Source organism: Nicotiana tabacum, chromosome 9, assembly GCF_000715075.1.
Source record: "Nicotiana tabacum cultivar K326 chromosome 9, ASM71507v2, whole genome shotgun sequence".
NCBI classification, from domain to species: Eukaryota; Viridiplantae; Streptophyta; class Magnoliopsida; order Solanales; family Solanaceae; genus Nicotiana; species Nicotiana tabacum.
Window position 1 is genome coordinate 113717364 of NC_134088.1, and position 117984 is coordinate 113835347.

The window sequence follows — 117984 nt, forward strand, 5'->3', positions numbered from 1 at the left end:
TGCCGAAAGTTTTATTTTTGAGAAGTTTGACCGGGGGGTTGACTTTTTGATATCGGGGTCAGAATCTGATTCTAAAAATTGGAATACCTCTGTTATGTCATTTAGGACTTGTGTGCAAAATTTAAGGTCAATCGGACGTGATTTGATAGGTTCCGGAGTTGTTTGTGGAAATTATAAATTTCAAAGTTCATTAGGCATGAATTGGGGTGTAATTCATGGTTTTAGCGTTGTTTGAGGTGATTTGAGGAATCGACTAAGTTCGTATGATGTTTTAGGACTTGTTGGTATATTTGGTTGAGGTCCCGAGGGCCTCGGGTGAGTTTCAGATGGTTAACGGATCAAAATTTAACTAGAACAACTGCTGCAATTTCCTTCTGTTGGAAATTGCTTCTGCCCAGAATCGAGCCCAGATCGAGCTCAGGGTCGATGGCCACGATCGAAGCCCAGATCGAGCTCAGGGTCCGAGCTCAGGGTCGAGGGTCACGATCGAAGGCATGATCGAGCCCAGGGTCGAGGGTCACGATCGAAGGCATGATCGAGACCAGGATCGAAGGCCAAGATCGAGGGCCAAGATCGAGGCAGAACCGAGGATGTCTGGGCAGAATTATAAAAACAGGGACTTCGTCCCATTTGCCATTTTTGACGAATTGGAGCTTGGGGAGAGGCGATTTTTGATATATTTTTCAAGGAAAAAACTTGAGGTAAGTCCCTTGTGATCATTTCTACTCCATAATATTGAATTATCATCGAATAATCCGACTAGATTATATGATTTTGAGGTGTAAATCAGAGATTGAAACTTAGAAATTTGGAAATAAGATTTGTAGATTTGCGGGTCGAGTTGAGGTCGGATTTTGGTAAAATTGGTATGGGTAGACTCGTGGTTGGATGGGCTTTCGGATTTTATAACTTTTGTCGGGTTCCGAGATGTGGGCCCCACAGACGATGTTTGAGCCAATTTCGGGTTTTGGTCTAATTTTGAAGCTTTTCTTGTGGAATTCATTCCATTAGTGTATATTGATGGTATTATACTGATTGTGAATAGATTTTGAGCATTTGAAGGCCAAGTCCAGAGGCAAGAGCATTGCGGGGTAGAGATTTGACCGGTTTGAGGTAAGTAGCGATTGTAAATCTAGTCCTGAGGGTATGAAACCCCGGATTTTTGTATCATTCTACTATTTTTAGTGACGCACATGCTAGGTGACGGGCGTGTGGGCGTGCACTGTTGGGGATTTGTGACTTGGTCCGCCCCGAAGCAACTGTAAAGTTGCATACTTTGTTGAAACCATTGATACTTATATGATTTAGAAAGATTTTATGTAAATTGGGCTGAATGCCATGTTTGGGCCTTGCGCCAATGCTGTTTGGACCCTTAGGGGCTGTTTCTTACCATCCTCTCATTGTTTTCGATTGAAAATCTATACTCAGTCATGTTTATACTTGTTTACCGCATAACTCAGTTTTATGATGCTATTTTGATGTATATAAATGTTTTGGGCCGAATGCCCTGTTTTACTGAAATGCCCGAGAGGCTTGAGTTACTTATGACTGAGTGAGGCCGAGGGCCTGATTTGTGAGGATGAGTGTGGATCGGGGCTACCCGCCTGCAGCATACTTCTTACTGAGTGAGGCCGAGGGCCTGATTTGTAAGGATGAGTGTGGATAGGGGTTGCCCGCCTGCAGCATACTTTATTATTATCGCATGTGAGTTGTCCATGCAGATTATAACGCTTGGGCTGAAGGAGCCCCTCCAGAGTCTGTACACACACCCAGTGAGCGTAGGTACCTACTGAGTGCGAGTGCCGAGTGCTGAGTGACTGGGAGGCATGAGTGATTGTGAGGTATGCCCGAGTGGCAAGAGTGATTGTGAGGTATGCCCGAGTGGCAAGAGTGATTGTGAGGTATGCCCGAGTGGTACGAGTGACTGTGAGGTTGGCCCGAGTGGCTGTTTATGATTTCATCATTTTTGCTCACCTTTGCATTGAGCCTTTGTTTGAAAAACTATTGGAAAATAAAAATGATTTTTATTGGAACTGGGTTTAAACGAGATGTTTGATTCAAATCCTGATTTTTAAGAGCATGTGGTATTTTACTGAGATCTCGTGATATGAACGTTATATGTTTTATTGCTCGTCACTACTGCTCAGTCTTTATTTATTGTTGTTACTTACTGAGTTGGCGTACTCACATTACTCCCTGCACCTTGTGTGCAGATCCAGGTGTAGCTGGACACAGTAGCGGTTATTGAGTGTTCTGGTTGTAGATTTTCTTGGAGATAGCAAGGTAGTTGTTTGGCGATCGCAGCCCCGGCTCTTCTCCCTCTTATCTTCCTCTAGTTGTATTTAGCTATTTTTCGGGCTGAGTTAGCCTCGATATTGTTAGCCAGATTATAGTATATGCTCATGACTAGTGACACCCCGATGTCGGGCTTTTCTTTTCCGCACTTTTATTTTTCTTTGATTTGAACTCTTTAAATGAAGGTTTATGCTAAATAACCTTGAAATTATCTTTAAAACGAAGATATCGGTTTGTTTTGGAAATGAGTCGGCTTGCCTAGTTCCACGATAGGCGCCATCACGACAGGGGTTAGTTTTGGGTCGTGACATCTCTGGGCTTGAAGTCCTATGCAGAAGCGGACCAAGCACCGCATGTGCGATACCTCAAATGCGGCCAACGCACCGCAGGTGTGAAGATCACTGGGTAGTGAGGTTTTTATAAAACGGGGTTTTGGCCATTCATTTCCTCCATGAGAGCCGACCTTGGAATGATTTTGGAGCACCATTTTCACTGTCCATAATGAGGTAAATGATTTCTACCACTTGTGAGTTAAATATACGAATTTAGGCTTAAAAATTCATGAAAAATTTGTAGAAATTTGGGATTTTGAAGAAAAACCTAGAAATTGGTATATTTAGATATTGACCACGAATTTGGGCGTGGAATTGAGAATAAATCATATATTGAGTTCGTAATGTTATGGGTAATGTTTATATTTGAAAATTTTCGGAATCCGGGCACGTGGGCCCGAGGGTTGCTTTATTGGCTTTTCGAGCGGAGTTGGGAATTTGTCTAAATTGATTTTTATGAGTATTAAAGTATATTTTTATTGTTTTGCACATTGTTTGACTAGGTTTGGAGCGACGGGCATCTGTTTGAGGTGTTAGAGGGTTTTGGAGCCGGTTATGGAATTTCAGAGCGAGGTAAGTCTCCTGTCTAACTCTGTGAGGGGGAAATTACCCCTAGGTGTTTTATATTGATGCGTGCTACTTGTTGTGGGAGCTACGTACGCGCGAGGTGATGAGAGCCCGTACGTAGCTACATTCATATTATTGTCCGGTTAGGCTTAGGTTCACATCATGCTATAGCTGTATTATTTGAGCAGTCTCTCGCCTATTAAATTCCTCTGTTTTACATTACTACTTGAGATACATTACTACTTGAGACTAGACTTGTTATTGTAGAGACTTCACGAGTTCATGATTAGATATCGAATTATTCTACTCCTCTTACGGCATGCTTCCGTGATATATATACTTCATTGAAAGGTTTTTGTTAAAGAAATTACAACTCACACGTTTATTCGTGAGTGGGGTCAAGGACCCGTCAAAGCTTCTTATTCTAATGGGATCGGGCCGTTCACCTCAGCAAGAATATGTATTTCACTTCTTATGGTATCGGGTCGTTCGCCTCGGCAGGATTTATGTACCACACTCTCATGGGAGCGGGTCGTTTGCCTCGGCAATTTAATAGATGCATCTATGGTCCGCGTCGTTCGACTATCGGCAGTGCATAGTTTAAATTTTTATGTTGGATCGGGCCGTACGCCCCGGCATTTCCTGTATCATATCCTCATGGAATCGTGCGTAATATTTGGCAAGAAGCCAGTGTATCTGCGAGTTTTTCCGATTTGATTTATGATAATCTATATGATGAGATCCACTATATCTATATATATGCTCCTGTTAAGGAGGAAATTTCTAATGAAGAGCTTGAGTTCCTCATAAAGAGGGGGATTTGTACCACGTGATTTATACTTTTTTATCTCATTTATTTACTCTGCCTCATATTTACTTACCTCTTTATTATACCTGATGTTATTGGACCACTAGTGAGTGTCGATGTCGACCCCTCGTCACTACTCATTCGAAGTTAGGCTAGATAGTTATTGGGTACACGTTGATTACGTACCCATACTACACTTGCTGCATAATTTTGTGCAGGTACATATGTGACTAGTGGCCTCGTGAGAGGAGAGGCGTGTATGCATGCGAGGACTTACGTGAGCTGCATTCATATTACGACCCGCAGCCGGCAGAGTCTCTTTCAGGGTATTTTTATTTCTCCTATCCAAATTTGTATTTCGGACAGATATTGTATTTTATTTTACATTCCTAGTTGATGCTCATGCACTTGTGACACCGGGTTTTGGGGTGATTATGGGTTGTTCTGTATTGAAATTGTTAAGAATATTATTATTTACACTGTGAATTCCATCTTTTACTATTTAATTGAAGGAAAATATTACTTCAAAAATATTAAAATGAGAACCAAATTAAGTATTTATTTTTGGCTTGCCTAACAGCAGTGTCCGGCGCCATCACGACCTTTAATGGACTTTGGGTCGTGACATTTCTCCTTAAGCCTCTCAATTACCTTAGTATCTATGCCCTCTTATGCTAGTTTTTCTTCAGTCTTTTTCGTGTTCCCCCCACCCAAAGAACACTGGCGAAACCAGGAAATTCAATAAGGCTGTTCAAATTTTGATTACCCTTTGACAATGGGCTATGCAAGGTTGTTCAAAGTCTATTTTTAATCAATAACAACTAATATTTTATCTTACACGTAGTATAATTTTTCGGTGAAGGGTGGTCAGTTGACCACCCTTGGGCCAATATAGCTTCGCCCCTGCCAAAGAAGCCAGCCCCTCTTTTCGTCTCTTTATCTATATCTCTCCCCTCCCCTTAGGTGTTATGTGAGTAAGATATATATGGAGAATTGGCGGGCAAAAAATACGTGAGTGTGTATGTGCAGGAGAGTTTTGAGTGAGAGCACGTGAGTTTGTTAGAAAGGAATATTTGCCAAGTGGCATTTTTGAATTGGTTCTTTCTTTTTTGTTGATTATCTTTTCTTTCTTTCTTTTTAGTTAATAAAAATAAAAGTATTACTCCTACTCGATTAATATAGAAAGATAAAAATACCAACTACTCAAAATTTGTTATAAAATAATAAAAGAAGAAGAAGAATATTGCAGAGAAAAGTAGGGATAGAGAATTTTTATTGATTTGGGATGAATTACAATGGAATAGAACCCCTCTATTTATAGGAAAAAAGTGATTTAGCCACAAAGTAACAAACCCTAAAATCTTTCTAAATTATAAACATTCACCTTAAATACAATTCTATTCATAACATTCCCCCTTGAATGTCTATTCAACAGATAATGTGCCTCGTTAAAACCTTAACTAAAATAAAACCCAGTGGAAAAAAAAGTTTAGAGAAGGAAAAAGAGTATACATATTTATAAATACGCCTTTTGGTTGCTTTGTTAAAAACCTTGCAAGAAAAATCCAGTGGGACAAAATCTTGTAAGAAAAAAGAGTACAACGCGTATTAACTCCCCCTGATGAGACTATCAATTCACATCTTTGAGCCTTCACATTCCAATCTTATGCACTAGCTTCTTGAAGGTTGATGTCGGCAGAGATTTGATGAATAAATCAGCCATATTAACTTGGATGAATATGTTGCATCTTGAAATCATCATTCTTGATAGATATGTAATATCTTCATATAATCCCGTGGAATGACCTTTTCAATATCTCCATAGAGGTTAAAAATCTCGCTATCACATTATCATGCTTATAGTTATAGCAAGATATATATGTGCACAAATTGCACTTAGGATTGTATGTGCTTTAAGCGATTTAAATCCTTCAGGGATTGTCATATAAGTTAAATCATATAAGCCATATAAATAGACTTTAGATACATATCAAGTTTTCATGTCATGCTATACTTTCAAGTGTTTCAAATGCAGGTCCAAAACTATATGTCTTTCATATGAAACAAATTCTATTCGAATTCTGTCTCTTTCATTTGGCCAATATTTTTATATCCGTATTCAACAGACTTAAGATCCCTATCTATACTTAGCGATATCATAGATGTCATCAACGAACATTTTATATCGGTTCCAATATTTTTTCATAAAGACATAACATAGAGATCTCTTCATTCATATTTTCAGGTACCTAAACCTCTTCTGAGCTTTTATGAAATGTTATGTCATGTGATCTTCTAGATCACTTACCTCCTTATTATGATCATTTTGATCATTTTCTCATCTTTTTTATCAAGAATTTTAATTGAAACCGACTTGTCTATACACTTTAAGCGTACCACAGACTTTGTCCTTCTAGGACTTATTCTAATGGGAGCATTTGTAGTGAGAATATAGTTACTTTTTTGGGTCAGCAAATGCGTCTGGCATGCTTTGCAACATATTGCAGATGAATTATCTTTTTATGAACTTCAAGTTCATATTATCTTATTCGAGGATCTAGATGTAACAATAACAACAACATACCCAGTATAATTCCACATAGTGAGTATGGGGAGGGTAGTGTGTACATAGACCTTACCCCTACCTTTGTGGAGGTAGTGAGGTTGTTTCCAATAGACCCTCGGCTCAGCGGGCCTATAAGGATCTAGATGACTAGCTGGTAGGGCGACCTTTAGCTGCCTGGGCCCCACCCCGAGCTGACTGGACGGGTGGTGTAGTAACTGGTGTTGAAGTCGTAGCCTGACTCCTCTGCTGCACTGGACCTCTCGGGCGACGAGGACACTGTCTCCACACATGCCCAAACTTCCCGCACTCGAAGAAACTCCCCGGAAGTGGTGGTGGTGGGGACTGAATCGGGCCCTGAGTACCCGAGTAACTGCTAAAAGGGCCTGGCATAGATGAACCCTGAACTGATGGAGCACAGGACGAACTCTGAGCTGGAAGGGCACTAAAAGATGACTGACTTTGACGAGCACTGTATGAACCATGGTTGGATGATGTGCCACGATGAACTGGACGATCCATCTAAGCGGGCCTATAAGGATCTAGATGTACAAACGATAATTCATTCCGTAACTTTTTCTCAACTGTTTATCCTGTCTATCCCTCATGTTAGAAAAACTAATTTGCTTCATCAATTTTGTGCGTTATGGTGTTAATCAAAATATACACCGCACATCAATAATAATAAGATGGAATTATTTGGTTCATGACCCTGAACTATTTGTGAGGGGAGAATATAATATACTTTCGTATATTATGTTTATCAAACTCATACATATAACTTTGTTCTCATGAGCAGTGGTTTAGCTATTAAGTGGAGGCACTCAATAAATTATTTTGCTAAACTAACTGTGATATAAAACAACTTATCAAGATGAACCGTCTTGAATAGAAAATCTAAAAAATATGCTCTAAATTAAATTATTAAGCAAGTTAACTCGCAAATATTAGGTTGCGGGTTAATAATAATAGCACATGTAAAAATCATATAGATGCATCTTATGTGGTATACATGACAGGTGAATGTGCCCATATACCTGTGATATTTTCATCATTCACGAGATTCAATCCCAATTTTATTTGGTCTATTAATGAATGAGAACAAGCAACATAAGAGAATTCGTAAAGAACTTTCTAGTTCTTTAATATTTACCCATATGAATTCTCTTTTATTTTAGCACATCATACTTAAATTAAAATGGCTAAACCAATTATGCCAACTGGATAAATTATCAATATTGATAAACTTCAGGTTTACATCATGACGTGTGCAATTATCAATAAACTTCAAGTTTATTATGATATGAGTTTTTATATCAATAAACATCCACTTTATTGTGGCATTCTTTTATTTGTGTAGTACAAACTGGAGAATAAAGCGGGTAACTTTTCACATACATATTATCCTGCTATAAGTTGTAGTAATAGAGATATTAAATCTTTTCTTTATTTATAGTCCTAATATAACCAACCGCTTTCACGAGTACGTTAGAAACTCAATAAGATTCTTTGAGACTTACTACAACACAATACCTCATTGATAATCAATTTTATTTCTCCAAAATAGTATAATTTGCTTTTCTAGAGCTCTCAATTAATTTTGTGCAATCACATATTTATCAACATCCATATGGTGAATATATCTTTCAAGGAGAAAGTTATACCATAATGGTCATGGTCAAAATCATTATAGGCAAGATATGTTGCTTCCATTACTTATGCCCTGTAATAATCACATTGCCATAATATTTTGGAATAATCACAATAGGTACGTGATCAACGACCATTCATACCATAATAATGAAATTATTTTCTTATTTCATCTCAAACCTCCTTCTAGAGGTGAGTGTGGTATATTCACTACTACTAGCACATTCATATTCTTCCAAAAATGAATATGTATTCATAAATCACATGTTGTCACATTCACATCATGAATGGACCATAATCATCTATATGTGCTTTACAAAATCTTATGTCAAATCGATGACAAATATTATTTTCACAGAGTGAAGGATTATTTTGAGAATCCTTATTGTTCTCATTACCACAATGATAACGATTATAATTTTGTCTATTGTCACGTCCACATCCATTGATACCTTCACGGTAATAATTTTGTCTTCTTTCAGACCTATTACATATTGTTACCACATTCTCTTAAGGAACGAGAATGAAGCAAATTCAATGGGACGGGGTTCCACTTCTTGTGCTCATAATTATACATGAATTTGATCATGGCAAGACATAAAAAAATTTACCACTTCGGGTGGTTATAATTTCTTACAAACTCTATTAGAGTTATAATCAAAATTTATTGTTTTTGCTTGTATTTAAAATCAAATTATAGAATTTCAAGAATTTAAAAGAGAAAAATAAGGTAAAATACTTACCTTAAATCCAGAATTTATTCCTCAGGGAAGTTTATATATCAATTGACAACCATTATGCTCAATATTATGTAAAAGTTGAGCTTCATGCACATATTCCAAAGCCTGGTGACCAAAGAAAATTCCTAGTATAGGAATATCAATGTATTCACCCACGAGTCTCACGCAAATTCCTATATCTTCTCTCCATGGGGGTTTAATTTCTCAAACACTAGACAATTAATTAATAGTATATCTACAAATTAAAACAACTACCCTCTACTCAGTTGGTTCGAATTTCGTGCTGATAATATGTTATAAAATAATAAAAGAAGAAGAAGAATATTGTAGAGAAAAATAGGGAGAGAGAATTCTTATTGATTTGGAATGAATTACAATGGAATAGAACCCCTCTATTTATAGGAAAAAAGTGACTTAGCCACAAAGTAACAAACCCTAAAATCTCTCTAAAATATAGACATTCACCTTAAATACAATTTTATTTATAACAAAATTCATTTATTAAAATCTTTAACTTAAAAGTAGAGTAGACTCGTTAAAATATATTTTTTGGAACTCTTCTTTTCTTTTGAAAATGGGAACACAATTAAATTGTAAAATTGCGGCTATTTTTGTTGTTTTTTATTTATCTAGCGAGATCTACTAAAAAGTAAAATAAAATTTATAATATCAATTAAACCTAAAAGCTAATTGAATATTAAAGGTGGTAAAAACAAATTCACATATGGTAAAAAATTAGGTACTCACACTCACCATCCCCTTGTATAACTGATCATAGATACTTGAAACTGCCCCTATTGGGGATGACCTGTGATTCAAGCCTCACGTCTACTCCCGCTTCCGTCGGCTCGATGCTGAACTTGCACTCTAGATATTCCGTCTTAGTCTTGCTCAAATTGAAACCCTTAGAATCGAGGGCCTATCTCCAAACCTCCAGCCTCTCGTTGATGCTTCCTCGTGTTTCATCAATTAGAATTATGTCGTCAGCATATAGCATACACCATGGTACCTCCTATTGGATATGGTGTGCCAGTGCATCCCTCATCGGGGAAAATAGGAATGGACTGAGCACCGACCCTAGGTGTAACCCCATAACAATCAGAAAATGATCCAAGTCACCTCCTACTGCCCTAACCCGAGTCTTAGCTCCATCATACATGTCCTTAAATCACCCTAATATAAGCAACCGACACACTTTTTGCCTCTAGGCATCTCCATAAAATCTCTCTAAGAAATTTGTCATACACTTTCTTCGGATCAATAAACACCATGTGCATGTCCTTCTTCATATCCTTGCACCGTTCCACCAACCTCCTAATAAGGTAGATAACTTCTGTGGTAGAACGCCCCGGCATGAACCTGAACTGGTTGTCTGAAATAGGCACTGTCCTCCTCACCCTCACTTCTACCACCCTCTTCCAAACTTTTATGGTATGACTCAATAATTTGATACCTCTATAGTTGTTATAGCTCTGGATATCACATTTGTTCTTGTACAACGGAACCACCGTGCTCTACCTCCACCCCTCCGACATCCTCTTCGTCCTGAAAATAACATTAAATAGCCCAGTCAGCCACTTCAAGCCTGCTCTACCCACACACCTCCAAAATTCTACCGAAATTTCGTCTGACCCGGTAGCTCTGCCCCTACTCATCTTACGTATAGCCTCTACGACCTCCTCAACCTTGATGCGCCTACAATACCTAAAGTCATGGTGACACTCGAAATGCCCCAATTCACCTAACACAATATCCCAATTCCCCTTTTCATTCAGAAGTTTATGAAAGTAGGTCTGCCATCTCCGCTTAATCTGGTCCTCCCTCATCAAAACTCTACTGTCCTCGTCTTTGATGCACCACTTACCTTGTAATATTATTATTCCAATGTCTTCTACTTTTTCTTTTCTCTATTTTACTTCATATTTTTAACTTAATTCAATAGAAATCAACTTTATTTTACTTCAAAAAATTAAACCTTTCTACAAAGTGATCTTTGATTCTCTAATTCATAAATTTTGCTAAATCATGCAAGTATATTTGTTGAAATTATTTATAATTTGTTAGATTATGTTGAATTTTTTTTATTTTTTTTATACTAATATTTCTGGTTTAGTGTATTAGCCATCTTTCTTTAATTATTGGTATTAATTCAGTTTATATTGCAACTCTTTTTTATTGTCCTCTATTTGTAGATAATACCTTCTTAGTTTTTTTTTTCTCAATCAACTAGGCAAGGTGCCTAGGGCTAATTTTTATATATATTTAAGAAAGCCAATAACAATAACAAACAAATGTACTGTCTTCCTAGTATAGCTACTAAAAATTTGACGATTACATAGATCCTATTACCAACTTTGAGCATAAGATACTCAATTGTGATAGTATATTTTGAACTAATTAAAATATGATAAAGAAATATACATGTGTAGTAATGCTCATGTTTAAAGACTAGCCCGTTGAAAATTGTGTAGTCATTAAATAACCACATTGCCCAGTAAAGATGCCTGGGCAGTCTTTCTCCGTTGATGTAATCACATTTTTCCTCTAGCATTATCCATCTGTGTAGTGATGAGCCTATGAAATCTCGATCTTTATGTCCTCTCTGATGCATATGATTCGTACAAATAGATAAAAACTGCTGTAGAATTTTGTGATCACACGCACATACCGTATTTTGCATGACATGCCTTGTTCGTGTAGTATTTGTCCTCACAATTACGGAACTGAAATCTGGTTGTACCCTTGATCTACTAGCAATCTAGCATTTACCCAATGGTTTGGTATGTCCAATTGTACCTGAAGCTGGTATTTAACCCTTAATAAATCCAGTGTGCCCGCATTTCTCTTTGCTTCTAGAGTCCAGAAAAATGCACTGTTTGGTGTTGATTAGGCATGATCTCCGACCATTTTCCGCCGATTCCTTTGCATGACATGTATGTTGAAATGTTGTGGTGCATTGTGATTTCACTCCACAATACCTCCATGTCTTCTCTAACCCCAAGCAAATGACATAGACCTCTCATGATTGATGCAATTAATTTTCTGTGCAGTGTCCTTCCTTTGCGTGTAGTTCTATCCGGTGACCTTGTTAAGTTAGATAGTCTACTGGATTGGGGTTGCGTAACTAGTTGTTTCCTCCACTTGAGTTGTATTAATATTTTCTGAAAAGTCATAGCAACTTTGCAGCTTGTTAGCCTCTTATTAGTAGTTATCCATTCCATGCTTGTGTTATCGCAAGGATTGGACACAGAAGCTTCTCCTGCAAAACAGTGAACAAGGTTAGTAGAAAAAATGATCACCATGTTCTCCTCCCAAAGGGTTTGAACATGGTGATCCAATGATGTTTCCATACCCCTACTAGCCCTTCCCTCCCACCTTCTTAATTCTTGGCGACTTTCACCCTCAAGTAAGGACATTGTGATTTATCTTCATTTTCTATTCTTCTTCGGTGTATGTCCAGCTGCCAGAATCCATGACACTCAATATTACCAAAGTCAAGAGCATAATTTGTTAAGGTCTGAGATCGAAGAAAGTGAAGATATTGAAGTTAGGGTTCGAAGAGAGAGAAAATATATGCTTTTCTTTTAACTGAATGAATGTAAAATGAGTTTCTTTTTTCCCTCTTAACTGTTCTCAGAGTTGGGCCTATACATATAAAGGACCCGGAACTCAAACAACCCAAATACAATACAGCCCAAATACAATAAAAACAAAACTAGACCTGAGGCCCAAATACAACTACACTACCACACACTAACTAATGCTCAATTATAAACCATGAATCCCAACACCCCCTCCCCTCAAGTTGGAGGGTGGGACAACACCCAACTTGCTAAGATGAGAGTGATGAGCATTGCCAGCAGGGATTTGGTGAAGATGCCAGCCACTTGAGATGCACTTGAGGTATGAAGCAAGCTGATCAACCCATCTGCTACCTTACTCCGGACAAAATGACAGTCCAACTCGATGTGTTTGGTCCGTTCATGAAATACTAGATTTTTGGCTATGTGTAGAGCAGCCTGGTTATCACAGAATACAGGAATTGAAGAAGATACAGGAAGGCCAAAATCAACCAACAGTCTGGACAACCATGTAATTTCAGCAACAGTTTTGCTCAATGATCGATATTCAGCCTCAGCTGAAGAAAGAGATGCCACATGCTGTTTCTTTGATTTCCAGCACACCAAACTACCACCCAACAAATTATAAAACCAGTAACTGATCTTCTACTATCAGGGCAAGATCCCCAATCACTGTCACAAAAAACTTGAAGAAAAAGGTCTGGTAAATTGTTGAAGAAAATACCATAATCTGAAGTACCATTAACGTACCTCAATAGGTGAAGAGTAGCCTTCATATGAGGAGCACAAGGATGCTGCATAAACTGGCTTAAATGTTGGACATCAAAAGACAAATCAAGCCTAGTATGGGTTAAAAAATTCAGCTTCCCAACTAGGCTTCTGTAAACCTCAGGATTAGGTAAAGGATCCCCTACTTTAGCTTTAAGTTTCTCATGCAACTCAAGAGGAGAAATGACAGGAGTGCAGATATCACAATGAAACTCTTTTGTAAGATCATGAATAAACTTCCTTTGATGCAATAAAACCCCAGAAGAAGAATATAGTACCTCAATACCAAGGAAGTAATTAAAAAAATCCAAATCTTTGATTTTAAACTGATCATGAAGAAAAGCCTTTAAGGCAGAAACCTCTCCCAAATCAGTCCCAGTAAGAATAATATCATCTACATACACAGCCAAGATGACAAGAGAATTCCTAGAACCTCTGGTGAATAGAGAATAATCATTGAGTGTATGAGTATACCCTTTGGACTGTAAGGCTTGTGACAGTTTAGCATACCACTGTCTTGAAACTTGTCTCAAGCCATATAGAGATTTTTTCAGCTTAAAAACAAGTGTGGCAGAAGAGGAGGTAGAGGGAACAGACAATCCAGGAGGTAATTTCATATAAACTTCCTCATCCAGATCACCATGAAAGAAAGAATTATTAACATCAAGTTGGAAGAGAGGCCAGTTTTTCTTAACTGCCACAGCAATGAGAGTTTTAATAGTGGACATCTTTACAACAGGGGAAAATGTCTCATGAAAGTCAATTCTTTCAACTTAGGTATCACCCCTGACCACTAACCTTGCTTTATATCTTTCAATAGAACCATTAGCTTTGTATTTAACCTTATACACACATTTGCATCCAATTGGTTTCTTTCCAAAAGGCAACTCAACTATATTCCAGGTTTCATTAGTCTCCAAAGCTTCAAATTCCTGTCTCATAGCAGCCTGCCATTCAGGGACAGTTACTGCCTGAGAATAGGTATAAGGTTTAGAAACATGTTGCTTGACTAGACTAGAAGAGGATTCAGAAGTGGAGCTAGTAGACTGACAGACATAGCTCTTAAGATACTCAGGTTGCTTGTGAACTCTAGAAGACCTCCTGAGAGCAGGAGGAGAAGAAGAAGTGGAATGAAAAAGAGGAACATGAGGAGGAGAGATAGAGGCAGAAGGCTGTGAGAATAAATGAGGGGAATTAGATGAAGGGGCAGGAGGAGAAGAGGCATGAGGAGTAGGAAGAGAAGAGGAAGAGGTGGAAGTAGAAGATACAGGAGAAATATAATGGAAAGAGGTAGTAGTAGAAGGAGAATCATCAAAACATGCAGCAAAAGGAGAAGGACAGAAGCTGGCAGCATTTATGGGTGATTTAAGGAATGGAAAAATATGTTCATGAAATATAACATCTCTAGACACAAAACAGGAGCGAGTCTCCATATTATATAACTTGTATCCTTTCTTAGCAAAGGTATATCCCACAAACACACAAGGTACAACTCTAGTTGAAATTTGTATCTAAGGTGCTTGGGAATGGTGGAATAGCAAAGACAACCAAAAGCTCTAAGATGAGTATAAACAGGCAATTTTCCATAGAGTAACTCATAAGGGCTTTTGTGATTTAGTAAAGGGGATGGAAATCTGTTTAGCAAATACGTAGCAGTGAGAATACAGTTTTCCCAGAATTGAAGGGGAAGGTGAGATTGAAACAGTAGTGCCCTGGCAGTCTCAAGAAGATATATATGTTTTCTTTCCACCACTCCATTTTGTTGAGAGGTATGAGGATAGGAGGTCTGATGCACAATACCTTTCTCAGTAAAGAATTAACACCCAGACAAGCTGGACCCTAATTATAGAGCATTGTCACTCCTAACAATTTGGACTTTAGTGTGGAATTGAGTTTCTACCATGGCAATAAAGGCCTTTAGGATGTCAAAGGCATTGCTCTTGGCACCCAAAAGGTGAGTCCAAGTAGCTCTAGTATGTTCATCAACAATGGTTAGAAAATATCTGGAACCAGAATATGTAGTGGTATGATAAGGTCCCCAAGTGTCAATGTGAAGCAATTGGAATGGTGTGTTTGACTTTATAGAACTATCAGGGAAAGGTAACCTCGTTTGTTTAGCCAAGGGACAAATATGACAAATGAAATATTGTTTAGATGACAATTTGGTTCCAAGATCAGATACATTCTTCATTTTAGAAAAAGGTAGATGCCCTAGTCTATAGTGCCAAACAACATCATTCCAGAATATAACAAGATAGGAATGTATACAGAAATAAGATTATATTTAAAGATAGGAATGTAAAGCACATTGTGAAGAATGAAATTAGGAAACAAAGCTAAAGAGTCTACATTATGAACTTTAACTTTGTAACCATTTGGAAGAGACACTAGGTAAGGAACAGATAATGTTTGTATGTTGAAAAGAAGGGATTTATCAGAGGTCATGTGATCCGAGGCTCCAGAATCTATAATCCAAATAACATTGTCTATCTTAGTAAGCAAGCAAGTTCTAACTGAACCATTCTCATGTAGAAGCATACCAGTAAAATTGGCAGATGCCAAGAAGGTAGGAGGATAAGATGGAGTGGAAAGATGAGACTGCTGCAACAACATCATGAGTTGAGAGTAATGATCTTTAGTTAAACCAGGAACTGGAAAAGCTTGGGGAGACTCAGACTGTGCAACAGTACCACCATGAATCCCAACATCACCATAATGATCAATTTTAACATGTGCAGCTGCTTTTCTAAGACCAGCTCCTTTAGTGAACTTGAAATTGGGAGGGAAGCCATGTAATTTGTAGCATTTGTCAATAGCATGCCCTAGTTTCTTGCAGTACTTGCAGATTAAAAGCGACCTTTGAGATTCTGAGTTAAACTTTGAATGAGAATTTTGTGGTCTAGAAGAGTCAAAATTGACCTTGGATGGGAAACTCTGTTTGGAAACCCCAACATTATAGGAGGCAGAATTGTTGGTGAATTGAGATGCAGAGGATACTTGTCTCTATTTTTCATCAGCCAAAAGAATACTGTACACAGTGTTCATTGAGGCCAAGGGCTTCATCATGATTATGATACTCCTCACTTGAAGATAAGTATTATTAAGTCCCATCAAGAACTGATAAACTTTTTGTTCTTCCTCAGCTTTCTTGTTACCACCACATATACAAACAGATAAATGGTTAACAGAAATGGAAGATATCTCATCCCAGATTTATTTTATCGTGTTAAAATAAGAGGCTATATCTAGTGAGCCTTGAAATATGTGTGCCAACTCCTTCTTAAGTTCAAACAACCTAGCTCCATCAACCTTTCCATATCTCTCCTCAAGTTCACTCCAAATGTCTTTAGCTAACTCAGAGTATGCAATACTATGAGATATTTCTTTGGTAAGAGAGTTTGTCAACTAGGAGATGACTAAATCATTGCATCTCTACCATTGCCTTGCCAAAGGGGACTCAACAGGTGGCTTGACAGATGAACCATTGATGAAATCCAATTTATTACGAACAGACAAGGCTACTATGATAGTCCTACGCCAGCTAGAATAACCAGACCCATCAAAGGGAACAGAAACTACAGAAGCACCCAGAACATCAGAGGGATGGACATACAGTGGGTGACATGGATGGGTGCAGTCATCCGGATGAAAAACAAAATGGGATGAGGTTCCTACACTATCGACTGGAGTCTCAGAATTATTTGTCATATTGACAACCAACTAAAGAAATAACAAACAGGACCAGACTACTAACAATAGTGAAACAAAATTCAGCAACTGAAGTTTCTAAGACAGAAATTATACATGCAGGGTAAAGAATAACAACAACGAGCTAACAAGGCGCTAGAGAGATGAAACAATGTTACCAAAAGCATCGCTTGCTACCGGAAGGGGACGGTCTTGACAAAAAATGGAAAAACATACCAAAATTATTGAGAAGATGAGCTGAAATAGGTCGACGTTGTCCAAATCAAAAGGATCACAACGGCTATTTGAAAAAAAAAACTCCTTATCATCAACGATTTTTATCTCGCAAAACCCTAGATTCCGATCTCTGACGAATGCCAGAATCGGGATGCAATTTGGTAGGGAAAACTTCACTAATAACACTGCACATCGACGAAGCAACAGATCTTGAATGCCATGGCTCTGATACTATGTTAAGGTCTGAGATCGAAGCAAGTGAAGATACTCAAGTTAGGGTTCGAAGAGAGAGAAAATATATGCTTTTCTTTTCACTGAATTAATGTAAAATGAGTTTGGTTTTCCCCTCTTAGCTGTTCTCAGAGTTGGGCCTATACATATATAGGACCCGAAACTCAAACAACTCAAATACAATATAGACCAAATACAATAAATTCAAAATTGGACCTGAGGCCCAAATACAACTACACTACCACACACTAACTAATACTCAATTCTAAACCATGAATCCCAACATAATTTGCAAGGTGATCAGCCAATTTGTTCCCCTCTCTATAAATGTGTGACACCTTGTTACTACACCCTTCCAGTAGTCTCATAATCTCCTATACATGATCGACAATACACCAATGTAGATTTCATGTACCATCTATTATATTCTTCAGTAGCATAGAGTCAGTTTTGATCCATACATGGTTTTAATGTTGTAATCTGTAGTACCACAACGCTTACAAAATTGCCAATGCTTCTGCCTCAGTATTTGTAACCTCATTAATTTGCCTGCCAAATGCATATTTCACATCTCTTGTTTCCTCCCTTAGAAAGAATTCAATTGCACTCCTTCCAGGATTTCCTCTAGATGCTCCATCAATATTAATTTTGATTCACCCTTCCATTGGTAATTCCCAAGTAACTTTCTCATATTTCAAGCGTGGGGTATTGTAATGACCTGGCCAGTCATTTTAAAGGTTGTAGCCACGTTTCCCTATTTACTGCTCATTTTATACTTTATAACTATTATGTGACTTACCGAAATAGTCGGTTCGGGTTCGGAAGGATTTCGGAGTGAAATAAGACACTTAGTCTCATAATTAAAAACTTAAGTTAAAAAAATTGACCGGATATTGACTTATATGTAAACGACCTCATATTTGAATTCTGATGATTCCAATAGCTCCGTATGATGATTTTGGACTTAGGAGCATGTCCGAAAAATTATTTGGAGGTTCGTAGTAGAATTAGGCTTGAAATGGCAAAAGTCGATTTTTTGGAAAGTTTGACCCGGGGGTTGACTTTTTGATATCGGGGTCGAAATCCGATTCTGAAAATTTAAATAGGTCAGTTATGTCATTTATGACTTGTGTGCAACATTTGAGGTCAATCGGACATGAATTGGTAGGTTCCGGCATCGTTTGTAGAAATTGGAAGTTTGAAGTTCATTAGGCTTAAATTGGGGTATGATTCATGGTTTTAGCGTTGTTTGATGTGATTTGAAGACTCGACTAAGTTCATATGACATTTTAGGACTTGTTGGTAAATTTAGTTGAAGTCTCGAGGGTCTCGGGTGAGTTTCGGATGGTTAAAGGATCGATTTTTGAATTTGGAAGACTGCTGAAGTTTTTGCCTTCTGGTGCAATTGCACCTACGAAACTTGGCTCGCAGGTGCGAGCACGCAGAAGTGAAATGGGCATCGCAGGTGTGCAAGGTCCGCAGAAGCGGACAGAAAACTCGCACAAGCAAGCTCGCAGGTGCGAGCTGGGATGCGCAAAAGCGGAGGCTGGGCTGTTGACTATGAAGCCCAGATGCGGAAGGCATCTCGTAGGTGCAGATACACATCTGTGCGTGGGGGATCGCAGATGTGATAATGTGCACAGAATCGGTGAAAAATGCGCAGAAGCGGTTGCACAAAAGCGGTTAAAAATTCTGCAGGTGCGGAACCTCTGGACAGTGTACAAAAGCAGAGGGGTCCATGATTTTCTCATTTTTGGATATTCCAAACACGGGTTGAGGCGATTTTTGAGCGAGAAATCATGGGGAATCTTGAGGTAAGATACTTGTGATCATTTCTACTCCATAATATTGAATTATCATCGAATTATCCGACTAGATTACATATTTTTGAAGTGTAAATCGGGGATTTGAACTTAGGAATTTGAAAATAAGATTTGAAGATTTGGAGGTCGAGTTGAGGTCGGATTTTTGTAAAATTGGTATGGTTAGACTCGGGGTTGAATGGGCTTTCGGATTTTGTAATTTTTGTCGGATTTCGAGACGTGGGTTCCACGAGCAATTTTTGGGTTAAATTTCGGATTTTGTTAGAAAATTTGTATTTTCATATGGAATTTATTCCTATAATTTGTATCGATTGAATCGAATTAATTATGATTAGATTCGAGCCAATCGGAGTCGGAAAATCAAGAAAAATGCATACTACTTGACTGATTGAGTGCGATTTGAAGTAAGTGACTTGTCTAACTTTGTGTATGTGTGTGTGTGGGGGGGGGGGGGAGGAGGGGGGATTTCTCTTAGGATTGGTATTGATATGAAAATATTGATGTGTTAAAAGTCATGTACATGAGGTGACGAGTGTGTACACGAGCTAAATATGGAAGATTATGTCTTTAAATTTTGTAGAGCACTGTTGCATATTAATTAAATTATTTTATTATGTTATATTCATCATCATTAATATATTTTCGTATTTTAAATTTGTCTGACCTGTTCCTGCTAAGTGTTTTACCTATTTAGTTAAAACTCTGTTTCTTTTTTTATGTGCATTATTTGAAGGATGAATTTCTTAATTTAAATATTATTTAAAAAAATAAAGTATTTTACATTTAAAAATTTGATATTTAGACAAGGTGTTAAATTTGTGAAATATTATTTTTGCTGAATATTTTGTGAGATTTTCATACTCATTGAGATTGAGACGCGAGCTCCTTATTATAGAAAATATTGTTGTTGATTTATTTTGGCATGAGTCGTGAGCTCTTTATTGTGGAAAAATATTGTTGTTGAATTATTTTGGCAAGTTAAATTATTTGAGCACTTGAGGTGCAAATTGTGATATATTGTGATATTGATACGCATGCGGTGGTATAAGGTCTGGGTGTTGAAATGCATGCGGTGAGATAAGGGTGGCTTGATACGCGTGGCTAGTAGGGGAACTACTAGAAGTCATGCGGTGTGATAAGGGTGGCTAAAACGCGGGATGATATTTCGAAAAAAATATTTTCTTTAAAATTAAATGTGAAGTCTCCCGCGGTGATATAAGAAAAATGAGATATTGTAAATTTATTTATTATTTGGGACTACAAGGTGGTACCTCAAGAGTGCCCTTGTTGATATTTCTTTATGGCTGCATTTGACTTTGGTTATTTTGGTGATTTCTTTAAAGTTGTAAATTTCTGTCTTCTTTCTGCGAGATATTATTTGTCCTTGTTCTGTGAGGTTAAATTGTGACATACCACTTACTTGATTCATTCCCATTTTTATTTTTGTTATTATTTTATTGTTAAACTTTCCTCCATGTCTTTTATTATTTCCAGTAGGGCCCTGACCTGACCTCGTCACTACTCTATAGAGGTTAGGCTTGGCACTTACTGGGTACAGCTGTGGTGTACTCATAATACACTTCTGCACATCTTTTTGTGCAGATCTAGGTACTTCCTATCAGACCAGGCATCAGTGAATTAGATTGTACACGGAGACTTCAAGGTACATCTGCCAGCGTCCGTAGACCCTGGAGTCCCCTTCTATTCTTATTATGTCGTTTTCCTTATTTTCTTTAGACTCTGATGTATAGAGATACTGAGGATAAATTTTTAGAAGCCTGTGACTTATTCCTACCGGTTTTGGGAGTTAAAATTGTTAGATTGCAGTTCTTATTTATTCGACTGTTAATGATTAAATTTTAATTTATATTCAGTTATATTCCGCATTGATAGGCTTACCTAGTCTTAGAGACTAGGTACCATCACGACATCCTACGGAGGAAATTTGAGGTCGCGACAGGTATAATTTTCTAGCATAGTTAATAGTTCTTGCCACTTATGAGGAATATTATGCAAACCTGGCTTTCTTACCTGAACAAGAGCTTGTAGAGTTGAAGAAACTTGATAGATCACTCTACTAATTGAAACTACCTCACCATACTTCAAGCTATTCCTTCTCTTCCATAATTTCCATACAATAAGCGAGGGCAGAGCTTGCATAATAGGTTTAAGTCTAGGACAGACCCGGACAGTCCAACATTTAGTGATTGCATGTTGCATTGTCAACCTTTCCATAGTTATACCTGCTCTCGATAGGAAGTACTTCCAAACACTGTTAGCAGCATAAGACGTGAAAAACAAATGTTGTAGAGTTTCTTCTTTAGGTTGAGGACAAAACCAACATCTTAAAGGCATGCAGTATCCCAGTCTTCGCATGAAATCATCAAGAGGTAATTTTGCTTTCCAAACCTTTCACATGAAGAATGATATTTTAAAAGGTAAGCCCTTCACCCAGATCATCTTGTACGCTAATCTTGGATCATCTCTTCTTCGCAAATATTCCCATGCAGTTGTAAAAGTAAAATGTCCGTGAGTTTCCATTGTCCAATATGGCATGTCTAAGGTATCTTGCATAGAGGGGGGATTTAATTTCTCCACAATATGTACTGCATATTCCTCTAGTAAAATCTCCAGTATTCTATCCACATTCCAAGCTCCTTCCTTCACCACATCATATACATTATGGATTGATTCACCTATCACAAAATCCCGAGGAACAAGGAAGTACAAAGCTCCTAAGTCCGTCCAGTTATCAAACCAAAAGAGAGAAGAGCCCATTTTTGGGTGCCAAGTAATTTGGTGTTCAATTAAATCCATACATCCCAACATCTTCTTCTATACTTGTGACCCTCTCCTCTATGGAACTATCACAGTATTTAGCTTTTTACAATACTTCTGGCTAATGAAGGAACTCCAAAGACTTGGCTTTGTTCGAAAATTCCACCACAATTTGCAGAAAAGAGCTTTAGATACATCATGCAATGATCTAAAACAAATTCCTCCTTCTTCACATGGCATACATAATGTTTTCCAAGATTCCCAATGTCTATTATTGCCACCAATAGAACTACTCCAAAAGAATTGAGAAAATATCTTATGCAAGTTGTTTATAACATAGATATGAGGATTCATGGCTAAAAGTAGGTGTGGGCATGCTCTGAAGTACATGAGCGATCAACACTGTCCTACCACCTATAGATAGCAACTTACCCATTCATGCTTGCAATTTATCTAGTACCTTAGTGATCAAACCGTTGCAATAATCCATCCTTCTCCTAGAGTAGAAGATAGGGCAGCCTAGGTAAGTGAATGGGAATTTCTGCCTTCCAATTCCAGTGATCCTTTACACCTTTGTAGACACCTCCATGCTAGTATAATGGTGCATATAAATAGCAGATTTACTCTTGTTCACCAACTGGCCGGATGCAATTTCATAGGCACTCAAAACCTCCATCACTAATTATAGAGAAGTAGCATCTGATAAAGAGAAAATAATGGTGTCATCTGCATATGCTAGATGATTTATTTTAGGACTCCACTTAGGCAAATCAAACCCACAGAAATATAGATTCAAATGCAAAGCATATAGACCCTTGATAATGCCTATGCAGCTAGAATGAATAGTGTAGGTGACAATGGATCTCTTTGCTTGATACCTCTAGTATATTTGAAGAAACCATTAGGTTGTCCATTGATGAGTACTGAATACCAATTGTTTGAAACAATTCCATAAATCAACCCTATGAATCTCTCGCAGAACCCCATTTTCCTTAACACCTTAGTTAAAAAGATCCAAGACAACCTATCATAGGCTTTTGACATGTCAAACTTAATCACTACATTAGGTCCTCCTTTTGTTCTTAGTAAGGGTGGCATGTGGATCGGTCCCGATCCTAAATGGGCCGGTCCTAAGTGGTCCCGGGATTCACGGGCTTCTTGTTGGAACCGGCCCGGGATCGGGATCACGAACTAATGGTCCCGGGTTAAGTGGGCCAGTCCCGGGCCTAAGTGGGCCCAACAGATACTTTTTATTTTTTAAATTTTTTTATAGAAGTTAGAGAAAAAAAATGGTAATAAAAATATCTAAGGCAATTTCTTGTAAATTATATTATAGAATTGTGACCTAAATTTTTTAATTCAAATTTAAAGACAAAAATATTTTAAAGATATATTCAAAGCAATAATTTTATTATAGCATTAAAAAAATATGGCAATATCTTTCTTAGTCTTCCTCTGTTTTAAGAGGGGGAGGATGTAATGACCCGGCCGATCGTTTTGAGAGTTAGAGCCCCGAACCCCTATTAACTGCTTTCCCCATATCTATTTCTATTATTGTGACTTGCCGGGATGATTGGTTTTGAGTTTCGGAGTATTTTGGGACACTTAGTGCCTAAATGAGAGCTTAAGTCTTAGAATTTGGACCGTAGTTGGAACTGTGTGAAGACGGTTCCGGAATGGAATTCCGTCAATTTCGTTATCTCCGTTGGGTGATTTTGAGCTTAGGGCATGTCCGGAATGTATTTTGGGGGCCCGTAGCTCATTTATGCTTGAAATGGCGAAAGTTGAAATTTTAGGGTTTTGGACCGGTAGTGGAAATTTTGATATCGGGGTCGAAATCTGATTCAGAAAGTTGGAGTAGGTCTGTAGTGTTGAATATGACTTGTGTGCAAAATTTGGGGTCAATCGGACGTGATTTGATTGGTTTCGGCATCGGGTGTCGAATTTTGATGTTTCAAGTTCTTTAAGTTTGAATCGGAGGATGATTTGTGATTTTAACATTGTTTGGTGTGATTTGAGGATTCATCCTAGTTAGTATGGTGTTTTAGAACTTGTTGGCATGTTTGGTTGAGGTCCCGGGGGCCTCGGGTGTGTTTCGGATGCTCAACGGGTCATTTTTGGACTTAGAGAAGTAGCCGATTTTTCTGGTTTTTGTTGCAGAAGTTTGTTCTTCACGTTCGCGAAGAAGAGCTCACGTTCGCGAAGGTGTGGTCAGTGGAAGCATCGCGAATGCGAGGAGTAGTACGCGTTCGCGAAGAGTGTTTTCTGAGTGTGAGGTTTTGTTCTTCGCGTTCGCGAAGGGGAGGACGTGAACGCGAAGGTATGGTCTGTGTGTGCATCGCGAATGCGTGAGTGGTGTCGCGTTCGTGAAGAGGAGTGAGGCTTTTGGGGACCCCAGGTCCTTGTTCTACGTGTTCGCGAGGTGATGGTCGCATTCGCGAAGGTCTGAGCTGGTAAATCTTCGTGTTCGCGAAGCCGTGGTCGCGTTCGCGAAGGGTTAAATTTGTGGGCAGTCGAGTTTTGCTTCGCGAACGCGAGGGACCTGTCGCGTTCGTGAAGAAGAGAGGTCTGGACAGAAAGTTTAAGTTCAGAAAATGGAACTTCGTCCCATTTTTCATTTTTAACGATTTAGAGCTCGGATTGAGGCGATTTTTGGAAGATTTTTAGAGGAAACAACGGGGTAAGTGTTCTTAACTCAATATCGGTTAAATTACCCGAATCCATAGTTATTTTTATCATTTAATTGGTGAATTAAGTTGGGAAAGTTAAAAACCCTCTTGGATGAATTTGAGGATTTGAGGGCCGAATTGTTATCGGAATTTAGTAATTTTGATATGGTTAGACTCGTGGTGGAATGGGCGTTCCTATTTTGTATCTTTTACCTGATTCCGAGACGTGGACCCCACGAGCAATTTTTGAGTTAATTTCGGAATTTTCTTTAAAGTGTTGATTTCATTAATTATATGAGTCTATTTTGGTTGTATTTATGATATGTAATTGCTTTTGGCTAGATTTGGGCCATTCGGAGCCGGATATTCGTGGGAAAGACATTGTGACCGATTGATTGAGCTTGGTTCGAGGTAAGTGGCTTGCCTAACTTTGTGTGGGGAAAATCCCCTTAAGATTTGAAATTATTGTGCTATGTGAGCGCCGTGTACGTGAGGTGACGAGTACGTACACGGACTAGTTGTGGTAAAACTCGATTTTCTTACGGAATAGCAACATATTTTCCTGTTATTTTTAGTTATACCATTTTAATGAGTACTGAATTATTCCAATATGTGTAGCTATTATGTTTAGTCTAATACAACTTGTCTACGTGTCTTAATTGTTTATATGAATTATGTGCAGCATGCTTAGTGAATTTCATACTTCTTCCCTAACTGGTACTTAGTCTAAATTGTAAACATTTCGTGATGTAGTTGTATTTCTATCATTCGCGCTGCATATTTATTTTGGGACTACGGAACGGTATTCCGGGAGATCCCCTTGTACTGCATATTTACTTTGGGACTACGGAACGGTATTCTGGGAGATCCCCTTATACTGTATATTTACTTTGGGACTACGAAACGGTATTCCGGGAGATCCCCCTGTACTGCATATTTACTTTGGGACTACAGAACGGTATTCAGGGAGATCCCCCTATACTGCATATTTACTTTGGGACTACGGAACGGTATTTCGGGAGATCCCCCTGTCTTGCATATTTACTTTGGGACTACGGAACGGTATTCTGGGAGATCCCCCTGCACATTTACGGTTGGGACTACGAGACGGTATCACGGGAGATCCCTTGTTGTGTTTCTGTGTATTGAGTTGTTACCTTCTATGATTTCATTGTTGTTAAATTTCAGCCTTTATTTTATTGCGGTATTACACTCTATATTGTTTTATTATATATTTACCAGTAGGTCCCTGACCTGACCTCGTCACTACTCGACCGAGGTTAGGCTTGGCACTTACTGGTACCGATTGTGGTGTACTCATGCTACTCTCTGCACATGCTTTTCGTGTGCAGATCCTGGTGCACCTTATCAGCCACACTATTAGTGAGCCGGGACAGCTTTGTAGACTTCAAGGTATATCTGCCGTGTCCGCAGACCTCAGAGTCCCCTTCTACTCTTTCTCATGTCCATTATCTTCTGTATTTTTCCTTGTTATACTCTGATGTATAGAGACACTAGATTTTTTCTTCTGTAGTTTGTGATTCACGATGTTCCGGATTTTGGAATTTATTGTGTATTTTTGAATAATTGGTTAAATTTATATTTTTATTTCATTATTCCGCAAAATGTTAGGCTTACCTAGTTGTAGAGACTAGGTGCTGTCACGACGTCACACGGAGGGAAAATTGGGTCGTGAGAAGTTGGTATCAGAGCTCTAGGTTCGTAGGTATCGTGAGTCACAAACCGGTTTATTAGAGTCTCGCGGATCCGTACGGAGACGTCTGTAGTTATCTTCGGGAGGCTATGAAACTGTTAGGAAAATTTTACTACTTTGATTCCCTGTCGTGCGAAAATTGTTGACTTCAAAGATTCTAAACTTCTGTATTCTATTCTCTCACATATGGTGAAGACATGTACAAGCGGATCAGATGACCACGCACCCGCGCCCCCTGCTAGAGCCGCGAGAGGCCGGGTCCGGGGTAGAGGCCGAGGACGTCCATGTGGTGCAGCCAGAGCACCCGCACGAGCTGCTACAGAGGAGCCCCCAGTAGCTCAAGCTGGAGGGCAGAAACTTGAGATACTTGTTCCTGCACCAGCCCTCCAAGAGACTCTAGCCCAGTTTCTGAGCATGTTCAGCACCTTAGCTCAAGCTGGATTGATTCCACTTACTCCTGCCACATCTCAGGCCGGGGGAAGAGCACAGACTCTTGTCGCCAGTACTTCAGAGCAGCGAGTTTAGGTCGACCAGGTTTCAGAGATTGTACCAATGCAGCCGGTAGCTCCAGCTCAGCCCGAGGTTAGGGCAACAACTTTTGAGGCGGAGCAGCTCATACTTGAGAGGTACAAGAAGTACCACCCACCTACTTTCAGTGGATTGGCTACAGATGATGCTCAGGGTTTTCTAGAGGAATATCATCGTATTTTCCGTACTATGGGCGTAGCAGAGACGAGCGGGGTTTCTTTTACCACATTCCAGCTTAGAGGAGCAGCCTATCAGTGGTGGCGTGCTTATGAGTTGGGTAGTCTGGCTGAGGCAGCTTCGCTTACATGGACTCAATTCTCGGACATGTTTTTAAGAGAGTATGTCCCTCAGAGCCTCAGGAACTCATGGCGCGCGGAGTTTGAGCAGTTGCGCTAGGGTGCTATGACTGTGTCAAAGTATGCAGTCCACTTCAGTGATTTGGCCCGACATGCACCGACCTTAGTTGCCACAGTTTGAGAGAGGGTTCGACGGTTTATTGAGGGTCTCCATCCAAGCATCCGGAGTAGTATGGCCAGGGAATTGGAGATGGATATTTCTTATCAGCAGGTTGTGGGTATTACTAGGAGATTCGAGGGCATGTTTGCCCGGGATAGGGAGGAGAGGGAGGCCAAGAGGTCTCGAGAGGCTGGTTATTATTCAGGAGCTCGTGCCCCAGCAGCTCGCCATGGTAGGAGTTATGTGAGCCACGCCATTCATTCAGTTCTTCCAGCCTCCAGCGATGTTCCAGCTCCTTCTAGACCCCAGGAGCCTTATTATGCACTGCTAGTATCTAGTGTGCCTCCTGCACGGGGTGTTCCTAGCGGCCAGTCCAGCAGACCTGGCCCAAGCCAGTCACAGCAGCCACGCCCTCCCAGAGCTTGTTTTGAGTGTGGCGACACTCGTCACCTGGTGAGGGATTGCCCCAGGATTAGGAGGGGTGCACCTCCACAGACTTTTCAGCCACAACGTGCTCCACCGGGTTCTCAGGCTATGATTACAGCACCAGCTGCCACCCCACATGCTCAACCAGCTCGAGGTGGAGGTTGGGGAGGTAAAGGTCGCCCTAGAGGGGGAGGTCAGGCCAGATATTATACAATTCCTGCTCGTACAAAGGTAGTTGCTTCTGATTCTGTCATTACAGGTATTGTTCCGGTCTTCCATAGAGATGCGTCGTTATTATTTGACCCAGATTCTACATATTCTTATGTGTCCTCTTATTTTGCCCCGTATTTGGGCATATCTCGGGATTCTTTGAGTTCCCCTATTTATGTATCTACTTATGTGGGAGATTCTCTTATTGTGGACCGCATGTATCGGTCGTGTTTGATTGCTCTTAGTGGTTTTAAGACCAGAGCCAATTTATTATTGCTCAGCATGGTAGACTTTGATATTATTTTGGGTATGGACTAGTTGTCGCCCCATTATGCTATTCTTGATTGTCACGCTAAAACCGTGACGCTAGCTATGCTAGGTTTACCGTGGTTAGAGTGGAGAGGTACCTTAGAGTATACTCCCACCAGAGTTATTTCATTTCTTAAAGCTCAACGAATGGTTGAGAATGGGTGTGACGCGTATCTAGCTTATGTAAGAGATGTCAGTATTGATACCCCTACAGTGGAGTCAGTTCCAGTAGTGAGGGACTTTCCAGATGTGTTTCCAGCTGATCTTCCGGGCATGCCTCCCGACAGAGATATTGATTTTGGCATTGATTTGTTGCCGGGCACTCAGCCCATCTCTATTCCTCTATATCGTATGGCTCCTCCTGAATTGAAGGAGTTGAAAGAGCAGTTACAAGAATTGCTTGATAAAGGCTTCATTCAGCCTAGTGTGTCACCTTGGGGTGCTCCTGTCTTATTTGTGAAGATGAAGGATGGTTCTATGCGGATGTGTATTGATTACCGCTAGTTGAACAAAGTCACAGTGAATAACATGTATCCATTGCCTCGTATTGATGACTTATTTGATCAGTTACAGGGTGCTAAAGTGTTTTCCAAGATTGACTTACGTTCAGGTTATCATCAGTTGAATATTCGGGAGCCGGATATCCCGAAGACTGCTTTCAGGACCAGATATGGCCACTATGAGTTTCTTGTTATATCTTTTGGGCTGACCAATGCCCCAGTAGCTTTTATACACTTGATGCACAGTATGTTCCGGCCTTATCTTGACTCGTTCGTCATTGTGTTTATTGACGACATTCTGGTATACTCCCGGAGTTGGGAGGATCATGAGCAGCACCTGAGGACTGCACTTCAGACCTTGAGAGAAAAGAAGTTATATGCAAAATTTTCAAAGTGTGAGTTTTGGCTAGACTCAGTGGCATTCTTAGGTCATATAGTATCGAGTAAGGGGATTCAGGTGGATCCGAAGAAGATTGAAGCAGTGCAGAGTTGGCCCAGGCCATCCTCAGCTACAGAGATCAGGAGTTCTCTTGGTTTGGCAGGGTATTACCGTCGCTTTGTAGAGGTATTATCATCTATTGTAGCACCTATGACCAGGCTGACCCAGAAGGGTGCTCCGTTCAGGTGGACAGAGGAATGTGAGGAGAGCTTTCAGAAGCTCAAGACAGCTTTGACTACAGCCCCAGTATTGGTATTACCTACAGGTTCGGGGTCTTATACTGTATATTGTGATGCATCGCGGATTGGTCTCGGCGCGATGTTGATACAGGACGGTAGGGTGATTGCCTACGCATCCAGACAGCTGAAGGTGCACGAAAAGAACTATCTTGTCCATGACCTTGAGTTAGTAGCTATTGTTCATGCCTTGAAGATATGGCGGCATTATTTGTACGGTGTTCCTTGTGAGATTTACACCGATCATCGGAGTTTGCAGCATCTGTTTAAGCAAAAAGATCTTAACTTACATTAGCGGAGGTGGTTGGAGCTACTTAAGAATTATGATATCACTATTTTGTACCACCCTAGGAAGGCCAATATGATGGCCGATGCTTTGAGTCACCGGGCAGAGAGTTTGGGGAGTTTAGCATATCTACCAGCAGCAGAGAGGCCATTGGCGTTGGATATTCAGGCCTTAGCCAGCCAGTTTGTGAGATTGGACATTTCTAAGCCGAGTCGAGTATTGGCCTGTGCGGTCTCTCGATCTTCTCTTTATGATCGTATCAGGGAGCGTCAATATGCTGACCCTCATCTGTTTGTCCTTAAGGACACGATCCAACACGGTGATGCTAAGGAGGTCACTATTGTAGATGATGGTACATTGATGATGCAGGGCAGGCTATGTGTGCCCAATGTGGATGGTTTGCGTGAGTTGATTATCCAGGAAGCTCACAGTTCACGGTAATCTATTCATCTGGGTGCCGCAAAGATGTATCAGGACTTGAAACAACATTACTGGTGGAGGAGAATGAAGAAGAACATAGTAGAGTATGTGGCTCGATGTATGAATTGCCAGCAGGTAAAATATGAGCATCAACGACCAAGTGGATTGCTTCAGAAGATAGAGATTCTGGAGTGAAAATGGGAGCAGATCACTATGGACTTCATTGTTGGTCTCCCACGGACTCAGCGAAAGTTTGATGCAGTTTGGGTGATTGGGGATAGGCTGACCAAGTCAGCTCATTTCATTCCTGTGATGACTACCTATTCTTCCGAGCAGCTAGCTCGAATCTACATCCGTGAGATCGTCAGGCTTTATGGCGTACCGGTATCTATTATATCTGACCGGGGTACGCAGTTTACATCACGGTTCTGGAGAGCTGTACAGCATGAGTTGGGTACTCGGGTTGAGTTGAGCACAACATTTCAATCTCAGATGGATGGGCAGTCCAAACGCACTATTTAGATATTAGAGGATATGCTCCGTGCGTATGTGATAGATTTTGGGGGTGCTTGGGACCAGTTCTTGCCACTTGCAGAGTTTTCTTACAATAACAGTTATCAGTCCAGCATTCAGATGGCACTGTATGAGGCTCTATACGGTAGGTGGTGTCGGTCTCTAGTGGGTTGGTTCGAACCCGACGAGGCCAGATTATTGGATGCGGACTTGGTTCAGGATGCCTTAGAAAAGGTGAAGGTAATTCAGGATAGACTTCGCATAGCCTAGTCCAGACAGAAGAGTTATACGGATCGGAAGGTTCGCGATGTGGCATTCATGATTAGAGAACGAGTCTTACTCCGGGTTTCGCCTATGAAGGGCGTTATGAGGTTTGGAAAGAAGGGCAAGCTGAGCCCAAGATTCATTGGTCCATTTGAGGTGTTGCATCGAGTTGGGGAGGTTGCTTATGAGCTTGCCTTACCCCCCAGTCTAGCAGGAGTTCATCCGGTATTCCATGTTTCTATGCTCCGAAAGTATTACGGCGATCCGCCCCATGTATTAGATTTCAGCTCAGTTCAATTGGACAAGGATCTATCGTATGTTGAGGAGCCAATGGCTATTTTAGACAGACAGGTCAGAAAGCTAAAATCAAAGAACATTGCTTCCGTGAAGGTTTATTGGAGGGGACAGCCGGTCGAGGAGGCGACTTGGGAGACCGAGCAGTATATGCACAGCCGTTATCCTCATCTTTTCACCACTTCAGGTACGTTTCTATGCTCGTTCGAAGACGAACGATTGTTTTAAGAGGGGGAAGATGTAACGATCCGGCCGGTCATTTTGAGAGTTAGAGCCCCAAACCCCTATTAACTGCTTTCCCCATATCTATTTCTGTTATTGTGACTTGTCGAGATGAATGGTTTTGAGTTTCAGAGTGTTTTGGGAAGCTTAATCCCTAAATGAGAGCTTAAGTCTTAGAATTTGGACCGTAGTTAGAACCGTGTGAAGACGGTTCCGAAATGGAATTATGTTAATTCCGTTAACTTCGTTGGGTGATTTTTGTCTTAGGAGCGTGTCCGGAATGTGTTTTGGGGGCCCGTAGCTCATTTAGACTTGAAATGGCGAAAGTCAAAATTTTGGAGTTTTGGACCGGCAATGAAAATTTTGATATCGGGGTCGGAATCTGATTCAGGAAGTTGGAGTAGGTACGTAGTGTTGAATATGACTTGTGTACAAAATTTGGGGTCAATCGGACGTGGTTTGGTTGGTTTCGACATCGGTTGTCGAATTTGAAAGTTTCAAGTTCTTTAAGTTTGAATCAGAGGATAATTTGTGATTTTACCATTGTTTGATGTGATTTGAGAATTCGACTAAGTTCGTATGGTATTTTAGGACTTGTTGTCATGTTTGGTTGAGGTCCCGGAGGCCTCAGGTATGTTTCGGATGCTCAACGGGTCATTTTTGGACTTAGAGAAGTAGCCGATTTTTTTGGTTTTTGTTGCAGAAGTTTGTTCTTCGCGTTCGCGAAGGTGTGGTCAGTGGAAGCATCGTGAACGCGAGGAGTAGGACGCGTTTGCGAAAAGTATTTTCTGAGTGTGAGGTTTTGTTCTTCACGTTCGCGAAGGGGAGGACGCGAACGCGAAGGTATGGCATGTGTGTGCATCGCGAACGCGTGAGTGGTGTCGTGTTCGCGAAGAGGAGTGAGGCTTTTAGGGACCCCAGGTCCTTGTTCTACGCATTCGCGAGGTGGTGGTCACGTTCGCGAAAGTCTGAGCTGGTAAATCTTCGCGTTCGCGAAGCCGTGGTCGCGTTCGCGAAGGGTTAAATTTGTGGGCAGTCGAGTTATGCTTCGCGAACGCGAGGGACCTGTCGCGTTCGCGAAGAAGAGAGGTGTGGATAGAAAGTTTAAGTTCGGAAATCCATTTTTAACAATTTGGAGCTCGGATTGAGGCGATTTTTGGGAGATTTTCAGAGGAAACAATGGGGTAAGTCTTCTTAACTCAATATTGGTTAAATTACCCGAATCCATGGTTGTTTTTATCATTTAATTGGTGAATTAAGTTGGGAAAGTTAAAAACCCTCTTGGATGAATTTGAGGATTTGAGGGCCGAATTGTTATCGGAATTTAGTAATTTTGGTATGGTTAGACTCGTGGTGGAATGGGCGTTCCTATTTTGTAACTTTTACCCGATTCCGAGACATGGGTCCTACGGGCAATTTTTGAGTTAATTTCAGAATTTTTGTTAAAGTGTTGATTTCATTAGTTAGATGAGTCTATTTTGATTGTATTTATGATATGTAATTACTTTTGGATAGATTTGGGCCATTCGGAGCCGTATATTCGTGGGAAAGGCATTGTGACCGATTGATTGAGCTTGGTTCGAGGTAAGTGGCTTGCTTAACTTTGTGTGGGGGAAATCCCTTTAAGATTTATAATTATTGTGCTATGTGAGCGCCGAGTACATAAGGTGACAAGTATGTACACATGCTAGTTATGGTAAAACCCGATTTTCTTACTGTGCAGCAACATATTTTTCTGTTATTTTGAGCTATACCATTTTAATGAGTACTAATCTATTTTCATTCTTAATTGAGTTATTCCAATATGTGTAGCTATCATGTTTAGTCTAATACAACTTGTCTATGTGTCTTAATTATTTATGTGAATTATGTGCAGCATGCTTAGTGAATTTCCTGCTTCTTCCCTGACTGGTACTTAGTCTAAATTGTAAACATTTCGTGATGTAGTTGTATTTCTATCATTCGCGCTGCATATTTACTTTGGAACTACGGAACGATATTTCGGGAGATCCCCCTGTACTGTACATTTACTTTGGGACTACGGAACGGTATTTTGGGAGATCTCCCTTTACTGCATATTTACTTTGGGACTACGGAACGGTATTTCGGGAGATCCCCCTGTGCTGCATATTTACTTTGGGACTACAGAATGGTATTCCGGGAGATTCCCCCGTCTTAAATATTTACTTTGGGACTACAGAACAGTATTCTGGGAGATCCTCCTGCACATTTATGTTTGGGACTACGAGACGGTATCTCGGGAGATCCCCTGTTGTGTTTCTGTGTACTGAGTTGTTACCTTCTATGATTTCATTATTGTTAAATTTCAGCCTTTATTTTATTACGGTATTACACTCTATATTTTTTTATTATATATTTACCAGTAGGGCCCTGACTTGATCTCGTCACTACTCGACCGAGGTTGGGCTTGGCACTTACTGGGTACCGATTGTGGTGTACTCATGCTACTCTCTGCACATGCTTTTCGTGTGCAGATCCAGGTGCATCTTATCAGCCGCACTATCCAGTGAGCCGGGACAGCTTTGGAGACTTCAAGGTATATTTACCGCGTCCGCAGACCTCGAAGTCCCCTTCTACTCTTTCTCATATCCATTATCTTTTGTGTTTTTCCTTGTTAGACTCTGATGTATAGAGACACTAGATTTTTCCTTCTGTAGTTTGTGATTCATGATGTTCCGGATTTTGGAATTTGTTGTGTATTTTTGAATAGTTGGTTAAATTTATATTTTTATTTTATTATTCCGCAAAATATTAGGCTTACCTAGTTGTAGAGACTAGGTGCCGTCACGACGTCACACGGAGGAAAAATAGGGTCGTGACAGTATAGTATATATATATATATATCTTAAGATGTATATATAGTAAGTGTATAGTATATATCTATATAGGGGGTATTTATAGTTAAAAATATAGAAAAGTGTAATTATAAAAAGTTTGGGGTTAAAACAAAGTTGGGGGAGGGGGGAGGGGGGTTAAATGGCTATTTTATAAATAGCCAACAGCTATTTTGGCTGGTAAAATGGCTATATTTTAAATGATATAACAGCTATAATGTGGCAGATTTTCTTAAAAAAATAATTAGTCGTTGGGCCCGGATAGGCCCGTTTAGGACCGTTTGAACCAACCCACTTCCCAGCCGGTCCTGGTCCCAACCGGTCCCGGTCTCACGGGCCTCGCCTATGGGACCGACCCACTACCCAACCCACCTCCCCACGGTCTCGGTCCTATCCGGTTAGGACCGTTTAGGCCCACCACCCATTTGGGCTTGCGGTCCTGGGCCGGACCCGGTCCTAACCGGCCCACATGCCACCCTTAGTTCTTAGGCTAATGTGAGCAATAATCTCTTGTGTAAGAAGCATATTTTTAACAATGCTCCTCCCTTTCACGAATCCAGCTTGTTCCTGAGAAATAATATTAGGAAGTAACCCTACTAACCTCTCATGAATCACCCTTAAGATTATTTTTTTGATAAAGTTACTAAGACTTATGGGCCTCATGTCCGAGAATGTTATCACATCCTTCTTCTTTGGTAGTAGTACCAAGTTTGTATGTGTCACACATTTTGGTAACTCTTGCACATTAAAAAAGCTCTAACCATATCAAATATGTCATTACCAATAATGTCCCAGCAGGAATGGTAGAAGTTCCCCGTGAACCATCTGGACCTCCTGCACTCTCTCCATTTAGGCCAAAAATAGCTTGTTTGACCTCATATTTTGTGGGCTGTCTGATCAAATCTGAGTTCTGCTCCATATCAACTAACCTAGGTACATGGTCTATGATTCCAAATGTTGTAGGAACAACTGTTTCACTGCACTGAGCCTTGAAGAATTTAACAGCTTCCCCAGCCATCTCTTCATCCTCTTCTATCTAGTTACCCAGATTGTTTTGGATCCTTTTGAGCTGCAGTCTTTTTTTTGGACCATTAACTTGTGCATGAAAAAATTTTCGTGGAGTTAATAAAAAAATTTATTGGTTAAATAATTTTTTGTTAAATTTTAACAAAATTTTGAAAAATTAAAATTTGTTAAATTAAATAGATAAGAGTGTTCGGTGAAAAAATGATAAATTATTCAAAAAAATTAGGAGGAATTAGTCTTTGTACTGTTAAAATGCCAAATTTTTTAAAATATAGTGCACTCACTTTTAAATGACTTAATTTTAACATTATGCTATAAACAAAAGAGACCAAAAAGGAAAAAAATTAACAAAGATGCGACCAAATTCTATTCGCCATGTTCGATGCCGCTTATACGATCGATTTGCGTCATTTTAAATTGAACTCGCTTGTATAAAATTCTAGGCCCGTTAGAGTAGGTGAAGGATAACGACTGGCTTATAGATTTCTAGGCTGATAAACTTTCGAATAAGGAACACATATAACATTTTAGTCGGAATTTTACATAAGAAAGAAAGAAAAAGGTGAAAAGATATATGTTTGTGCGGCGCCCCTGCATATAATGCATTTTTGATTAGTACATATTATTTCTATTTTTAATTTCTATTGAAATGTACTTAAAATTTCATTGTAAAATAATTTAGTACCCTTTTCTATAACTTGTTCACAAGAATTTATATATGTGGAATTATGAGATAGTTATATTCACAAATTTATGTATTACTCTTAAGTATTTACAGAATTCTCTGATAGAGCATCTTTTGCAAATTGATTTTCATTCCAATTTTTCAAAGACTTAACCGAGTCTAATAGAAAGAATGACACATGGCAGAGCACCCCAAAAAGAAGAAGAAAAAGTTGGCGCCAATTTCAACAAATTAAACCGACTTTTAACTAATTTAACTATATAAGATCGATCTTAGTCCTCATATAACAGTCAGTCTCAGCAAATCCCAAAACTTACAGAAAAAAAGAAGTGAAGAAACTCCTCTCATAGCTAGGCTTTCTGCAGAAGAGATCATCATGTTCATATTAATCGTCGTGTACATGTTGATCAGACTGCTAATTAATCGTCTCCAACGCAGAAGGCCGAGTAGAATTATAACGATAATCAACTGGATTCTTATTTTCGCTGGGATCATCTCCACCGTCCTTCTTTTCTGCCGGTTCTTCACTACTGGTATATATTCTTCTTCTTTTGGGATTTTCTTGATTTTCCTCTCTCTTTATTAGTTGCCTCGTTAAGATTATTATGCATCTTGTTTTTGCTTTCATTCTTCTTAAGATCAAAGCAGTTTTTTTTTTACTTGTGTTTTCTTGCATCACCATAATTATCTTTGTCAATTCTTGTAGAAAAAATCTATAATCTTTACTCTCTGAAATAATTATGGGGTTTGCATTATAATGCCATTAATATCCATTTTGATCTTTCAATTCTGAAATAATTACTGCAGACAACAGATAGAAAATTGATGATTAGACGTTCCTTTATATGTGTTTTTGCTTTCATTAGTTATGTTTCTCCTTTTTCTTTTCTGTTTATTTCTTTGTAATTGATTGTTAAACTAATTTATATATGGTAACTTACTATTGTGGTTGAAATGATTAAACAGTGACCGGAAGTGGAAGAATAACTGGTTTTATTAATGAGAATCCATGGACTGAAAATGATAATCTTTCAAAGACGACAGAGAATGTCAAAAGTATACATGTGAAGCCACTGCCTAATAATGGAGGAAGACTTGCAAGAAAAATGCATCCGATTGAGTATCTGAATCAAACTACTGATGAACTTCACCTTGTCTCTTTAGCAATATCAACAGCAACACCACCGCCATTTCGCAGGGGCAATAATTTGTCTGAGTTTAATTTCTTTACATTGGCCGCAGTCTCGCCTCCACTACCACAACCTCTGATGCAGCTGACCAACAATATTACCATCTGTGGATGTCCTTAGAGAAATAGTTCAGGAATATTAATAGTGAAATTAATTGAGCAAAATTGATTGGAAGTGTTATAAGTACTTTGTTTTCAGTGTTATATGCTGTAGTAGTTAGACATGTTCTACTATTAGGTATTTCTATATGAATTTTAACTAAATAATGAGTTTAGAGGTTGATTGAAGAGTATCAAATTTGTGGATTTGCACTCTGAGTCTGATTCTTTGTACTAGAACTATTGATACAAGTGAATGAAAACAGTGTCTTTGCTATTGCTTTAATTGAAATGAGAATTCATGGTCACTTCAATGTTGATGTTTAATGGTAGTCGAGATCATCATTTAATTTGTTTTTTTATTTTTTGGTTTTCTTTGTTAGTCTCCATCTTTAGTTTTTAAATTATCTGATTTGGGTAAAGTTTACAATAAGAAAGAATCGCAGAGTTACGGTCAATATGTGTTCAACTTGCCTCAAAAAGATAAAATAATTAAAGAGTCATTTTTTTTTGGTATGATATGCGAGCCTTGAATCTTGAAGTGAAGCGAGCTTTAGTTCAGACTTTTCATGGGCAGCTTAAGACTAGAGGCAATATTTGAATCTCATGAGTTCGAAATTTTAATTTTTTTAAATTATTATATTTTAAATTAATAATTTATATATATTTGATGAATTTCACAAGACAAATACAAATCTGGACAAAAACTGCTGGGTTCGACCGAACCCGTAGGCAAATGGCTAGCTCCATCCGTGCTTATGAAGTACATTTACAACGTTAAAAATAAGTAGTAGCTCCTTGAAACTACTATAAGTAGTAGCTCCAGCTAACGACCTTAAATCTAGCATTAAAACATTTAGGATATGTTAACTTGGGAAGAACTTCCTCAAACCTTAGGTGTCAAGTGATATATTACGGTGATAATATGGAGTATTAACTAATCATAATTAAGCATCAAAGCTCATGCATGTAAAGTTGATTGACCAAATTTAAAGAAGAAGTCACTTATCCAAATTAGAGACCAGATTTAACATATCAGTTTACTTCAATCAACCCAAGTAACGAATTGAGGTGAGAGTATATATTAATTAGTCACAATTAAGTATAAATTAAGCACATGCAAAAGTTGATTATCCAAACTCAAGATGAAGAAGTCGATTCACAAAACTAGTTTCCAATATTTCCATAGACATAGTTGTATTTTTCACTGGATTAGTACATTTTTTCTATACTCAAGGTAACATTTTATTAGATTCTACCTAAATATAAACTTGCATATTTTAAACTTTCCAAAAAAAAAAAATATCATGAAATTATGTGTGTGTACAAAATTGTTCTCAAAGTGAAACAATCACAACTTTGTATGGGATATTTTAAAGAATCACCTAGCTTCCAAATTCAACTCGAATTTGGGTTACTAGAATCACTTAGGAGTTTGTATAATCCCATTATAATAATATAATGGAAATATAGAAAATATCAAATGTTGTAATGATTTTTTCTTTTAACAAACTTGGCACGTGCAAGGCACCAACAAGGTCTCCCGCCGTTTCCAACAGAACCGATCGACTCTTTAACTAACTGAATTCCTCTTCTTGTATAACAAAACCCCTCCACATATCATTATCCTTCACCGATCTCAAATTTTATATTTACAGAAAGAGAAGAGCTCAAAGATTGAAGAACTTTCTCTTTTTGGCTTTCTGGAAAAAAAAAAGAGATCGCGAAAATGGCGGACAATTTCTTCAACTTTCAGATGCATAATCCTCACAGGCAGAGAAGGGTCAGAGCTCTAAGGCTGTGTGATCTTATCCTCATCTTTGTCTTTGCTTTTTTCATCTACCTTTGGTGCATCTCCAATATTGGTGCGTTCTTTCACCCATTTCAGTTTCTGCTTCTTCTTTTTGAAATTTTCTTGTGTTTGCTCTGTTCATTATAGTTGAATAGATCTTCTCTGTTCCTATGTGCATGCTCCTTCTCGTATTTCAGTTTCTGGCTCTTCTTTTTGGGGATCTTTTTTATTTTCAGACAAATGGGACTTTACTTGTTACTTCTTCTTTTTGGAATCCACTTGTGTTTTCTCACATTACATGATCTTCTCTGTTCATTATGGTTGAACTTTTTTCCATTTTTTAGCTCTCCTTTTTTTGGATTTTCTTGAGTTTTAGACACTAGTGGTGTTTCTGCCTTGTGATATAGTGGTAGCAATATAGGCATTTGTGTACTCAAAATGATAAAGGTCTTTTGCTTGTGTTTTTTCACTGTTTATTCTGGTAAAAAATTTCAGTTTTTTGCTCTTCTTTTATTATTTCCTTGAGTATCAGACGCTAATGGTGATTCTGGCTTGTGATATAGTACTAGTAGTTTTTTTATACATGTATTTGTATACTAAAGCGATATAGGTTCTTTTACTTGTGTTTTCTGGTCATTATTCTTGAAAAGATTTGCTGTTAAATCTTTATATTTCTAAATTTATGCTGCTTGTACAGTGAGAATGATGATCAGAAATGGAAGAACCATTGCACCCAACAGCATTCCTCTGTATCTAAATGATACACATTTCAATCTTGCAATTCTGAAATCATTACCAGAGAAAATAGAGTACAAATCTCCAGCTGAACCACTGAAAAGATCGAGCTTAAAGATCAACAATGAAGCAACTGAGATACCAACAACGCCGCCGTCATATCAACAACCCAACACCACCACATTTCCACCGCCGCCGCCGATGACGCAGCACCAAATCCAAGAACAGCAACTGAACAACATAGTGGAAGCATTAATCGGAGCAGGTGATTTTGCAGGGTGGGCAAATTTGCTTTCCTCCACAGACTTATCATCTCTTCCACTCTCCGCCACTTTCTTCATTCCGGGTAACGACGCCATATCAAATCATCAAACACCTGGCGATCAAAATCTCAACTTAGACCCATTTCTCATCGCCTATCATATAATCCCACAACGCCTCTCTTTCGCCGATCTCCAACAGTTCAAATCCAACACTCGCCTCCCAACTCTCTTACCTTCCAAATTCATCGTCATTACAAACAATTCTTTATCCAATTTTACTGTCGATGGCTCTCAAATCACCTACCCAGATCTTTACGTAAATTCTGCTTTTACAGTACATGGTGTTAATAAAGTTCTTGAATACTCTGTTTATGGTGCTGATCCTCTGTTCTCTCCTCCAGAGAACAATACTCTGCCTAGTGAAACTGTTGCACCTATCCCACCAAAGCCAAAGCCAAGGCCAAAGCCAAAGCCATTATTATTTCCTGAAGGAGGTGGAGGTTTTACTGATGGTTGGAGGAGTTCTAATTCAACTAGAGCATTTCCTATTGAGAAATTAGTAATTGACATCTCTGTTCTGTTTTTCATATTTTTTTGGGTTTGAGATTTTGAGAACTTATGGGGCTATAATATTCTAGCTTAATATTTTGTTGAAGAGAATATACTGAGAAACTGGATTACTGCTTTGTTTGTTTTTCATCGTAGTTTTTTGGGTCTGTAAATGGATCTTTGTTATGGTGAATACATGCAGAAATGAGAAAGTTCATTGTTTCAACATCTCACCATTGTATCTCCTTTAATTGCATATTTTTGTTTTTATGTGTGCTATAGTCAGCTAAGATATTAAACTGTCAACTTTTGGACTTTAATGTGATGTTTTCTCTGTTCAACTAACTTTTCAACTATTATATTAATAAATTTTTTCTTTCATCATTGGCAATATAATGTATGAGTAAAATTAATATTTACAACTTTGTGATCAATCAAATAATATAGTATAAAATGAAATAGAAAAAATATCATTAATTATAATATGATACTCTCACAAGTTTAATATGATACTATCACAATCTATGTTTTAGGCGCAGTGGAGATTGATCCTAACAATTACAATTTTTGTATAACTAATAAATAACTAGATCGACCCCTAAAATTAGAAGAATCAAAAAGTGTTGGTACCATTAAAGGTTGCAGATTGATTATTGTCAAAAAAAAAAAATGATTGAAAAATATAAAGAAAAAAAGGGAAAGTATACAAACAACCATTCTTAATACTATTATTTATGGATTAGACAATACTTATTTTGTTCTGAAAATTTGAACTACGAATCTTAATTTCAGAACAATTTAGGACGTTTATTTTCTGAAAATTAAATTAAAATTTGATAACGATAAGGTCGGGAATCCAAACTAGAGTAAGAATTTGAAAAGTAAATGCGGAAGCAATAACAATAAGGAATTGAGCAACTAGAACTAAATGACAGAAAATAAAGGATATGGAAAAATTCAAGGAAAGAATTCCAAGAACTTCCAAGAACGCAAGTTCTATAGCCTTGACAAGATCAAAGCAACAACGTCTTGATTTATTGAAGAAATCAAACGCTTTTACTTAAAAGCAAATCAAAACAATAGATTCGGATCTTGACCGCTTTACGAGTAACTTGAGACAACAATTAATAACTAGTATTAATCGCCTTCTAAGAATACCACAAAGGAATCAAAGATATCACAATAGAGAAGTAATCTTACTACCTTGAACTATGAACTAGTAAAGGTTGAAAGATAAATCTCAAAGCACAAGTAACAAAGGTTCAAAAGAACTCTCAAAGTATGATATACTTAATCAATAATGAAGTCCCTCAATGAATGAGAAGAACTCCTTATTTATAGGAGTACTAAGGCACAAAAAGTCTTTAAAATTAGGTAGGGTGGTTGCTAAGGCATAAAAAGTCATTACAATTAGGTAGGGTGATTGCTAAGGAGTAAGAAAAGTCATTACAATTAGGTGGGGGCGGCCAAATCCCTTTGGGGTAGATTTGGACCTTAAAACTACTAGTTTGGGCCATTGATTTGGACTCCAATTGGGCTCCCTTTGAAACACCCCCTTTTGGACCTTTTTAAAGCTCATTTTGAGCCCCTTTGGTGGACTTCAAGGACTGATTTGGTGGCCCAATCTTCCTCCTCTTGGACTTCAATTTGGATCACCAAATAATTGTAAAACTTGGATAATTCATCTACTTTGGGCTTGGGCTCTTCCTCTATAATTAAAAGCTTCTTTATTTGCCATTGAAGTCCAGCAATCTTAGAGTACAACTCTTTAGCTTGAGATCTTGTAAATGGCCTTGGAGCTTCCAAAACTCTATCCTTGTCCTTGATGCTATCATTCCCCTCTTCTTGAAAAGAATTGGTCCCCGAATTCGATCCTACATCAAACAAAGACAAGTCAGCAACATTGAATGTAGCACTTACTTGGAACTCACCAGGTAAGTCCAGCTTGTAAGCATTGTCTCCAATCCTTTCAAGGACTTGAAATGGGCCATCTCCTCTAGGGTGCAACTTTGACTTCCTTTTGGAGGGAAATCTCTCCTTTCTAAAGTGAACCCAAACTAAATCTCCAGGTTTAAAAATTACTTGTTTTCGACCCTTATTCTTTCTCAAGGCAGTTTGCTCATTTTTCTTCTCAATTGCAAGCCTTGTTTGTTCATGAATTTTTTTTATCATCTCAGCCTTTGTCCTACCATCAAGATTAACAATATCATTAGCAGGTAATGGTAATAAATCAAGGAAAGTGAAGGGATTAAAACCATAAACAAACTCAAAAGGAGACATACCTGTAGAAGAATGGATTGTTCTATTGTAAGCAAATTCAATCATAGGTAAGTGAGCCTCCCAAGAAGTTAATTTACCTTTCAAAACAGCCCTCAATATATTTCCTAAGGTTCTATTAACTACTTCAGTTTGCCCATCAGTTTGTGGGTGACAAGAAGTAGAAAACAACAATTTAGTTCCTAACTTCCCCCAAAATACACGCCAAAAGTGGCTCAAAAACTTAGCATCCCTATCACTAACAATAGTTCTAGGTATACCATGCAATTTGACAACTTCTTTTACAAAAAGATCAGCAACATGTGAAGCATCATTAGTCTTTAAACAAGGAATAAAACGAGCCATTTTGGAGAACCTATCTACCACAACATATATACTATCCTTACCATACCTTGTTCTAGGCAAACCTAACACAAAATCCATAGAAATATCAATCCAAGGTGAAGTAGGAACAGGTAGTGGCGTGTAAAGACCATGTGGTAACACTTTAGATTTAGCTTGTTTACATTCCAAATACTGTGCACACATTCTTTCAACATCTTTTCTCATTCCAGGCCAAAAACAAATTTCAGCAAGTATGTCTAGCGTCTTTGGGACTCCAAAGTGACCCATAAGCCCTCCATAATGTGCTTCCCTTACAAATACTTCACGTAAAGAGCAATTTAGGATACACAACTTATTTTCCTTAAAGAGAAACCCATCTTGGAGGTTAAACCTCTCAAAAGGACCCAACTTACAATCTGCAAAAATCTTGCCAAAATCAACATCATTAGCATAAAGTCCCTTGATTTGATCAAAACCCATCAATTTAGAAGTCAGGGTAGAAACTAAGACATACCTTCTTGAAAGTGCATCCGTAACAACATTCTCTTTCCCTTGTTTGTAAGAAATTACATAAGAAAAAGTTTCAATGAATTCAACCCACTTAGCATGCCTTCTACTAAGCTTACCTTGACTCTTCAAGTATTTCAAGGATTCATGGTCAGTTTTAATGACAAACTCTCTTGGCCACAAGTAATGTTGCCATGTGGCTAAAGCCCTTACCAAAGCATATAGCTCTTTGTCATAAGTGGAATAGTTCAATATGGCTCCACTCATCTTCTCACTAAAGTAGGCAATATGTTTAGAAGCTTGCATCAAAACAGCACCTATTCCTTTACCAGAAATATCACATTCAATTTCAAAATATTTAGAAAAATCAGGCAATTGTAACAATGAAGCAGAACATAACTTTTCTTTCAACAAGTTAAAAGCATCATCTTGTTCTTTTCCCCATGTAAAAATCTTATACTTTTTAATAACTTCAGTTAAAGGAGAAGCAATAGTGCTAAAGTCTCTCACAAACCTCCTATAAAAACTAGCAAGTCCATGAAAACTCCTAACTTCAGTTACACTCTTAGGTTTTGGCCATTCTTTTATTGCTTTAATTTTCTCTTCATCAACCTCAACTCCTTTAGAACTAACCACAAAACCCAAGAAAATCACACGATCCACACAAAAAGTACACTTTTAAGATTAGCAAATAAGAGTTGCTTTCTAAGAACTTCAAAAACTTGTTTTAGGTGTTCTACATGCTCTTCTAAAGTATTAGAAAAGATCAAGATATCATCGAAGTACACCACAACAAATTTTCCATGAAAATCCTTAAAGATATGATCCATTAATCTCATGAAAGTGCTAGGTGCATTAGTCAAGCCAAAAGGCATAACTAACCGCTCATAAAGCCCATATTTGGTCTTAAAAGCAGTTTTCCATTCATCTCCAGGATTCATTCGAATCTGATGGTAACCACTTTTTAGATCAATTTTAGAAAAGATTTTGGATCCATGTAATTGATCCAACATGTCATCAAGGCAAGGAATAGGATGGCGATACTTTACCGTTATCTTGTTGATTGCTCTACAATCCACGCACATCCTCCAAGTTCCATCCTTTTTGGGTACCAATAGGACGGGAACAGAGCAAGGGCTCATGCTCTCTCTCACAAAGCCTTTCTCAAGCAGCTCCTCAACTTGCCTTTGAAGCTCTTTTGTCTCTTCTGGATTACTCCTATAAGCAGGCCTATTTGGGATTTGTGATCCAGGCACGAAATCAATTTGATGCTCAATGCCACGTAAAGGTGGCAATCCATTAGGAATATCTTCAGGAAAGACATCTTCAAAATCCTGCAAAAGAGAAGAAATACTACTTGGCAAAGAAGAAGTTAGTAACTCAGAATTAATCAAAACTTCTTTGTAAGTAAGTAGTATTATGGGAAACCCCTCTTTTCTTGCATTTAAACACTCTTTGGCTTTTATATAAAAACTCTTTTTTTTTTTATTTCCTTAGCCTCTTTCCTCTCACCAAGACTTTCTATTTTTTTTATTCAAGCCCCTTTTTATCTCTTCTCTCAAATTGTTGCCCTCTCTCTCTTTCTCTCGGCCATCTCTCTTTTTTTCCAACTATTGGCCTCCTTTCTTTTCTTTTTTCTCAAGCTCACTTTTTATCCCTCCCCTTGGTTTTTCCATTGTTTCCCTTAATCTCTTTTGTTCTTCAAACACTTGAGAAGGAAATAAAGGTGCAAGAGTAAATTTCCTGCCATTTAGCTCAAGAGAATATCTATTCTTCCTTTCATCATGAAAAACATTCATATCATACTGCCAAGGACGACCCAGTAAGATATGACAAGCTTGCATAGGGACTATGTCACAAAGAATATCATCCTCATATCTACCAACATTGAATGAAATCATGCATTGTTTGTTTACCTTTAGTTCACCACTATCATTTAACCATTGGAGTCTATAGGGAGTAGGGTGTTTCATGCATGCAAGTCCCAATTTTTCCACAAAGTATGAACTCACCACATTAGCACAACTACCACTATCAATGATCATAGAACAAGTTTTCCCCTTTATCCCACACCTAGTATGGAATATATTCTCCCTTTGTTCTTCACTATTGCTTCCCAAATTGATAGTCATAATCCTCCTAACTACCCCAATCATGCCATCATTAGGTAGTTCTATATCATCATCATTACTCACATCTCCCTCTTCTTCTCCCTCACTTTTTTCACTCTCATATCCTCCATCTTCTCTAAGAATGATATTTCTTCTACTTGGACATTCATGCATCATATGTCCCCTTCCTTTACATTTATGACACTGAATAGAACTAGAAGGTGTAAAAGGTTTAGGGTTAAAGATTTTACCTCCCTCTTTGTTCTCAATCTTACCTTTATCCTTGTCTTCTTGAGGGCTAGAAGAACTCTTCATCTCTTGATTCGACCATGGCTTCTTGGAGATGGTGTTTGACCGACCTTTCCATGAGCTAGCTTGCTTTCTTTTATTTTGATTTTCTACCTTTACAGACAAATCAACTAACTTATCTATTGTTACATATTGTTGTAATTCTACTACATCAGCTATTTCCTTATTTAAACTATTTAAAAACCTAGCCATTGTAGCCTCTTCTTCATCCATACAATTAGCTTGGATCATAGCTATATCCACAGCCTTAAAGTACTCATCCACAGATATGGACCCTTGCTTTAATGTTTGAAGGCGTTGTTGTAGCTCTCTTTGAAAGTGTGATGGTATGAATCTCTTTCTCATCACCCTCTTCATCTCAGCCCAAGTAGCAATTGGTGCTTGTCCTTCTTGCAATCTGTCCCTAGTAAGCTTTTTCCACCAAATAGCAGCATAGTCAGAAAACTCAACAATAGCAAGTTTAACCTTCTTACCCTCAGAATAGTTGTGACAGTCAAATATGGCTTCAACCTTTCTCTCCCAATCAAGGTACAAGTCTGGATCCATTGTTCCCTTGAAAGACGGCATCTTCATCTTTATACTGCTTATATTATCATCTTCTACTCTACCTCTTTGTCCCCTCCTATCTCTTCCCACCCTATCAAAATCGATATCATTAAAATCATCTATTGGGTTTTCTTGATTTACAATGGGAGCAAGGGGTACATTTCTCCTAGCTTGGGGCCTAACATTATTTTCCCTTCTAAGTTCAGCTATTGTATCATTTTGCTCAGCAATGGTGTCCCTCATCTTTTGGAGTTGCAAATTCCACCTTTCGAATTGTTGATGCATAGCTTGCAAGGTAAAATCATTTCTTGCTTTGATTTCGGCTTCTTGAAGAACCCTTCGTTCATCATCACTACCTGTATGTGACATCTTAAATAATTAAACTGTATCAGAAAATTGAATTTTTCCTCAATTGTTCTCACACACACTTTGCCTTTTTTTTTCTCTCTCTCGAAATAACCTTTGAACGAAATACTTTGTAGATTTATAGTTAAACCCAACTCGTATAAAGTTCTTAGTAGTAAAATATAGATTTTTGGGGAACAAATAAAAGAAGAACCAAATCCTAGAACTATTAGGCTCGGTTGAAACAAGACACGAACAAAAAGGAAATGATTATATATTTAGATTAGAAAGAGTAAGAAAAATTAAATTTTTGTCTTATCTTTGAAATCTGGGATCCCCTCTTCTTGTTTCCTTTAATAGTTTTTGGAAACAAATTAGATACAAAAGAAAGTTCCTAGAGAGCAAGCAATTTTTTTTTTTAAAATTGATTTTCATTTTTTTCTATTTTTTTTAACTTTTTTTTTTAGCTCTTAGTATTCAAAAAATCCCCAGAATTATCAAGAACGAAACCTTGATAGAACCGCTCTGATACCACTTGATAACGACAAGGTCGGGAATCCAAACTAGAGTAAGAATTTGAAAAGTAAATGCGGAAGCAATAACAATAAGGAATTAAGCAACTAGAACTAAATGACAGAAAATAAAGGATATGAAAAAATTCAAGGAAAGAATTCCAATAACTTCCAAGAACGCAAGTTCTATAGCCTTGACAAGATCAAAGCAACAACGTCTTGATTTATTGAAGAAATCAAACGCCTTTACTTAAAAGCAAATCAAAATAATAGATTCGGATCTTGACCGCTTTACGAGTAACTTGAGACAACAATTAATAACTAGTATTAATCGCCTTCTAAGAATACCACAAAGGAATCAAAGATATCACAATAGAGAAGTAATCTTACTACCTTGAACTATGAACTAGTAAAGGTTGAAAGATAAATCTCAAAGCACAAGTAACAAAGGTTCAAAAGAACTCTCAAAGTATGATATACTTAATCAATAATGAAGTCCCTCAATGAATGAGAAGAACTCCTTATTTATAGGAGTATTAAGGCACAAAAAGTCTTTAAAATTAGGTAGGGTGGTTGCTAAGGCATAAAAAGTCATTACAATTAGGTAGGGTGATTGCTAAGGAGTAAGAAAAGTCATTACAATTAGGTGGGGGCGGCCAAATCCCTTTGGGGTAGATTTGGACCTTAAAACTACTAGTTTGGGCCATTGATTTGGACTCCAATTGGGCTCCCTTTGAAACACCCCCTTTTGGACCTTTTTAAAGCTCATTTTGAGCCCCTTTGGTGGACTTCAAGGACTGATTTGGTGGCCCAATCTTCCTCCTCTTGGACTTCAATTTGGATCACCAAATAATTGTAAAACTTGGATAATTCATCTACTTTGGGCTTGGGCTCTTCCTCTACAATTAAAAGCTTCTTTATTTGCCATTGAAGTCCAGCAATCTTAGAGTGCAACTCTTTAGCTTGAGATCTTGTAAATGGCCTTGGAGCTTCCAAAACTCTATCCTTGTCCTTGATGCTATCAAAATTCATGATATATTGGCTACTTCCTAAATAGCAAGAATTTAGAACGGCTAACTAGTGTCACTTTTACAAAAGAAAAAGCATTCGGTGTCCAATTGGGCATTTAGGAGTGAAAATAGCGGCTAGCCATTTTTGAACTAATAATCAAAAAATAGGCATCGTTTGCAAAGTCATTAAAAGATAACAACTATTTTGCTGAAATACGGAAAATTCCAGCATCATATACTGGATTATGGAGCTACTGCATTTAAACTTTCAACATATTATGTTGGAACTCCAGCACATTATGCTAGAATCTCATATGTAAAAATTTAAACTCCAACATATTATGCTAAAATATTTTTGGATTTTTAATATTATTTTTGTTCAGATTTTATTTTTAAATGAAAAAATAGTTAAATTTGGATTAGTTTTGAACAGTATTTATTGGCTATTTTTTTTTTATTTTTTTCCCATTTAGGACTTCAAAATCACAGGCCCAAATTTCTTCTAGAAAGCTGGATCTAAAATTCAGATTAACTGCTTGCTTTCACTTTCGGCAATCACTCCGGCGAACTCTTGCTTCAAACTGCTTACTTTCCGAAATTTGCAGCAAAAATGGATTCCTCAACACTGCTCTTCAACCAGCTCAAGGTCTGAAATTTCAACGTTAATTTTCCTCATCTTTCTTAAAAAATGTTTCATTTTCTGCATATTACTTTTTATTCCTTCCTATTTCTTCCTTAACACTAACTGCTTAATTGCTGTCGAAAATCCCCTGCCAGAAAGCAGAGCCATTTTTCTTACTAGCAGGTCCCAATGTGATTGAATCAGAGGATCACATTCTTTACATGGCCAAACACTTGAAATATATCACTTCTAAGTAAGTTTATGTCTCTCATTTCTCAGTGCCACGTGTAATTTTGGTATGTATTCATTTGTTTTAGTGCATTTTCAATTTTATGTCTTTCACCAGTTTAGGGATGGTATTATTTATCATATGTTCCAATATGAGGTCCTTTGTTGTTGAATTTCATTACATCAATTAAATGATTGAGCTGTTAATATATTTTTTTTATAGACTTGGGTTGAAGTTTGTGTTCAAGTCGAGCTTTGACAAGGCTAATCGCACTTCCTCTAAATCATTCCGCGGTCCTGGCTTAGCTGAAGGCCTGAAGGTATAAAATGCCACTACTTTGCTGCAAAATTAGAAACTCTAGTTTCTAGAAGGACATTAAAATACTTTGGCTTCATGTTGGTATTTGTTTTCCTTTGCGTTTAACTCCAATTTCTGTTTTAGAAATTGGTAAATAAAGGTCTCTATTCCTTCTTCCCATGTGATACAATTTTGCAGCATGGATTAATGTCATATTCCTGCCAGTAGTGGAGCCAATATTCTATACAAGAGGATTTTAAACTGTCACACTTGGGATTTGGACCTGTGATCTAAAGCAAATGTTTAACCCATTTTTCAATTTACTAGAAATTTCCCTCATGTCGAGGGAATTCAATAGCATATTTGTAACCAAAATGACTAGTTTTTACGCTATTTGCACAGTAGGGGATTCAATTGGACCCCCTTCCTCCAAACTAGCTCCGCCAACACTGATTCCAGCTCTTGTATGACATCCACTGTTGCACAAACCCTTCCAAAATATAACATTTCATTTTTTCCCCGTTTGTTGCAGATCCTTGAAAAAGTGAAAACAATGTATGACGTACCCATTGTTACTGATGTTCATGAATCTAGTCAGGTAAAATTTGTTTCCCTAGTTCTGATGGCACTCTGCCGTTTATAGTTAAACTTTTTGTTCGAATGTTCTGTTTGATCCGCAAAATTGATGATCGAATGCAATATTCACTTAGGAAATTAGTTTACTTCCGTAAATATATTGTGCGTCATTTTTGCTTTTCATCCATTCTTCTTCCTTTGAACTTTGTTGACCAACTTATCGTTTTTCCCTTCCTCAAAGTACTGTCTTGTATCATAATCCTCATTTCCGACTCTTCTTCAAATGTAATGGATGTCTCGTGTGCTATGATTGGCAGGTATTTAGCTCTAGTTCTTCTTCCCCTTCTTAATAAATGGATGAGAAGATTTCATAAACAAACTGTACTATTGGTTCAGATGACTGTTTATTTGTCAGAAACATATTGGATGCCAAGAGTTTAGTAGTTATTGCATCCATGTAATGGGATCAGCGTGATTTTCAGTTTATTTATCCATTTTGTATATCAACTCATCATCGAACATTGGTGGTCCAGAAGTATTTCCCTTCTAATATGAACTGCATCTAACACTGTTTTGCCAGTGCGAAGCAGTTGGCCGGGTTGCAGATATAATTCAGATTCCTGCTTTCTTATGTCGGCAGGTTGGTCTCCAGACATAATCTTTATTTTCAGATAGATATCTCTGATTTAGTTTCTGATATTGGCTTTTGCAGCCCCAGACATTAATACATTCCTCACCCATATTGATCTGCCTTTTGGCATTTAATTACAGACTGACCTACTTGTCGCAGCTGCCAAAACTGGAAAAATTATCAACATTAAGAAGGGCCAATTTTGTGCTCCTTCAGTAAGTAACATCCCTCTTTTATGTTTCTTCCTAGGTCTCCTTTCACGTGCTCCTGCCAAAACCGTGATAAGCTAGTATCTTGGGCGCACTCGTGTATGTTCTATCCATTTTCAACTTATGCTACAATGTCCTCAGGTGATGGCAAATTCTGCTGAAAAAGTGAGATTGGCTGGAAATCAAAATGTCATGGTGTGTGAGAGAGGAACTATGTTTGGCTATAGTGAGTTTTCTTTAGTTTGTCTCTTTTTATTAAAAGCAAAAACATTTCTCTAGTTTTTTTCTAGTTGGATGGAAACAAGTCTCCAAGCGTTATTTCAGTGTTTTCATCTATAAGATGGAAAGGAAGTAGTTGAAGCTCTACAAGTATAACAACAATAACAACAACAACATCTTGACATCTTCACTGTGAGAAGGCACGGGAGAAAATATGTTATTGATATATTGAATGAATGAATAATACTACACAAGAGGTCCTTATTTATAGCTATACTATACAAGGACATACTACTCCTCTACCAATGTGGGACAATACTACACTATATACATGCTGTAAATTAACACTCCCCCTCAAGCCGGTGCATACAAATCATATGTACCGAGCTTGTTACATATATAACTAATACGAGGACCAGTGAGAGACTTGGTGAAGATATCTGCAAGTTGATCATTTGACCTCACAAACTTTGTAGCAATCTCTCCTGAAAGTATCTTTTCTCTGACGAAGTGACAATCAATCTCAATGTGTTTAGTTCTCTCATGGAACACCGGATTTGATGCAATATGAAGGGCAACTTGATTATCGCACACAAGTTCCATCCGACTGATTTCACCAAATTTCAGCTCCTTGAGCAATTGTTTGGTCCAGACTAGCTCACATGTTGCCATAGCCATTGCTCGATATTCTGCTTCTGCACTAGACCGAGCAACTACATTCTGTTTCTTGCTCTTCCAGGACACCAAATTTCCTCCTACTAAAACACAATATCCAGACGTAGAACGTCTATCAGAAGGTGATCCTGCCCAATCAGCATCTGAGTATCCAATGATCTGCTCATGACTTCGATCCTCAAAGAGTAACTCTTTGCCTGGAGCCGATTTTATATATCGAATAATGCGGACAACTGTATCCCAATGACTATCACAGGGAGAATTCATAAACTGACTTACCACACTCACAGGATAGGAAATGTCGGGTCTAGTCACTGTGAGATAATTTAATTTTCCAACCAGCCGCCTATAGCTTGCAGGATTGCTAAGCGGCTCCCCCTGTCCTGGCATAAGTTTAGAATTCGGATCCATCGGAGTGTCAACAGGTCTGCAACCTATCATCCCCGTCTCCTCAAGAATGTCTAAAGCATATTTTCTTTGAGAAATAACAATACCTGAGCTAGACTGGGCAACCTCAATACCCAGAAAGTACTTCAATCTGCCTAGATCCTTAGTTTGGAAGTGCTGGAAGAGATGCTGTTTCAGGTTGGTAATACCATCCTGATCATTGCCAGTAATAACAATATCATCAACATAGACTACCAGATAAATACAGAGACTTGAAGCAGAGTGCCGATAAAACACAGAGTGATCAGCTTCACTACGAATCATGCCAAACTCCTGGATAACCGTGCTGAACTTACCAAAACCAGGCTCGAGGAGACTGCTTTAGACCATAAAGTGACCGACGCAAGCGACATACAAGGCCACGAGACTCCCCTGAGCAACAAAACCAGGTGGTTGCTCCATATAAACCTCATCCTCAAGATCACCGTGAAGAAAGGCATTTTTAATGTCCAGCTGATAGAGGGGCCAATGACGAACCGCAGCCATGGATAGAAAAAGGCGGACTGAAGCCACTTTAGCAACGGGAGAGAAGGTATCACTGTAATCGAGCCCAAAAATCTAAGTATATCCTTTGGCAACAAGACGGGCCTTAAGTCGATCAATCTGTCCATCGGGACCAACTTTGACTGCATAAACCCAACGACAACCAACAGTAGATTTACCTGAGGAAAGAGCAACAAGCTCCCAAGTACCACTTGTATGTAAAGCAGACATCTCGTCACTCATAGCCTGGCGCCATCCTGGATGAGACAACGCTTCACCTGTAGACTTAGGTATGGAAACTGAGGACAAAGAAGATATAAAAGCATAATAGGGAGATGACAGACGATGATAGCTCAAACCGACATAATGAGGATTAGGGTTAAGTGTGGTCCTTATACCTTTCCGAAGTGCAATCGGTGTACTAGGAGCAGGGTCCGCAGCAGGAGCAGGGTCAGGTGCAGGACGAGAACCAGTTGGGCCTGATGGAGGACGCAAACGACGATGATAAGTCAAGAGTGGTGTTCCTGTGGCCGGGGAACTAGGGGGAACAACACTAGACTTCTCAACGGTTGGTATGGATGAAAACTCTGTGGTCGAAGGTGGAGGAAGAGCTATAGTAAACTCCTCAAAGGTCGGTATAGGTAAGACCTCAGATATATCATGGTGGTCAGCAGAGGTAAAGAAAGGTTTTGACTCAAAAAATGTGACGTCAGCTGACATAAGGTACCTACGAAGATCTGGAGAATAACAACGATATCCCTTCTGAACACGAGAATAACCAAGGAAGACACACTTGAGAGCACGGGGAGCTAACTTATCTTTCCTAGGGGCTAAGTTATGAACAAAACACGTGCTCCCAAAAACACGAGGTGGAAGAGAGTATAAGGGTGACTGGGGAAACAATACTGAATGCGGAATCTGATTCTTGATGGGAGATGAAGGCATCCGATTAATCAAATAACAAGCTGTGAGAACTGCATCGCCCCAAAAACGCAACGGAACACGAGATTCAATTAGAAGTGTGCGAGCAGTCTCAATAAGGTACCTATTCTTTCTCTCAGCAACCCCATTTTGCTGAGGGGTATAAGGACAAGATGTCTGATGAATAATTCCCTGAGAAGTCATAAATTGCTGAAATTGAGAAGATAAATATTCTAAGGCATTATCACTGCGAAAAATGTGAATAGAAACACCAAATTGGTTTTTGATTTCAGCACAGAAACTCTGGAATATAGAAAATAACTTAGAACGATCTTTCATTAAGAAAAGCCAAGTACATCTTGAATAATCATCAATGAAACTGACAAAGTAACGAAATCCCAAGGATGAACTGACTCTACTAGGACCCCATATATCAGAATGAACTAAGGAGAAGACAGACTCTGCATGACTCTCAACACTACGCGAAAAGGAGGCTCGGGTATGTTTCCCAAGTTGACACGACTCACAATCTAATGTAGACAAACTAGATAAACTAGGCACCATCTTCTGAAGTTTGGATAAACTCGGATGTCCTAAACGTCTGTGGATTAGATCTGGAGGATCTGTAACTAGACATGTTGTGGAAGGACTGAGTGAGTTAAGGTAGTAAAGGCCTTCTGATTCACGTCCTGTACCAATTGTCTGTCCCGTACTGCGGTCCTGCATAATAAAAGAATCGTCAATAAAGTATATACCACAATGGAGGGCACGAGTCAAACGACTAACAGATGCAAGACTAAAAGGACAGCCAGGGACATAAAGAACGGAATCTAGGGTGATAGAAGACAAGGGATTAGCTTGTCCAACTCCTTTTGCCTTAGTTTGACATCCATTGGCTAAAGTAACAGTGGGAAGAGACTGTGAATATACAATATTTGACAAAAGTGATATATTACCAGAGATGTGATCAGAAGCGCCGGAGTCCATGACCCATGGGCCAAGAGTGCTAGACTGGGAAACACAAGCAAAAGAATTACCAGAAACAGAAGTATCAGTCTGAGCAACTGAGGCTACTTGTGGAGATGTCTGCTTACTTGCTCGATACTGAAGGAGCTCATTATATTCTTCTTTAGATAAAGAAAATCCTTGGTTACCTGGAGTCTCGGTCTGAGCAATGTAAGCATTTTTGGGTGGACGACCATGTAAGGAATAACACATTTCACGAGTGTGTCCAAGTTTGTGACAATAAGAACACTTGGGTCTAGATCTTCCAAAACGACCTCCTCCTCGTCTATGCTCCATAGTTTGAGATGCCCGAACATCCATTGTCTGGGATGCAAGAACAGAGGAATCAAGTATCTGTGATGAGCTCACTGGTGGACTTGGTGCTGCAGCAAGGCGGAGTAATCGAGAGAATAATTCATCAACTGTCGGGACAGACGGACTAGCCAAAATCTGGTCGCGTACTGAATCAAGATCATTAGGAAGTCCAGCGAGGGTAAGAACGAGAAACATCTTCTGTCGCTGCTCTTGTTGTTTTTCCACACTAGCCGAAACTGGCATCAACTTCTCAAATTCCTCCATGACTGCCTGTACTTGACCCAAGTAAGTAGACATATCCAATTCCTGCTTCTTTAAGTTTGTCATCCGTGATATCACATCATAGAAGCGAGATATGTCATTAGTGTATAAGGTGCGTGCCTTTGCCCAAACCAAATAACATGTCTGGAATGGACGAAACAAGGGCATCAACTTGGAATCAATAGATCGCCACAAGATGCTACATAACTGAGCATCGATTTTTGCCCAAAGTGCTATTGCCTTTTCATCTCCATCGCTAGACTGTTTGATTGGATGATCTTGAACACCTTGACCTCTACACCATAACTCGACAGATGAAGCCCAAGCTAAGTAGTTTGAACCTCCCATTAAAGGTTCCGAGGTAATAATAGCACTAGAGTTTCCAGAACTCATGTTTCTAGACCCAAAAGCATCAAATCCCAAAGACATTGTTGCAAATTATTACCAAATAGGAGAAAGAATCAACTGTAATCCACTGAAACAGTGTACGGAAACACAGAAACAGAATACTGAAATACTGTAACTGCCAGAATCTACTGTAGCTGTCGGAATAGTACTGTAGCTACCGGAAAAAACTCAAAGTTGTCGGAATGAAATGAAAACAGTAGGGGTAGGATCGGAATTACCAGGCGACCCAACTGTTCTGAAGGAAGATTTTCAAAAAATGGCCGGAAGTGGTCGTACGCGCCGGCGCGTGAGCTCACGCACGTGAGCTTCTAGGTGGCGCGTGAGGCTGCTTCTGCCGGAGTTGTTCACTGGGGTTTGGTCGCCGGACAGTGACGACTCTTGTGGTAGTGTTGGATTTTGCACAACACTGACAGAAATAAAGCAGATAGAAAACAACCTTAAAAAATACTGATTTCTCTTTCCCGGAATCGCTGGAATTTATGCACAGCGATAAGTCTCTCACAATTGCTCTGATACCATGTGAGAAGGCACGGGAGAAAATATGTTATTGATATATTGAATGAATGAATAATACTACACAAGAGGTCCTTATTTATAGCTATACTATACAAGGACATACTACTCCTCTACCAATGTGGGACAATACTACACTATATACATGCTGTAAATTAACACTCCCCCTCAAGCCGGTGCATACAAATCATATGTACCGAGCTTGTTACATATATAACTAATACGAGGACCAGTGAGAGACCAAGCAATAGCAACAACAAGATAAGATGATAGAATAACCGAAGTGAAAGAAAACGCTATACAAGTACATTAAGACTAATTTTCTGCACTAACGTTTTAATGGTCAACTCTAAACATGGAAAGTGTATACTGATATAAACATGGAAAGTGTAGGAGAAATGAAGTGTGTGTTTCATTAAGGGTGTGTACTAGGACAGATGCAAAATGTTCCCAGGGTTGGGAACTGGGGGAGGGATATTTCTCCACCTATGCGCTTCACAAAACATATTTTGTTCCAAACTCAGATAAGGAGATGAGTTGCTGTAGGTATTAAAAATCTGACATATTTGTCTGATTATGCAGATGACTTGATTGTGGATCCTCGTAACTTCGAGTGGATGAGGGAGGCCAATTGCCCTGTTGTAAGAATGTTATTTATGATTGTTTTATTGATATTCTCCCTGATAATTTAACTGGAGAAATCCACTTATATTGACTCTCTTCTTTATGCCTAGATATTTATTTTGGATTTACTTTTTCTCATATAAATTCTTGTTTCTCAGGTGGCTGATATAACTCATTCATTACAACAGCCTGCAGGCAAAAAGGTTCATTGTTCTTTTGCCCTTTCATTAGAGAGTACCAGCAATTTTATATATGTCGAGTCAGCATAAATTTATGAAGCTTTTCCGATCATTTTAAATATATCTCGTCGGCGTATAGCACAGGGATCTAGATTTCTCTTAACCTAAGCATTAAGAGAAATCTGCTAGACTGGAAAGTGCACGAGGATGCCATGTTAGCAGTCTTGCTAGAAAAGAGAATAGGATCATTTCTCACTGATCAATATGAATCCATAAGCGTTGGGAGACTTGTCATTCTTCATCTAGATGGCAACCCTGATAACAGTTGACCCCTTAATTGCCTATCTTCTCTTCTTTCTTATATGTCATTGTCTCAACTTTGTGCTGCTTGAATCTTTCAAGCCTCAGAATCAACTGTTAATAATTTACTTTAACTGTTATCAAGACGCCAAATGAATGTTCTAAGATCATGAGTTCAATTACATAATCATACCATTCCTTAGGATCAAATGTTAAAAGTGTTATTCTATGTCAATGACTTGAAGTTCTGATTCTTGCACAGCTGGAAGGTGGTGGTGTTGCCAGTGGCGGTCTTCGTGAATTAATTCCTTGTATTGCCAGGACAGCTGTTGCTGTGGGAGTAGATGGAATTTTTATGGAGGTATAAAGGGGCCACTGTGTGATTTAAGTTTGCGATTTGCTTTCTGTATGCGCCCTTGTTTAAGAAGACAAATATGTATATTCCTTGTTTAAGAGAACAAGGATAAAAGGAATTTGAAAGTTGGAATGAAAATGCGGTTACTTACTTTTGCTGTAATTCCTTTAAAAGGAAAACTTTAAGCCATTCTTGCAATTCCTGAACTTTTTGATGTCTGTTTTGTCAGAACTTGCTTTAGTTTTCTGCTCAATTGAACCAGAGATTTTTTTTCATTAGGTGCACAATGATCCGCTGAATGCTCCAGTTGACGGTCCAACGCAGTGGGTGAGTTACAGGCAAACAAGCAAACAAACAATACATAATGTTGAGAATTTTGAGATATCCTGTTTTCTAAAATGAAACTTTATTTATTCTGATTTTAGCTGTTAATTTGATCAGTGTTTTCATCTTTGTATTGATATAGCCTCTGCGCCATCTGGAGGAACTACTAGAAGAGCTTGTCACGATTGGTGTAAGTTACTTAATTTCTATTTAGCATGAATTGCATATTAGATCTCCTTTTGTTGCATTAATGAATGAAGCTAAACTTTTAAGTAGCAACACCGGTAAAAGATAGAAGGATTCAAAATACTGGGCATTGGTGTAGGGTGCATTAAGCTACAGCAGGCACCTTTGTGCTAGAAGTATATGCCATGAGAGGGAAAGGATAAGAGAAATGCATATTCTAAGTGTAGGTAAAGCTAACTTATCAAAAACAAAAGAGTCCATTACTCAAATGATCACTCAACTATTCGAAATTACCTACTAAAGTCATCTTTCTTTCGTTTGTACTTAGAAAAGTCACTCAACTATGCCTATATCACTCAGAAGGTTACTCAACTAGATTTCTCAAACTTTTGATTGCCAAATACCTATTTTGCCCTCTAAATTATCAATGTTTTTCTTCTTTTATTTTTTTAAAACTTTTTAATATTATAATTTTTTTTCTCTTTTTAGTTTATATTATGGAGTTACCTATAGAATAAATAAATTTTATTTATAAATTAAGAAAATAAAAATAGTGTTTAAGCATATACAATGTTGGAATAATAAAATAAAAAAATTAATTAGAACAATTTGTTCGTAATAATAATTTTGATATTAACAACAGAAACTCAAAAAATTATTTACACAATTGAGAATGAAAGAAAATAAAAGTTTTATAATATATATTCCATGCACCTAATATAAAAATAATTATTTAAAATAAGGTATTTTTATAAAATACATTATATATTCTTGAAATATTTGCTCAATTATATTATTATTCCGACATTATATATGCTTATTTTATAGATAAAATTTATTTGTTCTATAGGTAAGTCCATAATACATATTTAAAAGGTAAAAAATCAAAAAAGAAGATAAAAGTTGATAATTTAGAAGGTAAAATAGGTATTTGACGATCAAAACTTTGAGAAATCTGGCTGAGTGACCTTCTAAGTGCTATAGCCATAATTAAGTGATTTTTATGTTACAAACGAAAGAAAGATGACTTTACTTGATAATTTTAGATAGTTGAGTGATCGTTTAAGTAATGGACTAAAAAAAAAAGTGTCGATAAAGCTAATCTTTGTATTTCCTAGTCTTCCTTTCTTTAGTTTTATGTTATTTATCCATAATGGTTGCTAATTTTTTCTTATTTTCCTTTATGTTTTCCTAGTTCCTCCAACCTGATTAATACGTAGGTTTGTAGGAGCTACATTTAGTATCTTTTGCTGCCTGTTTATCCTAGAGTGTCGAAGGTGTAGGTGTCATGGCTTTAAACCAGAGTTGAAAAGGGTTATAAGGAGATGTATCTCCCTGTCCCACATAGAATACTTGCAGTTCCCAGTATTGTTTACATTTTTGGGACATTTTACTACGTCGCAATGATGTTGAATGCTCGTTTGAGGTGCATTGAAACCAAATAACTAGGTGAATCTCAAGACGGTCACTTTGGCTTGGCCAAAATGACGCTTGAATGCAGACGTCAAGCCATTAATACATGTATCTCATCACCCATGGGCTTTGTCTTTGAGAGAGCAACATTAGACAATAAAGATAGTTGGCTAGGTGATATGTCACGTGTTAATAAAATGGTACGAATGAATTTTTCAGTGATTTAGTATTGATCTCCTCAAATGAACTTTCTAGTGATTACGGATAAGAATTAGAAATTAACAACAACAACAACATACTTAGTATAATCCCACAAGTGGGGTATGGGGAGGGTAGTGTGTACGCAGACCTTATCCCTACCTAGCGAGGTAGAGAGGCTGTTTCCGATAGACACTCGGCTCAAGAAAAGGTGAAAAGAGAGAGAAGGGAAGAAGACGAAGAAGAAAGAGGAAGAAGAAAGAAAGAATATGGAGACAAAGGACTATAGGGAAAAGGGGAAAAAGACAACAACAACAACAAGTAAAAGAGAAAGTAGCATCAACTAGTAATAAACCGGAAAATACGATGCAATAAGCAAATACTAGAGGTCAAAGAATACGAAGAAAACAAGAGAGCTACTAATACTACTAAAAAAGAACGGGGAACTCTCGACTACCTACTAGCTTACTGCCCTAATCCTTGACCTCCATACCCTTCTATCCTGGGTCATGTGCTCAGTGAGCTGAAGTAGCGCCATGTCCTGCCTAATCACCTCTCCCAATTACTTCTTCGGCCTACCTCTACCCCTTCTCAGCCCCGCCACGGCCAGCCTCTCACACCTCCTAACAGGAGCATCCGTACTCCTCCTCTATACATGCCTGAACCATCTCAGCCTCAACTCCCGTATCTTGTCCTCCACAGGGCCACTCCCACTTTGTCCCGACTAACTTTGTTCCTAATCTTATCTCTCCTGGTATGCCCACACATCCATCTCAGCATCCTCATTTCTGCTGCTTTCATCCTCTGAACATGAGAGTTCTTGCCTGGCCAACACTCAGCCCCATACAAAATAGTAGGTCTAACCACCATTCTGTAGAACTTACCCAAGTCTTGGTGGCACCTTTTTATCACACAAAACACTGGATGCGAGCCTCCATTTCATCCACCCCGCACCAATACAGTGGGAGACCTCATCATCAATCTCCCCGTTACCTTGGATTATAGACCTGAGATACTTGAAACTACCCCTCTTCGGGATGACTTGGGTATCAAGCTTCACATCCACGTCCGCTTCACGAGTCTTGTCACTGAACTTACACTCAAAGTATTCCGTTTTGGTCATGCTTAATTTGAAAACTTTAGACTCTAGGGTCTGTCTCCTGACCTCCAACCTCGCGTTAACCCCGCCTCTCGTCTCATCAATCAGCACTATGCCATCGGCAAATAACATGCACCATGACACCTCCCCTTGAATGTGCCGCGTGAACACATCTATCGCCAGAGCAAATAGGAACGGGCTAAAAGCCGATCCCTGGTGCAACCCCATCACTACTGGGAAGTGATCCGAGTCACCTCCCATTGTCCTCACCTGAGTCTTAGCACCATCATACATGTCCTTGATTACCCTAGTGTATGCTACCGGAACGCCGCTAACCTCCAAACATTTCCACAAAACCTTCCTCGGGACTTTATCGTACACCTTTTCTTGGTCTATAAACACCATGTGTAAGTTCTTCTTTCTCTCCCTATACTGGTCTACCAATCTCCTCACCAGATGAATTGACTTTCGTGGTCGATCGCCCAGGCATGAATCCAAACTGATTCTCGAAAATAGACACACTCTTCTTCACCCTGACTTCCACCACCCTCTCCCAAACTTTCATAGTACGACTCGGCAGCTTGATACCCCTATAGTTATTGCAGTTTTGGATATCACGCTTGTTCTTGTACAAGGGAATCATCTTACTCCACCTTCATTCTTCGGGCATCTTCTTCAACTTAGAGATAACATTAAACAACCCATTAAGCCACTCCACGCCTGCACGGCCCGTGCTCTTCCAGAATTCTACCGGGATCTCGTCTGGCCCAGTCACTCTACTCCTTCTCATCTTACGCATCGCTCCCATAACATCTTCGACTTTAATACGCCTACAATAGCCAAAATCACGCCGACTCTCGGAGTGCTCCAACTCACCCAGCACAATGCTTCTGTCCCCCTCCTCATTCAACAGTTTGTGGAAGTATGTCTGCTATCTTCGTCTAATATGAGCGTCTGCCACCAATACTGTGTCGTCCTCGTCTTTGATGCACTTCGCTTGGTCCAAGTCACGAGCCTTACTCTCCCTCACTTTGGCTAACCTGTACAACTTCTTGTCCCCGCCCTTGCTCCCAAGTTCCGCATACATGTGTCCAAAGGCAGCAGTCTTAGCCGCCGTAACCGCTAACTTCGCCTCTTTCTTTGCCTTCTTATAACATTCCCAATTCGTCCTCTTATCCTCCTCGTTTGTGCTCTCCACTAGTTTCAAATAAGCCACTTTCTTGACTTCAACTTTACCTTGGACCTCCGCATTCCACCACCAGTCCCATATACGTCTCCCAGGGATACCCTTCGTAACCCCTAAAACCTCTCTCGCAGCTTCCCTAATGTAGTTCGCTGTCATGACCCACATCGCAGTCGCGTCCCCACTACTCTTCCAGGCTCTCATCGCCAGCAACCTCTCCCCCAACTCCTGGGCTTTGTCCTTAGTCAAGTTTTCCTACTTGATTCTAGGTTGACTGCACACTGCTCTCTTCTTTCTATTACTCTTGATCCCCAGATCCATTACCGGGAGCCTATGTTGGGTCGTGAGACACTCACTTGGGATGCCCTTGCAATCCGTGCAAAGACCTCTATCACATGTCCTGCAGAGAAGATAGTCTATCTGAGTCCTGGCCACCGTACTTCGGAAAGTGACCAGGTATTCCTCCCTCTTTGGAAAACTCGAGTTAGCTACCACCAAATCAAAAGCTCTAGCGAAATCCAACAGCGAAGTACCTCCCTCGTTATTATCTCCAAATCCGAACCCTCCATGCACATCGTCATAACCCCCAGCATTAGCCTCGATATGGCCATTGAAATCCTTTCCAATAAAAAGCTTCTCGGTGCATGAAATACTACGCACCACCTTGTCCAAGTCCTCCCAGAATTACCTCTTGACCTCCTCACCCAAGCCTACTTGAGGAGCATATGCACTAATCACATTTAAAGTAAGCCCCCCAACTACAAGCTTAACCGCCATCACCCTATCGCTTACCCTCCTCACTCTGAAAATTAGAAATTAAAAAATAAGAAAATTAGTCACTGAACCCGGAAGCATAGATGCTTTTATATGCTTTTGACCTTTAAAACACTGTTACTTTATGCCTTCTTGGGCTCTTAAGTTGATCCTCGTTAGTTGGTTTATTACTTCTTGTTTGCATATGTACTTAATGTTTTTGAACAAACTCGTTCTAATGTGAAAGGCCTGTCATACTTGATCAATTTTTTTTTAATTTTTCTTTTTTGGAAATATGTGTCATTGGCATTCACAAAGAGGTTGTCTCCATTTCCAAATTTTAATTGCTTTTTACTTAGATCTTGATCGGAAATTGTACTATGAACCAGCATGATCCATACGCTACTTGGATCTGATTTGGTCTATTTTATTTGTTTTTAATATGTGGATAAAATTTGAATAAAAGTAAGATGTAAAATTTGAGGCTGATACACCAACTTAATTGTGGGGGCAAAACATGATAATTCAGGTATCATCTTGAGGGAAAAGAAGTAGAAAATCTTACTAATTCTGTTAATATCATCTTGAGGTAAATGATTACATAAAAAAGTTATTGAAGTTCTTATCCGTTTATAGAACATCCTAAAGGTTATTATCAGATATACCTAATCAGCTGTGGAAGATATATTTGCAGCTGTTTTTTGATCAAGTACTAAATTTTATAAACAAGGGCAAGAAATTTCCGCATACAAGAAGTAAAATATGCCAAAAAGTAGAAACCCTACAAAAGACATGGTCTTCTACGAATGATACCCAATCTTCTATACCTACGGGGACCCCTTGGGTGCACCAAAAGAAAATGAGGGATACAAAGCAATTTCTCAAGTGCACAAAATCTTTCTCTATCCCATCAAAAGCTCTCCTATTTTTTTCTCTCCATACGATCCACATGAGTGCTAGTGGAGCAACATTCCACGCTCTTCATCTTCTCTTCCGTCTTCCAAAGGTCCAGCTAAATAATACTTGCAGCTGTTTGATTGAGTAGCTACTGTTTATTTGTTCCTCACTGGATAAAGAACCTGAATTAAATCTGAGATAGACATCATTATGTTTGTGAAAATCCTTTTGTTCAGCTATTACAGTTGGCCTTGGTCCTTATGTGGAAGTGTAATGTCATTTGTATTTCTTATGACGTCGAGCTACGTTCTGTCTTTGATCTGTTCCAAACTGGATAAGTAACATGACAATCTGAGTAAAAATTGCCTTTATATCAACCTCTAGATTCCACAGAAAACATATCAGTGCATTAAACAACAAATAGGTGTTGATAAATGTGAGAAAGAAAGATTGTGGAAGTACTTAATGGTATATGTTTGTCATTTCGCTTATGCTTTACATCATTCCTTGCATATTTCTGTGTCCCTTTCTCCCTAAAACTTCGCAAGTTTTCTTTTCTTTCCTGATATCACATTTCTTACAGAGAGTTAGCAAGGGGAAGCAGCAATTCAAAATTGATCTCACTCCATATCGTGATTAGGACACAGAAGTTTGGCTATCAGTAAGCATTCCAATTTCCAAGGTCACTTGAAAATATTTGAACCCTTATACTATAGGTTATATATCAAGCTGCTAAGAATTGTATTTGACCTGTTGACCTCAGGTTGCCGTTTATGTTTTACATTTATACTTCATGTATGTGTTTAGTCCTATCTCTGGAATAATGAATCGGTTTTATTTAGTCCTTGATTCACATATTAGTTTCTGAACTGGATATGTTTCTCAGAATTTTCTCGGCAAAGAATTCACTCTTTTGACAAACTACTTATCCAACATTAATGAGAATGTTTTCTTCGTTTCTTGAGCCCTATGAGCATGTTCGTCTGTATACCTTGAAATTGAATCTCTCAACTTCCATATTCTTATCCTTACTATCAATGTCTACCAGATAACTCTGTGCAGACGATGTCTCCTCCATTCCATGGCAGTGGAATTGCTGCATCATCAGTTCGCTGCTTCGAAGACACTACAGCGTGTATTCATTACTGTACTGAACATGTATTAATTTCTCTTTTTTTGTTGTAATCTTGATCTAAGATTAACTCATTGGAGAGAGTTGTGACATTTCAAGTGCACTTAAAAGGCTATTTATCATTTCTAGGAATGTAATTTATCGGTGTGTACTCTGAAATCTTTGGGAACGAAAGTTGGTATATTAGAATCGTCACAATAAAAAGGTTTATCTTTGGACTTCCAAAAGATCCCTTTATTGCCATATGGTTCTGCCTCAGTAAGAAAATCGATGCTATTTAACTTACTATGTGAATACTGCATTTAGATTATGATGCTGTTGACTTACCGTGAAAGGAAAGGACAAAAAGCAAAAAATGAAGTAAGATAACGTAGGAAGAATTCCTCCTGCTATGCGTTCGACTGAGATGCAACATTTGCTGGGGGGTATCGTTTTTCGTTAGTGTCTATCGCTGCATTATTATCAGTCTCTAATAGACAGATACGGTAGATGTACCGCAGCAGAACATGAAAATGATGATGAAATTTATGGTCCAATATCTAATCTGAATGATTTAGGTTTCAAGAATTTCAACACCATTTTCTGAACATGCTTAGGTTAGTACTCCTGGAGATTGAAAATCCTACTTATAACTTGTCATGTGGTTGGTAACAAATTTGACTTGTAAAAAAAACTACAATGGTCAAATTGGTGTCACGTTTACACAGGAAAAAAATTGAAAAATTCAGGTGCCGCAAATTCATTTTACTTCCAGTGTTTCTGTAGCTTCTATGGCCATACTTTCTGGTACCACTGAACTGCAAATTTCCAAGTCTTCTCCTTTAATGCAGAACAGTCTCTTCCTTTTCCAATCCAGAGCTTATGGCCTAAGAAAAAGACTAAAGATAAACAAGAAAAATGGAGTAGGCAACAGAACTAAAGCCTCTTTCTCTAACAGCTACAATTCACTGATTTCACCATCTCTGCAACTGCCTACCCACATGTACAGATTTGTTTTTGAGTTATTGTTTGATGGTAGAACACCACAACACTCCCTCCTTGGAGACTGCAGCAGAAAAATGTAAATCCACTCAGACAAAGGCACTATAACGAATATTCTAAAGAATGTGGAACAGTCGAGGTACACACAAACTGGTACAGACACCGGTATAAAGAGCGTTAAGAAAGAAAAGGTTTATGTAGAAGTGCCTAAAATGTACCTTCTGCCATCGGTTGCTATCTGGTCTTTTCAACAGAACAATGTTGTTGATATTCTCAGGTGACTCAACTTTCCACCTGCAATAAGGTGAAGGCTCTCTATGTCGATAATAAATCCCAATTATCTGCTTCCTCGTTCGATCATATTTAGCTGTGTTCATGTAATACACAAAAGGCTTCTGGCAAGGATGCTTTGTAACAGGCCTAGTGTTGAATGCATAAGCTGTATAATCAGCTCTTCTGTACCAATTGAGAAATGTTCTTGTGGGCATTTCGAGTTCTCTAGGAGAAATATTACCCCTAATGATCTGAACCACATAACCCCATGATACTGAGATTGACCAATATCTTTCTTTGTCATAGCAAATTGACTGTTGCATTAGGCTAGCTGAGTCGAGTTTTGCAGATTCAAATAGGCGTTGGAGGCCGGAAACTCTGCTCATTCCTGGGAATATTGGATCTACCACATCAAGATGGTGAAGTGATACAAGTGGAGTTACTGGATGTGCTCCCAATAGGCCTAGTAAGTTCCCATATACATCATACTATACTAGCACAAACAAAAAGATCATCAACTTCAGCCAATGCTTAGTGTATATATAAAGTTAAAATTGAAAATACAATCAAAAAGTATAAGAACTTTCGGGAGTTTATGACCGAGGGAATTCCAGATTTCCAGTGTTAAATTCATGCATGGTCACTGAATTTTACCCACTATAACAGTAAAGTCACGGAACTATTGTCTCGTTTTAAAGTAACTACTTTTATTGCTCCTAGATAAGGGCGAACTGCAGCAATAACCACTTTTAAGCCCGCTATTTAAAATATATTCACAGTTTACAATGTATTTAAAGATTAGCCAATTCACCCAAACTTCACGCCTTAGTGTCCTGAATTTTTGAGCTGCTAATTTAAAATTCAGGACTAAGTGTCCTGAATTTCTAAACTACTAATTTAAAATTCAGGACATAAGATTCTAATTTCAGGACACAATTTTCGAACTTTAGAACATGATGTCCTAAAGTTTGAATTTTAAGATTTAAACTCTAGGACGTCGTGTCCTGAAGTTTGAGCGAGATTGGCTAATCTTTAAATACACTGTAAATTGTAGATATATTTTAAACAACATGCTTAAAAGTGGAAAAAAAAATATTCAAAAATAGCCAGATTTACAAGTGGTAATTGAAAAATAGCTACAATTTCAAAAGTAATCGAAATTTAGCCACCTTTCATGTAAAGATAAATCTGAACGAAAACATTGTTCAAAATCCGGAAAATATTCCAGCACAATATACTGGAGTTCCAGTATAATATACTGGAATTCCATCATAATATACTGGAGTTCCAGTATAATATACTGATCCAGCATAATATGCTGGAAGTTCATACATAAGTGCTCCAATCTCCAGTATATTATGCTGGAACTTTCCGCGTGTTGGAGTTCCGACATAATATGCTGGAAGTTCATACGCAGGTGCATCAATCTCCAGTATATTATGCTGGACCGGTCCGTATTGCAGCAAAATAGTGGCTATTTTCAATGACTTTGCAAACGCTGACTATTTTTCAATTACCAGTATGAAAATTAGCTAGCCCGTGCTATTTTTACTTAAAAGTGACTACCTGGTGTCATTTCCACCCTAGATAATTCAGGATGGTAAAGCAAAGTCATCTGCAGATTTGGATGCAAATTTGGATCTACGCTACAAGTTAACTTACTGATCAGTATATTTTAACCTGTTGTATTAGATATTTGCTTGTTATTAATCTCATTTTTGTCGACGATTGCATTTACTTATCTCTTTGTTGACCTGATAGTGTGAAAATTCTTTTACACTATCAACATATAAAAGCGAAACTCTATTAATATAAACCAAGACCAATGGTAAAAGCCTAAGCCAAGAGGTTTTATTTAAAGTTTACCTGATGAAATCCACGTTCTTTGGTAAGGGGGACTCCAAGTTCAGCCATACAAGCTTGAATTCTATCATCACTACCATATAATCCAGGATATCTCTGAATACAACGATCTTGCATTTTTTCTAACTCTTTTGCCAATGGATAACTAATAGCAAATCCACCACCCCCATAAGCCATAGCATATGAGAAAAATATATTCTGGACATGACTTTCTGAAGAGCTACCAATGTAATAATATTGGTTATGATCATACTTTGATAAAACTCTAACCACATTTTCTACAATAAAAACTGTGTCATCATCTCCCATTACAAACCATCTCACATCTTTCAAACCCAACCTTAATGTCTCTGAAACTACCCTGGAAATCCTCAATGCTGATCTTCTCCCTTGACGATTCGTGTATAGAAACTTCGACGTGTCACCTGAAATCGGAAAACAAAGAAAAAATCATACCTTGATGATCAATATTTCTATTCAACAACAACAATAACATATCTAGTGTGATCCCGCAAGTGGCGTCTAAAGAGAGTGGAGTGTACACAGACCTTACCCCTATCTTGTGTGAGATAGAGAAGTTGTTTGCGATAGAGCCTCGGCTCAAGAAAAACGTTTTTAAGACGATCAATATTTCTATTACTAGAAAAAAAAAATCATACATTGACTATCAATATTTCTTCTATTACCAGAAAATTTGTCACTTCTGTTGAGTTGAAAAACATACATGTCTATATGTTGCAAATTCAATATGTTTAAATTTAAATGTAAAAAGAATCGAGCATATGCCTTCTTTTGTCAACTTTGATATGCAGAGGTATTGGTCTAGTCCCCCCTACACAGTGGCAGATGTAGCATATAATTAAAGAGTTCAACTCATGGACCAAGCTTTTTTCATACGGATCACAAATATATATGTGAAAAATTACTAAAAATAAAAAATAAAAAAATTGAATCTATTTCAAATGTATGTTTCAGTGATAAGAACCTAATAATTGAACTCATCAAATTCAAACCCTAGATCCGCCTCTATCTCTCTCTTAGTATTTCCTTATTTCTTGTGACACATTTCAAATAGGTAGTCCGGTGCACAAAGTATCCGTGTTCATGCAGGATCAGGGGAAGGGTCACGCCCCATAGGATGTGATGTCGACAACCTACTCTAATAAAAGCATTAATGGCTGCTTCTGCGGCTTGAACACGGATAGGTCACACGGAGACAACTTTACCATTGTAACACGTTTCAAATGGTGGAAAAAAAAAAGTAATGTTAATTTAATTTCCAAAGAAAAAAAATGCTACCTGAAATCTTAATATCAGGAAGAGCTTCATTTCTGTTGGTTTTTACATTTTTGTCTAACCAAACAACTCCTCTTGTTTCCCCCGGTCTCCACCATAATTTTATATACTCTTTCCTTTTCTCCCACAAATTTGATGATGCAGCTATTCCAAATACAATATGTTTGAGCTCAGGCTCCTTTGCTCGAACATATTCTTTGGTTCTTTCTTGTCGTTCTTGAAAAGTGAGTGAAGACGAGTTCGTGGAAAAAGCTTCAGTGGTTGAAATGTTAGAGGAAGTATTAACACAATCTGAAGAATCATCATTATTAAGAATGAGCTTTGAAGAGTAAAGAAGATAAATGATTAATAAAATAAAGAAGAGCCAAGTCACGGATTTGCGATGGCTACGTTGAGAAGAAGCAGAAGTCATTATTAATTATTATGGAGTTTTAATTAATTAGCATGGGTAATTGAGTTTGTTTTCAGTTTCTGGTGATCATTGTGATTAATTTTTAGCTGAAGCAGCAAAATTAGGAGGAGGAAAAGTAAGTGAGAAATGTTCGGATCAATTAGGAGGAGATTTTTGAAGTTAGTTAGAGGATTGAACGAAGATGAAGGCGTGCATATGGCTCTCTAATAATGTTAATTAGCAAAGTGATATGCTGGACTTTTACAACAATAGTTATAATGTTATTAATTATTACTATTCAATGTAACACTATTAGCCACAGCCAAAACTAGCCAAGTGCGTACAAAGTTTGAAAACTCCATATAAATAAGGATTCTTTGCCGCGAGAATCGCGCGCAAAGATCAACAACAACAACAACCCAGTATAATCCCACTAGTGGGGTATGGGGAGGGTAATGTGTACGCAGACCTTACACCTACTCTGGGGTAGAGAGGCTGTTTCTGATACACCCTCGGTTCCCTCCCTCCAAGAACTCCTCACCTTGCTCTTGGGTGACTCGAACTCACAACCTCTTGGTTGTAAGTGGAGGGTGCTCACTACTAGAGTAACCCACTCTTGTCATAATTTTAAGCGTGATCAACAACATCAGATGCAAGACGGAAAGAAAATTTTATGGATGAGGTAGCAAACAAGGTGAGGAAATACAAAGGAAAAAAAAATACAAAATTCCAAAAACCTAAGCAAAAAGGGACATTTTCAATGTGTATGATCGAAATTCATTAAAAATATATAGATGAGTCAATATACAAAATTTGAGGAATTTTGGAAGTGATTTGGACTAGTTTTGAGTCAAAATTCGTAGTTGAAATCGACTTTAAAATTTCTCTACATATGAATCAAACATGTATCTCACATATAGGTATACATAGATATACAAGAGATACATATTTGATACACACGTGATACCAAAGATACATGGGAGATACACAATGAGATATATATATCATTTTCTTCCATGTTATACTTCGAATTTAGCTCAAATTTCAATTCAAACTACCTAAAATCTCCACCAAATAGTCCCAAAATTAAGATTTACATTCCTTAAGATGTACCGGATCTATTCCAATAATACCCACTCGAAATAAATTCTAATTTTAAAAGCAAAATTTTTGAATTCAAGCTTTAGAGAGCTTAAATAGATGTCCATGGAGTTTTTAATTTAATCCTTTGACCCAATCCAACAAACTAATATTTAATAGCGATTTCTAAATCGAATTAAGGCGCTCGATTCTCAGAACTTCAACTTAAAGGAATTAAAATATTGCAACTTAAAGGAATTAAAATATTGCAAGATTAGCCCAGTGTCTCAAAAAGTTTGAACTGCCTTTGTGTTTTAGCAAAATAGACTTGTGTTAAAAAATGACATTTGGGCTATTTCTTGTAGATATTTTATTTTGGACTAGTTTTGGTTGAAATTGTTTATGGACTGACACTTTGGATAGTTTTCTCTATTTAATATAAGGGAAAAAAATCAAAAATAGGCAGATTTGCAACTTGTAATTGAAAAATAGTCACAGTTTCAAAATTAATCGAATTTAACCATTTTTTCATGTAAAGATAAAAACTGAACAAAAACACCATTAAAACTTCGGAAACATTCCTACATAATATGTTGAAGTTCAAATTTTTTACATATGAGATTTCATCACAATGTGCTAGAATTTCATAATATGCTGGAGTTCCAACATAACATGCTGGAAGTTTATATGCATGAGCTCCATAATCTAGCATATTATGCTGGAACTTTCCGTGTGCTGGAGTTCCAGCATAATATGCTAGAAGTTTATATGCAAGAGCTCCATAACTCAGCATATTATGCTGGAATTTTTCGTGTTTCAGTAAAATAGTGACTATTTTTCAATGACTTTGCAAATACTTGCTATTTTTCGATTATCGGTCCGAAATTTTCACTTTAATATACCTAATATTACGATCAAACAACTGTATTTTTATATTCCGACAGGAGATCATTGCTCAAGTGATTTATATGATTTGGACCTTCTAAGAGCAAATAGCTAGTAATGAAAAAATAAATGTACTTAATGGATTGAATCTGATTGATTCGGATTCAAACTTCTATTAAATTGGATAAAAATACCTACAATTGTTAAACCAATTCAAGTGGAACCAAAATTGCATTAAATTGAGAGGAAGGTTTCGAGGTTTGGTTTGGTTTTATAGTTTTATTCTTCTTTCCTATTAGTTAGAATTTCTATATTACAACTATGTAGTAATAATTTAAATTCCAGATTTCACTTTTTTTTAGGAATACTTGTGTATAATGTTGCCTTTTTCTGATTTCTGCGAAAAGCTGACAAGAGCAGCTTCCAACAAAAGTTTTGGGCCAAAACTTGATTAGAGGTCCACAAAGAATTCGGGGCAAGTTACATATTTGGTATTCGCTAAACAATTATACAAAAATTATGTATATTATATTTTTAATATATAAAAAATATACTATATTTTATCAGCTACTATTTAAACTGTATAATTTTCCCAAGAATTCTTCAAGAGAAGGGTCCACATAGCACCGAAACCGTTCTTGGGCTTATGTGAGTACTCCTATATGACCCATAATACCTGCATATTGGCAGAGCAGATCACATGAATTGGGCCCTACCTTTTTGTGGGCCACCCATGAAGTGAATCTTTCAACTTACCCATGGTTAAATTGTAGATATAGAAGCCGTTTTTAACGGATTACTGTTCAAAAGTACTTTTTAAATTAATTAGCTAAACACAAATCGATTCTCGATTTGGCCAAACATTCTATTAGCCCCTACAATTAAGAAATAATCACTGTCATAAAAGTCTCAAATTCCACAGTTGCTATGAAACATGAAATTCCATGACAGTGGCTATTTTTCAGTTGCGGGAATTGAAAAATAGCTATTTGTGAATTTTACCCGTTAAAATTACCTTTACCTTTAACCAGTCTAATTCGTTTTTACACTATTTTATTAAGTATGGAGCAGTAAATTGGATCACTATAGTTGTATAATTTCTTGAAACTAAAACTTAATCGTGTTGTAGTTGTTTCTTAATATAAAATAAAAATATGGAGCTTAAATCACATCATAGTTTATGGAAGACAGTGAGTCAGTGAGTGTAGTGGTTGGGTCTAGTTTTCAGGAGTCAAGATCTTATTGTACTTGAACCAATAGAATGTGACACTAAAGCCCTAAGTCCTACCATTGCCTTAGAGTTAATAAACGTAAATTCCTGCCTCAGCGGACGAAAAAGGTAAGAAAGAATAAGTAGAGACAGGCATATGTGTTATAATACCCGATTCATCTAAATCCAGTATTTTTGATACGGAATATAAATTTAGTGTAAAAATTTACTAAAATTACAACACATAGTGGCTCTGAACCAATCACTTTAAAAATATGATAGGTTTAATACTAAGAACCTTAAAAGTTAAACCTACAGAATTTAAATCATGCACCAGTAATAAGTAGAGAGGTTATTATCTAGTGATTTTATCAATAAATATTGTGTATTCTTGACCTTTTGTACATAAATGCTAACTTTATGTATACATCATGTACTTGTTTACCAAAAAATTCTGTTAAATGCGTTTCACAAACAACACACACATTCTACCAACCAGCCTATTGAATGTTAAATGCACGATTCAAACATCAACGTTGTATTTTTGCCATATGTGTGTCGAATAAACTTACAACAAATAGCTTACCTCCCTCAATGCAAATTCAAAATTTGAAGTTTATGAGTTTCTACAACAAACTCAAGTTAATATACAGTAATAATTATGTTAACAGTTAAATATTTATAAATATTTCATGGATTTTAAATACATATTCAAGGCCTAGACAAAAACTACTAGGTTCCTGTGAACCCGTATCTCATATTTTGAATCTGTCACTAATCTCCATTAGGTTTAGCGGCAAACTTAGACTAGACGATGCAAATTTTATCTAACTCGGACTATATATGTGTTTGAAAAAGGACTAATACATATATAAAAAAAGAATTTACTGACTTTAAATTCTAAATTCGTCACTAATTAGCCTGACAACCCAGAAAAGTTTTACATTGGTAGAAAAGGGTAATTAAATTTTTTAAATCTTATGGGACAATAGAGTGGAATTACACAACCCAGCATTCTGGATTCAATTACAAACCAATAGAGTATAACGCGATTAAGCCATTGTTTAAATTGTTGGTTCTTGATGTAATAGGCATGTAACCACCTGATCCATAACCTATCTTCCTTATGCTCAATATCCCAGCTTGCCTTAGTTATTGCAGCTTTATTCCATAGTCGTATATTAAGTAAGCCTAGACCACCAACTGATTTTTGAGTGCATACCTTATCCCAAGAAATTAGGGCTTTCCTTGTGATTGTGTTTATACCAGAGCATAAGTAGCTTCTACAATAGGCCTCAATTGTACTTAGTACTTTTGAAGAAATAGCATATAGTTGAGACCAATATGCTTGAATACCAAAGAGGACTGTTTGGATTAACCGAGTTCTCCCTGCATATGAGAGTTTCTTTACAGTCCAAGAGGAGATTCTGGATACTATTTTGTTAATCAAAGGTTGCCACTGTAATAGTGAAATCTTTTTTGTGGACAAGAGAATTCCCAGATATTTGAAGGGGAGCTCTCCTTTTGGAAATCCTAACTGATATAGAATTTGATCTTGAATGACCTGAGTAACACCTCCAAAATAAATAGAGCTCTTCTCGTTGTTATCTTGAAGTCCAGATGCAGAAGGGAAGTCCAAGAAACATGTATTCAATATGGAAATAGATTCAGCATCTCCCCTAGAGAATAGTAGTAGATCATTTGCAAATGATAAATGAATCACTACTAGTTTAGAACACTTTGAATGATACTTGAACTTTTTGTTTCCTTTCAACTCATTAAGCTTCCTGCTTAAATATTCATTGGCTAAGGCAAAGTGAAATGGAGAGATTGGGTCACCCTGTCTTAGTCCTTTATCTGCATTAAAATGGGCTGTTGATTCACCATTAATCAATATAGAGTAATTTACTGTCTTCATACATTCTAAGATCCACATAGTGATTTGTCTAGGAAAACCAAGTTCATCTAGGACCCGCTCCAAAAATATCCATTCCACTGAATCATAGGTCTTTTTAAGGTCTATTTTTATCATGCATCTGGGGATAATATTCTTCCTTGTATAGGACTTTACCAGTTCTTGAGCTAGGAATATGTTATCGGATATCTTCCTGCTTGGAATGAAGCCAGCCTGTGCTTCACATACTACTGATGCAATTACTTTCTAGAGCCTTAAGGCCAGTACTTTGGAAATAATTTTGTACAAAACAATACAATAAGTAATGGGTATGTACTCTTTCACATTAGCAGGGTGATCAATTTTAAGAATCAAGGTGAGAGACGTACAGTTAATAGCTCTATTCAACTTATCATTCTCAAAGAATCTTCTTACAGCACTGATAATCTCTGGCCCTACTATACTCTATGCCCTCTTAAAAAATAAGCATTATACCCATCCACCCCTGGAGATTTATTATTTTCAATTAAACTAAGTCTATCAACTATTTCTTGGTCAGTTACTGGAGCACACAAGGAAATTTGATGTTCATGACTTAGCTTAGGTCCCTTGCTCATTGTAACTTTGTTGAACGCCTTTAGTGAACGACTAGAAGTCCCCATTAACACTTTATAGAATGATACAATCTCATCTCTGATCTCTTTAGGATCAATTAGCTTAGCACTTGAAAGGGAATTGAGCTCCATGATTTGCTTCATTTGGTTCTTTTCCTTCATGATTGCAGTAAAGTACTTAGAGTTTGAGTCCCCCAACTACATCCATTGGGCTCTAGACTTTTGCCTTAATATACTCTCCTCGAGCAAGTTCCATTTTTCAAGTATCATCAAAGTTTCTTTCTCCTTAGTCACTAGAATGTCATCATACCTAGTTACAAGTGCGGCTTGGATGCATTGTAATTCTTCTCTTGCCTTCTCAATTTTCAATGATGTGGCTTGAAATTCTCTTTGATTCAGCTGTCTGAAGACTGGTCGCAGAGCCTTTTGCTTGTTCCACACATTCTGTATAGGATCTCTTGCAAGTTATTTCTTCCAGTTGATATCTATTAGCTCTAAGAACTGTGCATGATCACTTTATATATTGAAGAATCTGAATGGTACTTTGGTGTTATGATTCACGGTATTCAATGACACAATATTGGGGCATGATCTGAAACGTTAGGGAGGTCATATTCTAAGACAATATGGCCCCACATCATCATCCATTCATAATTACTAAATGCTCTATCAATTTTGCTACAAACCCTATCAGATCCTTGTTGCTTGTTTGACCATGTAAAGGATCCACCCTTCCATTGTAATTCACTTAGTAGAGTGGCAGTAATACAATTTGAGAAATCTTTTACTTCATTGAAACTCACTGGGTGACGGCTCATTCTATCAGTAGTAGACAATATTGCATTAAAATCCCCACACACTAGCCATGGGCAGGTAGTATTATGTGAGATATTTTGAAGAGTGTCTCATTGAGATCTCCTTTCCTCCACAATGTTGAATCCATAGACAACAGTCATAACACACTAAAAGTTAGAGGAGAAATCTTTAACTTCTCAATGTAATAATTGAGCTTCCATTTTCAGCACTGTTACGTTGTAAGTCCCTTGATCTCACATCAGCCAGATTCTTTCATTAGCAGCAAAGGAATAATTATTAAGAATATCACAATTAGGAGCAATAGTCTTAGCAATTTGTAGACATCTATGTTTCTTAACTCTGGTTTCCAGCAGCCCCATTTAATTTGATATTTTTTGATTTTATATACTTCTTTAACTCTCTCTGTTTATACATTTTATTTACACCTCTAATAATCCATATAAGCCAAGTCATTGAGAAGTTGTTTTACATCCTAAGTCAGGAGGTTTTGCTTGTCTGGTTCTCTGATCCTTTCTTTGCAAAGTCATAATCTTCCAGTCTTAGATTTGCTAGCCATAGCAGCACTTAACTGTGGGAAGTTGATCAAGTTCAATCCCGGGCTTTGCATTTGCTCCTTGCCTTTAGAGGTATTCCTCACTGTTCCATCTGGAGTTGCTACTTGAATTTGTGAGTCAGCTTCTTGTTGTTGATGTTTGCCTTCATTAATATCTAGTCTAGGCTAATCCACCTCAAGATGATCCAGCTGATGTTTGTCCACAGTTTTGGCTAGTTGATGGTACTTCTTTAGGCTTTCATTCTTGAAACCACTTTTTTTGTTCACCTCTATTTGCCTCTCCATCAGGTGTTATTCATGTTTCTTCAGGGAGCAGATATGTCCGATAGTTAAGCATTGATAACAGAATTGAGGCTTCCATTCAAATTCCACCTTTATTGAAATTTTTGTTCGTTGGGCTCCATAACTGTAATTTTGTCAGGCAGTGGTTTGGACACATTCACTTCCATTAGCATTCTAGCATATGAGATCCTTGTTTGCTTAGTTGTACACTCATCAACAAACAAAGGTTTCTCTATCGCACTAGCAATTCTTCCCAAGTAACTACATCCCCAACAACTCATAGAAAATTTTGGGAACTTAACCCACAGTGGAATTTCAGTCATAAACTCCTGGCGAAAATCAAAAGCAGAAGTCCATGGTTTCAAAATAATTGATCGATTTCGAATAGTGAAGGGGCCATAGAAAATGATGTCATTCATATCTTTAGCATCTTGAAATCGAACCACATAGTAACCTTCCTCATGAAGATACAAATCCGGTGCAACTATAGAATTCCACATCTGAGATATGTACCTATGAATGAGGGAGTACTCTGGAGTTTCTCCAATAACATAGATAATAAGGGCATTCTTCTAGTTTTTCGCTTCCTTGTCTACCTCAGCTTTATCTAGTTGCACTATAGTTTCTCCATTAGCAATTTGAAGGGGGGAATAGGTTAAGGTCATACCATTTTCTGCAGCTCTATTTCCAGCAAATAACGAGTTCCATTTAGGTTTGTTCGCAATTGGCTCTTGCTCTATAGGAGTCTCCTTATTTGCCGCCTTAATTTCTGGGTTACTCTATATCGGGGCTTTATCACCCTGTGCATGAGTAGATAATGTAGCACCTCAGAAAATTTTAAAGCACTTAAGCGCTATTAAGAAAGTTGACGTGTGTTAATTATATTATTTTGTGTGCACACAAGGACTAATAATATGATGAATATTACTTGAATATGATAATAAGTGTACGAGGCATATTATAAGTGATGTGGGGTCTAAGGAGAGCCCTAAGTCTAAGTCAAGTTGGAAATTACATGATAGACTAAAGTTCCAAATGAGTACGCACAAGACCTAATTTTGGACGAGCATATCTACATATATATAAGGATTTATGTCATGAAAAACCTATCAAATGAAAGGACTTCGAGTCTAGTTTCTAATGCTTCAAACCGTTTGTCATTTGGATACTCCTACAAGAAGTTATAATCAAATTATCAAAGTCTGGCAGTGAAGTACTGTCATGGCATCCGGGTCCACGTCCGGGCTTTGAAGAAGAGTGAAGTGGGGATGTGAAGCATTCGGAGCCGCATCTGAAACCCAGAAATTTGGGCCTATAAGTACAAAGTCGGGTGAGAGGGTATTTTGGGTAGATTCGACCTTTGGGACAACTTAAGAATACAAGGTGACTTTTTATGGATATTTTAAGTTAATAACATCCTATTAATACTAGTATTAACATCATTCAATCTTTGAAATCCCTATAAATCTTTCAAGTTATTCAAGAACACCAAATTTTTCAAACATTGGATTTTTGAGGAAAAGCTTCAAGAAGGGAATTCTAATGCTTCAAACTTATTTCTTATGAGTCGGTGAGAGTAGTTATAATATTTGTTTCAAGTTTTTATGGTTGGATAATTGAATTTACAAATCCTAGTTCATGACATGAATAGTGTTTTTGAGAAAATGGGAAAGATGACGATTGTTCTTAGAAATAAAATTAAAGGATGCGATGAACCTATGGAATCATTTTCTAGCTAAATTGAAAGTGTTCAAGTAAGTAATCACCAAATTGAATATTTTAGAAATGTTGGTTAATGAAAACGATGAGTAGTAATTTAGCGGTATTAGAAAATTAATGTAGTATCATTGATGACTTCAAATGGGTATTAATTGATAAGAGTAGAGTTGAATATGCTAGTAAGTGAATTTATTCGGCGATTTGAGTTGTTGGAGGCTTGTAGTCAACTTATGAGCCATAAATGGATATTGGTCAATATTTTGGGTCATATTTTGATGTAATTGAGATATCTAATTGTAGATATCGACTTGTTGGTGATGCTTGATCATTTTAATCAAGGTTGGTACGATGGAAGAGGATTGAAAGCTTATGATTTTTTTTGGTAAGAGGGGAAACCCGCAACAACTACAACCTCTGCCGCAACCTCTACCCGTTCGGGTGAGCACTCTGTGGTGAGCACTTTGTGCGCACTGCGTAAATCTCCCCCTGTGTAATAGCCTGCAAATCACACAGGGGATGTAAACCGCACTAGGCAAGCCCTGTGCGACAGGCTCAACCCAGAAGGCATTGAGGAGGGGGGGGGGGGAAGGGGGAATCGATCCCAGGTCATCTGTATAGATGACCGCCTTCCAAACTAACTGGGCAACCCCGAAAGCGAAAGCGAAGTAAGTTAATTAAAACTTACTCTTCTTGAGGGACCTTCTCTAAAAGCATGTTTCGAGTTAATACATAAGTTATTTGTAAATGTGCTTTCGTGCTTGTAGGGACAAACAAGTACGGATGTCTCCATGTACAAAAATATTATGTTGCACATATAGTGTCATGTTGTTTTATAAAATTTTATTTTAAATCTTGTTGGAAAAATGACACTCAAGGTAAATGTTATAAATTTTTATCAAAACTTTCGTATTGACAAGAGTATACATATTTAAGTGCTAATGATAAGTTTTCATGGAAAGTATCCCCTTTGAAAATTGATGAGCATAATAGTATTTTGTGGTATTTTTTAAAGATTGATGTAAAATTGCTAAAGGCTTTAATATGTAAAAGGTTGTTTATTTAAATTTTGTTCAGATGGCTTAGATTTTCTATTAATGCTATGATTTGATAAAAATAGATCATTTGAGGCTACTATGCTATGAATCTATTTTTGAAGTATCAAATATTTTGGGAGTTACTTGTGTGCACCGAGATTAACTTCGGATATATTGTGTTCGTCGTCATGAAACTATACGTGCCAGTGTAGGCATAGATGGCCACTTTGTGGTATAGACTACGGCATAGTGCTCTCCCTCGAGAGGGTACTATTATTAGCATGGCTGAGTCGATTCGTACGACATTACGATGAGACGACCTAAGCAAGTAAGGTATATGATACTTGCCACTAGGTACATAACCTAGTTGACCTTTTTATGTCGGTGATGGTATAGTACTCCCAGTGAAAGGTAAGGATGATTTTCTTATGTTTAGGCCTAAGGAGTCGAAAGTGATTTCAATGACTTAAAGCAAATGGAATGATTTTGTATGATTTTATCCAAAATCTTGGGTTAATATAAATATTTTAAAAGTTTACATTGTGGGTTATATTTCACTTGGCTTTTATTTAAAATGACAAGGATCATGAATGGATAAAATTTCTTATTATTTTATATTAAATATTGATGCATTATTTTTAATAAAGTTTGTCCCAAGAACTTAAGTTAGAGAGAGTCTATGATACTTATTGAATACCGATATGGTGTACTCAGCCCTTAGGATCCTCCCTCCAGGGTCCCGCTTACTTTACATATTTTAGAATGAGGTATGATATGTGGCATACGGTCAGGGCTAGGATGACTCTCTTCCTGAGGTATATGGTAAGGCACCACTCCTATTTCGTGGTGGCTATCATGTTATTTTCTTAATTTATGCTAGTCGGGTATTAGCCCAAGTTTTTAATTATATTCTTTAGTATAAAGGATCCATAGAAAGTTGTGAAAGATTGTAGTAACGGGTTTGTACATGACATACATAAAAGTATATTTATTTTACTTAGTCTTATTTTTATTATCATGAAAGGCGTCATGTGTGATTTTGAATTGAAAAATATTTTATCATTTAACTTGAAAATATATATGATTTTCAAGGAGATCCCGTAGTTAAATTGGTTTTCATGCATATGATTCGGGTGCATCACATGGTTTGGTTCGCTCGGGCCGGATAGTATGCCTAGTACCAGTCACGTGATTTTGGGTCGTGACAGATAATTTATCCACCGGAGCCTCAGTTAACTTCAATTGCGTTTCACCCTCCACTAGAGATCTCACTTGTACTGGTGTTTTATCCTCTTCCACCGGCTCCACCGCCTGCCGATTCTTAACCGTTGAGATCGAAGATGGTTCCAATAAAGGTAAATGTTCCATTGGATTTAGAGTATATGTTCATTTGGATATTGAAGCATTTACTTTAGATTGAGCATGCATAACACTCCCAAAGGCAATTTGTATCTCTTTCTTAGGTCTTTCTCTTCCCCAACCTCGCCCCCTTTCCATGGGACTCCAGGGCACACGTTAGACTAACCAGCGCCTTGAGAGAAGCAGGAGCGAAGAGAGAGAAAAGTACTTAGTACTCCCTCCTTTCCAATTTGTGTGTTGATTATGAAGTATATATTTGATTCTAGTTATAAGGGCAGCGCAGTGCATAAAGCATTTCACATTCACGCACAGTCTCCGGAGAAGGGCCGTACTCCAAGAGATATGATGTAGACAGTCTACCCTAATGCAAGCATTAGTGGTTGCTTACGCGGCTTGAACTCATGACCTATAGGGTTACACAAAGACAATTTTACCGTTGCTCCAACGCTCCCCTTCATCTTATTCTTGTTATATTGGCCAATATTTACACATTCATACATATGATGTTTGAATATTCTGCCGAACTGATTAAACAAACAGATATAAGCAAAAGGATTCATTCCGTGAAAAAGAAATTATGTTCCTATCTATATATGGAAATATTTTCTTTGCCCTTAATAATTTTTCTGCATATAATATCTTAGATAGGATTTGGACTTTGGTGGACTATGGAAGTGTAAATTGACAACTCAAAAATCTAATAAATACAACAAATAAAGAAAAACCCAAGAAAAGATAAATTCTTTGTAGTACCAACATTGAAACATGACTTTTCTAATCACCACATGCCCTTAAGGCCCAATCCTCCCTTCTCTAGCTGATATTGTCCCTACCATTGTATGGGCATTTCATGTCAGATTTAAATAAGGCAGCAAGGAGTTACTATAATACTACGTGAAAGAAAGAGGAGTGGAAGTAGATATACACCACAGCAGATTCAAGATTTGAACTTTACGAGATTAAGATTTTAGGATATCAGAACTCAAGCGCTAATAAATAGATTCAAAAATTAATATTTGTACATATTCAGTAAATTTTTAATACATATACTAACTTTGGATCAAAGCTTTTAGCTCGGCTTAACCTATACAACACACTGTACATGAACCATTGATTGGTAACTCAAATTACTAATACTACTTATTATGAATGCTAAATCTATAGTTATCTTTTAACTAGTATGATAGTGTAAAATTATTTTATAGTTTACATAAAAAGTTAAACTCTTAGGGGACATTTAGTTGCTGATTAGGAAGGGAATTATTTATGTATTAAACCTAGCATAGTTAATACTATATTTGGTAGCTTTTTATTTGCTTTGTATAAAATTCAGCATATATACCAAGTAGTGTTTGGTTATCATCTTACAATCTCACATAAATAAAATAGGTATATTTAAGTTATGAGTCAATTTATGTATAATTTTATGCGGGATAAAAGATGGTATAACTAAAACTCTGCGTAACAAATTTCTTCATAACTAATTTTTGTATTACTAATACATACATAACTATAACCAGCAACCAAACAATCCTTACAGTAAAGTACATGACATCAAAAGGGTCTACCTTATTCAATTGAGAGATAAAAACATAATATATAGGTTCGGCTGAACTTATACAAACATACTGTACATCCACCACCGAATATGCATGTTGTAATATTGGTAACGCAAATTACTAATACTACTACTTATTATGAATGCTTAACCTATAATTATCTTTTAACTAGTATGGTAGGGTAAAATTATTTTATAATTTAATTACATAAAAAGTTAAACTCTTGAGAGGCGTTTAGTTGCTGGTTAGGAAGGAAATTATTTATGTATTAAATTTAACATAACTAATAACATGTTTGGTAACTTTTAATTATTCTGTATAAAATTCAGCATACCAAGTAGTGTTTGGTTATCATCTTACCATCCCAAGTTATGAGTCAATTTATATATAATTTTATGCGGGATAAAAATGGTATAATTAAAATCTTGCATAACAAATCTATGTATAACTAAATAATAATGCATATTTAATTCCTACATTATTAATACATAGATAACTCTAACCAACAACTAAACGGCCCCTTACGGCAAAAGTACATGACACCAAAAGGGTCTAACCTTTTATTTATTCAATTGAGAGACAAAAACATGAGAGTAATATGTAGTTAAATTGGGTGAGTAGCCCAGCCAGCTAAGCTTACTTCGGGGGTGGGGGTAGGGGATAGGGGGCGCTCCAACTGCAAGAACGATAGAGAACAAGAAAGCTGCACATGCCCCCATCCTAAATTATATGTGCTTAAGTTCAATAAAGTGGAAAAAATATTTACAAATTGTATTGCTGTATCAATTACTTATAAGATAATTATAAGTAAATTTTTATGATAAAATTAAGTATTAACATGTTTTAAATGGTAAGTAACCTAGCTACCGTCAAAGGTTAAAATACGTTAGTGTAAAATTTTTTACAACGTCAGTATATATAAATAAAATCCAAATACTATTCACTTGGGTACAATATCTTCTTCATCCTCTTTTCCTTTTAAAATCTTTTGTCGCCGAGTAGTAAATATCAAAGGCCACAACTCATCAGTATAATTAACAATCAGTACAAGTGAGAGACTGATATATATAATACTGAGGGACAAAGATAAAGAAAGAGAGAGAAGTTATACACAGAAACAAGATTTGGAAGCTAGAAAATTGATCTAGAAAGTGTGTTTGTATTGGTTGATGATTGGAGTGAAGACATAGGGATGAGTGTCTAAGCATGTGAATTTGAGGTGTATAGGAATGGGAAGCCAATATTTCAAGACAATCATTCTCCTTTCTTGCTTTTCTTTTTAATTACCCTCTTCTTAGCCTTTTCTGTTCGTAAAAATTGTTCCCATTTCGATATAGATCTTTTTGTCGAACCCATCATTTATCTCTTCCATTATACTATATGCTTTTAAATCATTTGAGAGACTTAGCTTCTTTATTTATAAGATCAGCTTTTGTGTAAAGGCTGCAGTTTGATATACACTTACTTAACTCTCTGGTTACTCCTGCAATCAAAGCAAAAGCTCAGTATCCCACGTACTTTCTTTTCAGGTATGTACATTCTTTTGAAATCTTTTCGCTACAAAAAAAAAAACAAACTAGAATAAACTATGAAATTTATAGCTAATCTGTTGCTAAATTACTTGTAGCTAATAAAATTTCTTGATACTCTGTCACTAAATAGGATTAACAATGATTTTTTCTGTTTAGCTACAGAATTTGTCTGTCGCTAATTCTTATTTTTAATAGTGTTTCTATTTGCCTTTTTTTTAATAGGTGAAATTGAATACTAATGTGTTTATTTGGGTGAAATTGAGTACTATTGTATTTATTTGTCTGTTGCTAATTTCTGTTTACCCATTTTTAGTAAGGTGAAGACATGTCGCTTTGTTAATGTATTATACAAATTGTTGATATTACGTACGTACCATATGTTTTAGTAATGCAATATTCATTTTCTACTATATTGAATCAAATCTTTAAATAAAATAGAGAGAATACAATACACCAATTGGGTAAGGTTCCTCCGCCTTGTCTTATGGTTTAAACTAGCTCTAGACTGGACTAAGGATGAACATCTAATTATAAGAAAAACTAATCTAACAAGCAGAGGCGGAGCCAGGATTTGAAGGTTATGAGTTTGGGGTTATAATCCTTTAAGTTACTGTGTTCTAAACTAATAATTATTACATATTCAATAAATTTCATAAGATAAATATAAAATTTGGACCAAAACTACTGGCTCCGGCCAAACCCGTAGCTGTTGGGCTAGCTCCGCCCCTGCTAACAAGATGTTCTTATCTTTTGCATGAAAAGCACGGCTTATTTGAATAACAATGTGATTTACCAACAGTAAAATTAAGATTTTTTAGCAAGTAATAAGCACTGGTTTAAATAATTGATGAGGTTAATATTCGTCCAATGTCATTGTCAAGACAGCAAAGGTAGGGTTATAATGCTTTAAATAGCGGACTACTGGACATGTAATAGAAGTTGGAACTAAGTTGTGATTTTTTTAGCAACTTTTAGCTGTTCTTATAATCTTATTTTTGGACTCTTTTGGTGAATATCTGATCTACCCTTCATTGGCAAAACTACCCCTTTAAATATGAGGTTCTCAAGTGTTCTTTCCATGTTGGGAACTTTAATGGACACATACTATTTAAAAGTTAGCAATTAAATTTCCTATTCTACCCTTAACTATGTCTTTATTCACCTCAAATCAAATCTCATCCTATATAGCGTGATCCTTGTTTTAGTCTTGTTATTGTCATACGTAAAGCAGTGACAAATTTTCATTTTCAAGCTTCTAAGTCTTGCCCTTTTCAGTCATCTGTCCCACGGGCCATTCAACTGTTATTAATATCTACCTAGCCACAAATACAATGACTTGTAATCTGTCCATTTATGTATACATTTACCATGTCTGAAAAGTATTGACAAATTTCAATATTTGAAAATTCTTTAATTTTGACATTCATGTTTTGCACTTGTTCCTTATTTACACTCTTATATTATTTAATGATATAACATGTCTAAGTTCACAACAACAAAAGATATTTTTTGGTATATATGTTTCTTATATTTAGTTTGTGCCAAAAGTCTTCGTTTTTATTAACCTTCGTATCCAGCCAAATACACATATAAAATAAAATAGAGAGATGAGATATATTTATAAAATTATTATTGTTTGATGAATGGAATGAATCCCACATCGGACTGAGATGGGATCTCCGGTCTCCTTATAAAGCTTGGACAATCCTCCTCCCTTTGAGTTAGCTTTTGGGGTATGAGTTAAGCCCAAGACTTATTTAACAACTATCATGAAACTTTTGTACGTTCCACAAATGTACAAGTTGATTTAATTGTTGTTTTAAATTTTATACATGGATAGAATACTTAATTACTCTCTATGCTCTATTTTATATGATATACTTTTTTTCTTAGTCTATTCCAAAAAGAAGTTGACACACTTATATTTTTAAAAATTCTTTAACTTTAAACTTTCTATTTTACCTTAATAACATTCTTATGGCGATGGAAATGTCATGACATAGTTTCAGACTACAAAATATTTTTGGTACGTGTCACGAAAATTTTTATTTCCTTATTAAATTTTGTGTCCAATCAAATTGTGGCCATATAAGTAAAACGGAAGGAGTAAATACTACTAATAGTCTGCTACTGTATGCTTGTGCTTGTGTAAATGAGATAAATATCATGTACATATAAAAATCGTATACATATATAGCATTGATACAGACATGAAAAGTAGTGTTATTATTATACGCAGAGATCAATGGAACAACAGCAAAACAAGCAATCTCCTCCTCTTATTCCACCACTTCCAAGAGATCCAAGAGGCTCACTAGAAGTATTCAACCCATCAACTTACTCTATTTCCCGGCCAAAAAATCCAGTTTTCCGATCATCACAGCCCTCATGGAAAAATAATTGGGCCGAGCCCGAGCCCGAGCCCATTAAAAGAAGCAGCAGCATCCCTGAAACAGAAGAAGAATCAGAGCCTATAGTATCCAACAATAATGATATTAAAGAGGAAACTATTGCCACGTCATGGATGGCAATCAAAGACCCAATTATTACTCCAATTTCAACGTCGCAATTGTCTTCTCCGATTACTCAGACGGCTATTTCGCCGGCGGCAGCGGATGAAAATGGTGCTGCTGCTCAGAGAGCGGCGGAGTGGGGATTGGTGCTGAAAACTGATGATGAGACTGGGAAGTTAAAGGGAGTTAAAGTTCGAAATTCTGGAGATGATCCTAATGGTAAAGCTGAAAATTCTAGAAGGAACTCCGGTAACTCTGTTCGGAGTTCCGGCGAGTTTTCTGACGATGGAGCTGGTAAGCATTTTTGCCGAATTTAACTTATATACACTTCTATGGTACTAGCACCATATTTTTCAGTTGTTTATTTTTACTCAAACAGATAATCTAAAAGATAAATATAGAAAAACGGTTCATAAAATAAAGTACACATATTGCTTAAAGATAGAATTAAATTACACTATCAGTATATAAAAGCTCAATTTTATTTACTTTATTTTTCATGTTATATAAAAGCTCAATTTTATTTACTTTATTTTTCATGTTGTCAATCTAAGTATAAATTTTTCAAACGTAAAATTTAGTTCTTTTGTAAAATATGAACAGTTCCTGACCTGAAATTCAGGTAAAGAGAGGGGTTTTCCAAGGGTTTCAGAGGATTTGAGAGATGCCTTATCAACATTTCAACAAACATTTGTGGTGTCGGATGCAACAAAACCCGATTACCCGATTTTGTATGCAAGTGCTGGATTTTTCAAGATGACTGGTTATACATCAAAGGAGGTTATAGGCAGGAATTGGTAATAATCATATAATATATACTTTGGTTTATATTTCTTATTTGAAAATGTCATAAAGGTTGTTTCAGGAAAAGAAAAATATATGACAATTTTTGTTGGTTTCATTGTTGGGTCGGGTCTAGTCGGTTCATGCAGGGTTCGGATACGGATCCTGAGGATGTGGCCAAGATCCGAGAAGCATTGCAATCGGGTTCCACTTACTGTGGAAGATTACTCAATTACAAAAAAGATGGGACCCCCTTTTGGAATCTCCTCACAATTGCACCTATCAAAGATGATGCTGGAAAAGTTCTCAAATTCATTGGGTAAAAGTCTAATCAACTTTTGTTCTTTACCCTAATGATTACTGCAGATGCATGTGCGATTACTGATAGCGTAAAAATATTTATATATATATTTGCTAGGTTCTAGATTATGAAACCATTTCTTACATATATGATACGTTTTCTTCGTTACCAACCCATTTTTACGTACAAAATTTCCTATAATTGATTTTGAAATGATCTAAATATATAAATACATTTTTCATCGTCAGCGGCTAGTTGCGAGTACATACTTACATTTTGTAAATTTACAAGATGAAAATACGAATAGGGTAGGACAAATGGAACCTCTCCACTTTTGAATAGAAGACTGAGTTCAAGTTCTAAGATGAAAATTTTAATATATAGTGTTTTTTTTTAATGGACCTTGTGCAACCCTAATATAAATTAGTCGAGCAAGTAATTTGGAGAACGATATACTTGAATAATTGTCCAAAATTTAAATGTAGAAAAAGAGTAGTATGTAGGTTGATTTGGGGGGGGGGGTGTTATGGAAATGTATTTTTGTTCCCTTATCTCTTCAATAATTCTTGCTTTTCTTTGGTAACCAGCTGGACACTGTCCTCACCTTATCCATGGGAATTGGAAAGATTCAATACATGATTAAGATGGGAAATAGTAGTGGGCCTTAATTTAAAGCTTTGGTCTGGACTGTTTTGGTTGGGCTGCATTTGTTTTTGATGTGATAATAGGGAACCAGTTTCTGCATAGAGTCCCAATTTCACCATTGCTATTGCATCCTTTTTTCTTGTCATTTTTTGGAGTCATTCTCATGGACCTACAGAACTTGTTAGATACTTATAGCCTGTTTAACCAAAAAAAAAAATTTGGCCAAAAGTATTTTTTCGGGCAGTAATATTTTATTTTTTAAAATTAAGGTGTTTGACCAAGTTTTTAAAAGGAAAAAATGCTTTTGAAGAGAAACAGAAGCAGTTTTTCGGAGGCAAAAAAAAGGTCTTCTCTCCAAAAGCACTTTTAAAAAAAATACACATAGAAGTACTTTCTAAAAATTTGGCCAAACACTAATTGATGCTCATAAGTATTTTCAACTGATGGTTCTTGTAAAGTTACAAACTTATCACATCGTATACTTGACTGAATTTTTGATGTCCTTCCTCACCTATAATTATCCGTAGTTACTTACCTCCACGCCCTTGTGCTTGTAGGGTTGTTCTTGAACTGATATTTTGGTTGTCTTCCTAGTGGTACTCTCTTTTATTTCCGTAACACTCATACGGTACCTTTAACTACCCCAACTCCTATCTGAATATCTCTCAAGGATCATGATGTCATATCTGCGAGACTGAATTCCCCATGTTAGGGTTCACTATGTTCATCTTGCACAATATGTTGATTTGTCTGTGTCCTCTTGTTTAGCCATAACTAGGCTCTTCCTGGATCAACTACTAGCTACTCGTTGGCCCATTCTCATATCAATATTTTACGTAATCTTTCTTGGGTTATTTTCTTTGTCTTAACTTACCAAATACAAATTGTTTCTCACCAATTTTTTTTTCTTTTCTGTTAAGCAATGTTGAGAAAATACTTTTCAAAATAAGTTAATTTTAGAAGCACGGCCAATTATTGGTAATATTAGATTCAATTCTTCCTTTGATCATGTTGGTTGGTGGGCTTAATAGTTTGGTCCATTTTCTGGTGTGATTGCATTACTTTTTTAGAATATAATTTCCCACTTGCAAAATATACGAGATTGAGCGATAACTAACTTATAAAGTTGTTACTTTACTTTAGAGAAATTATTTAAAGATTTATCCTAAAAGAAAGTCCTTAAAAAGGTAAAATTATGCAATCATTCATGAATCGATGAAGTCTCAAAGACTCAAACAAAATGAAATGAAATGTAAAAGGAAAAAGAAAAGAGAAACATCCTCATTACATGGTATTAATCTACCCCTAGGAGTTAACGTAATGCAAAATTGTTCATAGTTGCACCTTTACTTTTCTATTTGTCTTTTTTTCTTTTAAGAGTTTCGAAAGCTACCTACCAAGATTTTATTATGACATCAAAATAATTTGTTAAGTAGTAATACAATTCCCTACTTAGATTGCTAATTAAAATTCTTTGAGATTATGTTTTCCCTCAAAATAGTGAAATTCAGGTGCGTGTCAATTAAAATATCCAATAAATTATTATGTGTCCTGAAATTTGGATTATTACAATTTCATACGAAAGTGAATTAAATATGAAAATTTGGCAGAATGCAAGTGGAAGTAAGCAAACATACTGAGGGAGCCAAGGATAAGATGGTCCGACCAAATGGGCTTCCCGAATCATTGATACGTTACGACGGTATTATAGCTTTCTTCACCACTTTTTCCTCTTTTGTACAATTACTTTGTACTAATGCATTTTTTAACTTATAATTGACGAAATTAAGAGGCATTTGATTCATTTTATTTTAAAATACAAAAATGTAGAAGTAGGCAACTAGGCATTATGAGTTACAACGCGGATACTTATAGCTTGTTTGGCCAAGTTTCTAAAATCAGCTCATTCTAAAAAATATTTTTTTCCAAAATTGCTTTTCACAAAAAGAGATTTTAACACTGTTAGTCCCTTTGTAAAGAATTTTTATATAAATTACATTACTTTTGCTTTATTTTAAAAATAGCACATTCATTTACAGTTAAAGCATTTTTAAAGATTCTTTACATGACATTTAATTTCTTAAACACTAAGCACAATTCAAGGGATTATTGAACCACATTAATTTATTACAATATTCTCTCTCATCATTAATCTAAACTTGCCATTTTCTTTGAATTTTGATTCCGAATAGGTGCTCTAAGAAAAATTCCCTTTTCATGATTCTCTCATATACAATCTAAATCAATCGACATTCCATAATTTTTTTTTCACTTCCATAAATAAATACTCACCCAAATATCTTAAAGATACTGAAAAGAAGCAGTCGTTGGAACTTCTTGTATTTTTCCAATGTTTAATTTTATACTGCATAATTTTATTTTTTCTCCAAGATATACCTTCACACACACACACACACACACACACACACACACACACACACACACACACACACACACACACACACACACACACACACACACACACACACATATATATATATATATATATATATATATATATATATATATATATTGTGTTTAATATTTAATATATATACTATGTATATAATAGGTATATTTCGTGGATTATATGTATATGTATATGTATATATTGTTTATACGTATATTATACATTGTATATCGTATGTTTAATATTTAATATATATACTATGTATATAATAGGTATATTTCGTGGATTAGTTTTACAATGAAATGTTATAAGATGTGTGTCTAACAATTATATTGATTGTATAATTAATGCAACAATATTTTTTTCTGGTAGGTTTTATGCTATTGCAAAGCTAGTCCTTTATGCTTTTTTCCTTCTAACTTTTGATGATTATCTAAAAGGAAAAAATAATGTTTGTGAAGAGAGAAGAATAAGTTAATGAAGTAGATATAGTTAGCATTAATTAACTTTCATATATTTAGGTTATTTTTGGAAAGGATGCATCATATTGATATAGGGATTGAAAATAAAAAGGTTGTTATGGCGAGATTTTATGCCTAAAATAAGGGTTCCATTTCTGGCAGGGGTTTGCTAAGATGGTAATTTTTTCCTGGCTACAATTGGAATATTCATTTTAATACTTAAAATTTGCAATTTTGTGTTTTACATTGCCTAGTTACGAAATCTTCTTTTTCAAAAAAGTATTTTTGGTGAGAAGCATTTGTGTTTAACTAATTAATTTGAAAAGCACTTTTTAGCAATAATTAGTGTTTGACCAAGCTTTTAAAAATTGCTTATAAGGGTGTTTTTCTCAAAAGTACTTTTCAAAAAAATGTTTAATTTTTGGGGAGAAACTATTTTTTTCTGCTTCTTAAATATTGCTTCCGCTTCTACTCAAATGCATGTTTTTGTTCTATAAGCTTGGCCAAAAACACTTTGAATAAAAAAATACTTTAAAAAAAATGCTTTTGGCCTTGAAAAAGCTCGGCCAAACAGGCTATTAATTTGGTTAACTTATAAGAGAAAATTACCGACAAAGACGAGGATGTTAATGTGATCAATAATTTTTATTACTTTAATTGTTAGTTTAGGGAGGTTAATTACGAGCATATCTTCTAGGTTGAGGGAGGCATGGTACAATGAGTAGTAAAGTTTGTTCCCTAATTAAATTAAGTGTTTTAGAATATTTCTCTTGCAACCATGGAAATCTTTAAACGAACCTGGAATCATATTGTTTAAAATCTTTATTTAGTAGTAGTAATAGTAGTAAAATTTTATGTATATTATAATAATAATTATTATTATGGACTTTTCGTTGGCAGCTCGTCAGAAGGAGATGGCTAGTAATTCAGTGACTGAGTTATTACAAGTAATGAAAAAACCAAGGGCAAGAGCCTTAAGTGAATCGACAAATCGACCTTTCTTGAGAAAATCAGAAGGAGGTGGAACCGAACAAGACCGACAGGATATTATTGGCATCAGTAATAAACTAAATTTACAGAACAAAGCTCCAGCAAGAAGACATTCTCATGCTGGTACCAGAACAACAACCATGCAGCAGATGGAGAAAATTAATGAAATGCCCGAAAAGAAGTCTAAAAAACCTAGTCGTCTCTCGTTCATCGGGTAATTAAATTTTTTTTTCACAGTCAATACACGTAGAACTTAAACTCTTTAAATTAAAGTGTTATACTTTGTAAACATGCATGCATGCATGCACGTTCATATAAATGTTAACATTAGTTATATGATGTAATTAATTACAGGATTAAAAAGAAAGGTCGTTCTAGTACTACAACTACTGATGATGATTTTGAGGCAAGGATGACTATGGATAACGACGACGACAACGACGACGATGATGAGAGCGATAACGATGGACGCCCCGATAGTGTTGATGATAAAGTGAGGAAGAAGGAAATGAGGAAAGGTATTGATTTAGCAACGACTCTTGAACGTATAGAGAAGAACTTTGTCATTACTGATCCAAGGCTGCCTGATAATCCCATTGTAAGACTTGATTTCTCTCTTTTTTATTCAAATTCAAAAGCATTTTTTTAAAATTTTCTAGCTCCAAATTGATTATTACTACTACCTCCGTTCCAATTTACGTGAATCTATTTTCTTTTTGGTCCGTTCCAAAAAGAATGACCCATTTCTAAATTTGGAAACAAATTTGCTTAAACTTACAATTCTACTCTTAATGGGAAGCTTTTATAACCACACAAATACTCTGAGCTCCTTTTTGAATTGTTTAGGACCACAAATTCCAAAAGTCTTCATTTTTTATTAAACTCCGTGACCAGTCAAACAAGTTCACATAAATTGGAACGGAGGGAGTATAAGTTAATTTCTGTATGACGTTGATGTTTGTGTAAATTGGATAAATCAGATATTTGCATCGGACAGTTTCTTGGAGCTAACAGAGTATAGCCGTGAAGAAATCTTAGGAAGAAACTGCAGGTATATATTTTCCTTTAATTTTGTCTTGTCATTGATAATATTAAAGACCCAAAAAGCTAAGGTCGTTTTAATGTACATAAATTAAAGTTATTAAACCCGTAAAGTAAAAATTAAAATTATCCTCAAATTTTTTCTTTCATTAAGAAAGGACATATTTGAAGCACAGTCAACATTTATTTTATTTTCGATAAATGAATATATATATTTCAAAATTCCCCAAAAATACTAATGTCGTAAATAGTAATTTTTTTTAACTATCTGAAAAATTATACTCCAGTAAAAGATAGTTTGAATTTTGTAATAAGTGTAACTGCGAAAAATAGTATACCATTCTTCCTTTAAATGATAGGGGTGTATGAGACAACACGCAATCTCAAGAAAGAAGTTTGTCGATAATCATAATAATGCTTCTGGTTGGTGACACAGTGATGAACCTTGAAATAGTTAATCATTACAATTGCTAGTGCACATTTATACCAAAGAAAAAGGGAAAACAGTTCTTGAGTTGATCAAAGTTCGTATGTGTCTCACTTAAACACAATTTATTGATGTTTGGTTTTGAAATTGTTATACTATATAGGTTTCTTCAAGGACCAGAAACTGATCCAGCTACTGTGAAGAAAATCCGACAAGCAATTGATAATCAAACTGATGTCACTGTTCAGCTCATTAACTACACTAAGACTGGTATGCTTTCAATAAACTTTCCATTCTTCCTTCCATTTAAGAAAGAGAAATCAAACTTTAAGATTGGTTTTGGATTTGAATCACATATATACCAATAACATAAACTTTTAATTTCTTATAACATCTGTGTTATTTAACATGTTATAGCAAATCACTCCATTTAGTCTATAGGTTAATGAATGCTTATTAAATAGAGTTACCTGTATTTACTTTTTACGTGATCTAGTTGTGTAAATATTTGTTACAGGCTTACCGCCAATGAGTGACATCATGAAAATATTGGATTTTTGGTCAGAAATGCAAATTTTATTTTTATTATTGAAGAAACTGATATTCCATATAATTAAAATTCAGGCAAGAAGTTCTGGAATTTGTTCCACCTGCAGCCTATGCGTGATCAGAAGGTATGTATATTGATATAGTTCTTCATGTAAAGAGAAAAGTGCTGCTACTCTGAAGGTATTGCACAAAAGCTTTTAAAAATCCTTATTCAATGGCTTTTGTGTCTATAAATAGGGAGAGGTACAATACTTCATCGGAGTGCAACTAGATGGGAGTCAGCATGTAGAGCCACTTCACAACAGTATTCCCGAAGACAAGGCAACAGAGAGCGCAAAGCTGGTCTCATTTCTACTCTAATCTTCTTCAGTTGTCTTTATTTCACATAAGCTCTTGCTATGCTTTTCACTTATGTACATGTCTTGTAGAGATATGGCATATACAAATTTACTCATGAATGATCACTTCTTTTACTGTGTCAATATAGTATTCACTTTGACTTATGAGGCCTATCTTGACGATAATAGTTTTCATTTGGTTCCTTTTCAGGTGAAAGAAACCGCTGGAAATGTTGATGAAGCAGTTCGAGAACTTCCAGATGCCAATTCGGTAAATCCAAAATTTTGAACAAAAACTGTTTTAAGATATTTGTAGGTGTTGAATTATACAAGGCTCACAAACTGCTGAACTGACTTTCAGAAACCAGAGGATTTATGGAGAAATCATTCAAAAGTTGTTCACGCAAAGCCTCATAGGAAGGACAGCCCATCTTGGAAAGCAATACAAAAGGTAAAAAGAAAGTTAGTTTACGCTCATCAATTGGCTTTCTATAGACAGGTATATATGTGCACATAGAAATGCTTGCTTAGAACAGTGTTAATATTTCAGGTTTTGGACAGTGGAGAACCGATAGGCTTGAAGCATTTCAAGCCAATCAAACCACTGGGATCTGGTGATACTGGCAGGTTGGTTTTACTAGTACCACTTTCAAGTGGATCAAGTATTATAGCATGCCACATATTGTTATCCGTTTTTCTAAATAAGTAAAACTGTAAAACAAAATACTAGGTCATTTGATTCAGTGGTTTTTCAACTTACAAGTTAAACCTAATTTATATAATTTGCAAGCCACAACTTTCCATCAGTAACACCTTTAGGCATACTTTTGTATTAACTAATAATTGTGTTCTAAACTGTATAGGGAGTTTATTTTTGAAAATGATGCTAGTTCCAGCTTTGACCTCTGTCTAATTTCTGAATATAAAGAAATTAAACAAGATTCCACAAGAAGATAATTGTGGTGGCGCTCTGATTTTATATGCGATAAAAGTTTCCATAATACTAAAAAGTTCTTAGATTTTGAATGAAGAGTATTGCTGATTTTCCTGGCTCCTAATTCTTTGTCTATGGAAACAAGTCAATGTCTGCCTTAAATTTATATTTGAAGGGACTATTTATGTTCTCTTGGTTATAACTTGTTAATATGCAGTGTGCATTTGGTGGAACTGTGCGGAACTGGCCAATATTTTGCTATGAAAGCAATGGATAAGAGCATAATGCTTAATCGAAACAAGGTAGGGATCTACATTGCAACATCCAACTTGTCGCTGTATCTTTAGTGATTAGAGATTTTTACTTCTATTCCCACCTTGTCATGGCATTTGCAAAGTTATGTGTTTGCATAGGATTTTTCTTGTGTTATGACCCCCGGCATCTTTGTGAAGGGATTATTTTGCTTTTTGGCTTCTTAGTTTTACATTCTCATTCTTCTATCTTTAATAAGGATCGTTTTATCTTTTCTACAGGTGCATAGAGCTTGTGCAGAACGAGAAATTCTAGATATGCTGGATCACCCTTTTCTTCCCGCACTCTATGCGTCTTTTCAGGTTAGATACATAGAACTTGATGAGAGGGAGCATAATTATGTAGTTATAGTAACTTGAGAGAAACATTATGAGTGCGAAATGCAAATCACATATAAACTTGAATCCTTCGAACTAAGCTGTACTATAGCATGAGCATTTGATAGTTGATAAATTCAATGTATCGATAATATCCACCTGAATGTACTTATGTCAACATATTCCTTCTTTATTTTGATTTCGAATTGTGAAAAAGTTTAACCACCCTTGTCATTTCTTTCGTAATCAGCTCTTTTATTTCTTAACTTTTTTTCAGTTTTCATTAATTGAATATGTCTGTGTTTCAGACCAAAACCCATATTTGTCTAATAACTGATTACTACCCTGGTGGAGAGCTGTTCCTGCTTCTAGACAGACAACCAACAAAGGTGTTGAAGGAAGATGCCGCAAGGTAAACCAAATGTAAAAGCAAATTTGAAGAACTAAACTGTCTACAGTAGTTATACCTATCCGAGAAGCTTTCTACAGAGTCAGTTGAGACTCTGATATCATATTCTCATGGTCTTTTAAACATTTATTAAGATATTTTCCATTTTTTCTGCTTTCAATTTGAGTCACACAGTTGCAATGATATCCAAATAAGTTTTTTTTTTATTGGACATCATGATGGACTAAGTAGTGCTGTCCCTTACCCTAGTTTGATACAGTGGAAAATTTTGAGACAGTCCAACTTGAAATAAGTCCAGCACGTGTTGAAGGATGATCCCTATTTTTTCTTTCTTTTTTGTCTTCTTCATTAATATCTATATGTGCCAATAGATAGACAATATTACGCCAGCTTTCCTGCACCAGTATCCGGTGACATTAAACTTTTTTGCTTTGTGCAGGTTCTATGCCGCTGAAGTAGTGGTGGCCTTGGAGTATCTTCACTGTCAAGGTAGCCCTTATATCTAACATATATTATATGTACAATCAGATCTGAATGATAAAAAAGTCCTTATTCATTCTTTTTTAAGTTCTAACTAGTCTAATCCTACCGACTTTTAGACTAGCATGATCAAACAATTTCCTAGCAATTGAGGAGAATTCATGTGCTTGAATCAACAATTGAAGAATCTATATTTTACTTTACGTTCTTCCTTTAAAGCTATGTGCACCATTCACTTTGGCTTTAGTTGTATGGAATGATTAGTTCTTGCTACGAATATTTATGGTGAGCGATCATTCAGTTATGTGGCAATGCTGCAAATGGCATGCCAATCAGAGCAAAATCATAGTATATGTACTATTTATCGCTTACGTCTGCAACATATCTGAAGAGTTGAAAAATCCATCTCCATATATCCTGAGTTATCTTCTGCCAACAGGTATAATTTATAGGGATCTGAAGCCTGAAAACGTCTTGCTACAGAGCGGTGGGCATGTATCTTTGACGGATTTTGATCTTTCCTGTTTGACATCTTGCAAGCCACAGGTGCTTAACTCCTAACTTTTTTCAAGTTCACAAAATCTCGTTTATTTTCATGAAGTGACTTTGCAAACAAAATTAGTGACTAATGAATGCCAATACACTGTTTTTGGTGATTTGGACAGCTTTTACTTCCAGAAATCAACGAAAAGAAAAAGCATCAGAAAAGTCAACAGAATCCAATCTTCATGGCTGAACCTATGCGTGCATCAAATTCTTTTGTCGGAACTGAAGAATACATAGCTCCGGTTAGTCTTTTTCTTTTCCTTCCCATTTGGTCTTTTACCTTGGAAAGTGAACTGCTGCTGGATTTCTATGATCAATGCTTGTATTCTATATATCACTAATTCTTATATGACTAACTGTGAGGTTTTTCTCTGAAAATTTCGTCTTTTTTTCTTCTACACTTAAAGTTTGTGTTATATGTCAAGTTGTTATTTTTATTATATCGTGTTCTTTAAATCATCTCTTTTTGCTTGTTTATCTCACAGGAAATTATAACTGGAGCAGGCCACACTAGCGCAGTGGATTGGTGGGCTCTTGGTAATTCTTTAGAATCCATTAGAACTTTTGAGTGCTTATATTTCCTGATCCTTCTGTCTTCATTTAGACCTTTTCACTCCATACTCCCTTCAGAAGTTTCTGCTATTTTTGACGAGCAAAATTGTCGCTTGGCAGGCATTCTTTTATACGAAATGCTGTATGGTTATACACCATTCAGGGGAAAGACAAGGCAAAAGACATTCTCAAATATACTACATAAGGATTTAAAATTCCCAGGAAGCATACAGGTATGATCTTTCAACTTAACGAAATTAAATGCCTCGATGATAAATAGAGAGAAGAGAAGCGTTGGGTAAAGTTGCTGTCATGTGACAAGGAGGTCACGGGTTCGAGCCTGGAAACAGCCTCTTGCAGAAATGCATTGTAAGGCTGTGTACAATAGACCCCTGTGGTCCGGCCCTTTCCCGGACCCCGCGCACAGCGGAAGCTTAGTGCACCGGGCTGCCCTTTTGATGATAAATAGAAACATTTCCTTTTGTGGAGTGGCTTTTTCCCCTGTCAATTGCTAAAACTGTCTATTTATATTCTCCTTTTCCAGGTTAGTCTCCAAGGAAAGCAGTTCATGTATAGATTGTTGCATAGAGATCCCAAAAACAGGTTAGGATCCCGTGAAGGAGCAAACGAAATCAAGCAGCATCCATTCTTCCGAGGCGTGAATTGGGCATTAGTTCGATGCATGGTATTGTTATGAACTCTTTTCCTTTTAGCTTGTGAATCTTTCTTGTCTCGTCATATGCTTGAATCCTGCTACCATTGATCAAGTTATTTGTTGTGTGTCTAACATTCTTAAAATGGTAGTATAAGTCAGATGATATACTTACTATTTACTGAAAAAAGCCTGTGAAGGATCTAATTCAACTGATCATAGACAGCAGTGACAGTTAGGGGCACAGGCGGATGTAGGGCAGATTTAGTGAGTTCAACTGAATCCATTGCCTTCGGTCTCAAATTTTGTATATATACAAAAAATAATTTAAAATATAGACATATAGTAAGATTGCATTTATTATGAACATATTGACTCTAGATCTTGAACTAGATCTTTGGATTCAGCTTAAGTGGGGCCAAGATTTGAAACTTGTGGGTTCTGAATTTGCCATCGATCGAATTCATAGCCTTCATTACTGGGCTTGCAATTAAATATTTATACATATTTAATAGATTTTTTGATATAAATATAAGGTATAAGCAAAAGTCATAGGATTCGTCCGAACTTGTAACTAATGGTCTAGGTCTGCCCCTATGTATATGTCAAAGGATGTTTTTACTCTTTCATATCGTGTGTGTATTTCATCCAAAGACTTGAGAATAACATGTGAAATAACTCTTCAGAACCCTCCCAAACTAGATGCTCCTCATTTGGGAACTGAAGCTGAGAAAGAAGTAAAAGACATCAACCCTGAGATGGAGGATTTACAAACAAACGTTTTCTAAAAGGTACTACTATTATTTCTTTTTCTAATAATTCATTTATTCTACATTAATTATAGTTGGAGAATATAACATATTATTAAATCTGCTGCAGAAATGAAAATATTTATATTCCAACCATATCAAGATTCAACTGAGTGGAGAAAAGTGGTCCTCAGATCCTCCCTGCAACAGTGACTAGTTAATTGTTTTTAAAAGAAAATGATGGTTCTTCATTTTATTTTTGTTTTATTTTTATGGTTCTTGATTTGTGCTATTGTTTTTGTATGCATAATTTGGTGTCCTGTAATCCCGTTTCATGAATTCTTCAGTAGATGTTAAGATAAATTAATTTGTTAAGTCTAGTTTTTCTTAATTTAGCTCATTATTTATTCTATCCAATATAATCCCATTAGTTTTCTAATTACATTTCAGATTATACAATATAACAGGCTGACACCATAAATGTCAGATATTGAAAGATGCTTTATGTTTGTTGGTGGATCCCCCCCCCCCCCCCCTCCGACCTACCATCAAGAGGAAGCTGACTGCCTCAATCTATGATATATGTATTCTTCAGTTGTGTTTGATGTCTTTGTTAAACGGGAGTGATAGGAGTAATATTTCTTGCAAATTTTTAAAATACACACAAAAATATCTTAACATAAATGACGACTTTTAAGAGTTACTTAGTGGTATTGTTGGCACAGTATTGATTTTGTGTTTGATTGGAAGGCTCTCTTTCCGCTATCGAGTCAAGTAATTTGCTATTAAAAATTTATTGCGCTATTTCCTCGTTTCATGTTATGATATGTCTTGAATATATATAGGAATGCTTACTCTACAAAAAATAAAATAAGACTCATTCATACTCTTTTTATTTAAGAGAGAAAGGGGTGTGAACCAAAAGGCTTTCATATCCGGTCTTTAAAAAGCAAAAAAAAAAATAAAAAAAATAAAAAATAAAATAATGCTTCTAATCTGATAGGGTGAAAATCATTTTGATCCCACTAGTTTGTCTTAAAAATCAAATTCCTCCTTCAATATTAAGCAATTAACAATCTGCTCAGAGGCGGCTGAAGCCTAAGGCAGGTAAGGCGAGGGCTTTAGGCCCCGTGAATAAATTTGAAGGCCCCGCTTTTTTTTTCTTGGTAACCTGTGAAAATTATCATTAACGACCACATTAATACACCTACAGAGCACCTAGGAATACAACCACCTTCTAGGAAGGGTGCGATGCTCGCTAAGCCTCAAGAACAAAAAAACACTAATTACATATTTTGGAAAGCAATTGTCGATATCTACCAGTTTTCTTTGTCTTTTGTATACTCTCTAATCTTAGTTTAATCTCCTTTTGTATATGTGTAATAGCAAAGTTTGTATTTACAGTAGTATTCCTAAATATCCTTCAATTCGTGGCTTGCCATGTGTAGTAAAGCATTGCACTCCAAACAACAAATACTAACTCCTTCTTACAGAACCTTCAATGCCTTCTCCTAGGAGTGTTTATAAAAATCGAAAAATTGAACCAAACCGAAATTCGAACCAAATCAATTAAAAAAACCGATACTTATTAGCTTTGATTTGGTTTTGGTTTTAAATTTTAAAAACCGATCAAATTTGATTTGGTTTTGGTTTTAATAAAAAAATAACCGAAAAAACCGAACCAAACCAACTATAAAAGTAGCTATTTAAATTTATTATTACACCTATATATATGTATATTTTTATATAAAGTTTCTGAAATTTTATGGTACATATTAGTCATTTGTATTTTTAGTCTAGTTCTTTACTATTATAATAATTTAATTCTTTTGCCTTCTAGTTTGATTGGTAGTTTTCTTTTGCTAAGTACAATAATTTATTTCATGTTAAAAATAATCGATTTTTAATTGAGTACTTAAATTATTCATCACTATTTGAGTCAATTATCATCAATATATCTTGGTAAATGATAGATTTCTCAAAGAGCAATTAGTTTGATAGCGTTATGTTGAAAATGTAGTCGTCGGAATATGCGTTGATAAATAACCGAAAAAATTGAAAAACCGACAAAACCCGAATCGATAAAAAACTGACTTAATTGGTTTAGTTTGGTTCCAATATTTGAAAAATCGACTTACTTGGTTTGGTTTCTTTTTAGGGAAAAACCGACCCAAACCGAACCATGAACACCCCTACCTGCTCCTTATCCATTGTATGAATTGTTTAACTCCTCGTTTATGTAGTTGAATCCCCATCCAGTTAGAAAGGCCATTTCCTACTTCCTCAATCCATTTACATTCTGCAAATAAGTGTAACTGAGATTCCATTCTCCCCTGGTCGCATAAACTGCAATTAACATCAGCAACTGGAATATGCAGCCCATGAGTCTTTCCTTAGTTAACTGCATATCCTGGTTTGCTAGCCAGATAAAAAATATGTGCTTAGGTTGCAGATGTTAGATCAAATTAGGTTGGATGCTGGCAGTCGCACCTGGACCCCTATCAGTACATTGTAACTTTTATTCACTGAGTAAGAGCCATTTTTGGTAAGCAAGTAATGGTCATTATTGTACCACTGGACCATGAGCATTCTAAGAGAATTCAACTTTTTCCAACCTCAGCTGCAATATTCAGGTGGCTTATGGTGCCAGATAATATATACCATGCACCCATTTAACCCATAAGATATCTTCCTTCCTTGCTAGCAATCATAGTAACTGTCCCGATCCAAAATTCAACCAGTCATGATGATACCTAACCCAACCTGCGAGGTAAGTTAATTAGCAACAATCCAATTCAAAAGAGATTTACCGAGAGGAATAAAGATAATATAACTGAACTTTTATACAAAGAATTTTCAAGGACTAGTAGTACAAATCATGAGCTTCTAAGATTTAGAGTTTACAAGCCTGTATGAAATAAATACAGCGTCTGTTTGAAATATATATAAACAGATTAATAATTCTAAAGCTACCAAGAATAAAAAGGCAGCTATGGCCGGGACGCATGTACGTCTTCAATGCCAACCTCCGTCATACACAGCAACATCAGCGTCCAAAATCTACACGGAAGGTGCAGAAGTATAGTATGAGTACAACTGACCCAATGTACTCAATAAGTAACAAACATAACCTTAGGTTGAAAGCAGTGACGATCTTGAACAACGGTCAGAGTCCAACATCAATAGCCAACAACAACTCATAACAATAAATAAAAGTAGTACAAGAAATAACTCAAAGATATGATGCTCAGCTCATTTACAGTTATGGGAATTAGACATGATTTTCAAGTATAACAGTAAAACCCAAATCTTTCACCGAAATTACCAAATTATGAGTAAGTCAGAAATCTTTGATTTTTCCCCAAAAAAAAAAAAATTTCAACACATGTAAGATGTTTAAATCTCAGATAGCATGAGAAAATTACATCTCTATACCTACATGTCAATGCGCGTGTGAAGTCATGAATATTTCAATACCGTGTAGTATGAGAAAATGCATCTATATGCATGTATGTCAAGTATATATGTCAATGCAATGCATCACAGTGATGAACTCATGTACTCACACTCTCAAAGTACTCAGTCTCACTATCTCGCACTCCCACTCATCATGCTCGATCCCTCAGCACACTCAGTCACTCAGCACTGTTCGGTGTTTGCTGCGGCGTGTAGCCTGGTCCCATCAATAATAATAAAGCCTATAAGGCTTATTGCGACGTGCAGCCCAATCCATATATAGCCATAAGGCCTGTTGCGGCGTGCAACCCGATCCACATATAGCCATAAGGCCTGTTGCGACGTGCTACCCGATCCATATATAGCCATAAGGCCTGTTGCGGCGTGCAACCCGATCCACATATAGCCATAAGGCCTGTTGCGGCATGTAATCCAGTCCACATATAGATTACTAATACCCGCTGCGGCGTGCAGCCCGATCCTATCAATATCACTCACAATCCGGCCCTCAACCTTAGCTCAGTCATCAATCTCTCCAGTCTTTAGGGATCACAAATCTCATGTCAATCAGCCCAAACAATGATAACATGATATGACAACGATGATAACAGAGACTGAGATATAATATATAAATGAATGAATATGATTGAGTATGTAACTGCAATTTAAGTAAATAACTCAATAACAGAAATGACCTCAGTGGGTCCCAACAGAATAAGCATATAGCCTAAACATGATTTCTACATGGATCTCAGCTCAATTACTCTAGCACGTAGAATTTTCATGGATAAAGACAAGATTAGGTAACTACACAATATCACATAATCAACCGAATCATAATTCACACGGTGCACGCCCACACGTCTGTCACCTAGCATGTGTGTTACCTCAACACACATAACACGTATATTCAGGGGTTCATACTCTCAACACCAAGTTTAGAAGTGTTACTTACCTCGAACAATCCAAATCTAATACTGAGCAAGCCAAACAATACTCTAGAAATGACATCCCGAGCGTACCGACCTCCGAACGGCTCAAAACTAGACAAAAGTAACTCAAATACATCAAATAATGCCTAAGGAAATAATTCCAAATGATAAAGGTCGAATCTTTAATCAAAAGCCCAAAGTCAAACCCGGCCCCCCACCTCGGAACCCAACAAAACTCACAAAATTCGACAACACATTCTATTATGAATATGTAATGACCCGACCGGTCGTTTTGAGTATTACAATCCCGTTTCCCCATTTACTGCTCAATTTATGCTTTATAGTTATTTTATAACTTACCGGGTTAATTGGTTCGGGTCCGGTAAGGTTTTGGTATGAATTAGAACCCTTAGTTCCAAGGTTTAAAGCTTAAGTTAAAATAGTGACCGGATGTCGACTTATGTGTAAACGACCCCGAAATGGAATTTTAATGATTCCAATAGCTACGTATGGTAATTTTGGACTTAGGAGCATGTCCGGCAAATTATTTGAAAGTCCGTAGTAGAATTTGGCTTGAAATGGTAAAAATTGAATTTTTCGGGAAGTTTGATCGGGGAGTTGACTTTTTGGTATCGGGGTCGGAATCCAGTTCTGAAAATTTTCATAGCTCTGTTATGTCCGGGCATTTCGGCACTCAAATGTTATTCTTAAACTTTTGAAAAAGTGCAGACCGCACAATTTTGAGTGCGGCCGCACTTCAGAGGAAAAGTGCGGACTGCATAGGACAAGTGCGGACCGCACAATTTTGTGTGCGGCCGCACTTTAGGGATTCTTCAGGTTCGATGGTCCGACTTCGGAGGCCTATATCTTTTAATCCACAACGAATTTGGAGATGATGCAAAAACGAAAGTTGTAGCCCTTTGCATTTAGTTTCCAGAAAGGTATAACACTAATCATTTAGATATTTGTACAGAAAGTTATGGGTAATTTACTGAAGCCTGGTAAGTTATCACAGTGAAGTGTGGCCGCACCCAAAATTGTGCGGCCGCAGAACTTGAAAATGTGCGGCAGTACTTGAAAATGTGCAGACCGCACATTGGGAGATCAGACGTGGTACTATATAAACGAGGGTTAGAGTATTATTTCACATTTGGACTTTGGGAGCTCGGTTTGTGGCGATTCTTCGTGGAATTTTCAAGAAATTCATCGGGGTAAGTGATTCTAACTCGGATTTGGTTAACGTACATGAATATATCATTGTTTTCATCATTCAATTAGTAGTTTGAGATGGAAATTTGGGAAAAATTGTAAAAATTTCATAAAATGAGTTTTTGGGATTTGAATGTCGATTCGAAGTCCGATTTGAGTGAAACTTGGACTCGTAATTGAATGGGTTGTCGGATTTTGTGAGTTTTGTAGTATTCAGAGACGTGGGCCCTACGAGCAATTTTTGGAGTGTAATTTCGGATTTTGTGGAAAAATATTACTATTTTGATATGGAATTAATTCCTATAATTGTCTGGACTGAATCAAATTAATTGTGACTAGATTCGAGCCACTCAGAAGGTGATACGCGTAGAATGGAATTTCTGAAGCATTGTTTAGCTTGCTCGACATTGGATTCGTCTTGTTCGAGGTAAGTAACTCTTCTAATCTTGGAGCTAAGGGTATGAACCTTGATTATACGTGTTATGTATTTGGTGTTGAGGTGACACAAATGCTAGGTGACAGGCGTGTGGGCGTGCACCGTGTGAACTGTGACTCCGTTAATTCTGTGGTACTGTGTAATTACCTGAACTTATCTGAAATCATGAAAATCTCTACGTACTAGAGCTATTGAGTTGTGATCCATGTTAGAAACTATTTCTGGGCTACACGCTTATACTGTTGGGACCCATTGAGGTCGTTACTGCTGTTGAGTTGTTTGCTTACATTGCAATTTCATACTCAGTCATATTCATTCATTACATATCATATCTCAGTCTCTGTTGTTATTTATTGATACATCATATCATCATTTTCGGGATAGTTTCATGATATTGTGAGCCCATGAGAGAGAGACTGGAGAGATTGATGACTGAGTGAGGCCGAGGGCCTGACTGTGAGGATATTTTTGGGATCGGGCTGCACGCCGCAATAGGCCATATTGGATTTATATATTATTATTATTATATGGATAGAGGCTGCCCTCCTGCAGTAGGCCTTATAAACTTTATTATTATGGGATCGGACTGTATGCCACAGTAGGCCGTATCGGCTTTATATAGCGCTTTGGCCGAAGGAGGCCCTCTGGAGTCTACACACACCCCCAGTAAGCGCGGTTGTTATTATTGAGGGATGGATCTTCTATGGACATGGATCTTGTTCGAATCATTATATATCTGGAGATGGATCTTCTCCACGGGCTGGATTGGCCCTACTTGGTACTGAGTGACTGATGATCAGTTGATGTGTATATTCCGGGATGGATCTTCCTTGAGCCGGATTGGCCATATATAGTACCGAGTGATTGAGCATGATGAGTGGAATGTGTGAGACAGTGAGATTGAGTACTCTGAGAGTGTGAGTACATCAGTTCATCTTTGAGATACATTGCATTGACATGCACACATGACATACAGGCATAGAGAAGTATTTTCCTCATCTTGTACGGTATCACGTCATTCATGATCTCTCACACATATTGGCATATGGGCATGGTGATGCATTTCACACTGGCTATCTGGAAAGAAAATGAAACATCTTTTTTATTATTGAAAGAATTTTTGGGAAAAATTACTATTTTCAAACTTACTCATATTTTTGGCAACTTCGGTGAACGATTTGGGTTTTTCCTGATATACTGGAAAGGCAGAACTATTTTCAGAAATTATGATTTAGTTGAGCATTATATCTTTGAGTTACTTCTTTTATTACTTGCATTATGTTGTTATGAATTGTTGTTGGCTATTGGTGTTGGACCCGACCTTCGTACAAGCTCGTCACTACTTTCAACCTAAGGTTAGGTTTGTTACTTATTGAGTACATGGGGTCGGTTGTACTCATACTATACTTCTGCACCTTGCGTGCAGATGTTGGCTGTTGATGTTGCTGTGTTTGTTGGGAGCTGGATCTGAAGATGTACCTGCATTCCGGTTGTATCTGCTTCTTGTTCATGGTAGCCTTAGATTCATAAAACTCTATTTATGTACTTTTCAAACAGATGATGTATTTTTATTTTACACCTGGTTTGTAAATTCTAATCTTAGAAACTCATGATTTATACTACCAGTCCTTGGGGAATGTATAAGATTTAGATATGTTTTTACTTAATTTCTTTATTAATTATTATTAGAATTGGTTAGTGGTTAATTAGCTTACCTAACGGGTTAGGTTAGGTGCCATCACGACGAGTCAGATCTTTGGGTCGTGACAAGTTGGTATCAGAGCTCTAGGTTCATAGGTTCTACAAGTTATGAGTAAGTGTCTAGTAAAGTTTTGCGGATCGGTATGATGACGTCCATACTTATCTTCGAGAGGCTATACGGCATTTAGGATAATTTCCCATATTTCTTTCTTTATCGTGTGTAATTGATTCAATTTGAAATATAACTCTTTGAATTCCTTCCACGCATTTGTGTGCGCATGTGAGCGCTCGGTATCAGCTATTGTATCATCGGCTTGTGATTTCAGGGATGACGTGTGGGATGTGTATTCTGTGTTTTGGTGATAGGCCAGTCTAGAGGACTTGAGGACAGGTGTGGACCGTAGCTTAGGCTCAGTAGCTTTAATTGTAACTTGTACATTTGGACTCATATGTCTGGTAGTATCCTTATGAGTAGAAAATTTGTGGCTCGATGAGCGGTCGAATGTCTATATGATGAGGATGATTTGATTACAGGATGTGTTAAGATGGATTGAATATGACGAGAAGTGTTTCCTTGGAATGTAAATAGGGCTATTGAGTGCTTGATTTTCTTTTGATGTGACGTACAGTCTCGAATTGTGAGTGTGTTAAAAAATTTGTCATGCAGTTTAATTGTGGAGAGAATTAGATTTTCATGTCTTGTTAATGAGTTTGGACTCAGGAAGATTAAGTGATTGCGTAGTAATTATGGATGCGAAAGGGTATAACAAGATGCCAATTTGAGGCGGGTTATCTCCTGGAGAGTAATCTACGTAGGTGTGTTCCTTATAATGTTGAGTGGAGAGTTTCTTTTCTGCCAGCGGAGGGTAGGTGTTGAGATTTGAATTTGAAGTTGGTTGAGAAAGTTGACTTGACTGTCAAGAGAATAAATGTGAGTTTAGCGGATGATTGAGGTATCTTATTGTTGGTGTTGCATGAGCTTAAGAATAATTTTTGTTGAACTGACTGCGGTATTATGGCAGTAATAGAGTATGGGTATTGTGAGTTATGGAACATTTTGTTCTATGGCTTTGAGCCAAGTGGGGGAGCCTGCTGTAGACGGCTTAATTTCATGGTTATATACTAAATTTTAGTTTTATTCTGAGGTATACTTGTAGATTAATTATGACTTGCAGAGGTTAAGATCGAGGATGACTCGAATAAGGCAATTCCTGGATACGGGTTATATTGCACTTATGAATATATGAAAATAATGGAATGAGTGAGTTGTTATTTGTGAAGGATGTAGTGCGCACGGAGTATGAATTTGATTGGTGGTGTTAAGGCAGGGGTACTTCTTTGAGTGTTGTTGTGCTAATGGGGCACGTGTCTTTCGACCCGTTTGGGCGGTGCAATTGATATTTGAGCAGAGTGGACGACTCTTGAGAGAGTTCTAGTGGATTCAAGATTAATATGTAGCAACTGAGAATTTTTGGCGAATTTGTTTATAGCTAAAATCTGAGAACTAAGTTGGATGGTGTCGAGACTTGTGGCATTTTTGTATATAATTATGGATTCTATATTTCGGTATCAGGAAGGTGAATGAAACAACCTTAGACTCAAATAAGGCATTTTCAGAGTGGGTGTTTCGGTTGTGGTATGCTCGGTTCTTTTGGGTAATTATGATGTGATGAGACTTTACAGATGTTTTGGTGACAATATTCTTGGGTTTGGTGACCTGCGTGGCTTGGTCGAGTTAGAAGAATTCAGTTCGGATATCTTGATTATGTGCAAATAGATTTCAAAGTGTTCTTGATGGTTTCTACCATGGTTTGAGCCGGATATGTCCTACCGGCATGAGGAACATGTTGTGTAATATGATTTCCTCCTATATGGGAGCAAATAGAATATTTCTAACTAACTGGGTATGTATTTTTCTTGTGACTCAGAGTGTTAATGAGGTTCTCGTGTTTTCATTGGATGGCCTAATAGAGGTTGTGCGTGGAATGAGATTGGGATTTGCATGTACAGGTATACGATTCAGTTTCAAAAAGAAGGTCATGAGTTTATGGAGCACAATCGATTTCAGATATTGGCACTAGTGGTATTACCTGAGAAGAGTGTACACTCAGAAGGGCACATTGTGTTTTGACTTACAGATGTTTCGTTGGTATTGCGGTATTCGTATGGTTGATTGATTGCTGATATTCTCTTTTTTGCTATGTGGTACGGGAGAATTATAGAAGTATTTCTCGTGGGATGATCATGCATGAAAGATGTGTTAGTCATTCTAGTGCTGGAGTTGGGATCAGTTACGGTGATTCATGTGCTCGATAAATTTGGAGACTGGGAGTTCTCAGAAGCATATTGTTTTGGATTGCGGCCTGTTTGAGGTGAGTATTTTATTTAAACTCAGTGGAGGCACTAGTTGTGTTAATTATTTGTGATAGCTACGCATTAGAAGTGTGCATATATGTGAGGTTTGAGCCAATGTGCGGGCATCGGGGCAAGTATTTATACTCGAAAGAATGCTTAGGCTATGATATGCCTGGAGTTGATTGTTAAGCGTAAAGTTATAATATTTCTCGTGTTCTTACCTTTGTTGAGAACTATCTAGGCTACACTTGAGGTTACAAAGAGGCTAATTCCCTGAATAAACGGGGTAATTACTATTTCTGCATTAAATTACCGATTTGAAGTGTGATAGCAGACTTTGCACATGCTTACACTATGGCGTGTTATTTATACCAGTCCAGGAGCATGAGAATCTTATTTCATTATCATATACAAGTGTACTTGTTTAATTACTCATGTATGATATGCTGGGACTGGAGGCCTGTGACCATGCCAGGCAATTCATATTATTGGCACGTGAATTGTTCGTGCCGTGTATGTGAATTTTATTTCTATGATAATTTATCTGATTCATTAATTTTCTTCCTCTATAATTGTGCACATGCGCCTACGGTTATCCTCTTTACAAAATTTGAGGAGTTGGTTGTAACATTGTGGTTGTGGTGGTGCTTGTTGAACTTGCAATAAAGTTCTCTTCCTTGAGACATCTCCCATATTTAGGTACACTAATTGCGCAGTTGTGGCTGGAGTTATATTGATGTGGCGTGTTTATGAGATAGTTGTATTTAATAATATAAGGTCATTGGACCTAGAATGGGTACTATCATATTTGATTACAGTATATTCGGAAGGATAATATTGAAAGTCGGCCTAACAAGTGATTATGGTTCTAGTTGGGGCGAGAGAGCTCCATGACTTGTTGATCTGATAAGGGGTCATGAGATTCCCCGTGTTTCTTTCATTATCAGGAATGTACGAAAGTTTTGGAATAAGGTTTTGTTTGTTATGGGTTTTATACTAGTACTTGGTTGGTTTTTGAGTAGTTACTGTGATCGGGAATGGTGCTGCGAGTATGCAAGTTGTGTGGTATGTTATGTGATTATATCCGGGGTTATGGTTATGGCTTGATACAACTTGTTCAAACTCATACAGTGTGTAGACGTAAGACTCGGGTCTTGTAAGAAATTCTGGATGTTGGAAATTGGGCTCTAAGTTTTACGGACTAAGGTAAAAGTAATGATCTTCAATGTTGTAAGGCCTATATGGAATAGGGTGGCATAGGATCACCCCGGGTATATGGTAAGATGGAATAGTGATGTGATGGCTTGGAAACAACTCTTGGCACGTTCGAGGACGAACGTATGATTAAGTGGGGGAGAATGTAACGATCCGACCGGACGTTTTGAGTATTACAACCCCATTTCCCTATTTACTGCTTAATTTATGCTTTACAGTTGTTTTATGACTTACCGGGTTAATTGGTTCGGGTCCGGTGAGGTTTTGGAATGAATTGGAACCCTTAGTTCCAAGGTTTAAAGCTTAAGTTAAAATAGTGACCGGATGTCGACTTATGTGTAAACGACCGCCGAATGAAGTTTTAATGATTTCAATATCTATGTATGGTGATTTTGGACTTAGGAGCGTGCCCGGAAAATTATTTGAAAGTCCGTAGTGGAATTTGGCTTGAAATGGCGAAAATTGAATTTTTCGGGAAGTTTAACCGGGGAGTTGACTTTTTGGTATCTGGGTCGGAATCCAGTTCTGAAAATTTTCATAGCTCTATTATGTCATTTATGACTTGAGTGTAAAATTTGAAGTCATTCCGGATTGATTTGATATGTTTCGGCACAAGATATAGAATCTGAAAGTTCAAAGTTCATAGATTTTGATCTGTGGTGCGATTCATCGTTTTGATATTGTTTGATATGATTTGAGGCCTCGAGTAGGTCCGTGTTATGTTATGGAACTTGTTGGTATATTTTAATGGGATCCCGAGTGGCTCGGTGAGTTTCGGGGTGAGTTTTGAGCGATGTCCGGGCATTTCGGCACTCAAATGTTATTCTCGAACTTTTGGAAAAGTACGGACCGCACAATTTTGAGTGCGGCTGCACTTCAGAGGAAAAGTGAGGACCGCAGAGAACAAGTGCGGACCACACAATTTTGTGTGCGGCCGCACTCCAGAAGAAAAGTGCGGACCGCACAATTTTGTGTGCGGCCGCAGTTCACGGGTTCTGCAGGTTCGATGGTCCGACTTCGGAGGCCTATATCTTTTAATCCATAACGAATTTGGAGATGATTCGAAAACGGAAGTTGTAGCCCTTTGAATCTAGTTTCCATAAAGGTATAGAATTAATTGGATATTTGTAAAGAAAGTTATGGGCATTTTACTGAAGCCTGGAAAGCTGTCATAGTGAAGTCCGGCCGCACTCAAAATTATGCGGCCGCAAAACTTGAAAATGTGCGGCAACACTTGAAAATGTGCGGACCGCACATTGGGAGATCAGACGTGGTACTATATAACTGAGGGTTAGAGTATTATTTCACATTTGGACTTTGGAAGCTCGGTTTGTGGCGATTTTTCGTGGGATTTTCAAGAAATTCATCGGGGTAAATGATTCTAACTCATATTTGGTTAACATAAATGAATATATCATTGTTTTCATCATTCAACTAGTAGTTTGAGATGGAAATTTGGAAAAAATTGTAGAAATTTCATAAAATGAGTTTTTAGGATTTGAATGTCGATTCGAAGTCGGATTTGAGTGAAACTAGTATGATTGGACTCATAATTGAATGGGTTGTTAGATTTTATAAGTTTCGTCATATTCCAAGACGTGGGCCCCACTGGCAATTTTTGTAGTATAATTTTGGATTTTGTGGGGAAATATTACTATTTTGATACGGAATTAATTTCTATAATTGTGTGGACTGAATCAAATTAATTGTGTCTAGATTCGAACCATTTAGAAGATGATACGCGCAGAATGAAATTTGTGGAGCATTGTTTAGCTTGCTCGATATTGGATTTGTCTTGTTCGAGGTAAGTAACTCTTCTAATCTAGGAGCTGAGGGTATGAACCTTGATTATACGTGTTACGTATTTGGTGTTGAGGTGACGCACATTAGGTGACGGACGTGTGGGCATGCACTGAGTGAACTGTGACTCTGTTAATTATGTGGTACTGTGTAATTACCTGAACTTATCTGAAATCATGAAAATCTCTACGTACTAGAGATATTGAGTTGTGATCCATGTTAGAAACTATTTCTAGGCTACATGCTTATACTGTTGGGACCCATTGAGGTCGTTACTGCTGTTGAGTTGTTTGCTTACATTACAATTTCATACTCAGTCATATTCATTCATTACATATCATATCTCAGTCTATGTTGTTATTCATTAATACATCATATTATCATTTTCGGGCTAGTTTCATGACATTGTAAGCCCGTGAGAGAGAGACTGGAGAGATTGATGACTGAGTGAGGCCGAGGGCCTGACTGTGAGGATATTTTTGGGATCGGGCTGCACGCCGCAGCAGGCCGTATTGACTTTATATATTATTATTGATATATGGATCGGAGGCCTTATAGACTTTATTATTATGGGATCGGACTGTACGCCGCAGTAGGCCGTATCGGCTTTATATAGCGCTTGGGCCGAAGGAGCCCCTCTGGAATCTGCACACACCCCCAGTGAGCGCGGTTGTTATTATTGAGGTATGGATCTTCTATGGACATGGATCTTGTCCGAATCATTATATACCTGGAGATGGATCTTCTCCACGGGCTGGATTGGCCCTACTTGGTACTGAGTGACTGATGATCAGTTGATGTGTATATTCCGGGATGGATCTTCCTTGAGCCGGATTGGCCATATATAGTACCGAGTGATTGAGCATGATGAGTGGAATGTGTGAGACAGTGAGATTGAGTACTCTGAGAGTTTGAGTACATCAGTTCATCTCTGAGGTACATTGCATTGCCATGCATACATGACACATAGGCATAGAGAAGTATTTTCCTCATGTTGTACGGTATCACGTCATTCATGATCTCTCACACGTATTGGCATATGGGCATGGTGATGCATTTCACACTGGCTATCCGGAAAGAAAATGAAACATCTTATTTATTATTGAAAGAATTTTTGGGAAAAATTATTGTTTTCAAACTTACTCATATTTTTGGCAACTTCGGTTGTCACGACCCAAAATCCCACCACAGGCGTCATGATGGCACCTAGTCTCTAAGACTAGGTAAGCCGATTTTCATTATATTTCGAAACTATTTTTTTTATAAACGAAACTGAATTAAATAGATAATCAAAACCAACAGCGGAACAAATATGAATATAGCAACCTCCCAAGACTGGTAGTACTGAGTCACGAACTCTAACCGAATACATGAAATGATCTCAAGGATCGAATACTCAATACTGTTTGATTAATAATTAACAGTACAATAAAATAAAAAGATTTCAAGGGACTGTGACGACCAAGCAGTTCAACCTTGAATCCTTGCTATCATACTTTAACTCTGTCCGAGTTCGATAGCTTCAATACCTGGCTTTGCACAAAAATGTGCAGAAGTGTAGTATGAGTACACCACGGTCGGTACCTAGTAAGTATCAAGACTAACCTCGGTGGAGTAGTGACGAGGTACAAGTCAAGGACACTCACTAATCAATTAACATGTGCAGTGTAGCAGTATATAATAATAATAATAATAATAATAATAATAATAATAATAATAATAATAATAATAATAATAATAATAATAATAATAATAATAATAATAATAATAATAATAATAATAATAATAATAATAGAAACAAATGGTAATGATGACAACAAGAATAAATAAATGATGTAAACAACAAGGCAACAAGAACACCATAAATATTGCTCAAACGAATAAGGAACACAAATACAACCAATCAATCAAGTCCCTCAAATATACGTCTTTCCAATGTAAGTACTTCAAGTATAAATCTTTCAAATATAAGTTTTTCAATAAAAATCCTTAGAATATAACCTTGTCAAATAAATATATATTTCGAAAATACTCTCTTCAAATAAATTTCTTTCAACTATAATTCTTTCAAATAATATTTTAGGAATATAATTCCTTCAAATAAAAGTTACCGTGTGACACCTCATTTTATAATCATAAAAAATATGGGTCTCAACCCACTTCTATATTTTCACGGCACCTCGTGCCCATATTTCTATCACAACTGCACGGACAACTCACGTGCCAATAATATCAATGTATATAAGATCCACATGATCAATTTATTTCCACTAAAGTGAGTTTACAATTTTTAAAATCAAGTACGAAATCAACAAAGAAATGAATTTATTTTAGAAATCATTTGGGTGAAGAAAATAACATTGTACCTAAATTAAAGCATCAGATAAACTACTGATTTGGATGTAAAACCATTTAATGTAAAACATAATAATAATTTTTTTAATTTAAATCAACTCAATCATCGAAAATTAGTAAGAAAAACCAGAAATATACTTCTTCAGAGTTTCGTGCTAAAAAGTCAAAGTCAACACAATACAACTAGGAGCACAAAACACATAATAATAAAGTCAACTAGTACATCACGTAAGAAGACAAGAATTTACATATTAAATGAAACAAAATCACCCAAGACAAGAACATAAATAAAGAAATATCAACAGGGCACTCCCGAGGTACCGCCTCATAGTCCCAAATCATAAATAAATTCACAATATCTCATTTCCTTATATCACCACGGGAGCCTTCACATTTAATTTTAAAGAAATTATTTTTCCCGAAATAGCATCCCGTGTTTTAGCAACCCTTATCACATCGCATGACTTCTAGTAGTTCTCCTACTAGCCACACGTTTTAAGCCACCCTTATCTCACCGCATGTATTTCAATATCCAGACCTTATACCACCGCATGCGTATCAATATCACAATATATCACAATTTGTATCTCAAGTGCTCAAATAATTTAACTTGCCAAAATAATTCAACAACAATATTTTTCCACAATAAAGAGCTCACGGCTCATGTCAAAATAATTCAACAATAATATTTTTTCACAATAAAGAGCTCACTGCTCCATCACAATAAGTACGAAAATCTTACAAAAATATTCAGGAGTAAATAATTCAGGAAAATAATATTTTAAAATCTTTAATACGTTGCTTCAATATCAAGTTTAAAAATATCAAATACTTCATATTAATAATATTTAATTTAAAGAAAATCAACCTTCAAATAATGCACAGAATAAAAAAAACTAAGTTTCAACTAAATAGATAAAACAATTAGCAGAAAAAGGTCAAACAAATTTAAAATATAAACATTAAATCAATAATGAAAAATATAACACAATGAAATAATTTAATTAATGCGCAACAGTGATCTACACAATTTAAAACATAATATTTCACATTTAGCCCATGTACACAATCGTCACCTCGTGTACACGACTTTCCACACATTATAATTTTCAATCCTAGGGGAAATTTCCCCCACACAAGGTTAGACAAGTCACTTACCTCGACTTGCTCCAAATTTAACCAAGTATTATGCTTTTTCCTCGATTTTTCGACTCCGATTGACTCGTATCTAGTCATAATTAATTCGATACAGTCAACAAAAATTATAGTAATCAATTTCATAAGAAAATATTATATTTTTCAATAAAATCCGAAATTAGCTCAAAATTTGCCTCGGAATCCGGCGAAACTTATAAAATCCGACAACCCATTCAATTACGAGTCCACCCATACCCATACCAATTTTACCAAATTTCGATAACAACTCAACCTCCAAGTCTTAAATTTTTATTTTTGGAAGATTTTGCAAAAATCTTGATTTTTCTTCCATAAATTCACGGATTCATGATGTAAATGAGTATGGAATCATGAAATATAATCAATATAGGATAAGGAACACTTACCCCCAATGTTTTTCCCTGAAAATCGCCCAAGAAACGTGCTCCAAAAATCCAAAACGAAATGAAGGAAACCATTTTTGGTCCTTAAGTTTCTGCCCATCCGTCACTAAAAGTCCATTTTCCGTCACTAAAAGTCCACCAGAACTTGCTTGTACCAGCCTTCCTTCAATCGATCATAACTTTATGTACAAATGTCCAAATGATGAATGGTTTAACTTTCTAGAAATTAGAATCAAACGACTACAATTTTCATGTTTTGATAATTTTCCGATTCCTTATAAATTGCGAGATATAAATTCTAAAGTCGGCTCCACACATCAAAAATTTCTGACAAAACTGCTCTATCAGCTTTTATTCAATCTATCATAACTTTCTATACAAATGTCCAAATAATGAATGGTTTAACTTTATGGAAACTAGAATCAAATGACTACAATTTTCATGTTTTGAAAATTTTTCTATTCCTTAATAATTGTGAGATATAATCTTCCAAAGTTGGCTCCACGTACCAGAAATTTCTGGCAAAATTTCTGCAACAGAAATTTCCAGCAACCCTCTTTGTCCGAAATACATTCCGTTTACCTTCCGAAATCCACTCGAGACCCTCGGGACCTTAACCAATTATTCCAACATGTCCAAAAATATAATACGAACTTAGTCGAGGCTTCAAACCACATCAAACAACATCAAAATGATGACTCGCACCTCAAATCAAAATCTATGAACTTTGAACTTTGAACTTTCAAATTCTATATCTAATGTCGAAACACATAAAATCAATTCGGAATGACTTCAAATTTTGTACACAAGTCATAAATAACCTAACAGACCTATTTCAATTTCCAGAATCGGATTCCGATCTCGATATCAAAAAGTCAACCCCCCGGTCAAACTTTCCAAAAATTCAACTTTTGGCATTTCAAGCCTAATTCCACTAGGACTTCCAAATAAAATTTCGATCATGCTCCTAAGTTCAAAATCACCATACGGAGCTGTTGGAATCATTAAAATTCTATTCCGAGGTCGTTTGCACATAATTTGACATCCGGTCACTATTTGAATTTAAACTTTTAATTTTTCAT

General features: G+C 37.0%; 4 protein-coding genes across 6 annotated transcripts; 3 read left to right on the plus strand and 1 right to left on the minus strand.

Annotated features, from left to right (window-relative positions):
- The first annotated feature begins 39803 nt into the window (after positions 1-39803).
- LOC107797305 (FAS1 domain-containing protein SELMODRAFT_448915-like) lies at positions 39804-40912 on the plus strand. The gene has a single exon (XM_016620177.2). The coding sequence runs from the start codon at positions 39895-39897 to the stop codon at positions 40792-40794; it is 900 nt and encodes a 299-aa protein (XP_016475663.2). The 5' UTR covers positions 39804-39894; the 3' UTR covers positions 40795-40912.
- Positions 40913-49164: 8252 nt separating this feature from the next.
- Positions 49165-65338, plus strand: LOC107762726 (2-dehydro-3-deoxyphosphooctonate aldolase 1). 2 transcript variants are annotated; one of them, XM_075222071.1, is made up of 14 exons: positions 49165-49326; positions 49458-49555; positions 49754-49850; positions 50361-50426; positions 50985-51044; positions 51176-51250; positions 51386-51470; positions 57074-57132; positions 57274-57318; positions 57857-57955; positions 58229-58276; positions 58416-58463; positions 64586-64684; positions 65051-65338. In XM_075222071.1, the coding sequence occupies exons 1-13, from the start codon at positions 49291-49293 to the stop codon at positions 64640-64642; spliced, it is 873 nt and encodes a 290-aa protein (XP_075078172.1). In that variant the 5' UTR covers positions 49165-49290; the 3' UTR covers positions 64643-64684; positions 65051-65338. The 2 variants fall into 2 exon arrangements, with proteins under 2 accessions (XP_075078172.1, XP_075078171.1); XM_075222070.1 differs by having other exon boundaries at positions 64586-64663.
- Positions 65339-65751: 413 nt separating this feature from the next.
- On the minus strand, positions 65752-70101 carry LOC107797309 (uncharacterized). Its single transcript, XM_016620182.2, has 4 exons — positions 69551-70101; positions 68255-68676; positions 66334-66876; positions 65752-66179 (listed from the first exon to the last, which is right to left on the minus strand). The coding sequence occupies exons 1-4, from the start codon at positions 69957-69959 to the stop codon at positions 66072-66074; spliced, it is 1482 nt and encodes a 493-aa protein (XP_016475668.1). The 5' UTR covers positions 69960-70101; the 3' UTR covers positions 65752-66071.
- Positions 70102-83889: 13788 nt separating this feature from the next.
- On the plus strand, positions 83890-100301 carry LOC107797310 (phototropin-1). Of its 2 annotated transcripts, none has more exons than XM_016620183.2 (25): positions 83890-84472; positions 86715-87282; positions 87611-87785; positions 87908-88090; positions 90328-90419; positions 92489-92792; positions 92933-93176; positions 93559-93629; positions 94210-94316; positions 94671-94720; positions 94833-94937; positions 95145-95204; positions 95295-95384; positions 95484-95560; positions 96085-96169; positions 96401-96481; positions 96805-96908; positions 97345-97394; positions 97825-97931; positions 98051-98173; positions 98417-98468; positions 98604-98716; positions 99028-99168; positions 99822-99926; positions 100015-100301. In XM_016620183.2, exons 2-24 carry the CDS (start codon positions 86721-86723, stop codon positions 99921-99923), a joined length of 3078 nt encoding a protein of 1025 aa, XP_016475669.2. In that variant the 5' UTR covers positions 83890-84472; positions 86715-86720; the 3' UTR covers positions 99924-99926; positions 100015-100301. The 2 variants fall into 2 exon arrangements, with proteins under 2 accessions (XP_016475669.2, XP_016475670.2); XM_016620184.2 differs by lacking the exon at positions 83890-84472 and adding an exon at positions 85863-86208.
- The last annotated feature ends 17683 nt before the right edge of the window (positions 100302-117984 follow it).

Excerpts from the sequence above, each read along its gene's own strand:
- LOC107797305 (XM_016620177.2), top strand. The coding sequence starts at position 39,895 with ATGATGATCAGAAATGGAAGAACCATTGCACCCAACAGCATTCCTCTG.
- LOC107762726 (XM_075222071.1), top strand. The coding sequence starts at position 49,291 with ATGGATTCCTCAACACTGCTCTTCAACCAGCTCAAG. Across the intron at positions 49,327-49,457 it reads TGCTCTTCAACCAGCTCAAG|AAAGCAGAGCCATTTTTCTT; the intron begins GTCTGAAATTTC and ends ATCCCCTGCCAG. Across the intron at positions 51,471-57,073 it reads AGGAACTATGTTTGGCTATA|ATGACTTGATTGTGGATCCT; the intron begins GTGAGTTTTCTT and ends CTGATTATGCAG.
- LOC107797309 (XM_016620182.2), bottom strand. The coding sequence starts at position 69,959 with ATGACTTCTGCTTCTTCTCAACGTAGCCATCGCAAATCCGTGACTTGG. Across the intron at positions 68,677-69,550 it reads TCCTGATATTAAGATTTCAG|GTGACACGTCGAAGTTTCTA; the intron begins GTAGCATTTTTT and ends TTCCGATTTCAG. Across the intron at positions 66,180-66,333 it reads ATAGCAACCGATGGCAGAAG|TCTCCAAGGAGGGAGTGTTG; the intron begins GTACATTTTAGG and ends TTTCTGCTGCAG.
- LOC107797310 (XM_016620183.2), top strand. The coding sequence starts at position 86,721 with ATGGAACAACAGCAAAACAAGCAATCTCCTCCTCTTATTCCACCACTT. Across the intron at positions 87,786-87,907 it reads GAGGTTATAGGCAGGAATTG|TCGGTTCATGCAGGGTTCGG; the intron begins GTAATAATCATA and ends GGTCGGGTCTAG. Across the intron at positions 96,909-97,344 it reads TTGAAGGAAGATGCCGCAAG|GTTCTATGCCGCTGAAGTAG; the intron begins GTAAACCAAATG and ends TGCTTTGTGCAG.